The sequence below is a fragment of the Ovis aries genome, chromosome X, assembly GCF_016772045.2.
Source record: "Ovis aries strain OAR_USU_Benz2616 breed Rambouillet chromosome X, ARS-UI_Ramb_v3.0, whole genome shotgun sequence".
In the NCBI taxonomy this organism is placed as follows: domain Eukaryota; kingdom Metazoa; phylum Chordata; class Mammalia; order Artiodactyla; family Bovidae; genus Ovis; species Ovis aries.
In genome coordinates, this window is record NC_056080.1 from 48,856,408 (window position 1) to 49,000,586 (window position 144,179).

The 144,179-nt window shown below is 38.5% G+C and overlaps 2 protein-coding genes and 1 pseudogene across 3 annotated transcripts in view; all 3 read right to left on the bottom strand.

Annotated features, from left to right (window-relative positions):
* Positions 1-31,395: 31,395 nt before the first annotated feature.
* Positions 31,396-98,386, bottom strand: NBDY (negative regulator of P-body association). 2 transcript variants are annotated; one of them, XM_027963570.3, is made up of 3 exons: positions 98,034-98,386; positions 96,273-96,409; positions 31,396-35,132 (listed from the first exon to the last, which is right to left on the bottom strand). In XM_027963570.3, exon 1 carries the CDS (start codon positions 98,267-98,269, stop codon positions 98,063-98,065), a length of 207 nt encoding a protein of 68 aa, XP_027819371.1. In that variant the 5' UTR covers positions 98,270-98,386; the 3' UTR covers positions 31,396-35,132; positions 96,273-96,409; positions 98,034-98,062. The 2 variants fall into 2 exon arrangements, with proteins under 2 accessions (XP_027819371.1, XP_060263358.1); XM_060407375.1 differs by lacking the exon at positions 31,396-35,132 and adding an exon at positions 70,489-74,485.
* On the bottom strand, positions 64,701-98,386 carry LOC114111738 (mediator of RNA polymerase II transcription subunit 31-like; annotated as a pseudogene).
* Positions 98,387-143,845: 45,459 nt separating this feature from the next.
* Positions 143,846-144,179, bottom strand: part of LOC114111775 (transmembrane protein 243) — a 1,038-nt gene continuing 704 nt past the window's right edge. The window contains exon 1 of the mRNA XM_027963668.3: positions 143,846-144,179. This exon is cut by the window's right edge and continues 704 nt beyond it. The gene's annotated coding sequence lies outside the window, so the exon portion shown is untranslated.

The following is a 144,179-nucleotide window of genomic DNA, read 5'->3' on the forward strand; positions in this document are numbered from 1 at the left end:
CTGCGTCAGACATAGACTGGCGATTCCTTTGTTTACTTTTCTGACTGTTCTTTCACCCTTGCAGTTAATCTTTAATGTATATAAATCTTATTATCTACCTTTATTTAACTTTGCATGTCTATTCTTTCTTTTCTTTCTCTCCTTTCTCTCAACATATTTGTTAGTTTTATTTTCATTGCTTTATTCCCCAATTGTCACTTTGCTTTAGTTTTGTCTTCCAGTTTGTGGTTTAATTAGTTTTGTTCTGGTAGATATCATTTTTGGTTCCCTTTCTTCACCAGGTCAATCTATCATACTTAATTTTTGTTGTACTGTTTTGATTTTGCTTATGTATTTGTAGATGTGTATATTCAGTCACATTTCCTACTGTTGTTATAAACCTCTGCCTTTACATTGGGCTTTCACAGTTCTGTGGAGTTTTCATTCTTTTCCCCCTTTTTTCTTTGCTTTTTTCTCTTTTCTATAATTTTAATTTTTAAAACCTATTATATTTTTTCTACATTTATTCCTTTATTTGCCTTTTCTACTGTTCTTTTCTCCTTGTAGTTAATCTTTAATGTATATAAATCTTCATCATCTACCTCTATTTAACATTGCATATCAATTCTTTCTTTTCTTTCTTTCCTTTCCTCTCAACATTATTAGTTAGTTTTGTTTTCATTACTTTATTCCCCACTTGGCACCTTGCTTTAGTTTTGTTTTCCAGTTTGTGCTTAAGTTAGTTTTGTTCTTAACTGGTAAATATAATTTTGATTTCCTTTGTTCACCAGATCAATCTACTATACTTTATTATCATTGGACTGTTTTCACTTTGATCATGGGTGTGTATGTATATGTGTATATTCCATTATTTAACTTATTATATGCCTGATTTTGTAACTGCCATTTGTCTGGGGTTCATCTTTGGTTTCTCATTTTTGGATATTTGTTTTACTCTCCATTAATGCCAAAACAAACCACTTGTGGAATCTTCGTTCCTGACCAGAGATCAAAACCTGAACTTTTGGAGTGGGAGCACTGACTCCAAGATGCTAGACTACCAGAGATCTAACAGTAGGGAGTATTAAATAGTGAAAACCCACACAAAGGAAATCACTTGAATACAAGACCCAGCATTACACAACCACCTGTGCAGGATGCCTCATCTACACAACAAACAAAACAAAAATACAAGCCAAATCATCAGCAGACAGGAGTACCACCTCAGTCAGCCTTGCCCATCAGAGGAAAAAACAAATGAAAAAAACAAAAACTCAGCACAAATTTCACCCTATATGAAGCTCACACAAACCACTGGTCCAAAATTAAGAGTGCAGAAACAAAAAGGAAGAAATAATTCAACCTTCTTCAGGGAAAGAATTCAACTTTCCTTGAAGCCTGGGAAAAGGAGACCTCAAAAACAATAACTTAAAAAAAATGAAAAGGCAGAGAAATACTGCACAAAAGAAGGAAAAAACTAGAAACACAGAAGTCCAAATAAATGAAAAGGAAATAGGAAAATTACCTGAAAAGGAATTCAGAATAATGATAATAAAGATAATAAAAAACCTGGAAAAGAAAATGGAGAAAATGCAAGAATCGATCAACAAAGACCTATAAGAATTAAAGAATAAGCACACAGAGATAAAAGCACAATCACTGAAATTTAAAATACATTAGAAGGAGTTAATAGCACAATATCTGAAGCAGAAGAATGAATCAGTGACCTGGAAGACAAAAATCAGTGATCTGGAAGACAGTGAGCTGTAAATAACTTCTGAACAGTAGAATAAAGTAAAAAGAATGAAAATAGCTGAGGACAGTCTCAGAGACCTTTGGGACCATATCAAACACACCAATATTTGAACTATAGGGGCACCAGAAGAAAAAGAGAAAAAGAAGAGGTACGAGAAAATTTTTGAAGATATTATAGTTGAAAATTTCCCCAACACAGAAAAGGAAATAGCCAATCATGTCCAAGAAGCACAAAGAGTCCCACACAGGATAAACCCAAGGAGAAATATGCCAAGACACATACTAATCAAACTAACAAAGACTAAACAGAAATAAAGAATATTAAAAGAGCAAGGGAGAATCAACAAGTAACATACAAGGGAAACCCCATACGCTTAACAGCTGATCTTTCAGCAGAAACTCTGTAGGCCAGAAGGGAATGGAAGGATATATTTAAAGGACTGAAAGGGAAAAATCTACAACCAAGATTACTGTACCTGGTAAGGATCTCATTCAAAATTGATGGAGAAATAAAAAGCTTTTCAGACAAGCAAAATTTAAGAAAATTCAGTACCACCAAAACAGCTTTACAACAAATGTTGCACGAAATTAAATAGTCAAGAAGTACAAGAGAAGAAAAAGGATCTAAAAAATCAACCCAAAACAATTAGAAAATGGCAATGGGAACATATATATCAATAATTACTTTACTGATTTTTGTTCATGTGCTGACTTATTTGTATTTAACTTAAAAAAATATTAACCATTTTTATATGTGCATTTCAGTGGCATAAATACATTCACATTGTTGTGTAACCTTGTCATCACCACCATCCATCTCTAGAACCTTTTCATTTTGCAAAACTGAAACTATGTACCCAATAAACAATCCTCCCTTTCGCCCCTCTCCCAGACTCTGCCAGTTGCCATTCTACTTTCTGTCTCTATGACTTCAGTTTGGCTGCTTAGTCTTGTCTGACTCTTTGAGATCTCATGGACTATAGCATGCCATGCTTCCCTGTCCATCACCAATTCCCAGAGCCTACTCAAACTCATGTCCATCGAGTTGGTGATGCCATCCAATCATCTCATCCTCTGTCGTCCCCTTCTCCTCCTGTCTTTAATCTTTCCCAGCATCAGGGTCTTTTCTAGTGAGTCAGTTCTTCGTATCAAGTGGCCAAAATATTGGAGTTTCAGCTTCAGCATCTCCTTCCAATGAATATTCAGGACTGATTTCCTTGAGGATTGACTGGATTGAAATCATTGCAGTCCAAGGGACTCTCAAGAGTCTTCTCCAGTACCACAGTTCAAAAACATCAGTTCTCCGGTGCTCAGCTTTCTTTATAGTCCAACTCTCACATCCATACATGACTACTGGAAAAACCAGAGCCTTGACTAGACGAACCTTTGTTGGCAAAGTAATGTCTCTGCTTTTTAGTATGCTGTTTAGGTTGCTCATAGCTTTTCTTCGAAGGAGCAAATGTCTTTTAATTTCATGGCTGCAGTCACCATATTCAATGATTTTGGAGCCCAAAAAAGTAAAGTCTCTCACTATTTTCATTGTTTTCCCATCTATTTGCCATGAAGTGATGGGACTGGATGACATGATCTTCGTTTTTTGAATGTTGAGTTTTTGTTTTGTTTTGTTTTTGTTTTTTTAAATGAGCCTCCTACATTGCCAGGCAGGTTCTTTTTTTTTTAATATAAATTTATTTATTTTAATTGGAGGTTAATTACTTTACAATATTGTATTGGTTTTGCCATACATCAATCAACATGAATCCACCACAGGTATACACGTGTTTCCCATCCTGAACCCCCCTCCCTCCTCCCTCCCCATACCATCCCTCTGGGTCGTCTCAGTGCACTAGCCCCAAGCATCTGGTATCAGACATTGAACCTGGACTGGTGATTCATTTCACGTATAATATTATACATGTTTCAATGCCCTTCTCCCAAATCATCCCACCCTCTCTCTCCCCCTCTCCCACAGAGTCCAAAAGACTGTTCTATACATCTGTGTCTCTTTCGCTGTATCGCATACAGGGTTAATGTTACCATCTTTCTAAATTCCATATATATGCATTAGTATACTGTATTGGTGTTTTTCTTTCTGGCTTACTTCACTCTGTATAATAGGCTCCAGTTTCATCCACCTCATTATAACTGATTCAAATGTATTCTTTTTAATGGCTGCACAATACTCCATTGTGTATATGTACCACAGCTTTCTTATCCATTCGTCTGCTGATGGACGTGTAGGTTGCTTCCATGTCCAGGCTATTATACATAGTGCTGCAATGAACATTGGGATACACATGTCTCTTTCAATTGTGGTTTCCTCAGTGTGTATGCCCAGCAGTGGGATTGCTGGGTCATAAGGCAGTTTCTATTTCCAGTTTTTTAAGGAATCTCCACACTGTTCTCCATAATGGCTGTGCTGCTGCTGCTGCTAAGTCACTTCAATCATGTCCAATTCTGTGCGACCCCATAGAAGGCAGCCTGCCAGGCTCCCCCATCCCTGGGATTCTCCAGGCAAGAATACTGGAGTGGGTTGTCATTTCCTTCTCCAATGCATGAAAGTGAAAAGTGAAAGTGAAGTCGCTCAGTCGTGTCCAACTCTTAGCGACCCCATGAACTGCAGCCCACCAGGCTCCTCCATCCGTGGGATTTTCCAGGCAAGAGTACTGCAGTGGGGTGCCATAGTGGCTGTACTAGTTTGCATTTCCACCAACAGTGTAAGAGGGTTCCCTTTTCTCCACACCCTCTTCAGCATTTATTGCTTGTTGACTTTTGGATTGCAGCCATTCTGACTGGCGTGAAATGGTACCTCATTGTGGTTTTGATTTGCATTTCTCTGATAATGAGTGAAGTACATTATGAGAAACGCTGAATTGGAAGAAATACAAGCTGGAATCAAGATTGCCGGGAGAAATATCAATAACCTCAGATATGCAGATGACACCATCCTTATGGCAGAAAGTGAAGAGGAGCTAAAAAGCCTCTTGATGAAAGTGAAAGAGGAGAGTGAAAAAGTTGAATTAAAGCTCAACATTAGAAAATTAAGATCATGGCATCTGGTCTCATCACTTCATGGGAAATAGATGGGAAACAGGGGAAACAGTGTCAGACTTTATTTTTTGGGGCTTCAAAATCACTGCAGATGGTGACTGCAGCCATGACATTAAAAGACGCTTGCTTACTCCTTGGAAGAAAAGTTATGACCAACCTAGATAGCATATTCAAAAGCAGAGAAATGACTTTGCCGACTAAGGTCCGTCTAGTCAAGGCTATGGTTTTTCCTGTGGTCATGTATTGATGTGAGAGTTGGACTGTGAAGAAGGCTGAGTGCCGAAGAATTGATGCTTTTGAACTGTGGTGTTGGAGAAGACTCTTGAGGGTCCCAAGGACTGCAAGGAGATCCAACCAGTCCATTCTGAAGGAAATCAACCCTGGGATTTCTTTGGAAGGAATGATGCTAAAGCTAAAGCTCCAGTACTTTGGACACCTCAGGCGAAGAGTTGACTCATTGGAAAAGACTCTGATGCTGGGAGAGATTGGGGGCAGGAGGAGAAGGGGACGACCGAGGATGAGATGTCTGGATGGCATCACTGACTCGATGGATGTGAGTCTGAGTGAACTCCGGGAGATGGTGATGGACAGGGAGGTCTGGCCTGCTGCAATTCATGGGGTCGCAGATTCGGACACGACTGAGCGACTGAACTGAACTGATAATGAGTGATGTTGACCAGCTTTTCATGTGTTACTCATCTGTATGTCTTCTTTGGAGAAATGTCTATTTAGTTCTTTGGCCCATTTTTTGATTGGGTCGTTTATTTTTCTGGAAATGAGCTGCAGGAGTTGCTTGTGTGTTTTTGAGATTAGTCCTATGTCAGTTGCTTCATTTGCTATTATTTTCTCCCATTCTGAAGGCTGTCTTTTCACCTTGCTTGGAGATTCCCTTGCTGTGCAGAAGCTTTTAAGTTTAATTAGGTCTCATTTGTTTATTTTTACTTTTATTTCCACTATTCTGGCAGGTGGGTCATAAAGGATCCTGCTGTGATTTATGTTGGAGAGTGTTTTGCCTATGTTCTCCTCTAGGAGTATTATAGTTTCTTGTCTTACGTTTAGATCTTCAAACCATTTTGAGTTTATTTTTGTGTATGGTGTTAGAAAGTGTTCTAGTTTCATTCTTTTACAAGTGGTTGACCAGTTTTCTCAGCATCACTTGTTAAAGAGATTGTCTTTTCTCCATTGTATATTCTTGCCTCCTTTGTCAAAGATAAGGTGTCCATAGGTGCATGGATTTATCGATGGGCTTTCTAATTTGTTCCATGGATCTATATTTCTGTCTTTGTGCCAGTATCATACTGTCTTGATGGCTGTGGCTTTGTAGTAGACCATGAAGTCAGGCAGGTTGATTCGTCCAGTTCCATTCTTCTTTCTCAAGATTGCTTTGGCTATTTGAGTTTTTTTGTATTTCCATACAAACTGTGAAATTATTTGTTCTAGGTCTCTGAAAAACAACGTTGGTAGCTTGATAGGGATTGCATTAAATCTATAGATTGTTTTGGGTAGTATACTCATTTTCACTATATTGATTCTTCCGATCCATGAACATGGTATATTTCTCCATCTATTAGTGTCCTCTTGGATTTGTTTCACCAGTATTTTATAGTTTTCTATATATAGGTCTTTAGTTTCTTTAGGTAGACATATTCCTAAGTATTTTATTCTTTTTGTTGCAATGGTGAATGGAATTGTTTCCTTAATTTCTCATTCTATTTTCTCATTATTAGTGTATAGGAATACAAGGGATTTCTGTGTGTTGATTTTGTATCCTGCAACTTTACTATATTCATTGATTAGCTCTAATAATTTTCAGGTGGACTGTTTAGGGATTTCTATGTAGAGGATCATGTCATCTGCAAACAGTAAGAGTTTTACTTCTTCTTTTCCAATTTGGATTCCTTTTGTTTCTTTTTCTGCTCTGATTGATGTGTCCAAAACTTTCAAAACTATGTTGAATAGTAATGGTGAAAATGGGCACCCTTGTCTTGTTCCTGACTTTAGGGGAAATGCTTTCAATTTTTCACCATTGAGGATAAGATTTGCTCTGGGTTTATCATATACAGCTCTTATTTTGTTGTGGTATGTTCCTTCTATGCCTGCTTTCTGGAGAGTTTTTATCATAAATGGATGTTGAATTCTGTCAAAGGTTTTCTCTGCATCTATTGAGATAATCATATGGCTTTTATTTTTCCATTTGTTAATGTGGTGTATTACATTGATTGATTTGCAGATATTGAAGAATCCTTGCATCCCTGGGATAAAGCCCACTTGGTCGTGGTGTATGATCTTTTTAATGTGTTGTTGGATTCTGATTGCTAGGATTTTGTTGAAGATTTTTGCATCTATGTTCATCAGTGATATTCACCTGTAGTTTTCTTTTTTGTGGCATCTTTATCACAGATTTTGGTATTAGCGTGATGGTGGCCTCATAGAATGAGTTTGGAAGTTGACCTTCCTCTGCAATTTTCTGGAAGAGTTTGAGTAGGATAGGTATTAGCTCTTCTGTAAATTTTTGGTAGAATTCAGCTGTGAAGCTGTCTGGACCTGGGTTTTTGTTTGCTGGAATATTTCTTATTACAGTTTCAATTTCCGTGCTTGTGATGTGTTTGTTAAATTTTCTATTTCTTCCTGGTTCAGTTTGGGAAAGTTGTACTTTTCTAAGAATTTGTCCATTTCTTCCCCATTGTCCATTTTATTGGCATATAATTGCTGATAGTAGTCTCTTATGATCCTTTGTATTTCTGTGTTGTCTGTTGTGATCTGTCTATTTTCATTTTTAATTTTATTGATTTGATTTTTCTCCATTTGTTTTTTGATGAGTCTGGCTAATGGTTTCCCAATTTTATTTATCCTTTCAGAGAACCAGCTTTTGCCTTTGTTGATTTTTGCTATAGTCTCTTTTGTTTCTTTTGCATGTATTTCTGCCCTAATTTTTAAGATTTCTTTCCTTCTACTAACTCTGGGGTTCTTCATTTCTTCCCTTTCTATTGCTTTAGGTGTAGAGTTAGGTTATTTATTTGACTTTTTTCTTGTTTCTTGATGTATGCCTGTATTGCTATGAACTTTCCCGTTAGCACTGCTTTTACAGTGTCCCACAGGTTTTGGGTTGTTGTGTTTCCATTTTCATTCGTTTCTATGCATATTTTGATTTCTTTTTTTTTTTTTTTTGAAATTTCTTCTGTGATTTGTTTGTTATTCAGCAGCATGTTGTTCAGCCTCCATAGGTTGGAATTTTTAATAGCTTTTCTCCTGTAATTGAGATCTACTCTTACAGCATTGTGGTCAGAAAAGATGCTTGGAATGATTTCATTTTTTTTGAATTTACCAAGGCTAGATTTATGGCCCAGGGTGTGATCTATCCTGGAGAAGGTTCCGTGTGGGCTTGAGAAAAAGGTGAAATTCATTGTTTTGGGGTGAAATGTCCTATAGATATCAATTAGGTCTAACTAGTCTATTGTATTGGAGAGGCAATGGCACCCCACTCCAGTACTTTTGCCTGGAAAACCCCATGGACAGAGGAGCCTGGTGGGCTGCAGTCCATGGGGTTGCTATAGTCGGGCACGACTAAGCAACTTCACTTTCATGCTTTGGAGAAGGAAATGGCAACCCACTCCAGTGTTCCTGCCTGGAGAATCCCAGGGATGGGGGAGCCTGGTGGGCTGCCATCTATGGGGTCGCACAGAGTCAGACACGACTAAAGCGACTTAGCAGCAGCAGCAGCAGTCTATTGTATCATTTAAAGTTTGTTTTTCCTTGTTAATTTTCTGTTTAGTTGATTTATCCATAGGTGTGAGTGGTGTATTAAAGTCTCCCACTCTTATTATGTTATTGTTAATTTCCTCTTTCATAATTGTTAGCATTTGTCTTATGTATTGTGGTGCTCCAATGTTGGGTGCATATATATTTATAATTGTTATATCTTCTTCTTGGATTGATCCTTTCATCATTATGTAGTGGCCTTCTTTGTCTCTTTTCACAGCTTTTGTTTTAAAGTCTATTTTATCTGATATGAGTACTGCTACTCCTGCTTTCTTTTGGTCTCTATTTACATGGAAAATCTTTTTCCAGCCCTTCACTTTCTGTCTGTATGTGTCCCCTCTTTTGAGGTGGGACTCTTGTAGGCACCATATATAGGGGTCTTATTTTTATATCCATTCAGCCAGTCTTTGTCTTTTCGTTGGGGCATTCAACCCATTTACATTTAAGGTAATTATTGATAAGTATGATCCCATTGCCATTTACTTTATTGGTTTGGGTTCGAGTTTATACACCCTTTTGTGTTTCCTGTCTAGAGAATATCCTTTAGCATTTGTTGGAGAGCTGGTTTGGTGGTGTAGAATTCTCTCAGCTTTTGCTTGTCTGTAAAGCTTTTGATTTCTCCTTCATATTTGAATGAGATCCTTGCAGGGTACAATAATTTGGGCTGTAGGTTATTTTCTTTCATCACTTTAAGTATGTTTTGCCATTCCCTCCTGGCTTCAAGAGTTTCTATTGAAAGATCAGCTGTTATCCTTATGGGAATCCCCTTGTGTGTTATTTGTTATTTTTCCCTTGCTGCTTTTAATATTTGTTCTTTGTGTTTGATCTTTGTTAAATTGATTAATATGTGTCTTGGGGTGTTTCACCTTGGGTTTATCCTGTTTGGGATACTCTGGGTTTCTTGGACTTGGGTGATTATTTCCTTCCCATTTTAGGGAAGTTTTCAACTATTATCTCCTCAAGGATTTTCTCATGGTCTTCCTTTTTGTCTTCTTCTTGGATTCCTATGATTCAAATGTTGGGGGGTTTAACATTGTCTTGGAGTTCTCTGAGATTGTCCTCATTTCCTTTAATTCATTTTTCTTTTTTCCTCTCTGATTCATTTATTTCTACCACTCTATCTTGCACTTCACTAATCTTATCTTCTGCCTCGGTTATTCTACTGTTTTTTCCTTCCAGAGTGTTTTTGATCTCATTTATTGCATTATTCATTATATATTGACTCTTTTTTATTTCTTCTAGGTCTTGATAACGTTTCTTGCATCTTCTCAATCCTTGTCTCCAAGCTATCTATCTGTGATTCCATTTTGATTTCAAGATTTTGGATCACTTTCACTATCATTATTCTGAATTCTTTTCAGGTAGATTCCCTATCTCTTTCTCTTTTGTTTGGTTTGGTGGGTATTTATCCTGTTGCTTTACCTGCTGGGTATTCCTCTGTCTCTTCATCCTGTTTATATTGCTGAGATTGGGGTGGCCTTTCTATATTCTGGCAGTTTGTGGAGTTCTCTTTATTGTGGAGTTTCCTCACTGTGGGTGGGGTTGTACAGGTGGCCTGTCAAGGTTTCTTGCTTAGGGAAGCTTGTGTCGGTGTTCTGGTGGGTGGAGCTGGATTTCTTCTCTCTGGAATGCAATGAAGTGTCCAGTAATGACTTATGAGTTGTCAATGGTTTGGAGTAACTTTGGGCAGCCTGTACATTGGAGCTCAGGGCTGTGTTCCTGTGTTGCTGGAGAATTTGTGTGGTATGTCTTGCTCTGGAACTTGTTGGCCCTTGGGTGGTGCTTGGTTTCAGTGTAGGTATGGAGGCGTTTGATAAGCGCCTGTCAATTAGTGTTCCCTGGAGTCAGGAGTTCTCTGGTGTTCTCATTGTTTGGACTTAAGCCCCTTGCTTCTGGTTTTCAGTCTTATTTTTACAGTAGTCTCAAGATTCTCCTTCTATACTTCACCATTGATAAAACATCTAGGTTAAAGATGAAAAGTTTCTCCACAGTGGTTGATATCCAGAGAGGCTCACAGAGATACATGGAGAAGAGAATAAGGAGGAGGGAGTTAGAGGTGACGTGAATGAGATGAGGTGAAATCAAAAGAAGACAGAGCAAGCTAGCCAGTAATCACTTCCTTATGTGCACGCCACAACTGGCCCGCTCAGAGATGTTCATCGAGTTATACAGAGAAGAGAAGAGGGAGGGAGGAGACGGAGGTCGCCAGGAGGATAAAAGGGGGGAATTAAAAGGAGAGAGACAGATCTAGCCAGTAATCAATTCCCTATGTGTTCTCTGCCATTTGGAACACACAGAAATTCACAGAGTTAGGTAGAGAAGAGAGGGGGTAGAGAGGAGACACAGGCAACCTGATGGAGAAAAAGCGAGTCTAAAGGGGGAGAGAGCAGTTAAGCCAGTAATCTCACTCTCAAGTAAAAATGGGTACTGAAGTTGGGTTCTTAAAGGTACAAACTGATAACAAATACCAGAAAGCAAAGATTAAAAATCTAGAGTATACTTTGGAATTTCAAAAATACAATATTAAAGAAAATAAGAAAAAAAGGAAAAAAAAAGTCATAAAATTTATAATATACACACATATATATATATATATATATATATATATATATATATATGAAGTTTGCTTTTAAAAATAGGGTCTTTTCTTTGCAAAGTAATAGTAGGTTATAAAAGTGAACATTAAAGGAGTAATAGAGGACTTAAAATTTAAAAAAAAGGATGATCATAAAAATAGTAAAAAAATATATCTAGGACTTTCTCTGGTGTTGTGGTATTGTGGGGTCAGTTCATTTTTGGATAGTTTCTTGGTTTGGGTTATATTTCTCAAGATCTATGGGCCCCTTCCTATGTATTTGGTACTAATTACAGGGTTTTAATCTATTGCACCTGTCACTTCCAAGATCTTTCCCTCTGTTTTAGCTTCTTCTGTTTCCTGGCCTCTTCAGTGTCTGATTTCTGCCCTGACACGTAGGGGGCGGTGGTGGACACTTTTTTAGGCTCACTTGTTCAGTCGCGCTGTGGGGAGGGAGGGACACTGCAAACAAATAACACTGGCATGTGCTCGAAGTGCCTCAGCCACACTGGGCCTGCCCCTGCTTATGGCGCGTGTACCCTCCCTGCCCACACTACTCAGGCTCTAGGTTGCTCCACCGGGAACCATCCAAGGCTGGCCCTGGGCTGCATGCACCTCCCAGGTCTACACTGTTCAGGTTCAGGCACTCGGGTAGTCCTCAGAGGCACAGACTCGGTTGGGCCTGCGTTTTGTGCCCTTCCCAGGTCCGAGCAGCTCAGGGCATGAGGTGTTTGGTGAGCATGGTCACTGCAATTTATCACCTCCCCCATCCCTGCCACTAGGTTTTCTGTGTGTACAACCGGCACACCTTCTCAGGTGGATGTTGACCGTCCAGAACCCCAAGAAGTCTTACTTACCAAAGAAGCCTGCTTACAGTTTTCCAGATAATGTCTCTCTGAGGCTGCAATTGCCCCCTTCTGGCTCTGGCTGCCTGTCACCAGAGCGGGATGGTCTGCAGCTGGCTATCTCTGTTCAGTCCTTTGTTCTGTGCATGGGCCTGGTGGTGTCTTAGGTTAGGGCAGGCTTTTCGCATGGTAGTTTTCCCACAGTCTGGTTTCCTAGGCCAAGTTAGTTCGCTCAGATTGCACTCAGGGCATTCAGGCCAGATCCTTACTCTAAGCAATGCAGCCCATGCCTCCCTGCTCAGCCCCTGCTTTCTAGTGGTGGATGCAGGTGTCTGCACTGCTTCTCTGCTGAGGGGAGTTACTGTTGGGCTCATAATCTGTGGGTTTTAGTTATTTATTTTTCCTCCCTGTTATGTTGCCCTCTGTGCTTCCAAGGCTCACCACAGACTCGGCAGTGAGAGTGTTTCCTTGTGTTTGGAAACTTCTCTCTTTTAAGACTCCCTTCCCTGGACGGAGCACTGTCCCTACCTATTTTGTCTCTTTTTTTGTCTTTTATATTTTTTCCTACCTCCTTTCGAAGACAATGGGCTGCTTTTCTGGGTGCCTGATGTCCTCTGCCAGCATTCATAAGTTGTTTTGTGGCATTTACTCAGCGTTTAAATGTTTTTTGATGAATTTGTGGGGGATAATTGGTCTCCCCATCCTATTCCTCCACCATCTTAGGACCACCCTCAATAATTATTTTAAGTGTAAATGGATTAAATGCTGCAATGAAAGACACAGACTGGCTGAATGAATACAAAAACAAGACCCGTATATATGCTGTCTACAAGAAACTCACTTTAGACCTCAAGACACATATAGAATGAAAGTGAGAGGATGGAAAAATATATTCCATGCAAATGGGAAGCGAATGAAAACTGGAGTAGCAATCCTCATATCAGACAAAATAGACCTTAAAATAAAGATTAGAAGTGGTAAAGTAGGACACTGCAAAACAATCAAGGGATCAATCCAAGAGGAAGACATAACAATTGTAAATATCTATGCACTCAACAGAAGAGCACCCCAATACATAAGACAAACACTAGCAGACATAAAAGGAAAAATTGACAGTAACAAATTAATAGTAGGAAGCTTTAAAACCCCACTCAGTGATGGACAGATTATCAAAATAGAAAATTAATAAGGAAACAAAAGTCTTAAATGATACATTAGATGGGCTAGATCTCATTGATATCTTTAGGACATTTCATCCAAATACAGAAGAATACACCTTCTTCTCAAGTGCATGGAACATTCTCCAGGATAGACCACATCGTGGGTCACAAATCAAACGCCAGTAAATTTAAGAAAATTCAAATCATATCAAGCATCTTCTCCAAACACAATGCTATGAGACTAGATATCAATTACAAGAATAAAACTATGAGAAACACAAACACATGGATATTAAGCAAAAAGTTTCTAAATAACCCAACAGGTTACTGAAGAAATAAAAACAAAAATTCTAAAAACAAATGACAATGAAAACACAACTTAAAACCTATCAGTTCAGTTCAGTCACTCAGTCGTGTCCGACTCTTTGTGACCCCATGAATTGCAGCACATCAGGCCTCCCTGTCCATCACCAACTCCTGGAGTTCATTCAGACTCACGTCCATTGACTCAGTGATGCCATCTAGTCATCTCATCCTCTGATGTCCTCTTCTCCTCCTGCCCCCAATCCCTCCCAGCATCACATGGGATATAGCAAAAGCAGTTCTAAGAGGGACGTTTACAGCAATACAATCCTACATGAAGAGAACAACATTGAATAGAGAACCTAATTTTACACCTAAAGCAGCTGGATAAAGAAAGAAAAAAGAAAACAAAATTAGTAGAAAGAAAGAAATCATAAAGATCTGAGCATAAATAAATGAAAAAGAAATGAAAGAAACAGTAGTAGTAAAAGATTACAAGAACTAAAAGCTGGTTCTTTGAGAAAATAAAGAAAATTTACAAACCCTTAGCCAGACTCATCAAGAAAAAATGAGGGAAGAATCAAATCAAGAAAATTAGAAATGAAAAAGGAGAAGTTACAACAGATAATGCAGAAATACCACCGATTATAAGAGACTATTATGAACAACTAAATGGCAATAAAATAGATAACTTGGAAGAAACGGATGGATTCTTAGAAAAGTTCAATCTTCCAAGACTGAAGCAGGAAGAAATAGAAATTATGAACAACCCAATTACAAGCACTGAAATTGAAGCTGTGATCAAAAATCTCCCAAAAGACAAAAGCCCAGGAACAGATGGCTTCACAGGAGAATTCTATCAAACGTTTAGAAAAGAGAGAATGTGTTCCCTTCTAGAGATCTTTCAAAAAAATTGCAGAGGAAGAACACTTCCAAATTCATTCTATGAGGCCACAAACACCCTGATACAAAAACCAGACAAAGACAACAGAAAAAGAAAACTACAGGTCAATATCACTGATGAACATAGATGAAAAATTTCTCAACAAAATTTTAGCAAAAAGAATTCAGCAACACATCAAAAAGCTCATACACCAAGATCAAGTTGGATTTATTCCAGGGATGCAAGGATCCTTCAGTATACACAAATCAAAGAATGTGATACACCATATTAACAAAATTAAAGATAAAAACCATATGATCATCTCAATAGAGGCAGAAAAAGGCTTTGACAAAATTCAGAACCCATTTATAATTAAAACTCTTCAAAAATGGGCATAGAAGGAACCTACCTCAACACAGTAAAGGCCATATCTGATAAACCTACAGCAAACATTATTTTCAATGCTAAAAAATTGAAATCACTCCCCCTAAGATCAGGAACAAGACAAGGTGTCCACTTTCACCACTGTTATTCAACATAGTTCTGGAAGTTTTAGCCACAGCAATCAGAGAAGAAAAAGAAATAAAAGGAATCCAGATCAGAAAAGAAAAAGTGAAGTTCTCGCTGTTTGCAGATGACACGTTACTGTACACAGAAAACCCTAAAGATAACATCAGAAAATTACTAGTGCTAATCAGTGAATTTAGCAAAGTTGCAGGACAGAAAATCAATACACAGAAAACACTTGCATTTCTATATATGAAAAACGAAAAATCAGAAAGAGCAATTAAGGAATCAATCCCATTCACCATTGCAACAAAAAGAATTGACTATCTAGGAATAAACTTACCTAAGGAGATGAAAGGACTGTACACAGAAAATTATAAGACACTCATGAAAGAAATCAAAGATGGTATAAACAAATGGAGAGATATCCCATGTTCCTGGGTAGGAAAAGTCAATATTGTGAAAATGACTATACTACCAAATGCAATACAGATTTAATGCGATCCCTATCAAATTTCCAATGCCATTTTTCACAGAACTAAAACAAAAAATTTCACAATTCACATGGAAAAATAAAAGACCCTGAATAGCCAAAGCAGTCTTGAGAAAGAAGAATGGAGCTGCAGGAATCACGTTTCCTGATTTCAGGTTATATTGCAAAGCTACAGTCATCAAGACATTATGGTATTGACACAAAAACAGAAATATAGACCAATGGAACAAGATAGAAAGCCCAGAAATAAACCCGTGCGCCTATGGGTACCTTATTTTTGACAAAGAAGACAAGGATATACAATGGGGTAATGACATCCTCTTCAATAAATGGTGTTGGGAAAACTGGACAGCTACATATAAAAGAATGATATTAGAACACTTCCTAACAACATGAACAAAAATAAACTCAAAATGGATTAAGAACCTAAATGTAAGACCAGAAACTACAAAACTCTTAGAGGAAAACATAGGCAGAACACTCTCTGACAAAAATCAAGGTGAGATCCTCTATGACCCACCTTCTTAGAGTAATGGAAATAAAAACAAAAATAAACAAGTGGGACCTGATTAAGCTTAAAAGTTTTTGCACCGCAAAGGAAATTATAAGCAAGATGAAAAAGCAACACTTAGAATGGGAGAAAATAGCAAATGAAACAACTAACAAAGGATTCCAAAATATACAAGCAGTTCATACAACTCAATATCAGAAAAACAAACAACCCAATCAAAAAGTAGGAAAAAGACCTAAATAGACATTTCTCCAAAGAAGACATACAGATGGTTAACAAACACATAAAATGATGCTCAATATCACTCATTATTAGAGAGATGCAAATCAAAACTACAATGAGACATCACCTCAGATTGGTCATCAAAAAGTTTACAAACAGTAAATGCTGGAGAGGGTGTGGAGAAAAGGGAACACTCTTGCACTTTTGGTGGGAATGTAAATTGATACAGCCACTATGGAAGATGGCATGGAGATTCCTTAAAAAACTAGAAATAAAACCACCATATGATCCAGCAATCCCACTCCTAGGCATACATCCTGAGGAAACCAAAATTGAAAGAGACACATGTATCCCATTGTTTATTGCAGTGCTATTTACAATAGCTAGAACATGGAAATAACCTAGATGTCCACTGACAGATGAATGGATAAAGAAGTTGTGGTATATATACACAATGGAATATTACACAGCCATAAAAAGGAATTCATTTGAGTCAGTTCTAATGAGGTGGATGACCTGGAACCTATTATACATAGTAAAGTGAGTCAGAAAGAGAAAGATAAATACTGTATTCTAACACATATATAGGGAATCTAGAAAAATGGTACTGAAGAATTTATTTACAGGGCAACAGACATAGAGAATAGACTTATGGACATGAGGAGAGGGGAGGAGAGGGTGAGATGTATGGTAAGAGTAGCATAGAAACTTACATTACCATACGTAAAAGCAATAGGCAATGGGAATTTGTTGTATGGCTCAGGAAACTCAAACATGGGCTCTGTATCAACCTAGAGGGGGTGGGATGGGGAGGGTAATGGGAGGGAGTTTCAAGGTGGGGGGATGTATGTATACCTATGGCTGATTCATGTTGAGGTTTGACAGAAAACAGCAAAATTCTGTAATTATCCTTCAATAAAAAATAATTTAATTAAAAAAGAAAATACATGAAATCTTTAACAAGGATTTGGAAGAATAGACAATAGCAATGAACAACACAATAACTGAAATTAAAAATACCCACAAAGGAACTAATAACAGGATAACTGAGTCAGGAAAATGACTAAGTGAGCTGAAGTTGGAAATAACTGAAGCAGATCAGAGGAAAGAAAAGAGAATACAAAGAAATGATGACAGTCTCAGAGACCTCTTGGACAATATTAAGAACACCAACATTCCAAGTATAGGGGTATCAGAAGAAGAAGAGAAAAATAAAGTATTTGTGAAGATTGTAGTTAAGATTTTCCCAAACATAGAAAAGGAAATAGCCACCCAAATATGAGAAGCCCAGAGTGTCCCATTCAGGATAAATCCAGGACAAACATTCCAAGACACATATTAATCAAACTAACAAAAATTAAACACAAAGAACAAATATTAAAAGCAGCAAGGGAAAGGCAACAAATATCATACAAGGAGATCCCCATAAGGCTAAAGCTGATCTTCGAACAGAAAATCCGCTGACCAGAAAGGAGGTGCAAAATATACTCAAAGTGATAAAAGGAAAAATTTACAAGCAAGATTACTCTATCCAGCAAGTATCTCATTCAAATTCAAAGGAGATATCAAAAACTTTAAAGATAAGCAAAAATTAAGAGAATTCAGTACCACCAAACCATATTTACAGCAAATACTAAAGGAAATTGTCTAGAAACACAAGAGAAGAAAAGAGTCTACAAAAACAAACTCAAATCAATAAAATAAATTGAAATAGGATCATATATATCAATAATTACCTTAAATGTAAATGGGTTAAATTCTCCAACCAAAATATACACATTGGCTAAATAGATGCACAGAAATAAGACCCCATATATGTTGTTTACAAGAGACTCCTCAGAAAGAGAGACACATGCAGACTGACAGCACAAGGGTCTAAAAAGATATTCCATGCAAATAGAAATAAAAATAAAGCAGAAGTAGCAATATATATAGGATAAAATATATACTTTAAAATAAAGATCTTTACAAGAGATAAAGAAGGACACTACATAATGATCAAAGGAGAGGGGCAGTACTAAGATGGTGGAAGAATAGGACAGGAGACTACTTTCTCCCCAACAAATTCATCGAAAGAACATTTGAACACTGAATAAATTCCACAAAACAATTTCTGAATGCAGGCAGAGGACATCACACACCCAGAAAGGCAGCCCACTGTCTTTGAAAGGACATAGGACAAAATATAAAAGATAAAACAGAGAGAAAAGATTTAGGGATGGAGACCCATCCTGGGGAGGGAGTCTTAAAAGTGAAGTTTTCAAACACCAGGAGACCCTCTCACCGGTGGATCTGTGGGGAGTCTTGGAATCTCAGAGGGCAACATAACCAGGAAGAAAAATAAATAAATAATTAAACCCCACAGATTATGTGCCTAAGGGCAACTCCCAGTGCTCAAGCCCTGACCAGCAAGTGGGGGTTGAACAAGGAGGCACGGGCTGCATTGCTTAGGGTTAAGGACCAGGCCTGAATGTCCTGAGGGCAATCTAACGGAACTAACCTGAGATAGCAACTCAAAATGTGGGATAGCCAGAGAGAGAGAGAGAGAGAAAGAGAGAGAGAACTATCCCATGAAAAGCCCTAACCTAAGACATTGCCAGGCCCGATACTAAACAAAGGACTGAGTGAATACCAGAGGAGAGCTAGCAGGCTGCAGACCAGCCCATCCCCTGCTGGAGACAGGCAGGCAGGGGCAGCCAGAGCTGGAAGGAGGTAATCGCAGCCCCAGAGAGGCATCCTCTACTAAACTGCAAGCAGGCTTCATTGTTAACCAAGACTTCTTGGCATTCTGGACAGTTGACATCCACCAGGAGGGTTGCAGCCAGAGATCAGCTCAGAGACACATGGCACACCTGAGAAGGCATGCCCGTTGTACACCCAGAAAACTGAGTGGCTGGGATGGGGGAGGCAATAAGATACACCACCAACCTGGGGGTGACTGTGCTCACCAATCACCTGATCACCTGAGATGCTTGGACCTGGGAAGGGCATAAAACGCAGGCCCAAATGAGTCTGTACCTTTGTGGAGCACCCGAGAACCTGAACCTGAGTGGCTTAGACCTGGGAAGTGCAGGCAACCCAGGGCCCACCTCAGACAGTTTATGGCAGAGCAACCTAGAGCCTGAGAAGTGTAGACCATGAAAGCACACACACCGTGATCAGGGGCAACCCCAGTGCGGCTGAACCACTGTGACCACTCCCCACACACCAGTGATATTTGTTTGCAGTGTTCCTCCCTCCCCACAGCACGACTGAACAAGTGAGACTAAATAAATGATCACCATTGCTCCCTTGTGTCAGGGCAGAAATTAGACACTGAAGAGACCAGCAAACAGAAGAAGCTAAAATAAACAGAGGGAACCACTTTGGAAGTGACAGGTGCAACAGATTAAAACCCTGTAGTTAGTACCAACTACATTGGAAGGGACCTATAGATCTTGAGAAGTATAAGCTGCATCAAGGAATTATCTGAAACTGAACTGACCCCACACTGTTAACAACAGCTCCAGAAAAATTTCTAGATATATTTTTACTATTATCATTTTTTAATTTTTTTTAATTTTTAAGTCCTCTATTACTCCTTTAATACTCATTTTTATAACCTACTATTATCTTGCCAAAAAAAAACTATTTTTAAAGCAAACTTCATATATATATATATGTTTAGTCATTTTTGTGATTTTTTTTAACATTGTATTTTTGAGTCTAACCTCTAATTTAGACTTTTAATTTTTGCTTTCTGGTATTTGTTATAAATTTTGTACCTTTATGGACCCAATCTTCAGTACTCATTTTTACTTGGGAGTGTGATTACTGGCTTGATTGCTCTCTCCCACTTCTGACTCTCCTTTTTCTCCACCAAGTTGCCTCTATCTCCTCCCTCCCCCTGCTCTTCTCTATCCAACTGTGTGAATCTTTTTGTGTGTTCTGGACTATCGCGAACATTTAGGGAACTGATTACTTGCTGGATCTCTCTCTCTCCTTTTGATTCCCCCTTTTATCTTCCTGGTCACCTCTGTCTCCTACCTCCCTTTTCTCTTCTCTGTGTAACTCTATGAACATCTCTGAGGGGTCCAGACTGTGGAGAGCACATAGGGAATTGATTACTGGCTAGCTTGCTCTCTCCCCTTTTGATTCCCCCATTCTCTTTTTGGTCACCTTGTTCTGTATCCTCCCTCTTCTCTTCTCCATGTAACTCTGTGAACCTCCCCGGGTGTCCCTCACTGTGAAGAAACTTTTCATTATTAACCTACATGTTTTATCATTGGTGCTGTACAGATGGAGAAGTCTTGAGGCTACTTTAAGAATAAGACTTAAAACCAGAGGCTAGAAGCTTAAGTCCAAAACCTGAGAACACCAGAGAACTCCTGACTCCAGGGAAAATTAATCAACAGGAGCTCATCTAAAAACCTCCATACCTACACTGAAACCAAGACCACCCAAGAAGCAACAAGTTCCAGAGCAACACATATCATGCATAATCTCCAGCAACACAGAAACATAGTCCTGAGTTTCAATATACAGGCTGCCCAAAGTCACACCAAACCAACTGACATCTCAAAACTCATTACTGGACACCTCATTGCACTCCAGAGAGAAGAAATCCAACTCCACCCACAAGAACAATGACACAAGCTTCCCTAACCAGGAAACCTTGACAAGCCACACGTCCAACCCCATCCACAGTGAGGAAACTCCACATTAAAGAGGAACCACAAACTGCCAGAATATGGAAAGGCCACCCCAAACACAGCAATATAAACAAGATCAAAAGGCAGAGAAATACCCATCAGGTAAAGGAACAGGATAAATCCCCACCAAACCAAACAAAAGAGGAAGAGATAGGGAATCTACCTGAAAAAGAATTCAGAATAATGATAGTGAAAATGATCCAAAATCTTGAAAACAAAATGACGTTACAGATAAATAGCATGGAGACAAGGATTGAGAAGATGCAAGAAATGTTTTAAAAGGACCTAGAAGAAATACAAAAGACTGTTCTATACATCTGAGGGAGGTGGGAGTGGGGTTCAGGACGGGGAACACGTGTATACCCCTGGTGGATTCATGTTGATGTATGGCAAAACCAATACAATATTGTAAAGTAATTAGCCTCCAATTAAAATAAATAACTTTGAATTAAAAAAAGAAATAAAAGAGTCAATATATGATAAATAATGCAATAAATGAGATTAAAAAAAAAAACTCTTTGGATGGAGCCAACAGTAGAATAATGGAGACAGAAGATAGGTTAAGTGAGGTGGAAGATAGAATGGTAGAAAAAAATGAAGCAGAGAGGAAAAAAGAAAAAAAGAATTAAAAGAAATGAGGACAATCTCAGAGACCTCCAGGACAATGTGAAACACCACAACATTCAAATCATAGTAGTCCCAGAAGAAGAAGACCAAAAGAAAGACTATGAGAAAATACTTGAGGAAATAATAGTTGAAAACTTCCCTAAAATGGGGAAATAAATAATCACCCAAGTCCAAGAAACACAGAGAGTCCCAAACACGATAAACCCAAGGTGAAACACCCCAAGACACATATTAATCAAATTAACAAAGATCAAACAAAAAGAACAAATATTAAAAGCAGTAAGGGAAAAACAACAAATAACACACAAGGGGATCCCCATAATAATAACAGCTGATCTTTCAATAGACATTCTTCAGGCCAGAAGGAAATGGCAGGACATACTTAAAGTGATGAAAGAAAATAACCTACAGCTCAGATTACTGTACCCAGCAAGGATCTCATTCAAATATGAAAGAGAAATCAAAAGCTTTACAGACAAGCAAAAACTGAGAGAATTCAGCACCACCAAACCAGCTCTCCAACAAATGCTAAAGGATCTTTTCTAGAGAGGAAACAGAGAAAGGGTGTATAAACTCGAACCCAAAACAACAAAGTAAATGGCAACGGGATTATACTTATCAATAATTCCCTTAAATGTAAATGGGTAGAATGCCCAAACCAAAAGACAAAGACTGGCTGAATGGATTAAAAAAAAAAAAAAGACCCCTATATATGTTGTCTACAAGAAACTCACCTCAAAACAAGGGACACATATAGACTGAAAGTGAAGGGCTGGAAAAAATATTCCATGCAAATAGAGACCAAAAGAAACCAGGAGTAACAGTACTAATATCAGAGAAAATATACTTTAAAATAAAAGTTGTGAAAAGAGACAAAGAAGCACATTTCATAATGATCAAAGGATCAACCCAAGAAGATATAACAATTATAAATATATATGCACCCAACAAAGCCTCTTGATGAAAGTGAAAGAGGAGAGGGAAAAAGTTGGCTTAAAGCTAAACGTTCAGGAAACAAAGATCATGGCATCTGGTCCCATCACTTCATGGGAAATAGATGGGGAAACAGTGGAAACTGTGTCAGACTTTATTTTATTGGGCTCCAAAATCACTGCAGATGGTGATTCCAGCCATGAAATTAAAAGACGCTTACTCCTTGGAAGGAAAGTTATGATCAACCTAGGCAGCATATTCAAAAGCAGAGACTACTTTGTCAACAAAGGTCCGTCAAGTCAAGGCTATGGTTTTTCCAGTGGTAACATATGGATGTGAGAGTTGGACTGTGAAGAAAACTGAGCACTGAAGAATTGATGCTTTTGAACTGTGGTGTTGGAGAAGACTCTTGAGAGTCCCTTGGACTGCAAGGAGATCCAACCAGTCCATCCTAAAGGAGATCAGTCCTGGGTGTTCTTTGGAAAGATTGATGCTGAAGCTGAAACTCCAATACTTTGGCCACCTCATGTGAAGAGTTAACTCATTGGAAAAGACCCTGATGCTGGGAAGGACTGGGGGCAGGAGGAGAAGGGGATGACAGAGGATGAGATGGCTAGATGGCATCACCGACTCAATGGACATGAGCTTGGGTAAACTCTGGAAGTCAGTGACAGACAGGGTGGCCTGGCGTGCTGCAATTCATGAGGTCACAAAGAGTTGGACACAACTGAGCAACTGAAATGAACTGAACTGAACCATCCAGAGACAGAAAAATATAACAAATACATAACAAATATGTAAAAACATACACACTAATCCATGCTGATACCTTATAGCTTTCATTATGAATTTTAGTGATCAGTCAGCAAAATATAGTAGCAAAAATTCACTAGTTTATATCTACCTTTTGTTTTTATTTGAATTGATTTAAGAAAGATAACAAAAAAATTATACTTTTATCAAAAACTGTGGAGTAGATTTCATTTTCTTTTGCCATGGAGGGTAGCAATATAGAGGATGTGGACTAAAATTTAAGAGACTGAAAAGATAAACACATACCAGTTGCTTAGATATCTCCAAAGGTCATGAGTGAAGGAAACATCCAGTTCTATTTGCAGTTAATCCTTTTTGCTCTTTTCAGAAGCCTCAGATGGTTGCCAGCAGGGATACATGAATGCTTAGACAGTACCCAATGAAGAGTACAGGGCAAAAGTGATTGTAAGGAGCTGAAGTGAGAAGGAAAAAGTCTGTCAGGGATATATGGATAGAAGAAATGAAGAGGGGAGGACTTTGAAGGCGAACATGTCAAAGGATTCAAAGGAACTGGAGGGGAGATTGAAGATGGTAAAAGAAAGGAGGAGGAGCAGAAGTAACAGGAAGAGAGAGATCTTAAGAGAAATCTGTGGGAGATTGCAAAATTCCCAAGGAGGTAAAAAAAACTTCCAAATTATTATCAGCAAAATCACGCCAACAGGAAAGAGGTGGACAGAGTTGGCAGGACATATAGTGAGCAGATACTCAAGAAAGGGGTTTCAATTAACTGAGAAGTTTCCATTGGCAAAGCAGTATCAAGGAGAGAACAGAATGGTTTCACAAAGAGTCAGGAAAAAACCCAGCCCAGGAAGGAGGGGAGAGAACTGAACTTGAAGCAAGGAGCTTAGGGGAAAGCCTTCCAGTCCAGAAGTCAGGGAAAGAAACCTAATCAAAACAAGGAGCCAGACACAAGGGAGCAAAGGTAAAAATAAAACTAACACTTTCTAACACCATAAACAAAAATAAACTCAAAATGGATTAAAGATCTAAATGTAAGACCAGAATCTATAAAATTCTTAGAGGAAAACATAAGCAGAACACTCTCTGACATAAATCACAGCAAAATCCTCTTTGACTCACCTCCCAGAGTAATGGAAATAAAAACAAAAAATAAACAAATGTGACTTCATTAAACTTAAAAGATTTTTCACAACAAAGGAAACTATAAGCAAGGGGAAAAGGCAGTTGTAAGAATGGGAGAAAATAATAGCAAATGAAACAACTAGCAAAGAATTAATCTCCAAAATATACAAGCAACTCATGCAGCTCAATATCAGAAAAATAAATGACCCAATCAAAAATGGGCCAAAGAACTAGACATTTCTCCAAAGAAGACATACAGATGGCTAAGAAACACATGGACAGATGTTCAACATCACTTATTATCAGAGAAATGCAAATCAAAACCACAATGATGTACCATTTCACACCAGTCAGAATGGCTGCGATCCAAAAGTCTACAAGCAATAAATGATGGAGAGGGTGTGGAGAAAAGGGAACCCTCTTACACTGTTGGTGGGAATGCAAACTAGTGCAGCCACTATGGAGAACAGTGTGGAGATTCCTTAAAAACCTGGAAATAGAACTGCCATACGATCCAGCAATCCCACTGCTGGGCATGCATACCGAGGAAACCAGAATTGAAAGAGACACATATGCCCCAATGTTTATTGCAGCAGTGTTTACAATTGCTAGGACATGGAAGCAACTTAGATGTCCATTGGCAGATGAATGGATAAGGAAATTGTGGTATGTATACACAATGGAATATTACTCAGCTATAAAAATGAAAGCATTTGAATTAGTTCTACTGAGGTGTATGAAACTGGAGCCTATTATACAGAGTGAAGTAAGTCAGAAAAAGAAACAACAATGCAGTATATTAACGCATATATGTGGAATTTAGGAAGACAGAAAAGATGATCCTATATGCAAGACAGCAAAAGAGACAATGATGTACAGAACAAACTTTTGGACTATGTGGCAGAGGGCGAGGGTGGGATGATGTGAGAGAATAGCATCGAAACCTGTATATTACCATATGTAAAACAGATGACCAGTGTAAATTTGATACAGAAAGCAGGGCACTCAAAACTGGTGCTCTGGGACAACCCAGAGGGATGGGATGGGGAGGGAGGCAAGAGGGGTGTTCGATATGGGGGGACACATGTACACCCACTGCTGATTCATGTCGATATATGGCTTCTAATTAAAATAAATTAATTTTTTAAAAAGGACCCAGAAGAACTTCCACCCCAGTGAGTGAGCGAATAATCCCCCAATTAAGAAGAGAGCCAGGAAGAAAGACTTTTAGCCTAGCAGGTATCTTTCAAACTAAGAAACCTGGGATTCTAATCTGTTTATTATAGAGATCCTAGTACTTAAATGCAACCTCTGTCTGGGACTTCTACTCGACTTTTAGAGTATTACTCAGAATGTTAAGAATCAAAATCTGTCCTTACCAACTTCAACAGATATTTGTTCAGAGCAATGGTTTAGGAGTCAGATTGACCAATGGACACCTGACCAGTCAGTCAGAAGTGAAGCCAAAGGCTGCAAACATACTCACTTAGAGTCCTGAGTGAGATCTGGGGATCCAGTGATAAATCTGATCCCGTCTGGGTTTGGCCACCATAACGGTTAAAGAAAAAATTATTCATGGCCCTTGTTATATATGGTAAGAAAAATTTCATTCAATGGAGGACTATTGTGGTAAGTATAGAGATCACTGTAATGGTGTCTTGCAGTGGAGGAGGGAGATTAGACTTAATTTTGAATACAGCAAGGAAAAATGTGAATTTTAAGCCAAGGGACATGGTGGTGGCGATGATGGGAGGGGAGTGGTCAATGGATGTAAAATCAATAAGAAGAAACATCAGAAGTAAGAAGACGATTCTGGCTAAACTGACCAAACAGGATTCTTGTTGAAGGCAGGCCAGCGTGATCAGACATCATGTGGGAAATGTGTGGGAAGAGAAACCCACTTAGATATTGAGGCTGGGAATTCTGGCTAAACTTACTTAGCAAGATTCTTGCTAAAACTGATAATACAGAGATAAATACGGAAGCCCAAAAGTCAAGGTCTAGTTGAGAAGAGAGATCAAAAGTGCCTGAGTAGAGTTTTGTCAAGGAGAGAATCTTGACAGCAGGTCAAAAGAGTGTCATGTTAAAGATGAAGTTACCGGTAGAAAATTTCCTTGTCAAAACAATGAAATATAAAAACCCTATTAATCAGAGATAAACACCACTGTATGGACACATATTTATACCATGTGACTATAGTGTAATTGTTTCTAAACTGCAGTACCAGTAATAGACTTTTAGATGATTGTAGATGATCTAAGGCATAAGTGATCACAAAGATATCAGAGCAGTTGTCCACATGTCACTAGATGGTGCATTATTCTGGGAAATAATTTAATAGTTAAATGCATCTTATAAAGAAAAAAAAGTGCAGTATAAGTAGTATAGTTCAGTTCAGTCACTCAGTCGTGTCCGACTCTTTGCAATCCCATGAATCGCAGCACACCAGGCCTCCCTGTTCAGCACCAGCTCTGGGAGTTCACTTAGACTCACGTCCATTGAGTCAGTGATGCCATCCAGCCATCTCATCCTCTGATGTCCCCTTCTCCTCCTGCCCCAAATCCCTCCCAGCATCAGAGTCTTTTCCAATGAGTCAACTCTTCGCATAAGGTGGCCAAAGTACTGGAGTTTCAGCTTTAGCATCAGTCCTTCCAAAGAAATCCCAGGGCTGATCTCCTTCAGAATGGACTGGTTGGATCTCCTTGCAGTCCAAGGGACTCTCAAGAGTCTTCTCCAACACCACAGTTCAAACGCATCAATTCTTTGGCGCTCAGCCTTCTTCACAGCCCAACTCTCACATCCATACATGATCACAGGAAAAACCATAGCCTTGATTACACGGACCTTAGTCGGCAAATTAATGTCTCTGCTTTTGAATATACTATCTAGGTTGGTCATAACTTTTCTTCGAAGGAGTAAAAGTCTTTTAATCTCATGGCTGCAGTCACCATCTGCAGTGATTTTGGAGCCAAAAAAAAAAATAAAGTCTGACACTGTTTCCACTGTTTCCCCATCTATTTCCCATGAAGTGATGGGACCAGATGCCATGATCTTCGTTTTCTGAATGTTGAGCTTTAAGCCAACTTTTTCCCTCTCCAATTTCACTTTCATCAAGAGGCTTTTTAGTTCCTCTTCACTTTCTGCCATAAGGGTGGTGCCATCTGCATATCTGAAGTTACTGATATTTCTCCCGGCAATCTTGATTCCAGCTTGTGTTTCTTCCAGTCCAGCGTTTCTCATGATGTACTCTGCATAGAAGTTAAATAAGCAGGGTGACAATAAACAGCCTAGATGTACTCCTTTTCCTATTTGGAACCAATCTGTTGTTCCATGTCCAGTTCTAACTGTTGCTTCCTGACCTGAATACAGATTTCTCAAGAGGCAGGTCAGGTGGTTTGGTATTCCCATTTCTTTCAAAATTTTCCACAATTTATTGTGATCCACACAGTGAAAGGCTTTGGCATAGTCAATAAAGCAGAAATAGATGTTTTTCTGGAACCCTCTTGTTTTTTCCATGATCCAGCAGATGTTGGCAATTTGATCTCTGGTTCCTCTGCCTTTTCTAAAACCAGCTTGAACATCAGGAAGTTCACGGTTCACATATTGCTGAAGCCTGGCTTGGAGAATTTTGAGCTTTACTTTACTAGCATGTGAGATGAGTGCAATTGCGCAGTAGTTTGAGCATTCTTTGTCATTGCCTTTCTTTGGGATTGGAATGAAAACCGACCTTTTCTAGTCCTGTGGCCACTGCTGAGTTTTCCAAATTTGCTGGTATATTGAGTGCAGCACTTTCACAGCATCATCTTTCAGGATTTGAAACAGCTCCACTGGAATTGCATCACCTCCACTAGCTTTGTTCGTAGTGATGCTTTCTAAGGCCCACTTGACTTCACATTCCAGGATGTCTGGCTCTAAACGAGTGATCACACCATTGTGATTATCTGGGTCATGAAGATTTTTTTGTGCAGTTCTTCTGTGTATTCTTGCCACCTCTTCTTAATATCTTCTGGTTCTGTTAGGTCCAGACCATTTTTGTCTTTTATCGAGCCCACCTTTGCATGAAATGTTCCCTTGGTATCTCTAATTTTCTTGAAGAGATCTCTAGTCTTTCCCATTCTGTTCTTTTCCTCTATTTCTTTGCATTGATCGCTGAAGAAAGCTTTCTTATCTTCATATGTGTAAAGCACACAATAAGGGCTACATCTCAAACATTTTATTTCCTTTTGAAATAAAAAATGAAGGAGGAGAAAAGTAGCAGCAGTAGCACCTAGGCCCAGGAATCAAGAAATATTCATTTAAGGCCTGGCTCAGCTGATAAAGAATCTACCTGCAGTACAGGAGACCTGGGTCCAATCCCTGGGTTGAGAAGAGTCTCTGGAGAAGGAAATGGCAATGCACTGCATCACTACTGCCTGGAGAATTCCATGGACAGAGGAACTGGGCAGGCTACAGTTCATGGAATTGCAAAGAGTCAGACACGACTGTGAGACAAATTTTCAGTTTTTTTTTTTTTTCCTTAAAGGATAGTACTATGTGTTCTAAATCCTTTTGTCTCTCTAGACTGGTTTAGTACTCAGTACAATAAGGATTTGAACAAAATAACTGGCAAAGGCCCAAACAGCTCTAGAATTCTATTGTTCTGTTTTCACCAATGGAGAAGGAAATGACAATCCACTCCAGTATTCTTGCCTAGAGAATCCCATGGACAGAGGAGCCTGGTAAGTTACAGTCCATGTGGGTCACTGAGAGTCGGACACGACTGAGCGACTTCACCTTCATGCACTGGAGAAAGAAATGGCAACCCACTCCAGTATTCTTGCCTGGAGAATCCCAGGGATGGGGGATCCTGGTGGGCTGCCGTCTATGGAGTTGCACAGATGGACACGACTGAAGTGACTTAGCAGCAGCAGCAGCAGCAGTTTTCACCAAGGATCCTTGTTTGTGTATGCTTAATGCCTTAATTTCCATGTACCCAGTTAGCAATAACACTTTTGTGTGTATCTAACTAACAAGCTGACATTTTATCTACCAGTTCAGAATGAGACAGGAAATTGAAGAGAAAGCAAAAAGGAAACACACTGTCAAAATATAAACAATGAGATAAATTGGAATTCTGAGGGAAATGGTCTGTAGCATAAGAAGCAGGAAATGGTAGTAAATAGTTCAAGAGTAGTAAATAATGAAGTTGGAAAGCAAGTCATCAAGAGCATTAGAGGTCAGGCTGAGAAAGTAGTCTTCATTCAAGAGTGGGGGTGCCATTTTATGAGTGTCTTGCAGGTCAGAGTCCTTCTAAGCCACACTCTCACCTAGAAACTGAATTCAAACACGGAATTTTCTCTTTTCTCTATTTTGCCACACCATCTATTATTAGAGTCCATATCAATAAAGCTTTTTCACAGTTGGACAAATGTGAAAGAATGTGCTTTAACTACTTCATTACATTTCAATCACAAGAGCAGGCAAGACAATGGATCTAAGATCAAAAAATGCAAATTACTGCAAACTAGCCCTATAAAAGTCTTAGGACAATAGAGGAAGTTAAAAGCAGGCCTAGGTTAAAAGTACCCTGTAAACCAGATACTTCAAAAATAATCACTGGCTTCTTCCCAATAAGGCCCCCTAGGGAGCTCTATTTTACAAAAAAAAAATGAAAGCAAAAATTATTCTGAAAAGCACAACAGGTTTGTGCCCAAAGATATTCCACACAGTCATTTACAATGGTACTGCCTCAGGATAGCTCAACACAAAGGAAGTCTATAGGTAAACCAAGACATATCTTGTCTGCATTCAGATGGGCTTCCCTTGTGGCTCACCTGGTAAAGAATCCACCTGCAATGCAGGAGACCTGGGTTTGATCCCTGGGATTGGAAGAGGCCCTGGAGAAAGGAAAGGCTATCTACTACAATATTCTGGCCTGGAAAATTCCATGGACAGTCCATGGGTTTGCAAAGAGTCAGACATGACTGAATGACTTTCACATTTCACTTCCTTTTCTCCTTTGCCTTTCACTTCTCTTCTTTTCTCAGCTATTTGTAAGGCCTCCTCAGACAACCATTTTGCCTTTTTGCATTTCTTTTTCTTGGAGATGGTTTTGAGCCTGGACTGTAAAAGAGTGGATTCAGCAGAGCCCAAGCCTTGAAAAAGGAGAGCTCGACTATTTGTCACATTAAAGAATGAGATATCCTGAAACGCTAGTCTTTTAAATGTGCCTTTCCTCACAAAGACTGTTCAGAACCCAGTTGCCTTCCCTGATTGCTCTGCTTTTCCCAGGATTTGGCAGGCCCTGAGGTCCTCTTTTCCTACAAGTTCTTTCATCATGCCTGCACAGTGAATAAAACTTAAAATGCAATCGTGCTTGGATGGGGGCCACCTGCAACCTTTCACTAGGGAATCAGAACCAGGGTGATGTCTGGGCCTCCAAGGGGGAGAAGGGTCAGGAGACATACTTGTGAAGGCGAAGCAGAATGGGTGCTTTTCAAGGGGTAAGGTCCATGCTTTCCTTGGAGTTTTTAAAGGAGTTTCTATTCCCAAAGAGTTAACAAAATAAGAAAAGAATATATTTGCCCTTGAACCAATAGGTGGAGGTTGGGATGGTGGAGGTGGATGAGGACTAATAAACTTGCTTTCATTCTGACCTTCCCAGACATTTTTTCAGTTGAGAATCACTGGAATTGCCAGGCATGGGACATGGACCCTAGACTCCCCACCTTCCCCAGGCTGAGAGATTGTCCATCTAAAACAGGCCTTCAGTTGGGAACTGGGCTCTTGTGTTGTAAATCTCCTACCTTAGGGAAAATGGCCACACCAACACCCTCAGAGACACATGATCTGACTGGCTGAGCTGCAGCTTGAGCACAAGATGATTGGTCTGCTCCTGAATGAACAAACAAAATTAGACATATAGATACAGAGAACATATTAATAGTTACCAGTGGGGGAGGTGGGTGGGGGAAGATGAAATTGGTAAAGTGGTCAACTATATAATGATAAATGAAAACTAAACTTTTTGTGGTGATCAGGCTATAGTATGAAGAAGTTGAAATATAATATTGTATACATGAAACTTACACAATGTTATAAACTAGTGTTACTTTAAATACAAGAAGTTTAGAGCTCTCCACAAGAAAAAAAAAACATGTAATCAAGGAATGTTACTCAACAATACAAATAATTAAAACTCACCAATAAGGCAGCAAAAAACATGATTAAAAAATGAGGCAAAAACTTTATCAGACATAGCATCAATGATGATATACACATGAAAAAGAAGCATATGAAAAAATGCTCCACATCATATGTCATCAGGGAAATATAAGTTTAAGCAACAGTAAGATACCACTACACACTTATTAGCATGACCAAAACACAGAACACTGAAAGTAGCTAATGCTGGCTAGGATATGAACAATAGGAACACTAATTCATCCCTTGTTGGAATGCAAAACTGTACCACCACTTTGGTCAGCAGTTTGTGATTTCTTACAAAACGAATCCAATTCTTTTCCTACAGTTCAGCAATTGCACTCTTGATGTTTACCTAAAGAATTGAAAACTTATGTCCAAACAAAAATCTGCACAAGGATGTTTATGGGAGCTTTATTCATAATTGCCAGAACTTGGAAGCACCCAAGAAGTCTTTCAATAAGTGAATGGATTTATAAACTGTCGTACATCAAAACAATTGAATATTATTCGCAATAAAAATAAATGAGCTATCATGCCATGAAGACATGAAAGAAACTTAAATGCATATTACTAAGTGAAAAAGGCCAATCTGAATGGAGTATATATTGTATGATTCCAGGGACATAACACTCAGGAAAAAGCAAATCTATGGAGTCAGTAAAAAGTGGTTGTCAGGATTTGGTGGTAGGGAGAGGAGGGATGAATCAGTGGAGCAGAGGTGATTTTTAGTGTGGTGTAAATACTCTGTGCACTACTATAATGATGTACACATATTATTATACCTTTGTCCAAACCCACAGAATGTAAAACTTATTGTAAAACACTAGGAGAGAATCCTAGTGTAAACTGTGGATTACAATGGGTCAATTTAGGTTCATCAGTTGTGACAAATACACTACTCTAGTGGGTGATGATGGGGAAGTTTATGCACCTATTGGGGTGGGAATGCATGAGAACTCTATACTTTATACTTAATTTTTCTGTGAGCCTAAAACTGTTCTAAAAAAATAAAGTGTTTACAAAAAAATAATCTTTTAAAGAAGGAAGTCTTGTCACATGGTGCAACATGAATTGAGGACATTATGCTAAGTGAAATAAGCCAATCACATCACAAAAATATGTATACTGTATTATTATACTTATATGAGGTATCTAGAGTAGTCAGTCTCATAGAAACAGAAAGTGAAATGTTGTCTGCCAGTGGCTTGGTATAGAGGTAAATGAATTATTATGTAATGTGTATAGAATTTTAATTTTGCAAGATGAAAAGGGATTTGAGATGGATTGTATGATACAAATATATTCAACACTACTAAGCTGTACAGTTAGAAATTATAATTTTATGTTGTGCATATTTTACCACAATTTAAAAAAGGGAAGGCATTCTGATACATTGCTACAACATGGATGAAACTTGAAGAGGTTATACAAAGTGAAATAAGCTATATACAAATATTGTATAATTCCACTGATATGAGGTACATAGAGTAGTTCAATTCATAGAAACAAAAAATAAAATGGTGGTTTCCAGGAACTGGGGGGAGGGAGGAATGGAGAGATACTGTTTTATGAATAGAGAATTTTAGTTTGGGAAAATGAAAAATTCTTGAGAATGGATGGCGGTGACAACTGCATATTAACTATGTATAAATGTACAATGGCTGATTCGTGTTGATGTATGGCAGAGACCACATTATTGTAAAGCAATTATCCTCCAATTAAAAAAAAATGGTTAGGGACTTCCTTGGTGGTCCACTGGGTGAGATTCCATGCTTCCACTGTGGGGAGCACAGATTCAGTCCCTGGTGGGAGAACTAAGATCCCACATGCCACATGGCATGGTCAAAAATATTTTTTAATTAAAAAAGAGTTAATTTAAATGATTAAATGATAAATTTTATATTATGTATATTTTGTTACATTTTAAAAACCCATAGGTATAAAGTCTAAATTCTGTAAAACAATTTACATAAATCCTCGTGATCGCCTCTACCTATCATTCCTGTCTGATCTCTTACCACTCCATCTACTTTATAGTTTAGCTAAATTATTTTTTAATTTGTCAAGTAGGAAGTATTTTCTAGCTTAGTGGATATATATATATACTACTTTTTAATCTGTCTTGTGTCTCTTCCTTTTGGAAATTGCCACTTCCTGATTCAGTATGACTCTGGTGAGACTATTGATCAGGAACCCTACCTTCCTCTCCATAGAGGCAAGAATATAATCTTTAAACTGGCCAATCAGAGCACCCATTCTAATGGACAGTGATTCATCCATAAATTCATATGTGATCCAAGCAAGGTCAAACTGAGTACTTTTGGAGCTATTAATATGGGGACTTGGAAAAGAGATTGCCTCTCCTTCTGAGTGTGTGAGCTTAATGTAATATAATTCTGAAGGTACTGAGGTACCATCTTTCTCAATATGAAGAAAAAAGCTGAGAATGAAGTAAGCAAAGGAATGCTAAACTGAAAGATGAGGAGAGATCACTGAAGGCAGCTTCCATATGTAGATCCAGACTCGCTTTATAAATTTGTTTAATTAACTGCCTTTACTGTTAGACTTCAAGCTACACTGACTACTGTCTTACTCACCTTCATATTTCCATAGTTTGTAGCATTTATTACATCATAAATATTTAAACATCACTTTTTGAAAAACTAAATTATTATGCATGGGACATGCTCATTGCACAATAATATAAATATTTACCTAAGTTTTTTTTCTAATATTTTTGTGATTTGATGCATTTAATTTAAATTCGTGGTATGAGGGGGGAGATCTAATCTGTGTTTTCCCCATATGATCAGTCAGATATTCTTTATACAATTTAATGAATGATTCTGCCATTCCTCACTCGTTTGAAATACTACCTTTAAAGTCTTATATGTGTCCATTTCTGGGGTTTATATCCTATTATATTGACTTGTGTACACATTTCTACATAAATAATAGACTGTTTTAATTATTGTATCATTTTTATATTATTTAATGTACATAAAGATCTCCCAAAATGTAACTTTATTTTTTTCTATGATTTATGGAAAAATACATGAACAATGTGAAAATACTAAAAATTGCTGACTGAAATTTTCCCACTCTCCTTTTATTTTTATCATAATTTTATTAGTTTTTAATTAAGATAATCTATTTGTTTAATACTGAGTGTTTTAGAAGTAAATTGGAAAATAGAAAATAAAAAGCATAGCAGCCATCTTGACCAAGAAAGCAGTCAAGATGTAGAAGAATAAGGAATACCACAGAATAGATAAGATATCATAGAAAAGTTGACAGTAAAGAGAATGTGCTGGGAATTTAATTATTTTTCACATTTCCCCTCAATCCTCCCCCCTCATTCTTCTGGTGTTTTCACACAATAAAGAATGAGTGAATGGTAATTCTTAGGAAGAAGCTCATACTTTGATACCAATTTTCCTGATGCTTGGAATTACTATGAAACCTTTACTGAAAATTCAAAATTTACTAGATCGCAGTCATATAGAACTAACAGCAAATGAGAGAAAAACTTTATTGGAAACTTAATGGATTTATAAGAATTCAGTTATACAGCAAAGACTGAGTGTCACCAAAAGAGAGCATTGACTGGCTGCTGCAGGACCACCACACAGGCATTATTTGCTTTGATGAGGTCACCACAATCCAGGCTGGGGTCTTCAATTTTAGAGATCTACTGGTCATATCCCAGAATCCATCCAAATACAGGAGGTGAAATTTTGATGATTATATCATAAGACTGAAAGATATAAAAGAGGGCAATTTATTCATTTATATTGAGAAATGTAATAATCATCCAGATTAGATATGTCTCTTGAGAAGGTAACATCCTACCTTTCCTTCTAGATAGATTATAAGAGAAGCAAAATTATTAGTGTATTTCTTCATAAACATTAAATCAAAGTCATAAGATGCTGATAACGGGCATCTTATTTATACCTGATGTAATTTTGCCTGCACAATGAAGATTTATCTGACACATAGACCAGATGTCTCCATTACCCAAGGCATTTTTCCCTCAGAAAAGTTCGAGGATGTCTACCTCTGTATTACTTATTTTTTTAGACTGCCATAATTGATCAACTGGCCCCATTATGACCCCATTACCCATCAACACGTTCTTTTATTCTCCAGAAAATCTGTATTTATTTATAGAAATAATACATGTTTATAATTGAACAGTATATAATTCAAACAACATAGACAAAATTATCCTTGTCACCAAACTTCTACTTTTCTTCAGTTTTATTTCTAAAAGAAATCACAGGTATCAGTTCTTTCTAAATCCTTTTCTATGCATTTAAATGTTCATAAAGATAGTACTTACAGTAATATAAAATTTAGACAGTTTGAATATAAATTAGTTCATTCTGCAATTTGTTTTATTTTACTTTAACCCACTTAATAAAATATCATGATTTTTCTTTATCAAAATATATCTATCTACATATTTCAACAGCTCACAATATTATACTGCATGACAGAACAGTCATTCCTCTCTCAAAAGGAATTTCTATCTTTGAAATTTTTCTTTATAATAAAAAAGCATATTTGTCTATATGTAAGAATTTTCCCATAGACTCCATAGTTAAATTATGTGTCAAAGAGTACACACTTTTTAAAGTTTTAATGCTGCTAATATAAAAATACACACTCTCATAACCAGTGTATATATCACCACATCCTCCCTAAAACAGATTATATAGGTTTTTGATTGTTGCAAATGTGATGTGCTAAAAATGATATCTTGAATTATACTTCTATGATTAATAAGGAAGTTAATTAATGATCATTATTGGTCATTAATATTTTGCCTTCTAAGAACTGTCTGTTCCTTGAACATTTTTCTATCAAGTTATTTGTATTTCTGTGTTATATATAAAAGTGTTTTAAGGATTCAAATCAAGATGGTGGAGTAGGAGGATGTGGCCCTCCTCCCATGAACATATCAAAAATACATCTACAAGTGGAAAAAAATTCTCACTAAAAACTAACTGAATACTAGCAAAAAGACTCCTGAACAATCAAGGTTGTAAGAAAGATACATGAAGAGTTGGGTAGGAAGGGAAATGATCAGATTAGGACTTGTGCCTCTGGGAGAAGATTCAGAGGAAAACAGAGACTATACACGTATAGTCTATTCACTGGAGACTGTGTAGTTTGAGCAACATACTAGATGACCCACCCCTGGGGTCTGACAAATGGAAGCGCCCCCTTGGCTGATTGGAGGCTCAGTGGGACTAACAAGAGGGCTGTGGGAAGCCTTGACTCTTTGTGATGAGCACTTGAATGCTTGCTTGCTCCCAAACACGGGCAGGAAAGGTTGAATTGAAACCACACAGATTGTTGACTCATTTCCTGTGACCAATCTGGTGTGTGCCCCAGCCTGAATCAAGCAAACACTCTAGCCCCATTTGGCTCACACTGAAGCTCCCCACTAAAGCAAAAGCAGTCAGAAATGAAGAAAGAGCTCAGCTATAAGATGCCACAGTGACTCAGACACTAAGCATGTCTGAGCAGGGGCTGGGCAACCATTGTGGTTGATAGCACAGACAGCACATCACAGGAAGACCAGATTATTGAAAGTGGCCAGACTGCCATACCATACTCTGTGCACTGACCCTTGTTCAGTACCCACACCATTACCTCTTGCCCCAGCACTGCTCTTCTCTGGGGCTAAGGGAGCCTGTGCTGGAAAGCAGAAGAATACACACTTCAAGGGAACTGAAGTACTTCAGACTCAACCCTCAGGGTTTCTGTTCCAGCAACCTGAGATCTGACCCAACCCCTAATAGGGTGGGGACAGTCACTGAACAGAGGGAAAGTCCCTCCTCACATCTGCCTTCTGCCCTAGCCCGACTCTCCAGCCCCATCTTCTACCATGATGATAGATGCTAGCATACCCTGAGGAGAGATGTGACTTGTGTTCATATCAAATCTAGCTCTATCACCAAAGTTACTGGTCACACATAGACTCACATATAAGGACATCCCTTCAAGATAATTGATTTACTTAATTTCATAGAGACAGAGAAAAATAAGCAAATTGAGAAGACAAGAATTTTTTTCAATTGAAAAAGAAAACAAGGAACCGATAAAATAGAAATGAACAATTTACTAGATAAAGAATTAAAAGCATTAGTAATAACAATGCTAACTAAATTAGATAAGAGAATAGATGGGCACAATGAAAATTTTAACAAGGAAGCAGAAAAAAAATTATATATATATATATATAAAATCAGTCAGAAGTAAAGAATAAGGTTTCCTTAGTGACTCAGTGGTAGAGTATCCACCTGCCAATGCAGAAGACATGGGTTTGACCCCTGGTCTGGGAGGATCCCACATGCTGCAAGGACGACTGAGCTTGCATGCCACAATCACTGAGCTTGTGCTCTAGAAACCAGAGCCACAACTGTTGAGCCCACATGCTGCAACTACTGAAGCCCATCCACCCTAGAGCCAATACTCTGCATCAAGAGAGGCCATTAAAATGAGAAGCCTGTGTACCATAACTAGAGTATCCCCCACTCAACACCACTAGAGAAAAGCCTATTAAGCAATGAAGACCTAGCATAAACAAAAATAAATAAATGAATTTTTTAAGAAGTAAAAATAAAATAAATAAAAAACACACTAGAAGGAATGAACAGCAAACTAGGTGATACAGAAGAATGTATTTAGAATAGAAATCAGCAGTACAACACAACAGGAAAAAGAAAAACAAATTTAAAAAATGGAAACTGATTAAGAGATTTTGGGGATAACATCAAGCATACAAACACTCACATTATTAGGGGTCCCAGAAAGAGAAGAGATAGATAAGGAGGTAAAAATGCATTTAATAAAATTATAGCAGAAAATTTCCCAGACCTGGAAAAGGAAAGATATTCAGGTATAGGAAAACAAAGATTGACCCCAAACAGACCCACAGCAAGACACAGTCATAATTAAAATGGCTAAAGTCAAAGATAAATAATTCTAGGTCACGGAGTGAATGAAACTGTTGGAAGATCTTGCTGGAGGCCCCTTCTTTCTCTCTATCCCAGGAATATGCATCCACTTGTGATCCCTCCACTAGAAGATCCTCCAAGGATACGGTCTTGTGAGCATAATATGTTTCTGGGACTATCTGGATGATCTATATACAAAACTGAACCCAATTAAAACCTTCATATACATTATAAAATTCTGGCAGCCAGTGTGGTCTATTCATCATGTAGTGCCCAAAACAAGCCTCATATGTACTGCCAAAGTGACCTTGATAAAGGCTATACAGACGGCTGACAAAATGACAGAGTGGAGGACATAAGCAACGCCTTCTCATTAAAACACGAAAATCACAGCTAATTGCTAAAGAACAATCGAGAAAAAAACACAGGAATCTACCAAAAATTGGTACCCAGCATCCAAACACAAAACAGAAGTGGCAATGAGACAGAGTCAAAGTCCTGAGCCTCACATCAGGATTCCCAGCCTGGAGTTCTGTCAACAAGAGAAGGAGACCCCAGAGAATCTGGCTTTGATGGACAGTGAGGGTGATCACAGGAATTCCATGAGACAGGAAGAAAGAAAAACTGCACTATTGGAGGGGGAAAACAAGACCCTGTGAGTATCAGGACACATGGGCAAAAATCAGTGACCTCATAAGAGACTATATCACACCTACCTGTTAGTATTGGAGGGTCTGCTGTGGAGCTGGCGGTGGCTGTCACTCACTGCAATGACAAAGACACTGGTAGACAACAGTTCTGGAAAGTACTCATTGGTACAAGCCTTCCTGCAGAACACCGTTTTCTACTCAAGACCTAGCCTCACCTAACAGCCTGTAGGATTCAATGCTGGGATGTCTCAGGCCAAACAACCAACAGGGAGGAAATAGAGTCCCACATATCAGCTCACAGGCTTGGTAAAGCCTTCCTGAGCAGAGCTCTGCCAACCAGAGAGACAGGACCCAGCTCCAACCACGAGCAGGAAGGAACCAGATCCTCTCACCAAGGAGCCTGCAAAAGCCCCTTAGCCTCATCCAACAGAATGTAGACAATAGAAGAAAGAAGTACAATCCAACAGCTCGCAGAAAAGAAACTGCAATCACAGAAAGTTAGACAAAAAAAGATGAAAGAGGAATATATCCCAAATGAAGGGAGGAATATATCCCAAATGAAGGAACAAGATAAAACCCCAGAAGAACAACTAAATAAAGTGGAAATTGGCAATATGCTGAAAAATAATTCAGAGTAATGATAGTGAAGATAATCCAAAATCTCAGGAAAAGAATGTGGAGGTACAGATTGTGAAGATGCAAAAAATGTTTAACAAAGATGCAGAAGGACTAAAAGCAAACAAAGGAAACTATAAGCAAAGTGAAAAGGCAACCCTCAGAATGGGAGAAAATAACAGCAAATGAAACAACTAACAAAGGATTAATTTCTAAAATATACAAGCAGCTCATACAACTCAATACCAGAAAAACAAACAACCCAATCAAAAAGTGGGAAAAAGACCTAAACAGACATCTCTCCAAAGAAGACATACAGATGGCTAACAAACACGTGAAAAGATGCTCAACATTGCTCATTATTAGAGAAATGCACATCAAAACTATGAGATATCACCTCACACTGGTCAGAATGGCCCTCATCAAAAAGTCTACAAACAGTAAATGCTGGAAAGGGTGTGGAGAAAAGTGAACACGCTTTTACTGTTGGTTGGAATGTAAATTGATATAGCCACTATGGAAGATGACATGGAGATTCCTTAAAAAACTAGGAATAAAACCACCATACGATCCAGCAATCCCACTCCTAGGCATATACCCTGAGGAAACCAAAACTGAAAGAGACAAGTGTATCCCATTGTTCACTGCTATTTACAATAGCTAGAACATGGGAACAACCTAGATGTCCATCAACACATGATGGATAAAGAACTTGTGATATATATACACAATAGGATATTACTCAGCCATAAAAAGGAATGCATTTGAGTCAGTTCTAATGAGGTGGATGAACCTGGAACCTATTATACATAGTGAAGTGAGTCAGAGAGAGAAAGATAAATACCGTATTCTAACCGTATTCTAACACATATATACAGAATCTAGAAAAATGGTACTGAAGAATTTATTTACAGGGCAACAGTGGAGAAACAGACATAGAGAATAGATTTATGGACATGGGGAGAGGGGGAGGAGAGAGTGAGATGTACGGAAAGAGTAACATGGAAACTTACATTACCATATGTAATAGAAAACCAACAGGAATCTGCTGTATGGCTCAGGAAACTCAAACAGGGGCTCTGTATCAACCTAGAGTGGTAAGATGGGGAGGGAGATGGGAGGGAGTTTCAAACAGGAAGGGATATATGTATACCTATGGCTGATTCATGTTGAGGTTTGACAGATAACAGCAAAACTCTGTAAAGCAATTATCCTTCAATAAAAATAAATAAAAAACAAAGAGATGAACAATACAATAATTAAATTAAAAATATACTAGAAAGAATCAATATCAGAGGAACTGAGTGATAAGAACAGAAATGCAGTGAGCTGGAAGATAGAATGGTGGAAACGACTGCTGTGGAACAGAATAAAGAATGAGAAAAAGATAACGACAGTCTAAGAGACCTCTAGGACAACATTAAATGTATGAGTATTGGCATTATAGGGATCCCAGAAGGAGAACAGAGAGAGAAATGACTTGAAAAAATACTTGGAGAGATAATAGATGAAAACTTTCCCCACATAGGAAAGGAAATAGTTACCCAGGTACAAGCAGCACAAAGAACCTCAGGCAGGATAAACTCAAGGAGGAACAGAGAGTTACATTTTAGTCAAAGTGACAAAAATTAAAAACAAATAAAAGGTATTAAAAGCAACAAAGGCAAAGCAACAAATACCATACCAGGGAACTCCATAAGGTAATCAGCTGATTTCCCAGTAGAAACTTTGCAGGTTGAAGGGAATGGCATGGTATATTTACAGTGATGAAAGGGAAGAACCTACAAACCAAGAATATTCTACCTAGCAAGATGCATATTAAGATGCAACAGAGAACTCAAATGTTTATAGACAAGAAAAAGTTAAGAGAATTCAGCAAAATCAAACTACATTTGCAACAAATGCTAAAGGAAATTCTGTAAATAGAAAAGAAAAGTCCACTACAAAAAGTAAGACCATTACAAATGAAAAAGTTGATGGATAAAGACAAGAATAAAGTTAGGAAATTAACTACACAAAAACATGATATAAAAACAAGCAATTGTGAGGGGAGAGTACAAATGCAGGATACTGGAAATGTATTTAAAATTAAAACACAAACAGAATGACCATCATCAAAAAAAAAAATCTACAAATAATAAATGCTGGAGAGGATGTGAGAAAAGGGAACACTCTTGCAATGTTGGTAAGAATATACATAAACTGATACAGCCACAATGGAAAAAAGTATGTGAGATCCTTAGAAAACTACCATATGACTCAGAAATCCCACTACCAGGCATATACCCTCCTGCTGCTGCTGCTGCTGCTGCTAAGTCGCTTCAGTCGTGTCCAACTCCGTGCGACCCCATAGATGGCAGCCCACCAGGCTCCCCCATCCCAGGGATTCTCCAGGCAAGAACAATGGAGTGGGTTGCCATTTCCTTCTCCACATGAAAGTGGAAAGTGAAAGTGAAGTCACTCAGTCGTGTCCAACTCTTAGCGACTCCATGGACTGCAGCCTACCAGGCGCCTCCATCCATGAGAGTTTCGAGGCAAGAGTACTGGAGTGGGTTGCCATTTTCTTCTCCACATATATCCTGAGAAAACCACAATTCAAACAGACATCTGTACCCTAGTGTTTATTGCAGCACTATTTACAATAGCCAAGACATGAAAGTAACACAGAAGTAAATTGACAGATGAATGGACAAAGAAGTCGTGATACGTATATACAGTGGAATATCACTCAGCCATAAAAAGGAATAAATGTGAATCAGTTGAACTGAGATGGGTAAACATATAGCCTGTTACACAGAATGAAGGAAGTCAGAAAGAAAAAAACAAACAAACAAATATCATACAGTAAACCATACATGTAGAATCTAGAAAACAGTACTGATGAACCTACCTGCATGGAATGAATTGAGACACAGATGTAGTAAACAGACTTGTGGACAGTGGGGGAGGGAGAGAATAGGACAAATTGAGAAAGTAGCATTGACACATATGCAATACCATGTGTAAAATAGATAGCTAATGGGAAGCTACTATATAACACAGGGAGTCCAGTCTGGCACTGTGATGATCTAGAGGAGTGGGATGGGGCATGGGGTTGGAGGGAAGCTCAAGAGATAACACACACACACACACACACACACACATACACACACACACACATTGCTTCAGTCATGTCTGACTCTTTGTGATCCTATGGACTATAGCTTGCCAGGCTCCTCTGTCCATGGGATTCTCCAGGTAAGAATATTGGAGTGCATTGCCATGCCTTTCTACAGGGGATCTCCCCCACTCAGGGATCAAATCCAGGTCTTCTGCACTGCAGAAGTTATATATATATATATATATATATATATATAGATATATATATATATATATATATAGATATATATAGATATATAGTTAAGTCTCATTTGCATTGTTGTATGTTAGAAACCAACATAATATTGTAAAGCAATTATCCCTCAGTTAAAAAATAAATTAAAGACCAATACTTTGAAACAATCCCATTTATATACAGACTGCTATATTAATACTTTATGGTAACCACAAACTGAAAATCCATACTAGATATACATACAAAAAAGAAAACAAACACTATAAACACAAAACTAAGTTTAATCATCAAATCAAAACAGAAGAGAACAAAAGAGGAAGGGAAGAAAAAGGCCTACAAAACAAATTGAAAAAAAATTAACAAAACTAACAAAATGGCAATGCAAACATATATATTAACAAAAGGGTGGCAGAAACATACATATCAATAAATACCTTAAATGTAACTAGATTAAATGTTCCATCAAAATACACAGACTGGCTGAATAGATACAAAAACAAGACCCACATATATGCTGTCATAAGACAAAATAAACCTTAAAATAAACTGTTACAAGAGACAAAGAAGGAAACTACATAAAAATCAAGGTCAATTCGAGAAGACTGTAAATTGAAAACATATACGCACCCAACATGGGCTTCCCCAGTGGCTCAACTTAAAGAATCCACCTGCAATGCAGAAGATGCAGGAGACCTGGATTTGATCCCCGGGTGGGAGAGATCCCTGAAGAAAGGCATGGTAACCCACTCTAGTATTCTTACCTGGAGAATCCCATGGAGGAGCCTGGCAACCTACAATCCATAGGATCACAAAGAGTCAGACATGACTGAAGCAACTGAGTATGCATGCATGCACCCAACATAGAATCCCAATGTATGAGGCAAAAGCTAATAGCCATTAAACAAGAAGTCAACAGTAACACAATAGTAGTGGCACTTTTAAGAAAGTTGAAATCATTTAAAATATTTATTTTATATATAAGCTAATTAAAAGTGTGATGTTTTTATCATATATCAGTATGAATTAGCCATAGGTATACATGTGTCTCTACCATCCTGAACCCCCTCCACCTCCCTTCCAACCCTATCCTTCCAGGTTGTCACAGAGTACCACCTTAGGGTGGCCTGCTTCACACATCAAACTCACACTGGTCATATATTTTACATATTGTAATATCTATGTTTCAATGTTATTCTCTCAAATCATCCCACACTCTCCTTCTACTACTGAGCTTTTGCACAAAAAAAGGAAACTATAAGCAAGGTAAAAAGACAGCCCTTAGAATAGAAGACAATAATAGCAAATGAAACAACTGACAAAGAATTAATCTCCAAAATATACAAGCAGCTCATGCAGCTCAATACCAGAAAAATGAACAACCCAATCAAAGGTAAGCAGAAGACCTAAACAGACATTTCTCCAAAGAATACACACAGATGGCTAATAAACACATGAAAGGATGCTCAACATCACTCATAATTAGAAAACTGCAAATCAAAAACACAATGAGGAATCATCTCACACTGGTCAGAATGGCCATAATCAAAGTTTATAAACAATAAATGATGGAGAGGGTGTGGAGAAAAGGGAACACTTTTACACTGTTGGTGGCAATATAAACTGATAAAATCACTATGGAGAACAGTATGGAGATTCCTTAAAAAATTAGGAATAAAACTGCCATATGACCCAGCAATCCTGCTACTGGGCATATACGCTGAGGAAATCAGAATTGAAAAATACATATGTGCCCCAATGTTCATTCCAGCACTATTTGCAAAAGCCAGGACATGCAAGCAACCTAGATGTCCATTGGAAGGTGAATAGATAAGGGAGTTGTGGTACATATACACAATGGAATATTACTTAGTTATAAAATGGAATTCATTTGAGTTAATTCTAATGAGGTGGATGAACCGAGAGCCTATTATACAGAGTGAAATAAATCAAAAAGAGAAAGACAAATACCATATATTAACACATATATATGAAATCTAGAAAGGTGGTACCGATGATCTTACTTACAGGGCAGCAAGGAGACACAGATGTAAACAAAGGTCTTTTGGACTTAGGGGGAAAATTGAAATTTTATCAAGAATCTTTTTCTGATCACAGAATTATTGAAATTAGAAATCAACTGCAAGGAAAAAGAAATGGTAAAAACTACAAATACATGGAGGGGAATCAATATACAACTAAACAACCAATGGATCACTGAAGAAATCAAAGAAAATTTTTTTAAATACACAGAGACCAAATTAGATCATTCTGGAGAATGGCATTGAAACATGTATACTATCATGTAAGAATCGAATCACCAGTCTATGGCTGATGCAGGATACAGCATGCTTGGGGCTGGTGCATGGGGATGACCCGGAGGGATGTTGTGGGGAGGGAGGTGGGAGGGGGGGTTCATGTTTGGGATCGCATGTACACCCGTGGTGGATTCATGTCAATGTATGGCAAAACCAATACAGTATTGTAAAGTAAAATAAAGTAAAAATAAAAATTTTAAAAAAGAGAGAAAAAAATAAAAAATAAAATAAAATACACAGAGACAAAAGAAAATGAAAGCACAGTTATCCAAAACCTATGGGATGTGGCAAAGCAGTTCTAACAGGGAAGTTATATACAACCTTACTTCAGGAAACAAGAAAAATCTCAAATAAACAGCCTAACCTTATGCCTAAAGATACTAGGGGAAGAGAAAAAAACAAAACCCCAAAATAGTAAAAGGAAAGAAATCATAAAGATTAGAGAAGAGATCAAAGAAATAGAGATGGAGAAAACAATAGAAAAGATCAATGAAACTACAATCTGACTCTGAAAAGATAAACAAAACTGATAAACCTATAGCCAGATTCATCAAGAAAAGAGGGAGAAGGCTCAAATCAATAACATTAGAAATGAAAAAGGAGAAGCTACGATGGACATCACAGAAATACAAAGGATCATAAGATACTACAAGTAACTGTAAGTCAATAAAATGGACAACCAAGAAAAAATGGACAGATTCTTAGAAAGGTACAGTCTCCCAAGACAGAACCAAGAAGAACTAGAAAATATTTATAGACCAATCACAAGTACTGATATTGAAAGTATGACTTTAAAACTTCCAATGAACAGAAGTGGTTTCAGAGGTTAATTCTATCAAACATTTATAGAAGAGTTAACACCTACCCATCTGAAACTATTCCAAAAATTTGAAAAGAAGTAATACTTCCAAATTCATTCTATGAGTCCACCATCATCCTGATATCAACACGAGACAAAGATAACACAAAAAAGATAATCACAGGCCAATATCAGTGATGAATATGGATGCAAAGATTCTCAACCAAATACTGGAATCCAAATCCAACAATACATTAAAACAATCAGACACCATGATGAAGTGGAATTTTCCTCAGGGATACAAATATTTTTAAATATTGATTTTGCAAATCAACCAATGTTATATACTGTATCAATAAATTGAAAAGCAAAAACCATATGATCATGCAAAAAGATAGAGAAAAACCTTTTGACAAAATTCAACACACAATTATGATAAACTCTCTAGAAAGTGGATATAGAGGAAACCTACCTCAACATAATAAAAGCCATATATGACAAACCTACAGCTAACATTATATTCAATGGTGAAAAGCTGAAAGCATTTCCTCTAAGATGAGGAACAAGACAAGGATGACCACCCTCATCAGTTTTATTCAATAGTTTTGGAAGTCCTTGCCAAGGCAATCAGAGGAAAAGAAGAAATAAAATCATTGCAAATTGGAAAATCAGAAGTAAAACTGTCACTGTTTGTTGAAGGCTTTAAACTATACATAGAAAATCTCAAAAGATGGCATCGGAAAACTAGTGGAGTTCACCAATGAACTGAGTAAAGCTGCAGGATTTAAAATTAATACAAACAATCTGTTGCTTTTCTATATACTAACAATGAAAGATCAGACAGAGAAATAAAACAAACAATCACATTTACCATCATATCAAAACCAGTAAATTGTCTAGGATTAAACCAGTCTGAGGCAAAGGCCAGTATGCTGAAAACTATAAGATCCCAATGAAAGAAACTAAAGATGACACAAACAAATGAAAAGATATACCATGCTCCTGAATCAGAAAAATCAATATTGTCAAAATAATTATACTACTCAAAACAATCTACAGAATCATTGCAATCCCTATCAAATTATCAATGACATTTTTAACAGAACTGGAATAAAAACATTAAAATTTGTATGGAGGTATGAAAGACTCTGAAGAGACAAAGTAATCTTAAGAATGAAAATCAGAGCTGGAGGAAATCAGGCTCCCTGACTTCAGACTCTACCACAAAGCTACAGTTATCAAAAGAGTATGGTACTGACATAGAAACCAAAAAATAGATTAATGGAACAAAAAGAAAGCTGAAAATAAAATCACACATCCATGGCCAATTAATCTATGACAAAAGAGGTTAAGAATATACAATGCAGAAAAGACAATCCCTTCAATAAGTGCTGGAAAAACTGGACAGCTACATGTAAAAGAATGAGATTAGAACACTCACTAACACCCTACATGAAAATAAATTTAAAATGAAAGAAAGACCTAAAAGTTGGGTGGAATATTATAAAACTCTTAGAAGCAAACCCAAGCAAAACACTCTTTGACATAAACTGCAGTAATATCTTGGTGAACCCACCTCCTAGAAAAATGAAAAGAAACAATTTGGACCTCATTAAACTCAGGAACTTTTGCAAAGATAGGGAAATCATTAAGGAAAACTAAAGAATTGAAGAAATATTTGCAAATGAAGCAACTAACAGGGATTATTCCCTAAAATTTACAAAGAGCTCATGCGGCTCAGTAAATCTCATACACACACAACTCAGTTAAAAAAAAAAAAAAGGCAGATGACCTAAATAGATATTTCTGCAAAGAACGCAAACAGATGGCCAAGAAGCACAGAAAAGATGCTTAACATCACTAACAGTTAGAGAAATGCAAACCAAAACTACAATGAGAAAAATACCATTTATAGTTTGATAGGGTTTGCATTGTATCTATAAATTGCTTTGGGTAGTACAGTCATTTTTACAATATTGATTCTTTTGATCCAAGAATATGGTGTCTCTTTCCATCTGTTAGTGTTGTCTCCTATTTCTTTCATCAGTATCTTATAGTTTTCTGCATACAGTTCTTTAGGTAGGTTTATTCCTAGGTATTTTATTCTTTTGTAGAAATGGTGAATTAGATTGTTTCCTTAATTTCTCTTTCTGATTTTTCATTGTTAGTATATAGGAATACAAGGGATTTCTGTGCATTAATTTTGTATCTAGTAACTGCTACATTCACTGATTAGACCTAGCAATTTTTTGGTTTCCTTCATCTTTAGGATTTTCTATGCAGAGAAGGTAATGGCACCCCACTCCAGTACCCTTGCCTGGAAAATCCCATGGATGGAGGAGCCTAGTGGGCTACAGTCCATGGAGTCGCTAAGAGTCGGACTCAAGTGAGCAACTTCACTTTCACTTTTCACTTTCATGCATTGGAGAAGGAAATGGCAACCCACTCCAGTGTTCTTGACTGGAGAATCCCAGGGATGGGGGAGCCTGGTGGGCTGCCGTCTATGGGGTCTCACAGAGTCAGACACGACTGAATTGACTTAGCAGCAGCAGCACCAGCATGTATACTATTATGCCATCTGCACACAGTGAGAGTTTTACTTCTTTTCCAATCTGGCTTCTTCTTATTCTTCTCTGATTGTTATTGCTGCTGCTGCTGCTAAGTCGCTTCAGTCATGTCCGACTCTGTGTGACAACAGAGACGGCAGCCAACCAGGCTCCCCCATCCCGGGGATTCTCCAGGCAAGAACACTGGAGTGGGTTCCCATTTGCTTCTCCAATGCATGAAAGTGAAAGTGAAGTCGCTCAGTTGTGTCTGACTCCTAGCAACCCCATGGTCTGCAGCCTACCAGGCTCCTCCATCCATGGGATTTTCCAGGCAAGAGTACTGGAGTGGGTTGCCATTGCCTTCTCTGGCTTGCTACGGCTAGAACTTCCAAAATAGAACTACAACAAAATTTTTCACAATTTATATCGAAAAACACAAGATCCGAAATGAAGAAAGGCATGCTGCAGTTCATGGGGTCACAAAAAGTCAGACAAGACTGAGCAAATGAACAACAACAACAAAGCCAGAGCAATCTTGAAAAAGAAAAACAGAGCTGAAAGAATCAACTCTCTTGACTTCAGACTATACTACAAAGCTACAGTCATCAAGACAGTATGGTACTGGCACAAAAAAGAGAAATATACACCAATGGAACAAGATAGAAAGCCCAGAGATAAACATGCACTTATGGGCACCTTATCTTTGACAAAGGAGGCAAGATCATACAATGGAAAAAAGACAGCCTCTTCAATAAGTGGTGCTGGGAAAACTGGACAGCTACATGTAAAAGAATAAAACTAGAACTTCCTAATATTACACCATACATAAATATAAGGCCAGAAACTATGAAGTTCTCAGAGGAAAACATAGGCCGTACATTCCTTGACATAAATCATGGCAAGATTCTTTATGACCCACCTCCTAGAGTAATGGAAATAAAGATAAACAAATGGGACCTAATTAAACTTAAAAGCTTTTGCACAGCAAAAGAAACTATGAACAAGGTGGAAACACAACCCTCAGAATACAAGAAAAGCAAATGAAAGAACTGACAAAGAATTAATCTCCAAAATATACAAGCAGCTCATGTAGCTCAATACCAGGATAACAAACAACCTAATAAAAAAAGTAGGCAAAATCCCTAAGCAGATAAGCAGACACTTATCCAAAGAAGACATACAGATGGCTAATAAATGCATGAAAAGATGCTCAACAGTGCTCATTATTAAAGAAATGCAAATCAAAACTACAATGAGGTACCACTTTACACCAATAAAACTGAGAATAAAACTACCACTACCACATGAACCAACAGTCCCAGTATTGGAAATATACACTGAGGAAACCATAATTCAAAATCACCAGTCCAGGTTAGATGCATGATACTGGATGCTTGGGGCTGGTGCACTGAGACAACCCAGAGGGATAGTACAGGGAGGGAGGAGAGAAGGGGGTTCAGGATGGGGAACACGTGTATACCTGTGGCGGATTCATGTTGATGTATGGCAAAACCAATACAATATTGTAAAGTAATTAACCTCCAATTAAAATAAATTTATATTAAAAAAAAGACACAGGTACCACAATATTCATCACAGCACTATTTACAATAGCTAGGACATGGAAGCAACCTAGATGTCTACTGACAAATGAATGGACAAAGAAGCTGTGGTACATACATATACAATGGAGTATTTCTCAGTCATAAAAGAATGCATTTGAGTCAGTTCTAATGAAGTGGATGACATAGAGCTTATTATACAGAGTGAAGTAAGTCAGAAAGTGTAAAAAAATATTATATATTAACACATATATTTGCAGTCTAGAAATATGGTACTCATGAACATATTTCATGGCAGCAATGGAGACACAGACTTAGAGAACAGATTTTTGGACAGAAAGGAGGAAGGAGAGGGTAGGACAAATAAAGAGTAGCATTGAAACATATACTTTACTATATGTAAAATAGATAGCCAGTGGGAATTTGCTGTAGGACCCAGGGAGCTCAAACTTGGTGCTCTGTGACAACCTAGAGGGGTGATATAGGGTGGGAGGTGAGTGGGAGGTTCAAGAGCAAGGGGACATATGTAGGCCTATGGCTTAAACATGTTGATGTATGGCAGTAAACTACACCATATTTTACAGCATTTATGCCCCAATTAAAAATGAATAAATTAAAAAAGAAAAAAAAAACTACAATGACATATCACCTCACAACAGTCAGAATGACCATCATTAAAAAGTCTACATCATTAAATGCTGGAGAGGGTGTGGTAAAAAGGGAACCTTCTTTCACTGCTGGAGGGGATATAAATTGGTTCAGCCACAGTAGAAAATAATATGGTAGTTCCTCAAAAAACTAAAAACAGAGCCAACACATGCTACTGCAATTCCACTCCTAGGCATATATCCAGAGAAAAACATGGTTCGGAAGGATATATCCACACAATGTTCTTTGCAGTCCTGATATGTAAGCAACCTAAATGTCCATCAGCCAAAGTGGATAAAGAAGATGTGGTACACATGTACAAGGGGATACTACTTAGCCATTAAAAAGCACAAAATAATGCCATTTTAAGCAATAAGACCTGGAGATTATCATACTAAATGAAGTAAGTCAGCCTGAAAAAGACAAATACAAGTATAATTATTTTTTTTACATACACAATCTCATTTAATTTAGTCCTCACAACAACCCTGTGAGGTAGGTGTTTGCTCCATTTTACAAATGGAGAAATTGAGGCACAGAGGTTAAACATCTTACCAAAGTTCCCATAGCCAGTCATATACTGGAGCTAGAATTTGAACCCAGGTGTGCCTCCACTTGTCATACCACACCCATCTTTTTAAAGAGTTTCCTGTACTATTTCCCAGACATTCTTTTTCCAAAACATGCTGCCTTTCATCTTACAGAAGCCCTCACTCTTGCTTCTGCTGCCCTGAAACAGTGGCACCAGAGGAAGGCAAGTGTCAAGTGAGGATCCGTAAGTGTAGATTTCTGCAGAATGCCAAAGGGTGCAAATGCCTTCATGAAAGAGGCTGAGGAAGGGAAGAGGTGTTTCAGCAGCTCTGCTACCAGCAGTTCTTTTCTCTCTCCAGGGCCAAGAGGTGTGGCTGCGAGACCAGCTGACCAAGAGACCTCTCCAGCTCCTCCAATGCAAGTCCAGCAGCTTTCCTACAGCTATTCTGCTTTCCACTTCGTCTTCTTCCTTGCATCACTTTATGTCATGGTTACCCTCACCAACTGGTTCAGGTAAGATGGAGGGGGGCCTGGGATACTCTTCCGAAAACCTAGTTGTTTTAGGGAAAAGAGCACTTCAAGGCCAGTCCTGAGTTCTCCCGAGACACACGAGTCTACCATATTCTTTGGTGGGGCAGTAGGATAGCTCTAAGCTCTGAGTCACGGCCCTGCAGACTCTCTAACCAGAGACTTTGGTTCCACAGCTATGAGGGAGCAGAGCTGGAAAAGACCTTCATCACAGGTAGCTGGGCTACCTTCTGGGTCAAGGCTGCCTCATGCTGGGCCTGTGTACTCCTCTATCTGGGGCTGCTACTACCACCATTCTGTCCGTCCCCCACCCCGGACCCCCAGCATCCTCTCTTCAGGCGACACTGTCATCGTGTTAGTATTGCCAAATGACAAGTATCCAATCTAGGTACTTTAAACAAACTGGAGTTCCCTTGAATGTGTATCCCTAGTCTTAACTCACAGGAGCTGTCCAGCCCAACAGATTCCTCAAAGACACAATGGGAAGTTACCTCCCTTTAAGTTGAAGTCAGTAGTATGTCTGACTTGAAAAAAGTGGCCACACACACCCTAATTCCCTGGGCAGAGTATCTGACTCACTGGAGCTACCATTACTTCTTCAACGCAGCTCAAGAGCCTGATTCCAAGTCAGCAGCTCAGGAATCACTGCTAATCCAGCAGACAGGGTAGCACCAGCTCATTCCTGGCTCTCATGGTAGAGAGGGGGGCAGGGAAAGACCAAAGGGGACCAAAGACTTACTTGGCACTGCCTTTGGCAACAAAAAGGAAAACAGGCGTCCACCCCTGGGTACAGGGATGTAAGAAGCCCAGAACCCTAGAACAAACCAGGGCATGGGAAGAAAGGCGCACAGAGACTACCGTAAGTTTTAATCCTGATGTTGAGGTCAAACGCAATGGGAAGAGAACATCTACTCTCATTCCATGAGGAATGACAGAAGAGAATGTGAACACTTGAGAGCAGCTAACCACGGGAACTCCGTCAGCAGCAGGGTCTGGGCCAACTTTCAAGCCTAGGCACAAACTGAGGAAGAATGAGGAAGAGGGAGCATAAATCTAGGTCTTGCAGCCTTCCTTCTAAGGGCCTCAGCTCCTTCCTCAGGATGATGTTCCAGGTCTCTGCTTGCGGGCGGCAGCAGAAAGCCCATCATCTCGGCGCTTTCCTTTAACCAAGTCGCTCTGCTTTTTCATATTCTTCTGGCGGGCGAGCTCGCGCTGGTTACCGCGGGTCATGGCGACGGCAACGGCTCCGGCCGGCCTCCGTTGCGTCCCCTTGTTCAGTATGACATTACAGGCCCCTCAAATATAAGTATTATTGCTTACATGCAGAATCTTAAAAAAAATGATACAAATGAACTTATTTATGAAATAGAAACATACTCACAGACTTAGAGAACAATATTATAGTTACCAGGGGGTAAGGGTGCAGGGCAGGGATAGATTGGGCATCTGGGATTGACATGTACACACTACTATATATAAAATAGATAATCAACAAGGACCTACTGTATAGCACAGGGAATGCTGCTGAATATTCTGTAATAACCTAAATGGGGAAAATAAAAAATAATAACTGCATGTTTATATATAACTGAATCACTTTGCTATCCAACTGAAACACAACATTGTTAATCAACTATGCTTCAATATAAAATAAAAGTTTTTAAAAAGGAAAAAAAAGAAAAACATTATAAAGGTAGCAAGAGAAAAAAATAGATTTATATACAAGGGAACCCCTCATAAGGCTATCAGCTGATTTTTCTGCACAAACTTTACAAGGTGGAAAGGAGTGGCATGAAATATTTAAAGTGCTAAAACAAACAAAAAAAACCCTGCAACCTAGGATTATCTACCCAGCAAGATTATGATTTAGAACTGAAGACGAGATAAAGAACTTCTCAGAGAAGAAATAAATGATTTCTTCTATACTAAACTCACCTTACAAGAATGTTAACGTGTATTATCTAAGTAGAAAAGAAAAGGGTTTAATAAGAAGTACCTAGACAAAATGAAAAATCTCACTACTAAAGGCAAATATATGGCAAAGACTAAGATTCCACCTCTTAAATCAGCCAGTATGAAAATTAAAAATAAAACACAAAATCAAATATAACTGCAATAATCAGTAAAGGGACAAACACAAAGATATAAAATGTAACATCAAAAACATAAAGTATAGTGGAAGATAGTACTATTAATAAATTTAGGTCCTTTAGTACTTGCTTGAATTTCGAGCACTACCTGTTTAAAACAAGCAGATATAGTAATAGATCAACACATATGAATCCCATGGTAGGCACAAATCAAAAATCTATGATACATACACAAAAACAAATGAGAAAGGAATGCAAGCATACTACTAAAGAAAATCATTGAACTACAAAATACAGAAAAAGGAAGAACTACAAAAAAACAACTGGAAAAACATGTAATTAAATGGCAATAAGTATATAATATCCATAATTATTTTACGTCAAAAGACATACGTGCGTGCTAAGTCTGCTTGATTCATGTCTGACTCTGTGCGACCCTATGGACTGTAGCCCGCCAGGATCCTCTGTTCGTGAGATTCTCCAGGCAAGATACTGGAGTGGATTGCTGTTCCCTTCTCCAGGGGATCTTCCTGATCCAGGGATCAAACAGTTGTGAAAGAATATGTTGGTGATGCAGGGAAGAATAGTTGGGTTAATGTTCTTACAATGTAAAACGTTTAGGTGGACGGCAGGAAACAAAAGGACTTCACAGGAGGTGAAGCAGCTACTTGAGAAAAAGTTGAGCCTGATTAGATTTCAGGAGTGCTTCTGCTACAAGAGGTACAAAAAAGGTTAAAGAATAATTCACAGTTTTCTCATTGGTGTTCACCAAAAAAGCAGTGACCATAATTACTCTAACACAAATGGGGTATCCCTTTGCCACAGGATCCAGATGCTGGCTATAATACCCTGTGGATCTATGGTGAATCCTCTGTTTATAGGTGACTACCTCAAAGGCATCCCCTATCTTTTCATATAGAGAAAGGAAAAAAAGAATATTATAATTGGGATGCCCAAGTTTAGGTGGGTTCATCAAATTCTACCTTAAGGCCTTGAAAGCTTCATGATCTAGTTCTATAAAACTGGGTCCAAATAGTTACAGCTGAGTAAAAATATGGACATTTGGCCATAAGAGAGAAACTGCAATCCAATATCAGCAACAACTAACCAGAGAAAACCTTGGTGTTGGTGCATTGTATGAGGTTTTAGAAAAATTAGGGCAACTTAAAGCCTATCTCCCACTGCTGGGCATACACACCGAGGAAACCAGAATTGAAAGAGACACATGTACCCCAATGTTCATCGCAGCACTGTTTATAATAGCCAGGACATGGAAACAACCTAGATGTCCATCAGCAGATGAATGGATAAGAAAGCTGTGGTACATATACACAATGGAGTATTACTCAGCCGTTAAAAGAATTCATTTGAATCAGTTCTGATGAGATGGATGAAACTGGAGCCGATTATACAGAGTGAAGTAAGCCAGAAAGAAAAACACCAATACAGTATACTAACACATATATATGGAATTTAGGAAGATGGCAATGACGACCCTGTATGCAAGACAGGGAAAGAGACACAGATGGGTATAATGGACTTTTGGACTCAGAGGGAGAGGGAGAGGGTGGGATGATTTGGGAGAGTGACATTCTAACATGTATACTATCATGTGAATTGAATCGCCAGTCTATGTCTGACGCAGGATGCAGCATGCTTGGGGCTGGTGCATGGGGATGACCCAGAAAGATGTTGTGGGGAGGGAGGTGGGAGGGGGGTTCATGTTTGGGAATGCATGTAAGAATTAAAGATTTTAAAATTTAAAAAAAATAAAAAAATAAAAAAATAATAATAATTAAAAAAATAAATAAATAAATCTAGCTGAAACCCTTTTTCTAACATCAGAAACCCTTCCTGAGGAATTCAAGCCTTGGAGGCAGCATTCAAGATAGCTTTCTCAAACATGGATTTGGGAAACCTGCAGTTTTTCTTTTGCAGCATTATGACACTTAAATGTTAAAAGCTTTAGCAAGTGGATGTTGTCTTTCTGTGAGGAGGCATGAGAAAGAGAGCAAAGAAGCATATCATCTGTATTTGAAAACAAAGTAAAATCTCTATGGAACTTTATGTCTTCCAGAACAGCCAACAGGATGTGTGAAGAATAAGGACACTCAGTATAACCCTGAAGCATTACTGTCCAGAAAATTGATTCCGCTCCCAAGTAAAGGCAAAAAGCTATTGAGTACATACTTTCATTAGCTGGAAAAGTAAAGAATACACTGGATAAATCCATTACGGTAAAGAATTTATTTCCAATAGGAATGGACTGTAGTAATGTATGAGGATTATACACCATAGGAATAACAATGTTGTTATCTCCATAAAGGTTGCAAATAAAGTTCAAGACTCAGCTCTTAGGTTTTATCAATTGTAAAATGAGTGTTACCCTAGCAAGTGCAAGGGATAATGACAATTTCAACACTGTAAACTTCTTTCAATGGCTTTATGCAGAAGGGATTATTTACAGGATATTAATTAACTCTGGGAATGGATGATAGAGTGTTCCAAATAAATTTCAAGGTGAAGTTCTCTGTAATTTTTATGAAAATCAGTTGGATATTTTGCCAAAAAGGAAAGTAATAGCTGAAACAATAGTGAAAAATAGTTAGTGTTTATGCAAAAATATCCACAATAAATAACCTAACTTTATACCTAATGCAACTAGAAAAAGAACAACCAAAAAACAAAGTTAGTGGAAAGAAATCATAAATATCAAAACATATATGAAGAAAACAATACAAAAGATAAAAGAAACTAAAAGCTGGTTCTCTGAAGATAAAAAAATAATAATAATAAACTTCTGGTCAGACTCAAGAAAAAAAGGGTTCAAATAAATAAAAGTAGAAAGTTAAAAAAAGAAGTTAAAATGGAAACCACACAAATAAAAAAAATCATAAAAGATTACTGCAAGCAAATATATGGGAATGAAATAAACAATCCAGAAGAAATGAATACTTAGAAACGTACACCCTATCAAGACTGAAACAGGAAAACAGAAAAACTGAATAGATCAATGACAAGTAAAAAACTGAAAGTGATTTTAAAAACCAGCCTAGCCAGGCTCCTGGATATGGAGGCAACAGCCTGTAAGAATACAGTGAAATGTGTATTGTTTCCTTCACGCCCTTGGTCTTGGGAACCTAAAGGGAGCAGGGCGCGACTTGCAGAGGCTCCTACTGGCTCACCTCTGGACTTTAAGAGCTCCCATAAGCATGACAGCTATAAGGAGTGCAAAGTCAAGAGATATTTTTGCAAGCCTTGAGCTTCTTTTGCTGTTTCAGTGCCAAGTAATTCGTGGAACTCCTTCAGTTTTATTCATGTTTATTTTTATTTTCTTTTGAAGATTTTTTTTTAATTTTACTTTACAATACTGTATTGGTTTTGCCATACATCAACATGAATCCGCCACGGGTATACATGTGTTCCTAATCCTGAATCCTCCTCCCACCTCCCTCCCCATACCATCTCTCTGGGTCATCCCAGTGTACCAGCCCCAAGCATCCTGTATCCTGCATTGAAACTAGACTGGCAATTCATTTCTTATATATTATACATGTTTCAATGTCATTCCCCCAAATTATCCCACCCTCTCCCTCTCCCACAGAGTCCAAAATACTGTTCTATACATCTGTGTCTCTTTTGCTGTTTCACATACAGGGTTATCGTTACCATCTTTCTAAATTCCATATATATGTGTTAGTATACTGTATTGGTGTTTTTCTTTCTGGTTTACTCTGTATAATCGGCTCCAGTTTCATCCATCTCATTAGAACTGATTCAAATGTATATTTTTTAATGGCTAAGTAATACTCCATTGTGTATATGTATTTATGTTTAGTTCTTGGGGGTTTTCTGGAGGATGGCAGGGATCACCACCAGAGAAGGGAGATGTCGATGATGCAGGGGAAGAGTGGAAACTGAACCACACTACTTACTGCTTTCTCCTACACCTGTACCTACCCCTTAACCAAAGAGCAGAATGGCAAGGACACTGAGGACACTAGGCCAGCTAAGAGAAACTGAAAGTCAGAGTGGGAAGACCACCTCCGTGACCATGCCACCTCCAAGCTCCAAGCTCCAACACTGCCTGCCCCTGGGCCCTGTGCAAGGGCGCCTCACTGTTTCTCTCATACAACATACACAAGGAGTGAAAGGGAAACACAAGCTGCCTGGAAGCCAAAGGACATGCTGCCAGGCAGCCCCTTGTCAGAAGTGGTCCCTCCTGAGTGCCTTCCAGGGCTCCAGACTGACCGACTGACAAACCAAACCACCCGGGCAGTAGGCCTGGCAGGCCTCCAGAAGGCAAAAGGAAAGGTGTGGCCAAGTTTGGATGCCCTGAGCATGTCAGGGCTAAAGAGCCTGGGGCATGCACGCCAGGCTCAGAAAGGCTAGGGAGGAATCCGGGAACTGTAGGTTAAAAGTGGGAGGTGAAGGGCACACACCAGAGGGATGAGGTAATAATCTCCCATGGCAATTAAAGGAAGGTTGTGAGGGAATGCCCCTCACTCCCACAGGAAAAGTAAAAGTGTCGGCAGTGTTGATGCTCCCAGGCACCCTGCCTTCAGGACACAGGGAAGAATCAAAAGGGAGGAGCTGAAACTGGAGAGCAAACTGAAAGCACAAGAAAGAATCACAATGGAGGTGAAGTGTGAAGGGGGTCTCCAGTGCACTGTGTCCCAAGTAGGTAGGTGGAACCAACCGTGGCCTCTTGACAAGAGCCATTAGCCAGGGCAGAGCCTCAGCCATGTAGGCAAGGGGCTGAACCCCATCCAGAGAGAGGCCTGTTCTGTGATGCCCTAGTGCCCAACTGGGAAGTGGAAAGACAAACAGAAAAGGGACAAGGAGGAAGGATAGGGAACAAGGAAGGAAAGGCAACCATCGGGTCAGCCGAGACTTGGTGGAATGGGTGCCAGCATGGGGGTTGGGGTGTGGTGGGGCCTGCACAGGCATGTTTTCAGGAATACAACCCTATGTGTGGGTGTGTGCCCCAGTTCAGGAAAGTAAGCCTGGGCAAAGGCAGGGGAAGGTGTGAAGTGATGCTGAGAGTAGGGATTCCACCACTTGCTGGTCCCAATCCCTGCCCTCTTTCCTTCCTCCCTGCATTTTCCCCAAGTAAATGTCCCACAAGTCCTGATGTTTAATGCCTGGGAAAGATCCACCTCAGGTCCTACCTGATAGGAAGGTGGTGACTTTGGTTTTAGTGGGTTGTTTGCTGTGTGTTTGGTTTCTCTCACCAATTTCAAGTGTTGGCCTACCTCTTGGGACAGCTTGGCATAAGTAGAAGAATGTCTGAAACTGCCACTCCTCAGTTTTAAGAGTCCTTAAGATACTTCCGAGTGTGGGAAATCCTTGGGATGTGGATTTGCTTTCCTTTGGAGCTCCCTCCTGTTTGGGTTACACACCTAGGAAGACTTTAAAGGAGCAAAGAACAGAACCGTTGAGGAACTTACAAGAGACTCGGGATCGCCTTCCACACTGGTCTCTCGCGAGGCACTGGGTGGCATGGGCATGACATCCTTAAACACTCACGCCACAGTGACCACTTGCTTTCCCTTGCACCCGTGGACCAAACAATGTCCCTGGCCTTTACCATGAACAAAGACTGTGGCCCTGCCCTCAGCCACTGCAGCTGCCCCGAAAGGTGTCCCCCTGAGAGGGATTCAGGATGGGGAAGAGCAGGATACAGGGCCTGGATAGTTCAGATGTGAATCTAGGAATGATTTCAATGGACGCAGACTTTGGAACCTTCCCACACAGAGAATGAGATGTCTGGCTGTTTCCTGTGTATATATGTATGTACGTATGTATGTTTACTGGCTTTCGCTGGCCTGGGGTGGGGGGAGGAGGTGGGGGAGGGTTGGAATGGGGGGGGTGGGCAGTGGACTAGCAGTAACCTTTCAGTGTTCCCCACGTTTTAATTTTTTCTTTGCTTTTTTTCAACAAAAACTCCTAAAATAGGCTGGCTCCTTCCTCTCTTACCTCTAGGGAAACCTTTCCTCAGAGCTATCAGAGTGGCTGTACCCCTCAGGAAGGTCCCCGAATGAAAGGAAACTGTCAGCTTTCAGGTTGTGTGTTTTCCTTCTTTGCACACATCCCAAAACTCTCTGGATAAAGGCCCTGATTCCCTTGTCATGCCTGCCATGCCTGCTTATGTGCGTGCGTGCGTGTCTGTGCATGCGTGCGTGCGTGTGTGTGTTTAAGGGGGGGGATCCATAATTCCCCTGGGGTGGGGGTGAGCTTCCAGGGTGAATACTAGGCTACTGTCAGCAGTTAGGTTGAGAAGCTGAGAGATCTACATGGCAAACCAACCCACCAAGCTCCCTTCTTGCCACCTGACCCCTCAAATCCCCAAGCCTGCCTCCTCTCTCCCTTCCCCCTAAACTCCACCTACTTCCCAGAGGATAAAAATTAATAGGATTGCTAGCGGGGGGAGGGCACCTGGAAAGGTTGAAGGTGATGTGCGGACAGGTCCCTGGTGTAGAACTGAAGCCTGCGAGAGCCTGGCTACCAAGGCCTGTGGGCAGAAAAGACCCAGATGGCAAACCTGTGGACAAATGTAGGCGAGGCCAAGTGGAGCATTCCCAAAGATTCCACCTGTGTAATCCATGCCATCCCCCAAAGTCCCACCCATGGGCACAGAATGAGTGTTCAGAGGTACCACGCAGGGAGGCAGCCTGGTGGCCTCTTCTGGACCCTCGAGACTCATGGAAAGATTCCCCCTTATTACAGAAGGGGTCAAAAACTTCTGGACCTCCCTGGGACCTGATTGCCTCTGTCCCACCAGATCCTCGGGAAAACGGGTTGCTGCCTAGGAAAAGGCATGGTGCAGACAAGCAAGAGAGGCTAGGAGGAGCTGAAGATACAAAGAAAAAACTGCAAGCCTACTGGTAGGATCTCTGGAGGGTTATTGGTGTTCACGTGAAGGCAGTCAAGAACAGCCTAGCTACACCTGCAGGTTATCCCAAAGTGGCCAAGGTTATGAGGAGCCCAGCTGAAACAGAGCTGGGTGCTGTATGAGCTGGACTATCGACGGTGATGAGGATATTGGGATATTGGTCCTGCTGCTGCTCGTGATGATGGGGATGATGGGGATGATGGGGGGAGTGAGGAGGAAGGGAGGTAGTGGGAGAAGCAAGAAGAGGAGGAGGAAGGTGACCTGAGCGTTTCCCCATCTCCACCCCCATCCCGTACTCTGGTGGCTAAAGGAAGGAGAGGAAGGCTTGCTGGGGGCTGGGAAAGGGGCGACTGCCATTTCTGGAGCCACAGTGCCATCCAGCAGAACGTGTATCTCAAAAGTCCATGCAGCAGACACCTGTCTTCGGCCAGGCCTCCAGGGATCAGCAAGGCTGTGCTGGGTCTTCTGACCTCTGCCTAAGCTGGAGGTTCTCCTCCCCCACCCCACCCCCACCCCCACAATTTCAGAAGCCTAAATGGACCCCTGCTCTGCCATGGGAAAGTCAGGAGCTCTAGGAGCCTTGGACCCTGCCGACAGCACCGGGAAGGACCAGCTCAGAGGGCGGAGCTTCCCCTGTCTGCCATTTTGGGCTGGACCCAGAGGGATTCTGCAATTTTTCCAGTCAGTGGTGTCCCTGCTGGGGAGTGCTGGGGTGCCCTGCCTGGGACTACACTGGGGGTCAGGCGGCCCCTTTCCTCACTGGGGGCTGAGAGGCTTTGAGGTTCTGGGACTGGGGCCAGTTACACTTGGCACTCCCAGTGGCAGGCATCTCGGGCTGCCCCGGGGTATCTGAGGGCCTTCCACAACTGCGGAACCACGGTCCAGTCTCTCATGGAGCGCACAGATGAAGGGACAACCGGGAGCCCGTTGTCCAGGCGCACCCTCAGGATGCCCCAACACCCATCCCTACCCTCCTCAACCCCCACAGGGCCAGTTTCTTCCCAATCCATGGCTCCATCACTTGTGCCCAGGTAACTGGCTTTGACAGAAACAAGCTCCACTTGATGGCAGCATGGGTCCACAAATGCCAACCGAGGGCAGGACCCTGCCTCCATCATCCAATCAGACCTTGGTCCTCCTCCCCTTCCAAGGCAAAACCACTATCAGACCAACACAGACAACCCCGTGAAGGAGGGGAGAAAAGGATAGAATGACCACTGGTGAGGAGGCTGGACATCCCGCAGGTCTTTCCCTATTCTTTGCCTCCAACTCCTTTCTTTTTCTTCACGCCTGCTTTTGGGAGAAGTAAAAGCCTAAGTAACTTTCAGAAGCCTAAGGGGACACCCTCCCCACCATGGGAAAGACAGGAGGTCTAGGAGCCCTGGACCCTACTGGCTTTGACATGACTTCAGCTCTTTCCTACTTGCTTGTCTTTTCTCAGGTGTTTCCTAGAGTAAGTCCTCTCACGATTTAGTTTGTTAAATGTTACTTTTTTTCTTTTTTGACTTCTGATTTATATATCTGCCTTACTGAAGAGTTTTCTTTTTCAAATAGTTACTATTTTATTTCTTCTTTATTCAATTGTGGTGAAATTCATGTATCATAAAAGTAACTACTTCTTAAGTGAACAGTGGCATCTATCACGTTCACAATGTTGTGCGACCTCCACCTGTATCTTATTTCTTTTTTAAATTTATTTTTATATTTTTTAATTTATTTATTTAAATTGGAGGCTAATTACTTTACAATATTGTAGTGGTTTTGCCACACATTGACATAAATCAGCCATGGGCGTACATGTGTTCCCCATCCTGAACCCCCTTCCCACCTCCCTCCCCATCCCTACATTTTAGCAGAAAAAGGAAATTCCCTATCCATTAAGCAGTTTGCCACTTCCCTACTCACCACCCACCCCTAGTTGCATTCCACTTCTACAAATTTACCCATTCTGGACATCTCATATCAGTGAATCATACAGTAAGTGACCTTTTCTGTCTACATCCTTTTACTTACGCTTTTGAGGTTCATCCATGTTGTAGCATGTATAAGAACATCATTCCTTTTTACAGCTGAATATATTTGGGTCTTCCCCAGTGGCTCAGTGGTAAAGAATTCACCTGCAGATGCAGGAGACATGGGTTTGATCCTTAGGTCAGGAAGATACCCTGGAGAAAGACATGGCAACCCACTCCAGTTTTGCAAGAAAATCCCATAGATAGAGGAGCCTGGTGGGCTACAGTCCATATGGTCCCAAAGAGTCAGACATGACTGAAGCAACTGACCACAAACTATATTTGATTTTATGGTATATACCACAATTTCTTTATCAATTTGTTTCTTCATTTGAGTTGTTTCCACCTTTTAGCTATTGTTAATAGTGCTGCTCTGAACATTAATGTGAAAGAATTTGTTTCAGTATCTATTTCAACCCTTTTGGGTTTACATCTAGGAATGCAATTTCTCGGTTGAATAACAATTCTATGCTACCTTTTAGAGAAACAGGAAAACTTTTCCCATAGCACCTGCATCATTTCATTTTTCTATTAGCAATTTTATCAGTATTCCAATTTCTCTATGTCCTCCCCAACACTTATTTCCTTTATTTACCCCCAATTATAGCCATCCTAGTGGGTTTGTAAAGTTATGGTCTAGATTTGTATTTCCTTTATGACTAATGATGTTCAGCATGTTTTAAAGTCTTATTGACCATTTGTATATCTTTAGAGAAATGTCTAATTCGAGTTTCTCCATCCTTCTTAAAATTATACTGTTCACTGCTCTATCGTTGAGTTGCAAAATTTTTTTTTTCATATTCTGGATATGGGCCCTTATCAGATGTATGATTTGCAAATATTTTCTGCCATTCTATAGGCTGTCTTCTCTTTTTTACAGACCTTTGCTGAACAAAAGTTCTCAATTTTGATAAATCCATCTATTTTTGTTCTTGTATTGCTATTGCTTTCAGTGTCCTATTCAAACATTATCAAATCCAAGGTAAAGAAGATTTATATTTGCTTCTAAAAATTTTATGTTTAGTTCTTGTAATTAGGTCATTAATTGATTTTGAATTTAATTTCTTATATTCATCTGTACATGGATATTCAGTTTTCCCAACATCCTTTGCCCAACAGACTGTGCTTATTCCACTAAGTGGTCTTGGCACCCTTGTTGAAGTTCATCTGACCCATATAGGTTTACTTCTGGACTCTCTAGTCTATACTACTAGTCTACTTGTCTATCTTTATGCCAGTACTACACTGTCTTGATTACTATAGTTTTAAAATCAAGAAGTGTGAGTCCTACAACTTTGTTGTTTTCCAAAACTATTCAAGCTGTTTGGGATTCCTTTAAGTGTCCATACAAATTTTAGGATGCATTTTTTCTATTTCTGCCAAAAAAAAAAAAATGCCATTCAAATTTGGATAGAGACTGGATTGAATCTGTATATCACTTTCAGTAGTATGGATATCTTAACAAAATCAAGGCTTCCAATCCATGAACATGGAATATCTGTCTTCTTTAATTTCTTTCATCAATATTTTGTAGATTTGAGTGTACAGATCTTTCACCTACTTGGTTAAATTTATTCTATGTATTTATTTTGGGGAGATACTATTGTAAAGAGGGCTGTTTTCTCGATTTTCCTTTTGGATTGTTCATTGCTGGTGTATAGAGAAACTTAGCTGAACATTGTGTGCTGATTTTGTATTCTGCAACTTTACTGAATTGTTAGCTCTAGCAGGGTTTCTTTTTGGTGTGAGAATCCTGTGGGATTTTATAGAGGATTATGTGATCTGCAAACGGAGACAGTCTTACTTCTTTCTTTCCAATTTGGATTTCATTTCTTTTTTCTTCACAATTGCTTTGGTTAAAACATCCAGTGCAATGCTGAACAGCAGTGGTGAAAGGAAGCATCCTTGTCTTCTTGATCTAAAGAGTAATGTTTTTACCCACTTATTATTAAGAATGATGTTAGCTGTTTGTTGTTCATATGTGTGTGCATGCTCAGTCTCTCAGTCACTTCCAACTCTTTGCAACCCTAAAGACTGTAGCCCCCAGGCTCCTCTGTCCATGAGATTCTCCAGGCAAGAATACTGACGTGGATTGTCATTTTCTTCCAGGAATCTTCTTGACCCAGGGATCAAACATATGTCACCTGCATTGTCAGGCAGAGTCTTTACCACTGAGCCACCTGGGGTTCATAGATGCTTTTTATTACATTGACGAAGTTCTTGCTATTCCTAGTTTTCTGACTTTTTTTCCAATTGTAAAATAGTATTGGACTTTGTCAAATGCTTTTTCTGCATCAATTGTGATTATTATTTCCTTTCTTCATTTTGTTAGTGTGATGTGTTACAATGATTGATTTTCTTATAATGAACCACCCTTCTTTATTTCTGAGATAAATCCCACTTCGTCATAGTGTATTGCTGTTCAGTCACTCAGCCATGTCTGACTCTTTGTGAGCCTGTGAACTACAGCACACTAGGCTTCCCTGTCCTTCACCACCTCTCAGAGCTTGCTCAAACTCATGACCATTGAGTAGGTGATGCCATCCAAACGGCTCATCCTCTGTCATCCCCTTCTCATCCTGCCTTCAATCTTTCCCAGCATCAGGGTCTTTTCTAATGAGTCAGCTCTTCACATCAGGTATCCAAAGTACTGGAGCTTCAGCTTCAACATCAGTCCTTCTAATGAATATTCAAGATTGCTTTCCTTTATGATTGACTGGTTTGATCTCCTTCCTGTCCAGGGGACTCTTAAGAGTCTTCAATACCACAGTTCAAAAACAGCAGTTCTTTGGTGCTCAACCTTCTTTATGGTCCAACTCTCACATCCACACATGACTGGATGGACCTTTGTTGGCAAAATAATCTCTGCCTTTTAATATGCTGTCTAGGTTGGTCACAGATTTTCTTCCAAGGAGCAAGTGTTTTTTAATTTCATGGCTGTAGTTACAGTCTGCAGTGATTTGGGAAGAAAATAAAGTTTGTCACTGTTTCCATTTTTTCCCTTTCTATTTGCCATGAAGTGATGGAACTGGATGCCATGATATTAGTTTTCTGAATGTTGAGTCTTAAGCCAGCTTTTTCACTAGCCTCTTTCATTTTCATCAAGAGGCTCTTCAGTTCCTCTTTGCTTTCTACCATAAGGGTGGTGTCATCTGCATATCTGAATTTATTGATATTTCTCCTGGCAATCTTGATTCCAGCTTGTGCTTCATCCAGCCTGGCATTTCTCATTATGTACTCTGCATATAAGTTAAATAAGCAAGCTGACAATATGCAGCCTTGAAGTACTCCTTTCCCAATTTGGAACCAGTCTGGTGTTCCATGTCCAGTTCTACCTGTTGCTTCTTGACCTGCATACAAGTTTCTTAGGAGGCAGGTAAGGTGTTCTGATATTCCCATCTCTTGAAAAATTTTCCAATTTATTGTGTTCCACAGTCAAAGGCTTTAGCATAGTCAATGAAGAAGTAGATTTTTTTTCTGGAATTCTCTTCTTTTTCTATGATCCAACAGATATTGGCAATTTGATCTCTGGTTCCTCTGTCCTTTCTAAATCCAGCTTGAATATCTGGAAGTTCTTGGTTCACGTACTATTGAAGCCTAGCTTGGAGAATTTTTAGCATTACTTTGCTAGCATGTGAAATGAGTGCAATTGTGTTGTAGTTTGAACATGCTTTGGCACTGCCTTTCCTTGGGAATCCCTTTTCTTTGGGATTGCCTTTCTTTGCGTCATGGTGTATAATAAATCAATTTTTTTTTCTCTCTCTACATTAGTTTCCCTGTTACTGATTTGTAGTTTTATTACATTGTCATAGGAGAAGATACACTGTATGATTTAAATTTGTGAAGTAACACATGGCCGACCCTAGAGAATGTTCCTGGCACTTGAGAGAAATATGTACACTGCTGTTGTTGCAAGCAGTGTGATACATTTGTCTGTTAGGTCTACTTGTTTATAGTGGAGTGTAAGTCTGCTATTTCCTTATTGGCCTTCTGTCTACATGTGTTATTAATTATTGAGAGTAGAGTATTTGTCTCCAACTATTATTGACTATTCCTCCCTTCAATTCTCTCCTCTCTTACAGCATACTTTCCCATCTCCACTCTTGATCTTCTATGATCTCACTTCTGTCAGACTATTAATTGTAACCACTTTCTCCTAGCACCCTTTCTATTTGATCTTTCCCGTAAACATTTAAATATGCTCATCTTTTCCCTCTTAAAAAAACTACCCTTTACCTTATATTCCCCTTCAGTTATAACTTTTCCTCTTTCTTCCTATGTATCATAGCTCAGATTCTTGAAAGCACTGTCAGCCCTCTCTTTGACCACTTCCTCACATTCTCTCCACAAATTTCTCTACCTATTACAATCTTTTCTCTGTCTGCTCAGTGAATCTTCTCTTGACAATGTCACAAACATCTTTCGACAAATTCAGTGATTGTTGTCTCCTTTCTTCCCCTACCTCAATGGACACTTTTAAGTGGGCTTCCCTGATAGCTCAGATGGTAAAGAATCCATCTGCAATGCAGGAGATACCTGTTCAGTTCTTGTCGGGAAAATTCCCTGGAGAAGGGACAGGCTACCCACTCCAGTATTCTTGGGCTTCGCTGGTGGCTCAGATGGTCAAGAACCCACCTGCAACGTGGGAGACCTGGGTTCGATCCCTGGGTTTGGAAGATCCCCTGGAGGAGGGCATGGCAACCCACTCTGGTATTCTAGCCTGGAGAATCCTCATGGACAGAGGAGCTTGGCAGGCTACAGTCCATGGGGTTGCAAAGAGTCAAACACGACTGAGTGACTAAGCAAAATGACAAAACCATTTGACATTGTTGATTATTTCTTTTTTCTTGGGGTAATGTCTTCCCTCAGGTTTCAAGACACTTCATTTCCTGCTTTCCTTCCTTACTTCTTTGCCTATTCAGTTCCTTTGCAGGATCTTCTTCTGTCAGTCATTTCATCACTGGTGTTTTTCAGAATTCAATTCTTGCTTTCTTCTCACAATATACACTCCTCATGACTGCAGCTCCCATATATTTGCTAACAACTTCCATCATATGCTGATAACATCCAAATATACATTCCTTGCTTACAATGCGGACATTCTAATGAACATGCACACTTGAATATCCCACAGGTATCTCAAATTCATCATGGATGAAAATGAAATAGCTTGTCAACTTTCTTCACCTGCTGCCATTGTTAAGTTGCTTCAGTCGTGTCCAACTCTGTGCAACTCCATAGACGGAGGCCCACCAGGCTCCCCCATTCCTGGGATTCTCCAGGCAAGAATACTGGAGTGGGTTGCCATTTCCTTTTCCAATGCATGAATGTGAAAAGTGAAAGTGAAGTCGCTCAGTCTTGTCCGACTCTTAGTGACCCCATGGACTCCTCCATCCATGGGATTTTCCAGGCAAGAGTACTGGAATGGTGCGCCATTGCCTTCTCCGAGACCTGTCCAAGGCCCCACTGTACATGAGGAGCAGGGTTTGGCTTGGTGGCCCTCCCCTTACCTCATGCCCCACTGCCTTAAATGGGTCTGCAGCAGCTAACATTTTGTTCTTCAGACATTTCTGTGTTAAATACTAATAAAAGCTTACAAATCCACAGGGAAATCAAAGTAAAACAATTCTGGTTTAACAGAAATAATCTCGTAACAAAAAAAGTTCAATTAAATAAGCACACTAATGATTCTGGCTGCTACCATAATAAAGGTACATAGGAACAGTTTTTTTTTGTCTTCACTGTACAAAAGCAATATATACATGTCTTAGGAGCCTGGTCAGGATCCAGCTTTTTATTTTCTTGATGTGTTATTCTGCTGTTGCTGCTCCGCCAGGGCTTGCTGAAGGCGCATCTGCTTCCAGGAATAGTGCTGCCAGTGCAGAATTTGCTGCTCATCAATAAATTTCACACACTGAGCTTTCACCAGCTCCTTGCAGAAGTGTTCGTACTGGAGCAGTTCTAACATGTGTAAACACTGAGGGTACAGTTAAGGTAATTTGGGTTGTCTAAACACTGCACAAATTCCAACTCCAACTGAAACCGCAGTCGATTTCCAGCATCATCTGTCTCCATAGCGACGGTCGCGGCCATCACCAGCAGACACTCTAAGTCCCCAGCAACCCCACACGGCTAGGATCGGAGAAACGGTGAAGGTCTGGAAGTCGCGGAGTCCCCTTCCTGCCGAGGGTGTCCCATTCTTCACCTGGGTGTCCCCCAATTATAAAGTAAGTTTAATTCAAACATTATCTCTTCCAAGAACCCTTCTCTTAGAGCTTATAATCCCTGCTTCGTGCTTCCTATCTTTATCTTCTCCCTTACAAGATGATTTTTTCTCCAGCACTGGACTGTAGGATCTTTAAGGCAGATGCATGGTATAGTGAGCTGTGTGCCCAACACAGAGTAAGTTCTCAGTAAGTATTGATTAAATAGAATCAGTTATACCTCAGTGTTGTAGCAGCACCGTGGTGTCTAAAGAAAATGATGCTTTGACCTAATCATACATGTTGTACTGACCTGAAGCAGACCTAAGCCTTTCTCTTTCTGAGTTTGAATTACAGCTTTGATGTGGTCTTTCTTGTTTTTTTTTGTCCTTGTTCCTAATGTAAAAGTGTTTAACTGCTTCTTGGTTGTATTGGGTGGCATTGGAATAAGATTTTAACTGGGTATTCTTGAATTGCTTTTACAATAAACCAATTTTATAATCTTTAAATTTATCAGCTTTTTACATTTGTGTAAAAGAAAAATAGAAAAAAGAAATTTAAAAAATAGAACTGAATTAGCTTAAAATTAATATCTTCTCTACCCCAGAAAAATGTGAAGATCTCTTCTACAGTTCCTTCAAAGTTTTTTATATTTAATTTTGCATTATCATAAATAATATATGTGCTGTGCTGTGCTAAGTCACTTCAGTCATGTCTGGTTCTTTGTAACCCTATGGACTATGGCCCACCAGCCTCCTCTGTCTATAGGATTCTCCAGGCAAGAATACTGGAGTGGGTTGCCATGCCCTCCTCCAGGGGATCTTCCCGACACAGGGACAGAACCTGTATCTCTTTTATGTTTCCTGCATTGGCAGGTGGGTTCTTCACTGCTAGTGCCACCTGGGAAGCCATGTGCCAGATCATTTTATTTCAGTGTGAGGATACCCATCCAAATGTTCTTAGACTTTTTGATTCTACTGATTCAAGAGTTGTTAAAGTCTTTGTTTCCCTCTTTGAGCATTACCCTCATGGGCTGTTTCAGTATATTGTGCCCTCATAGGCACCATTATGGTTTTTATAAGGCTTCACATAAAAACCTGTCAGACAAAAGAGCACATATTCTGTGATTCCATTTATGCAAATTTCAAGAACAGGCAAAACTAATCAGTGGTGATAGAAGTCACAATAATGGTTACTTCTCAAGGGTATTAACTTGGAACAGGCAAAAATGGGCCTTTAGAGTTATTGGAAATGTTCTATATTTTAAGTGGTGATATTTCTACAAGTGTGTGTATATATGTATTGTGTATATATATACATATATATACACAAATTCATTGAACTACATACTTAAGATATATTACTTTACTATAAGTTATATCTCAATTAATAAGTAAAACAAATACAATGAACCTATGGATTCCTGTTGTGTACTTTATTTTTCTTTTACATTCCTAATCAACCAGATGACAAGATACTACACTGGGAATTCAACTGAAATCAATGTGCACCTATCAAGTGTATATACAATATGTATACCAGGCAGAGAAGTAGCAAAGAGGAATTAGTCACCTCTAGAAGCAGAGGACAGGAAATGAGGAAATATCTCCCTGAGACTAGCACAACTGAGCAGAGCTTGAAGAACGAAGTCCATGAGGTAGACACGGGTCTAAAGGTATTAGAGAGAGCCAAATGTACAAAACATTGGAATGAAATAACAAAATATGTTCAAGGAAAGCCTAGTGGAATATAATATACAAGAAGAGGGCTGGAGAAGTCCAGGATGGAGTGTAGAAATTAAAAGCAACAAGCAAGGCTAGAATAAGAGGCTTATCAGAGAATCTTAGATCATGCTAATATTTTATTATATAAAATATAATAAAGGAAGTCATTAAAGAATTTTGAATAGGGAAAAATATGGTTAAGTATTTATTCTAGAGGCTGTGCCACGGGTCAACAGGCAGTAGTGGAACATACTAGAGGTCAGTTAGAAAACTATTATTGTAATTTAGGAGAAAAATGGTAATGGTCCAAACCAGGGTATGGAAACAGAGATCTTAGAATGGAAAAGAAGACCAAATGGGTGGCGCCCAAAATAATCCAAAGCCCATGAATTCTTTTATCATTCCTAAAACCTTCCTTATTTGTCTTCAGAAGCTTGTAAGTATTGAACAAAAGAGGGACAAAATCATCAAGGAAGAACTTGCTTTTCTCCTCTCATGCTTTTGAAATGAAAATATTCTACCTGTTTTTCTAGAGGAACCCTATCTCTGCCATCTTTTTACAATACAAATTTTGAAAAAGGGTAGGTAATTTGGAACTTGTCGAGGACAAATAAATGTCTTCAGTGTATTCTTCATAAATGCCAGTAAAAAAAATGATTTAACCTAGATAGGTGGCCTTGATGTGTATATACTCATAAATATGAAGGAAACTACTGAGAGTAAATTTCATGTTCCTGTGATCTAAAAAAATATTCAGTATTATATTAATATCTAATATGAAATTTTTAGTTTGATTAATATAAATGTCTTTATATACTATCACATGTAAAATAGATGGTGAGAAGTTGCTATATAACAGATAGCTCAGCCTGGCACTCTGTGATGACCTAAAGGGGTGGGATAAGCAGGGGAAGTGGGGCTCAAGAGGGAGGAGATATATGTGTAATTATGGCTGATTTTTGTTGTTGCATGGCAGAAATCAACACAACATTGTAAAATCAATTTTCCTCTAATTAAAAAATAAAATGTTGGTATACTGTATTGGTGTTTTTCTTTCTGGCTTACTTCACTCTGTATAATCGGCTCCAGTTTCATCCATCTCATCAGAACTGATTCAAATGAATTCTTTTTAACGGCTGAGTAATACTCCATTGTGTATATGTACCACAGCTTTCTTATCCATTCATCTGCTGATGGACATCTAGGTTGTTTCCATGTCCTGGCTATTATAAACAGTGCATGCTTGGGGCTGGTGCATGGGGATGACCCAGAAAGATGTTATGGGGAGGGAGGTGGGAGGGGGGTTCATGTTTGGGAATGCATGTAAGAATTAAAGATTTTAAAATTTAAAAAATAAAAAACTAAAATTTAAAAAAAATAAAAAAAATAAATTAAAAAAAAATAAATAAAATAAAATAAAATGTTGTACCTAGGTTTACTAGAGCTCAAATGAGACCTTTCTATATGTTACAAATCTGACAGCAAGAAAAATAACTTGGTATCATGAAATTTTTATAAGTGAATTAAATGCAAGTGAAGTAAGAACTTTTAGGTGAACTTTTTAGAAGTAATTATGTTTTAGGAATATCTACTTAAACATAATCTCTCCTGGGTGATAGGGATAAAATACTGCAAAGAAGCCAATACTGACTCCATGCTGGAACTGTTTCTTTGACTTGCTTTTGTTATTACAATCATACATAATGGCCTGATTTAAAGGACCCTGTTCCTCTGCCTGACTATAAACTAATGTGCCTTTGTTCAGCTTATAGAAAGACAATCAGACCCTGCCCACTTGTGAATAGAAGAGATTAACACATCCCTTCCAAAGGCTAACCCTTCAGATGTTTTATAAGACTGAAGACCCTTTTTACTTTACTTCCTCACTGCCCCTCCCTCTCAATTCTGCCTTTCAACTTTAGTTTCTCATTGTTTCTCTCTGGCTCTATATAAGAACCTGGCATCCAGATGCCAACAAAATGGTTACTTTGAGACATTAGTCTGCCATCTTTTTGGTCAGCTGGCTTTCCAAATAAAGCGGTATTCCTTGCTTCAACACCTCTCTTGGATTCATTGCCCTGTTATGCAGCAAGTACAGTAAGCTTGGACATGGAAACAAATTTGGTGAGGCAGCACAGGAGCCTTACTGCTCATGGCTAGCTGGCCCCAATCAAGGAATATTGAGACAAGGCCCTAAGCAGCTTCTGGGACCATTTGTCCTGAGGGTCTTTTCTTCAAGATTCCCTGAAGAGGCACCAGCTGCCCCAGCACCTGGGAATTGAGACAAGGAACAAACAAACTTCTAAAAGTCAACAGACTTGATTTTGTTCAAGGGTAAATCTACCCAATTTGATAGCCAGTTCAGCCAGTTTGCTTATTTATCTGCCGTTTTGTGTTACTAGTCAGTGGGCTCAATTTTGGAGGTGAAGTTGCTCTGCTATACACACCAGGAACATATTCTCCCCTTCAATTTGGGTTTTTCCTTTTTGAGAAAAGCCAATTTGGTTGGGTTACCCTGTTGGAAAGGGGAAGTGTTGTTTGACTCTACATTGAACCAGTTCATTGGGGAATTATTTCTTGTAAGACAAGCCTACCCTCATTGGAATTAGTTCATTTGTTTCATAGGGTAAATTTATCTACCTGATTTTGGAACCGGTTCATCTGTGCATCAATGCTGGAATTTGTTTGTGCCATCTTTCTTGGAATTTGCACATGTCTTTTGTGTTTTGGTGTTATCAAACTTATAAAAATGGGGAATATTTAATCTATCCCTAAGGATAGATCTTTAGGGCATATATTAGATATACAAAGATCAGAAGAGCAATGGCCCCAGAATGGCTCACAATTATACAGTCTCTCAGATAGAAGCACAAAGGAAAGAAACACCCTGAAAATGAAGAGGCCCTAGGGCTCCCTTGGACCTGAGGCATCTGATTCTAGTTCCTCTACAGGAGCCCCAGGTAACTTTGACAGTAGGGAGCATCAGCTCCAGTTTAGGGAGCTCCCCCTGTGAGGGAAAACTCAGACCATTTGGACAAAGGTCACAGGTCTAATGGGACTAGAAAGTCACATTAATGTGACTTTCTGGTTGGCTAGGTTTTGGTATATTCTGGTACTTTGGTAATGCATAGATATCTGGTACTCTTTCCTCTAAGGCTTCCTCTACATCTTCTTGCTTCTATCTGCTCAAACCCTCTGCAAACAGGTGAGTGGCTATGGAAGCAATTGAGGAACTCTGGCCAGGGTTCCTCTCTGGTGTGTTCTGAAGGCCCACAGGTCACAGTGCCCCAGTAGCTGCCACCAAAGCAGGTGAGGGCTCTCCTTTCCTTTCCCTCCCTTAAGCTGAAGACCAGGCCAATTAATATCATGTGGGCACAAGTCAGGCAGAGAAAAGCCATTAGAGTGCCTGCCACTTGCAGACTCCAGTGACAGGATAAAGGAATCATGGAATGGACTACAGTATTAGAGTATCTGTCCCCAACAAGACAACTTCTGTGAAACTCAGATACATATTGGTTCAAGCAAAACACCGAGCCCACTCCCCTGATGGACATGTTCCCAGTAGGACTACAAGGCAGATTCCTCAGCCTGTCTTCCCTGTTGCCTTCACCTCTTTCCCCCTCAGTCCAGATTAATTTTGCAGAAGCTTGAGTGTTGTCACTTGGCCATCCCAGGAGGCCGTCTCCCCTACGAGAGATAACGAGAGGTGAAACTTTCCTAAGGTAGCCACTCAATTCTTTCAAAAATAAAAAAAATAAAATAAAAAGGAAAAAACAAAACTTGTTTTACAATGTAGTTTTTATAGCACCAGAGGGGAGGCTTCAAAAAGTCCTTTTACCACTTCCAAAATCTTGCCTGTTCATCTTAAGAGTCATGTAAATATTTTTAAAGGGGGGAAACAAAGTCATCCTAGGAAGAAATTGCCTGTATCACTGAGAAGCAAATGTCTTCTCTGGTCTTCTCAAAAACCATTATCTCTGCTTTTTTTTAATGTAAATTTTAGAGTTATTGTTGTTCAGTCCCTAAGTCCTGTCTGAATCTGCAAGCCTATGAACTGCAGCATGCCAGGCTCCCCTGTCCTTCACTATCTCCCTGAGTTTGCTCAAACTTGCAAACTTTCAAACTTGCATCACTGAGCAAACTTCAGTGATGCCATTCAAACATCTTGTCCTCTATGGCACCCTTCTCCTCCTGCCTTCAATGTTTCCCAACATCAGTCTTTTCCAATGAGTTGGCTCTTCCCAGCAGGTGGCCCAAGTACTGGAGCTTCAGCTTTAGTATCAGTCTTTCCAATGAATATTCAGGGTTGACTACCTTTAGGATTGACTGGTTTGCTCTCCTTACTGTCCAAGAGACTCTCTCAAGAGTCTTCTTCAGCACTCAGCCTTCTTTAAGGTCCAACTCTCACATCCATACATGACTATTGGAAAAATGATAGCTTCAACTATACAGACCTTTGCCGGCAAATTGATGTCTCTTCTTTTTAATACACCGTTCAGGTTTGTCATAGCTTTTCTTCCCAGGACCAAGAGTCTTTTAATTTCGTGGCTGCAGTCATCATCTACAGTGATTTGGGAGCCCAAGAAAATGAAATCTGACACTTATTCCCCATTTATTTGCCTGAAGTGATGGGACCAGATGCCATGATCGTCTTTTTTTGAATGTTTAATTTTAAGCCAGCCTTTTCACTCTCCTCTTTCACCTTCATCAAGAGGTTCTTTAGTTCCTCTTCACTGTCTATCAATAAAGTGGTATCATCTGCATATCTGTAGCTGTTGATAGTTCTCCTGGCAATCTTGATTCTAGCTTGTGAGTCATCCAGCCCAGCATTTCGTATGATGTGCTCTGCATATAAGTTAAACAAACATGGTAACAATGTATAGCCTTGATGTACTCCTTTCCCAATTTGGAACCAGTCCATTGTTCCATGTTGAGTTCCAACTGTTGCTTCTTGTCCTGCATACAGGTTTCTCAGGATGCAGGAAAGGTGGTCAGGTATTTCCATCTCTTTAAGTATATTCCACTATTTGTTGTGATCCACACAAAGGTTTTAGCATAGTCAGTAAAGCAGAAGTAGATACTTTTTTGGAATTCCCTTGCTTTTTTATATGATCCAGTTAATGCTGGCAATTTGATCTCTGGTTCCTCTGACTTTTCTAAATCCAGCTTGTACACCTGGCAGTTCTCAGTTCATGTACTGCTGAAGCCAAGCTTGAAGGACTTTGAGCATAATCTTGCTAGCACATGAAATAAGTGCAATTGTATGGTAATTTGAACATTCTCTTGCAATGCCTTTCTTTAGAGAGGGTAAAGTAATTCAGAAGTTGTCTCATCCAAGGTAATTAGAAATTGCTTTTTATGCAAATGTTAACATTTAGCCATCTAGCCAAGTGATCTTCATTTGTTCCACCTGTGAGAAACCCAATTTTAATCCAACCTCTTCTGTAAACTGGGTTTTACATTATTGCTGTGCCTGATTCAGGACAGAAACCTTGAAGAAGTGAGGCCTCAATGTGCATTTACATGTATCTTTGTTTTTGGATAACATTGCTGCAGTTGATTTGTAAAAAGAGCTCTATTTAATTGGCTTAAATAAAAGTAATAAATACTGACAAACCAATCAACTCATATGTAAGAGAAATTTAAAAATGACTTTCAGGCTCACATGAACTGGGAAATATTTAATATTAAATTGGTAGCTGGTATTAATGTTTAAGTTTGTTGATCTAATTTTAATGATATAGACATGTCCTGAGTCACCATCAAATTAACTATAATATTAAGCACAAGACTTTCATTTTGCCTAGGCTTAACATAAGCTAAATAAGGTATTATATCTATCAAAAATTTATCAGCAAGAAAAGTACCTTAATGTGGGGATGGGGGAAAACTGTAGGGATATCAAAATATGTGTTTTCAGTAGAAGGTATGAGGAATTTTTTAAAAAATTACTGAAAAGAACTATGTATGATCAGGATTTCCTAAGACTAGATTGAATTTAGTTGAGTAAATGAATCATGTTGGGAGTAAGCTTAAGCTAAGACTTGGATTTGGCTTTTTCTTTCTGTTCAGAGAAAAAAGTATTCTTGGAATGCCATTTTTGATAACACATTATATGAGTTTCTTTGCCTTTAAGTGTTTTGTATTTGCCTTTGAGATCTCTGGTTACTTTGATTAAGGAATAAGGGTTATCCAACTTACTTTATCAATTGACCAGATGTTTAACTATGACTTTTAAGTCTTTTGTCATTTATAGATACATCTGTATTCTGATGCTGTTACAAAATGGGCTTTATTATCAAGGAGATTCACAGGAAAGCTATGGAAGCACTTAGTTCCACATCAAAATAATGGCTATTCAAGAATTCCAACCCATATGGATTAAAACAAGGAGCTGTCCTGCCCCTGGGGCCCCTAGGTATCCTAAGACTTTTATTCCCTGACCAACAGAGTCCATGCCACTACTCAGACTTGAAGCAGTTACAGAAGATAAGACCATCCTCCCCTGCTTCCCATAAGAATATGGGAGTAAAATCTCTGAGACGGGAAATGAAACAGGAGGGAAGAGGGCAGGGAACAACCTTTGAAAGAGTGACATAACCCTAGGACATTACAAGGCTGATTATAAGCAAACAGGTCCAACATGGTAGACTAGTCCGTTTCCACTAGACCTTGAGCCGCAGTACATGCTCTTTGTAACACATCAGGAAGCTAAGTGAGGCACCCACAACTGGGTGGTGACCCAATTCAATGTAAAGAAACATTTAGATAAAGAAGTGTAAATGAAACAACAGCTTTCTAGATAAATTTTAAGAAAATACAAATGGGATATGAGCTTTAAGTGAACTTTTAGAAATACATGTTTTAGGATCTCTCCAGATATTCTACAACTTAAAAGGTAAAATTTGTTAAAACAAATAAAGTAATGAGAGGTTTATGGAAAATGGACCCCAAAAAGGGTTATGTACATGATCAGTCAGGACTGACAAAGTTTCAAACAAGTTTAACTGAGTAAATGAAACTTTAAAGTAAGCAGGTGCAAAATGTAAATTTGGCTTTTTTCTCTGTTAAAACAGACAAGTTTTCTTAACATGCTAAACTGCGTTTGATATTTAAGTTTACCTTTTAAAGAATGTTATTTGCCTTTGAAATTTTGTATAGCCACTTTGGCTAAGTTTCACAGTGACCCCTCTAGCTAACTTTGGGGTGCTTCAAAGAGCCCGTGAGTCACCCCAAAGGGAGACATTAAACTAATTAGGTTCACTTGATATGTTAATAGAGAGGTATTGCCTAGTGAGTAATAAATTTTAAGTTGCTAGAGATTATATAGAGTTCCTAAGAGTCTGATATGTCCAGGTAGAATATTATCAGTCATAATTCTAGTTATTTTCTGAAAGTATCATATGTCACAGCAGCAACTGGGTTGCTTTATCAATTGCATTGTAATTAGATTTAAATGTGCTTTCTTTAAGTCTTTTTGAAGACAGTTATGGTTTCACTCTAATGCCATTGCAAAAATGCCTCCTCTTAAAAATTTATTAAAAAGGACTTTCGGAGAAATACAAGTTCCTAACTTTCCAAACACAATGCTGAACTGAAAATTGAAGAATTCTACTAGAACACCTGATGACTTCATAAAGCCCTTAACAAAAAAGATTAGTTACACAGGAATGAGTAAATGGGTAAATATGGTTGTAATTTTTATGGTTTCTATCTAAAAGGACTACCGGTTTGTGTTTTCCAGGTGTAAGAAAAATTTTATTCTTCATTTAATTATGACTCGTAGTAATTTGGTAGATTATGCCTTTTGTGAGCAGAATGGAACATTTATCTTTTTCTCTCTACCTGGTTGATTCTGCCAGTAACATATGCTTGTCTCAAAAGATTAAGCCAAGCATAAATGTGCATGGCTAGTACAATGGAACTGCAAATAGGTCATTAAATCAGTCATAGCTCCTTTGGTCACTCAATTACTATAACTGGATTACAATTAGTTATACAAATCATTGTTTAATTTTTTTGTTTTCAAATAGTGCTTTGTGTCTCCCTGCTGCACTATGTCATTGTCAATGTTACTAGCTGCATTACTTATGTCCTCTCTAATTTATAAGACTGTTGTCTCTTGCAGTAACCAATGTGTAATCAGACCTCCAAAAATATTTGTGTGGCTAAATATTTTGAGAAAATCACATATATAACATAAAATGACTGTAATAGTATGATTCTAGGTATGGAAAGAAGCAACAAGGGAAAATGTCTCCTGGATTATAGCTAGACAGAATCCAGACAATTTTTAATTATTGATGGGGCCTGGAGCGGCATATCAAGAATTTTGCCTGAACTAGGATAAGCCTCCCAGCCAGTGCTGTGGGACAAAAGTTGATCATGAAATGTCTTCCAAACATTGGTCAAATTCATGACCAAGAAGGGAAGACCTAAGGAATTGAATCGGCCATTGCAGCCCTTCAACATGAGCCAGTGGAACCCGAGGAAAGGAGAATACCTGCCATCCAGCAGTCATCACACTGCTGCCACTTCCTATGGTGAACCCTGAGGAAACTCTTGAGAGTTCAGGATTACAGACCCCTAGGCAGTTGTGCTGTGCTGTCCTTAGTCATTCAGTCTTGTCCAACTCTTTGTGACCCCATGAACTGCAGCCTGCTAGGCTCCTCTGTCTGTGGAATTCTCCAGGCACGAATACTAGAGTGGGTATCTGTTCCCTTCTCCAGGGGATCTTCCCAACCCAGGGATAGAACCCAGGTCTCTTGCATTGCAGGCGGATTCCTTAAAGGTTGAGCCACCAAGGAAGCCCCCAGATAGCTGAGGTACGTATAAAGAAAATAATTTTAATGGGCCCTAACTCTTGCATCTTCCTATATTTAGAAAAGTACTATATTCCTTTAATTTGAAATGCTGCCTCCTGGATTTGAAGATCAGTATTTCTAAAGTCTACAAGTGTAAAGTAGACACTTTCCAAAGAGGAACAAAATGAAGACAAATCTTAACATGTGAAACATTGGCACTAATGGCAGACACTCCCAGAAAGATTCATCTGATGAAGCAAAATGGTCATCACCCCTTTTTCCCATAAGATTGTGGAATGGGCTTTGACAGTGCAGAATTGTTGCAAAGAATCCAATTCTGACTTCATAATGGAAATATTTCTTTGACTTGCTTTTGTTATTATGATCATACATAAATGTTGTGGTTCAGTCGCTAACTCGTGTTTGACTCTTTGTGACCCCATGGACTGCAGGACGGCAGGCTTCCCTGTCCTTCACTATCTCCCAGAGTTTGCTCAAACTCAGGGCAACTAAGTGGGTGATGCCATCCAACCATCTCATTCTCTGTGGCCCCTTTCTCCTTGTGTGCTTGATCTTTCCTAGCATCAGGGTCTTTTCCAATGAGTTGGCTCTTCCCATCAGATGGCCAAAGTATTGGAACTTCTTCAGCATCAGTCCTTCCAATGAATATTCAGGATTGATTTCCTTTAGGATTGACTGGTTTGATCTCCTTGCAGTCCAAGTGACTCTCAAGAGTCTCCTTTAGAACCACAATTAGAACACACCAATTCTTCAGCACACAGCCTTCTTTATGGTCCAACTCTCACATCCATACATGATTACTGGAAAAAGCATAGCTACGACTATAAGGACCTTTGATGGCATAGTAATATATCTGCTTTTTAATATGCTGTCTAGGTTTGTCACAGATTTTCTTCCAAGAAGTTAAGTGTCTTTTAATTTTGTGGCTGCAGTCCCTGTCCACAATGGTTTTGGAACCCAAGAAAATAAAATCTCACTGTTTGCACCTTTCCCCCACCTATTTGCCATGAAGTCATGGGACCAGATGCCATAAGTTTTGTTTTTTTGAATGTTGAGTTTCAAGCTAGCATTTTTACTCTCCTCATTCACCTTCAAGAGGCTCTTTAGTTTCTCTTCACTTTCTGCCATTAGAGTGGTATCATCTCCGTATCTGATGTTGTTGATATTTCTCCCAGCAAACTTGATTCCAGCTTGTGATTCATCCAGTCCAGCATTTCACATGACAAAATCTGCATATAAGTTAAATGAACAGGGTAATGATATATAGCCTCAATGTATTTCTTTCTCAACTTTGAAGCAGTCCACTGTTCCATGCCTTGTTCTAACTGCTGCTTCTGGATCCACATACAAGTTTCTCAAGGGACAGGTAAGGTGGTCTGGTATTTCCATCTCTTTAAGAACTTTCCAGTTTGTTGTGATCCACACAGTCAAAGGCTTTAGCATAGTCAATAAAGTAGAAGTAGATGTTTTTCTGGAATTCCCTTGCTTTTTCTTTAATCCAGTGGGTGCTGGCAATTTGATCTCTAGTTTCTCTGCTCTTTCTAAATTCAGCTGGTACATTTGGAGTTTCTTGGTTCACATACTATCAAAGCTTAGCTTGAAGGATTTTGACCGTCATCTTGCTACCATATGAAATGAGTGCAAGTGTATGGTAGTTTGAACATTCTTTCGCATTGTCTTCTTTAGGATTGGAATTAAAACTGACCTTTTCAAGTCCTGTGGCTAATGGTGAATTTTGAAAATTTGCTAGCATATTAAGTGTACCACTGCCTGAATGTAAACTAATGTGCCTTTGTCCAGCTCATAGAGAGATAATCAGGCCCTTCTGACCTGTTAACACATCCTGATACTGAAGCTGGAACTCCAATACTTTGGCCACTTGATACGAAGAACTGACTCATTGACAAAGACCCTCATGCTGGGAAAGATTGAAGGCAGGAGAAGGAGATAACAGAGGATGAGATGGTTGGATGGCATCACCGATTCAATGGACAGGAGTCTGAGCAAGCTCTGGGAGTTGGTGATGGACAGGAAAACCTGACATGCTGCAGTCCATGTGTTCACAAAGAGTGGGACACAACTGAGCAAGTGAACTGAACTGAACACATTCTTTCCAGACACTGACTCTTGGAGATGTTTTGTAAGACTGTAGAACCTTTTTATTTTACTTCTCACTGCCTCTCCTTCTCTATTCTGCCTTTTGACTTTAGTTCCTCATTGCTTTTCTCTCTCTTTCTCTTTCTGATTCTATAAATGAACATGGCATCCAGACCCTGAAAAGATGCTTAATTTGAGACATTAGTCTGCCATCTTCTTGGTCAGCTAGCTTTCCAGATAAAGTCATAATCCTTGCCTCAACACCTCATCTCTTGGATTCACTGGCCTGTTGTGCAGTGAGCACAATGAGTGTGGACTCAGTTACAAGAACCAGATAGTTATACAGGTCCCAGTAGGGGATTATAGATAGAGAGGGAAATCTAGGAAACTTTGGAAGACCACTGTAAGTTAATGATGGATCAGGAAAGCTATTGGAATGTCGTGGAATGAAGCAGGCTTTGTTATCTATAAAACAAACCATAAATAAAATTATGAGCTATGCCCCAGTCCATTAGGTGACAGAAAAATGTCGATCCCCTTCTACTGACTTGAATCTGCATTGACATAATCCTAGTTTGATTATAAAACCATAAATAAAATTATGAGCTATGCCCCAGTCCATTAGGTGATAGAAAAATGTTGACCCCCTTCTACTGACTTGAATCTGCATTAACATAATCCTAGTTTGATATACCCATGTGAAAGCAGAGTTGCAAAAAATAGCAAGAAGAGATAAGAAAGACTTCCTAAGTTATCAATGCAAAGAAATAGAGGAAAACAATAGAATGGGAAAGATTAGAGTTCTCTTCAGGAAAATTAGAGATACCAAGGGAACATTTCATGCAAAGATGGGCATAATAAAGGATAGAAATGATATGGACCTAACAGAAGCAAAAGATATTAAGAAGAGGTGGCAAGAGTACACAGAAGTATACAAAATAGATCGTCATGACCCAGATAACCATGATGGCATGATCACTCATCTAGAGCCAGACATCCTGGAGTGTGAAGTCAAGTGGGTCTCAGGAAGCATCACTATGAACAAAGCTAGTGGATGTGATGGAGTCCCAGCTGAGCTATTTCAAATCCTAAAAGATGATGCTGCTAAAGTGCTGCACTCAACATGCCAGGAAATTTTACAAACTCAGCAGTGGCCACAGGAGTGGAAAAGGTCAGCTTTTATTCAAATCCCAAAGAAAGGCAATGCCAAAGAATGTTCAAACTACTGCACAATTGCACTCACCATGCATGCTAGTAAAGTAGTGCTCAAAATTCCCCAAGCTAGCCTTTAACAGTATGTGAACTGAGAACTTCCAGATGTTCAAGCTGGATTTGGAAAAAGCAGAGAAACCAGAGATCAAATTGCCAACACCCAGTGGATCATCAAAAAAACAACAGAGTTCCTGAAAAACATCTACTTCTTTAGTGACTATGCTAAAGCCTTTGACTAGGTGGATCACAACAAACTGGAAAATTCTTCAAGAGATGGGAATACCAGACGACCTTACTTGCCTCCTGAGAAACCTGTATATGGGTCAAGAAGCAACAGTTAGAACTGGATATGGAACAACAGACTGGTTCCAAATTGGGAAAGGAGTATGTCAAGACTATTAATTATTGTCACCTTGCTGATTTAATTTATATGCAGAGTTCATCATAAGAAATGCTAGACTGGATGAAGCACAAGCTTGAATCAAGACTACCAGGAGAAACAGCAATTACCTCAGATATGCAGATGACACTACCCTTATGGCAGAAAGTGAAGAGGAACTTAGCCTCTTGATGAAGGTGAAAGAGGAGAGTGCAAAAGCTGGCATATATGTTCGATACAGGATACAGGATGCTTGGGGCTGGTGCACAGGGAAGATCCAGAGAGATGATATGGGGTGGGAGGTGGGAGGGGGGTTCAGGATTGGGAACTCATGTACACCCATGGCTGATTCATGTCAATGTATGGCAAAACCAATACAGTATTGTAAAGCAAAATAAAGTAAAAATAAAAATTAAAAAAATAATTAAATAAAATTACATTTAAACTTATAGAAAATATAAAAAAAAATCTGGCATAAAACTCAACATTCAAAAAACTAAGATAATGCCATCCAGTGCCATTACTTCATGGCAAATAGATAGGTAAACAATTAAAACAGTGACAAAATTTATTTTCTTGTTTTCCAAAATCACTGCAGATGGTGACTGCATCCATGAAATTAAAAGACGCTTGCTCCCTGGTTGAAAAGCTATGACAAACCTAGGCAGCATATTAAAAAGCAGATACATTACTTTACCAACAAAGGTCTGTATAGTCAAAGCTATGATTCTTCCAGTAGTCGTGTATGGATGTGAGATTTGGACCATAAAGAAAGCTAAACGCTGAAGAGTTGATGCTTTGGTTTTGGAGAAGAGTCTTAGGAGTCCCTTCGACTGCAAGGAGATCCAACCAGTCAGTCCTAAAGGAAATCATTCCTGAATATTCATTGGAAGGACTGATGCTAAAGCTGAACCTCCAATACTTTGGCCACCTGATATGAAGAACTAACTCATTAGGAAAGACCCTGCTGTTGTGAAAGACTGAATGCAGAAGGGGATGACAGAGGATGAAATGGTTGGATGGCATCATTGACTTGACGGACATGAGTTTGAGCAAGCTCCAAGATTTAGTGACGGACAAGGAAGACTGGCATGCTGCATTCCATACAGTTGCAGACTCAGACACGACTGAGTGAGTGAACTGTTTGATCTCACAGGGTCAGACACTCCTCTGCCTGTTACAACAGAGAAGCTAGTGATATTATTATTCTCAAGTCTACTCAAAGGCAGTCTTTCTCTTCCCCATTTTCCTTTGATTACAAAATTGCAGCCCACACAATCCTCAGGACAGAGCATGCTCACCTGTCAGCTTGTATCTCTCCCAAACCTTCTATATTAATAAACCTACTTCATGCCTATCACTTTGCCTCTTGCTGAATTTGTTCTGCACTGAGAAACAAAGAACCTGACCCTCAGTTCATCCAGACACCAGGTGAGTGATTCTAATTAAAACACCATGAGGCCAAGTCTCAATCAGGGTTTTGGGCAGGTTCAAGTCCCAGCACATGGGTTCAAGTTCCAGTCTGAGGTGCCCGGTTTCAAGGGTGTGGAAAAAGGGAACTCTCCTACACTGTTGGTGGGAATGTAAATAGGTACTGTCAGTATGGATATCAATATGAAATTTCCTTACAAAACTAAAAACAGAACTATCATATGATCCAGTAATCCTACTTCTAGGCATATATCTAGAGAAAGCCATAATTCAGACTGATACATGCTACCCAGTGTTCACTGCGGCACTATTTACAATAGCCAGGATGTGGAAGCAACCTAAATGTCCATCAACAGTGGAATGGATAAAGAAGATGTGGTACATATGTACAACGGAATAATACTCATAAAAAAGAACTAATGTCATCTGTAGCAACATGGATGAACCTAGAGATTGTCCTACTGACTAAAGTAAGTCAGACATAGAAAGAAAGATATCATAGGATATTACTTATTTGTGTAATCTATGAAAATAACACAAATGTACATATTTACAAAACAGAAATAGAGTCTCATGTGTCGAAAACAAACTTATGGTTACCAAGGTCTATGGGGGGAGGGTTAAATTGGGAGATTGGGATCAATGCATACACACTACTATATATAAAACAAATAACCAGCAAACATGTACTGTATAGTACAGGGTACTCCACTCAATACTCTGTAATGATCTAGATGGAAAAAATCCATAAAAGAGGATATATGTGTATGTATAACTCATTCACCTTGGTATACATAAACTAATCAGTTCAGTTCAGTCGCTCAGTCATGTCCGACTTTTTGCAACCCTATGAATTGCAGCACGCCAGGCCTCCCTGTCCATCACCAACTCCAATAACTAATACAAAATTTTAAATCAACTATACTCCAATAAAATTTTTTTGAAATATAATCTCTAGGTATTGAAAATTTATTTGATATTTAGAGTTGTTCTAAATTAAGCGACGGGAGTTTATTGAATAGCTAGGTCATGCCCAAATAAAATAAGATACTGAGGTATCAATTACTAAACAGAGTTTGATGCCACCCTGAGATATTCTCTTTGAGAAAGCACATGCTTTTAGAAATCATTGGTATTTATGTTTACTAATCTATAGAATACTGGTGTAGAAGATAGTTTATGGTTGCTTAAGGAAAGTAGGGTGTGTGGTTTGAACAAAATCAACTAACTTAGCATCATCAATAATGAATGGGACCAAATGGCATTTTGTGTCTCCTGATGTGATGCAATAGCAAGGACACAGCATCACCTATGTAGTCTTCTTACTAAAAATGTTCAAATTAATCTTGGTAAAGCAGACATGTTCAGATTGTGGGATGAATGCAGGACAACTGCCTGAACTTGTCAAAACTGCCAATGTTATGAAAAATATAAAGAAAAAAATTGTCTGTCTTAGTCGTTCAGTTGTGTCTGACTCTTTGAAACCCCACGGACTGTAGCCTGCCAAGCTCCTCTGTCCATGGGCTTGTCCAGGCAAGAATACTGGAGTGGGTTGCCATTTCCTTCTCCAAAAAGAAAAGAATGAGAAGGCACTATTCTAGATTTTAAAAGACTAAAGGGGCATGACAGCTAAATACAGTGCATGATTCTTGACTGGATCCTGGATCAAAACAAATAAAAAGATATAAAGGACATTGTTAGGACAATTTGGGAACTTTGATATCAATGGTATATTAGATAATTGTATCAAAGTTGAATTTTTCTGAATATTATATCCTTGTTCTTAAGAGATACTCTTTGATGTGTTTAAGGCTTAAGTGTCATGATATCTGCAAGTTACTTCCAAATGGTTAGTGTGTGTGTGTGTGTGTATGTGTGTGTGTGTGTGTGTATATATATACATATATATATGTGTATACATACATATATACATACACACAAAGAGAAAGAAAAACATATGTAGAAAAACAAATGATGTATCTACATGAATGATGTCTTTTGACATTCCTGAAGAGTTGGAGTTTCATAAAATTTTTAAAAAATTGTGAAGAAAATAATGTTTGAAGCTATAAAGCTTATCCTTAATTCTAACTATAAATCCTGATGGTAAATTCAGAAATAAGCCAGTGTATTCAATTTTTTGGCATAAAATTTTCTGAAAAATAAAGGGAAAAAAAAGAATTAAGTAAAAGAATCAAAAAAAGAAATATCACCCAAAAAGAAGTCTATCAGACAAAATAGATTTTAAATTCAAGTGAGTCACTAAAAATGATAAAAAGGTATATCTATTTTAGACTTGTATGCACATAATAATAAACTCTTGAATATATATAAAGTACAAGAATTTATACAACTACAGTGGAAGATTTTAAATTGGTCTCAATAATTGATAGATGTAGTAAACAGAATTAATAGTGATATAGAAGACACCCAATACAATCAGTATGTTTAACAGACATTTACAGAATACTACATGAAACAATTAGAATATACAAAATATTTTCAAGCACACATGAAACACTAATTGATCATGTTCTTTAAAACATGAAGCATATCTCAACATATACTAAATAATCAGTATCATGTAAACCATGTTGTCTGTATTAAGTGCAATTAAATGGAAAAGAGTAACAAAATGCTAAGCTAAAAAATAACCATGTGCTCCAAAGGAAGAAATAAAGCTATCCCTGTTTGCAGATAACATGATACTACATGTAGAAAATCCTAAAGATGCCACCAGTAAACTACTAGACCTCATCAATTGTCAGTAAAGTTGCAGGATACAATAGAAATATATAGAAATTCATTGCATTTCTATACACTAATAATGAACTATCAGAAATTAAGGAAACAATCCCATTCACTATTGCATCAAAAAGAATAAAATACCTAGAATAAAGCCACCTATGGAGGTGAAAGACCTGTACTCTGAAAACTATGACACTGATGAAACTGAAGACAAATAGATAGAAAGATATACTATGTTCCTGGATTGAAAAAATAAGTATTGTTACAATGATTATACTACCCAAGGCAGTCTACAGATTCAGTGCATTTTCTTATCAAAATATCAATGGCATTTTCCACAAAACTAGAACAAAAAAATTTTAAAATTTGTATAGAAACACAAAAGGTCCCAAATAGTCAAAATGATCTTGAAGAACAGAGAAACATGCTCCCTGACTTCAGACTATATTACAAAGCTACAGTAATCAAAAACAGATGTGTAGATCAATGGAACAAGACAGAAAACCCCAAAACAAACTCACACAGCCACAGCCATTAATCAATGACAAAGGAGGCAAGAATACACAGTGGAGAAAAGATAGTCTCTTCAATAAACGGTGCTGGGAAATCTGGACAACTACATGTAAAAGAATCAAATCACAACATCCTCTAATATCATATACAAAAATAAACTCAAAATGGATTAAAGACCTAAATGTAAGACTGGACACTATAAAACTCCTAGAGAAAGACTCAGGCAAAACACTGACATAAATTGTGCAACATTTTTTTTAATCTGTCTCTTAAAGGAAACAAAAGCAAAAATGAACAAATAGGACCTAATCAAATTTAAGTTTTTGCACAGCCAAGGATACTATCAATAAAATGAAAAGACAATCTACTGAATAGGAGAAAATATTTGCAAATGATATGACCAATAAGGGATTAATATCCAACATATATAAATAGCTTATACAATTCAACATCATAAACACAGCCCAACTGAAAAATGGGAAGAATAAGATAGACATTTTTCCAAAGAGGAAGTGCAGATGGCCAACAGGGACAGGAAAACATGTTCAGCATTGCTAACCATCAGGGAAATGGAAATCAAAACCACAATAAGATATCACCTCATATCTGCCAGAAGGGCTATCAACAAAAAGAAACACAAATAAAAAATGTCAGAGAATATGTGAAGAAAAGGGACCCTTGTACACTGTTGGTGGGCACAGAAATTGGCACAGACACTGTGGAAAACAGTCTGAAAGTTTCTCAAAAAACAAAAAATAGAACTACTATTGTTGCTATTGTTTAGACTCTAAGTCCTGTTCCACTCTTTTGCAACCCCATGGACTGTAGCCCACCAGGCTTCTCTGTCCAGATTTCCCAGGTAAGAATACTGGAGTGGGTTGCCATTTCCTTCTTCAGGGGATCTTCACAAGCCAGGGATCAAACCAATATCTCCTGCATTGGCAGTCAGATTCTTTACTCAGCCACCAGGGAAGCCCACAATGGACTACTCCTCGGCCATAAAAAAAAAAAAAATGAAATTATGCCATCTACTGCAACACGGATGGACATGGAGGGTATTATGCTAAGCTAAATAAGTCAAACAGAGAAAACAAATACTGTATGGTATCGCTTATATGTAGAATAAAAAAAATTTTAAAAATAAAAAAAACTAGTGAATATAACCAAAAAGAGGTTTCTCAAGTGGCACTAGTGGCAAAGAATCCACCTGCCAATGCAGGAGAAGCAGGTTCAATCCCTAGGTCAGGAAGATCCTCTCAAGGAGGGCATGGCAACCCACTCCAGTATTCTTGCCTGGAAAATCCCATGGACAGTGGAACCTGGTGGGCTACAGTTCATACACACATAACAAAAAAAGAAGAGACTCACAAATATAGAGAACAAACTAGTGGTTACCAGTAGGGAGAAGGGGGAGTTACAAATTATTGGGTATAAGATTGGCTCAAGGATATATCATACAACATGGCAAATATAGCCAATATTTTGTAATAACTGTAACTGGAAAGTAATCTTTAAAATGTTTAAAGTTTTTTTTCAAAATATATCCATGTACCCACATCTTGGTTTCCAAATACCATCTCCCACAAAAAGGTACCAGAGATCCATAAAGAAATTGGCAATGAAGCAGGGAATACAAAACAAGCATAAAAGTTAAAAAGTAAGGAAATGGCTGAAGTCAAGTATGTATTAATCATGGGAATATGTCAAATGGACAGAGAATCCAGCTTGAATAGGTTGCCACTGGGACAATTTGAGCATTAAAATAAATAATGATAGCAATAGCATACTCATGAAATAAAATAAAAATCTATGTGTCCAAACCAATATAAACAAATAAATAAATGGAGGAGGAAAAAACCTCTTCCTTGAAGCAGAATACAAAGTAATAAATGTAGTGAAAAGATGACATTTGAAAATGATCATTTTAGGATCTCCCCGGTGGCACAGTGGTTAAGAATCCACCTGCCAATGCAGGGGACACAGGTTAGATCCCTAGCCCAGGAAGATTCCACATGTTGCAAAGCAACTAAGCCTGTGCACCACAACCACTGAGCCCACGCTCTAAAGCCCACAAGCTTCAATTACCGAGACCGTGTGCTGCAACTACTGAAGCCCATGAGCTCTAGGGCCCGAGAGTACAACTACTGAGCCTGTGTGCCACAACCACCGAAGCCCGTGAGCCTAAAGCCTGTGCTCTGCAACAGGAGAAGCCAAGGCAGTGAGAAGCCCAGGCGCTGCAATGAAGAGTAGCCCCTGCTCACCGCAACTAGAGAAAGCTCACACAAAAGCAACAAAGACCCAGTGCAGCCAGAAAGAAAGAAAATGACCATTTTGCAGCCATTAGGGGTAATAACTCGGAGAAGGCAATGGCAACCCACTCCAATACTCTTGCTTGGAAAATCCCATGGGCAGAGGAGCCTGGTAGGCTGCAGTCCATTGGGTCGTGAAGAGTCGGACACGACTGAGCAACTTCACTTTCACTTTTCACTTTCATGCATTGGAGAAGGAAATGGCAACCCACTCCAGTATTCTTGCCTGGAGAATCCCAGGGACAGAAGAGCCTGGTGGGCTGCCATCTATGGGGTCACACAGAGTCAGACATGACTGAAGCAACTTAGCAGCAGCAGCAGCAGCAACATGGTAATAACTGATTCAGTCAAGAATTATCAATGGATATTAAAGCCAGCAGATTTTAGTTTGAGGAGGAATAGGATACCTACACAGTTTCAAAGTACCCCATGCAAATTTATTAACTATAAAGCAGAGAATGGAAACTTAGAGTGCATTAATCTAGTAAACATCATCTTAACCAAGTAATCAAGGTTAACATTTCTTCTAAGGGGTCAAATCAGCATTATGTGCCACTGATATGCTGCCCTGAGAAAAATACATTACTTCTCTGACATTCCTGCCAAATTCCATAATCTAAATATAATAATGAGGAATGGGCACACAGATTTAAGTTTAGGAACAACCTATAAAACAATTGTCTACAATTGTCCAGAAATCTTTAAACTGGCATTGTCATCAGAGACAAAGAAAGGTTGAACTGTGCCAGGTTAAAGAAAACTGAAGAAACATGGAAACTAAATGCAGCACATCATCCTTGATTGAAACTTTGATCAAGAAAATAACACAGCTATAAAACACATTATTGGAACAAACTGGTCAAAGTGCAATATGGTCTAGATAATAACATTGGAATACTAATTTATGATATACTACAAAGCTATAGTAATCAAAAGAGCATGGTGCTGACATAAAAACAAACACATAGGCCTTGGAACAGAATTGAAAGCCCAGAATAAAACCTTGCATATACAGTCAACTAATGTTTGACAAGGGATTCAAGAGTACTTAATGGAGAAAAGATAGTCTATTTCAAACAATGCTGAGAAAACTGAATATTCACATGAAAAAGAATAAAACTGGAGCCCAGTCTTACACCACTGGCAAAGATTAATTCAAAATAGATTAAAGACTTAAAATTCCTAGAAGCAAACAAGTAAAAAGCTTGTTGACATTTGTCTTTGCAATGATTTTATGGATATGACCCAAAACGTAAGCAACAAAGGCAAAAAATAAACAAATGGGACTACATCAAACAAAAACCTTCTGCACAGCAAAAAAAAAAAAAAAAAATCAATATGAACAGGAATCTGTGGATGGGGAAAAACATTTTAAAACACATATCTGATAAGAAATTAATATACAAAATATATACTCATACAACTCAATATCAATAAAACAAATAATCTAATTCAAAAAGGTACAAAAGACCTAAATAGACATTTTCCCAAAGACATACAGATCGCCAACAGGTATATGAAAAGGTACTAAACATCATTAATCATCAAGGAAAAGGAAATCAAGGCCACAACGAGATATCTCACACTTTTTAGAACGGCTATTAACAAAGGCAGGAGATAAAAAAATGCCTGTGATGATATAGAGAGAAGTGAACCCTTGCATATTCCTTGATGGGAGTGTGAAGTGAAATATCTACTATGGAGAGCAGTATGGAGTTTCCTCAAAGAATTAAAAATAGAACTACCATATGGTCCAGCAATTCCACTTCTGAGGAAATGAAATCACGATCACGAGATACTTACAATCCCAATTTTACTGCATCATTCTTTACAATAGGCAAGATGCGGAAACAATCTAAGTGTCACTGACAGATTAATGGAGAAAGAAAACGTGATACACACACACACACACTACACTGGAACATTATTCAGCTATAAAAAGAAGGGACTTATGACACAGTGATAAACCTTGAGGGTATCAGGCGAAGTGAGGTTAAATCAGACAGAAAAAGATAAATACTGAATGCTCTTACCTATACATGGAATCTTATTAAAAATTAAAAAAAAAAAACTCATAGAAACAAAGTAAATTGGTGGTTTCCAGGGATGGGAAGGTAGGAAAAATGTATAAAGGTGATCAAAGGATATAAACTTTCAGTTACAGGAATAAATTTGGAGGCACTAATCTACAGCATGATGTAAATTATACTATAACACTATAGTTATTGAATCAATATATAGTTACATAACTACTGTTATAGTATAATTAATACTATAGTATAGTGAGCATAGTTAACAATTCTGTATTGTATACTTAAAAGTTGCTAGGACAGTAGATCTTACAAGTTTTCATCCCACAAACATTAATTATATTAAATGACCGATGCCTTACCTAATCTTATTGTGGGTAATCATTTTGTAATATACACATTTAGCAAATCATCACACTGTACTGTACACTTTAAACTTACACTGTTATATGTCAAATATATTTCAATAAAGCTAGGAGAAAAAGAACTATAATAGAGCTTACACTGTCCACTTGAAATATATGTTCTCCCAAAGTCATCCCTTTTTCAATAAATATGAGTGTATAATCCTGACAATAAAGGTTTATGAAACAAAAATTGGAACGAGGTCCAAATTCTCTTTTGGTACAGGTACTGAGGTTATGTGGGAGAAGGCAATGGCACCCCACTCCAGTACTCTTGCCTGGAAAATCCCATGGACAGAGGAATCTAGTAGGCTGCAGTCCATGGGGTTGCTAAGAGTCAGACATGACTGAGCGACTTCACTTTCTCTTTTCACTTTTATGCATTGAAGGAGGAAATGGCAACCCACTCCAGTGTTCTTGCCTGGACAATCCCAGGGACAGGGGAGCCTGGTGGGCTGCTGTCTATGGGGTCGCACATAGTCGGACATGACTGAAGTGACTTAGCAGTAGCAACTGAGGTTATGAAAGAAAAAGGTATTATTCTGAGAGAATATACACTGAAGTATTTACAAGTAAAAGCACTTGGAGTCTCCAAGTTACTCTTGAACAGCTCACAGAGAGAGAAGGAGACAGGAAGAGGAGGAGGCAGAAAACAGACCAAGGAGCGGGAGAGGTAGACAACAGTAAAGGGAAAGAGAAAAGGGGAATGAGAGGGAGAAACAGAAATTAAGAATTATAAAGCAAACATGGCAAAATGGTAATTGGTGAACCTGGATAAAAAGTGTATAGGAGTTCTTTGTAATATTCTCACAATTTTTCTTTAGGTGTAGAATTAGATAAAAATAAAAGATATAAAACCACAAGTATGGACACCTTATCTTTGACAAAGGAGGCAAGAATATACAATGGAGAAAAGAAAATCTGTTTAACAAGTGATGCGGGGAGAACTGGTCAACCACTTGTAAAAGAATGAAACTAGAACACTTTCTAACACCATACACAAAAATAAACTCAAAATGGATTAAAGATCTAAACGTAAGACCAGAAACTATAAAACTCCTAGAGTAGAACATAGGCAACCACTCTCTGATATACATCACAGCAGGATCCTCTATGACCCACCTCCCGGAATACTGGAACTTAAAAGCTTCTGCACAACAAAGGAATCTCTAAGCCAGGTGAAAAAACAGCCTTCTGAATGGGAGAAAATAACAGCAAATGAAGCAACTGACAACTAATCTCAAAAATATACAAGCAACTCCTGCAGCTCAATTCTGGAAAAATAAACAGCCCAATCAAAAAATGGGCCAAAGAACTAAATAGACATTTCTCCAAAGACATACAGATGGCTAACAAACACATGAAAAGATGCTCAACATCACTCATTATCAGAGAAATGCAAATCAAAACCACAATGAGGTACCATTTCACGCCAGTCAGAATGGCTGTGATCCAAAAGTCTACAAGCAATAAATGCTGGAGAGGTTGTGGAAAAAAGGGAACCCTCTTACACTGTTAGTGGGAATGCAAACTAGTACAACCACTATGGAGAACAGTGTGGAGATTCCTTAAAAAACTGGAAATAGAACTGCCATATGACCCAGCAATCCCACTGCTGGGCATACACACCGAGGAAACCACAATTGAAAGAGACACGTGTACCCCAATGTTCATCGCAGCACTGTTTATAATAGCCAGGACATGGAAGCAACCTAGATGTCCATCAGCAGATGAATGGATAAGAAAGCTGTGGTACATATACACAATGGAGTATTGTGCAGCCATTAAAAAGAATACATTTGAATCAGTTATAATGAGGTGGATAAAACTGGAGCCTATTATACAGAGTGAAGTAAGCCAGAAAGAAAAACACCAATACAGTATTCTAATGCATATATATGGAGTTTAGAAAGATTGTCACCATAACCCTGTATGCAAGACAGCAAAGAGACACAGATGTACAGAGCAGTCTTTTGGACTCTGTGGGAGAGGGAGAGGGTGGGATGTGGGAGAATGGCATTGAAACATGTATAATATTATATATGAAATGAATCACCAGTCCAGGTTTAATGCATGATACTGGATGCTTGGGGCTGCTGCACTGAGAGGATCCAAAGGGATGGTATGGGGAGGGAGGAGGGAAAGGGGTTCAGGATGGGGAACACGTGTATACCTGTGGTGGATTCATGCTGATGTATGGCAAAACCAATGCAATATTGTAAAGTAATTAACCTCCAATTAAAATAAATAAATTTATATTAATAAATTTATATAAAAAAGAGAAAACCACAAGTATAAATATCAGCAATAACTCCATCATTGAACAGCATAATCAATCAGAGTTTTCCTATGTATTTAATGAAAGAAAAAGTTTTATATTGCTGAAATCTATTGAGATGAGGAGCCAGTGTATAATTTTGCTTTTTGCTACAAGAATAAAAAACATTAAATATTTTAAAATAGAAAATAAAATGTTTAATGGTAATTGGATTAATGATTTCACAGTATGATTTCTAAAAAATAGATCCATGTTTGTAAATTTAAAAAACCCAAATAACTCATGAGTCAAAAATAAATCTTAAGAGCAATTATAAAATAATAATTGAATAATAATAAAAATACTCCATATAAAAACCTATGAAATTCTTCTAAAGTAGTACATAGTAGAAAACTTATGGTTATAAATTATTTTAGGAAAGAAAATTTAAAATTACTGAGCTAATGGTCCAAATAAATTAGAAAAAGAGCAAACAAAAAGAAAATAAAAGGAAAAATTATTAAAATAAGAGACAGAATATTCAATGGTAAGACCTGATGAAACCAGAAGCAAGAAACATACTAGAAAACTGAATACTGTAATTTACCACATAGTCTCAGTGTCATGTTAATGAAGAAAAAAACTCCATGTGATCAGTATTTGGAGAAGCTCCATACTCATCCATAATAAAAGCTCTTAGCAAACGAAGAATATAAAAGAACTTACATAACCTGAGAAAGAAAATACTAAAAATGGTGAAACATTTATAAAAATTCCCTTGTAAATTCAGGAGCAAAAGAATCCTCTACCACTGCTACTATAGTTTGTTATACCAAAGATCCTAGCTAACACACTAAGACTAATTAAAAAATAAATATTGGAAAGGAAGAAATTTCCATTATTTATAATATACTTAATTAACAGACAATACAAAGAATCTACAAATATTATTAGAACAAATATAAATCAGAAAGTTCACAGCATATAAAATCAGTATGTTACAATATCACATTCCCATTTACCAGCAATAATCTGAAAATGTGGTTTAAAAGATACATTTCACCATGATACCAAAAACTATAAGGTAATTAGCAGTGAATATAACAAAACAGCTTATAAATAGCATTATTATTATATGGTATATATAGTTTCATATAATGTAGAAAATGGTTCCAATTTATCACTGGTGCTAACTTGAACTATTGTAATGTGTTATAATCAACTGGTATTCCTCCTCCTTCTTTAATAAGTTTTTAGTGAAGAGATTACCTTAAAAATTACAACTTCCTGGTGCAGGACATCAGAAAAACCAGGGTGGCAATGCCAATAATCTTCACTGTCTTCACTGAGTGAACTATTTTATGAATACACCAAGGAAATGGAGTCATACTGCAATCCCTCATAGACTGAAAAATAATAAAATAAGGTTAAATCATTTCTTCTTTTACTGTTCCTCTATTACCCATGGCCTCCTCAAGTTCTTATGTTCTACCATACCCCCATTTCAGTTATGTATGCCTGAAAAAGTTATACAGACAGAATTAGATGGGATCTATTGCACAGCAATTAAGAGCATAGTCACTGGGAAGTTTTGAAGAACAGTGTCTGGCACATAAGATGTTGAGTAAATGTTTGTTATTATAGTTTCAATTATTTGAATCACTGGAGGAAACTATATATTTCTTGCATTTTTTTGCCCTATACAACCTCTTTTGTTTTCTATTTAAGCACTCCTATTCCTATGGTTCCCCTTTACCACAACTCTACCCCTTTGAACAGAGAGGTAAAGTTAGGCAGTAAGGAATGACTGAGTGAAGCTTTCAAGCACAACAGAGCTCATTCTTTTACTATGCACTACCACCAAGCCCCAAGTCCAGAACTTCCTTAAGCTGCCACTGTAATCCCATCAATCATTGATCTATTCATTCAATATCTGTTTCCCTCCTATGTGCTTTAGTTATCTAACCCCTACAGTTCCCAGCATAATGCTTAGTCCATTGCAACAGTTCCTTAAAGGTTTATTGCATAAATGAAGAAAGTATGGCTTGTCTCATTTGGAGTACAAGAATCTATGAGTTTTGAGTCAGACCTTATTTTTTGCATTCTGTAAGATCATCTAAATTGAAGATTGTTTTCCTGATAGTAAAAACCAGACTCCTAAAATATACCATTTCCTTGAAAATCTTCAATGGTTTCCACTGCTTATGGATTAAACTGCATACTCCTTACCATAAGTATTCAATCCCTGCAACACTATCTTACCTCCTAGTTTTTCTCATACATCCAGAATTATAGACAAGCTTTTCCTAGCACAAACCTGCTTGGGGCTTTTGTTCTGGAAAAGCTAGGCCAGAAAAGCATTCCCGCCCCCTCCACAAGGCAGATGTCACTCATCCTTTAAGGCCCACCCAAAGTTACCCCTTCCTCTTTCATGGCTCAAGGTCCATCCCCCAAGCTCCCTGAATACCTTGAGAAAGCAAATATTATGGTACTAGGGTTTGATTTACCATATTATATTTTTTAAATCATTAAATTCTCCTGTTATACACAGAGAAATACACAACTCTGAAGGTTCACTTTAAAATACTCTGTTAGCACAAAGCTATGGCTATAGGAATTAGGACTTCAATACAATGGTGTTATTGATCTTGATTCAGGCATTTTTTGAACGGAAAAGCTTCAAATATATACAAAAGTAGCAAGAACAGTTTAATGAATCCCCATATATATATCACTCAGCTTTAACAATTATCAAGTCATTAACATTTGTACCCCTCACCTGGGCCCAACTGACTTTCAAGCAAATCAACAGATACGTCTACTGAAAAATATATTTAAAAATAATTACTTAATGTTATTAAATATCCATAAACTCACCCCCACATATTTTGTGAAAGAGCTATTTAATGCCTGAATTTTTTTTTTAATTTTGAAATCGCGAAAAGAATGGGGAAAGAAAGAAGGAGATCTGCGGAAATGCATAATTAAGTTTGAGAGAGCCTGGTTGTCCCAAATGAGAAAGAATCTGACCTGGTTTACGGTGGAAGAAGTATATTGCACTACTTCTCTGGAGGAGGCGGATGCGACTTCAGGCCCGGTGATGCCGGAGGAGGTGTGGAAGGGAGAGTGGTGTTACCTCCGTTAGCGGTTCCTTCAGGATAATCCCAACGTGGAGCTAGAAGGCAGCGCTTTTTTGGAGGCTTCGTTTCCCGCGTGTTTCCAGGTGGGAGCGTGGATCTCCCGGAGGTACAAGGTTGGTCCCCCATAAGGATTATAGGACCTGGGTGTCAGCTCTCTCCCGTGGGCCCTGGCGAGGCAAAGAGACCTGAGATGGCGGCGGGTCCCCTCCAGGCACAGAGCTTCCTCTGGGTTTCGCTTTTTCCGTATTTCCTGTATCCTGAAACGTATATCCCCTCTCTGCCTCCGCCCCCGCTCCCTACCCCACCCTATTTTAACATTTCTGCGAGGATGGGTCTTAAAAAATAGAAGCGTTTATTTAGTAGAATGTCTCCCTCGCCCCCAGTGTAACTAAATCTGTGGACAGTCCTATACTATCTATGCAATTCTAAGATTAGAACAAATTCAGGTTTACTCTTAAATGGAAACATCTGCATAGATTGTGGAAAGGCGCTGCGTGTGGGGGCGGGAGTGTTTGTGTGGAGAACAAAGAGGTGATTGAAAAGCTAAGAGCTTTACGTTCTAATTGCAGAAGCACAACAGTCATAAAACTACCTACGACGCTTTAGAAAGCGATATACAAACGTCTTACTTGACTGAAGTGCAGTTGGCACACAGGCACCGACCATGGAAATTGAATGTGGAAAACAAATTCACCGTATGTCACAGAATCTAAGATCACGTTTTTTCTTCATATTTTAACAAATTAGAAATCTCTGAAGGCTTATCTTTTTTAAAATATGTCAACATCTAGGAAATCTCTGACAATTGACAGTATGTCATACTTTCATTGTCCTTTTTTTCCTTCTCTACAGTTAAGGAAAATAATGATTCATCCTACTATGGCTGGTGTATTATATTCTGTGATATGTGGTAAGTAACCGAAGCAGGTACACTGTGGCTTAGAATAAGGGTCGGACACCACTGAGCGACTTCACTTTCACTTTTCACTTTCAGGCACTGAAGAAGGAAATGGCAACCCACTCCAGTGTTCTTGCCTGGAGAATCCCAGGGACGAGGGAGCCTGGTGGGCTGCCGTCTCTGGGGTCACATAGAGTCGGACACTACTGAAGCAACTTAGCAGCAGAAGCAGCAGAATGTCTTAGGGCTTCCCTGGTGGCGCAGATGATAAAGAATCTGCCTGCAATGCAGGGGACACTGGTTTGATCCCTGGGTTGGGAAGATCACCAGGAGAAGGGATTGGCTATCCACTCCAGTATTCTTGCCTGGAGAATCCCGTGGTCAGCGGAGCCTGGGGGCTACAGTCCATGGGTTCACAAAGAGTCAGATGCAACTAAACAGACAGGCGGAACTTCTTAGACCTTCATCATTCACATCCACCTCTCTGTGACTATGGACACACTTTTCCAGCTCTGATCCCAGTGTTTTTTAATGGAGAGAATGCAATCCTTAATGTCAAAATAGAACTCACTTTTAAAATATTCTATTTACAAACACTGTTATATTTAAGTAGTTAATTAAACACTTGCACCTTTCCTTCCCAGGAGATAATAATTTTTTCCTTGTAAAACTATTGTTATAATCAGGGATTTTTCTGGGCTCCATAATCACTGCAGATGGTGACTGCAGCCATGAAATTAAAAGATGCTTACTCCTTGGAAGGAAAGTTATGACCAACCTAGATAGCATATTAAAAAGCAGAGACATTGCTTTGTCAACAAAGGTCCATCTAGTCAAGGTTGTGGTTTTTCCAGTGGTCATATATGGATGTAAGAGTTGTACTATAAAGAAAGCTGAGCACCGAAGAATTGATGCTTTTGAACTGTGGTGTTGGAGAAGACTCTAGAGAGTCCCTTGGACTGCAAGGAGATCCAACCAGTCCATCCTAAAGGAGATCAGTCCTGGGTGTTCATTGGAAGGACTGATGTTGAAGCTGAAACTCCAATACTTTGGCCACCTGAGGTGAAGAGCTGACTCATTGGAAAAGACCCTGATGCTGGGAAAGATTGAGGGCAGGAAGAAAAGGGGACGACAGAGGATGAGATGGTTGGATGGCATCACTGACTCGATGGACATGGGTTTGAGTGAACTACGGGAGTTGGTGATGGACAGGGAGTCCTGGTGTGCTGCAGTTCTTGGGGTGGCAAAGAGTTGGACATGACTGAGTGACTGAACTGACTGAATCAGGGATAATGCATTGAATTTTTTTTTTCTAATTGATGGATAATTGCTTTACAAGGATAATGCATTTAAAGTAATTACCATGATTACCTCTCATCACCATCACTACCTTACTCTGAGTACTAGTGTTGCCCTTTGCACAAACTAGATACTTAGTTTAGGAAATAAATGACCCTGTGGTTTTCTATCAGATGCTACTTATAAAGACAAGAGATGTAGCAGTAAGTTAATGAAAAAATGTAAAATGAAATCAAAAGAAACAATGCTCTAGAGCTAGAGCAGTTGGGACTAGACAAAATTGTTCCAGTCAGTAACACAGATGTGGTAGTTGAAGTTATGGGTGATATTCCAAAGAGAAGCTGCAGAGAAAAAAGAAGTGTGTTGCTAAGACAGACTATTAAGTAATTAGGGTCAGAATAGGAGAAGCCTGTGGTAAAGACTGAGAAAGAATGGACAAATTCAGAAGAAAAGATTCCAACCCAAGGTTTCTTGGTCTTGGCACTATTGACATTTGAGGCCAGATCATTCTTTGTGCTGAGACCCTGTCCTATGCATTGTAGGATGTTTAGCAGTATGCCAACCCGGGCCAGTAGCATGTCCTGCAACCCTGCTCCAACTGCCTCCTGGTATGATAACCAAAAATGTCTCCAGGTACTCTCAAATATCCCCTGGGCAGGGTGAGAGAGTGACAAGGGAGGACACAGTGGTAGGATAATACCTTTTGAGAACAGTTGGTCTATCCCTAATCCTCCAAACTTGCTCCTTTCCTAGTCTTCATTTCAGTGAATATTAAACCTTCTACCCAGCTCTACAATTCAAACCTTAGAGTGTGTGTGTATATTCCAGTCATGTCCAACTCTTTGCGACCCATGGACTGTACCCCACCAGGCTCCTCTGTCCATGGGATTCTGTAGGCAAGAATACTGGAGTAGGTAACCATGCTCTCCTCTAGGGGATCTTTCTGACCCAGGGATTGAATTGGAGTATCTTAGGTCTCCTCCATTGGCAGACAGATTCTCCAGTATTCTTGCCTGGAGAGTCCCATGGACAGAGGAACCTGGAGGGGCTACAGTCCATAGGGTGTCAAAGAGTCAGACACCACTGGCAACTAAACAACTAGTTGCATGTGAAACGTGGCACCAGAAGAGGGCACTATTAAGTTGAAGGACTATTGTATCAAATTTGAGTAGTGTAGATCTGAATTCCTTTCATAATTTCAAGAGCTTAGAGGATGACAACAGAGAACAAAACTGAATCTGCCTCTGGGTAGTAGTAATCTGTTTTCTTTTTTTTGTTGTTAATTGAGAACTTGGTTGATTCATTGTGTTTCTTTGGAAATTAGCTTTCACTTAAGGCCAAGAATTTTTCTCTTCCTTGTACAAATATAAAGAATTTCTCTGTAAATTGTTTTTAACTACAAATCTAAGGATAAGAACCATGGAAGTCATATAACATTCTCATAAAATGAAAAATAAGAATGATTTGGAGGAAGACGGCATGTATTTTTTTTAATGTGTGTTTTACTTCAGATTTTTATGTAATATTTCACTAAGAATTTTTTAGAATTCTATGAAATACAAAGAAAATAAGATCTATTATCTCTCTGCATAGATAGGCTCTAAACATTCAAAACATTAAGGTATAAGAGATAAAATAGTATAAATTTGGAAAAAAATTAATACTTCCGAAAGATCAAATAAAAAGTAAAAATATCCAAAGTTGGTCATTTTAGCTGCATTTTAGTAATTACTATGTGGGAGAGGGGCAGAATATAAATTTGTATATGTTTGCACAAACATACACATACAACAGATATGTGTGAGAATTGCATCTACTTGCATAGCTGTTGTTTTTCATTTCACAAAAGTGATCATATAGTCACCATTTTTGTAGTTTTTTTTTTTAAACTTAACCATGTAGCTTGGTGACTTTTCCATATAACATGTTCTTTGTTCTCATTTATAAATATCCTTTTAATAGCTGCACACAATCCTATTGTATGGACTTACCATAATTTTTTATTTAATTAATTCTCTATTTGTGTATGTTTATGAACACTTTGGTTATTCCAATTCTTTAAATTAAAAATCCATATACTGTGAATTCACCTTTTAATAACATACAATTCAGTATTTTAATGTATGTTCACAAAATTATGCATCTGTTATCACTAATTCCAGAACATTTTCATCACCCCAAAAAGAAACCATGTACTCACTAACAGTTACTCCCAATCTCCCCTCATCACAGCCATTAGAAACAGCTATCTATTATCAGTCTCAATGGATTTGTCTATTCTGAACATTTCATACAAATGGAATCATACAATATATGGTCTTATATGTCTGGATTCTTTCACCAAGCACAGTATTTCCAAGATTCATGATACTATGCAATGTACTTCATCCTTTTTTATTTTTATATTTTTATTATGATAAAAATACACATAACATAAAGTTTACTATAGTTTTTTTCTTTTTCATTTGAGGTGATGTTTGCCATCTTGACCATTTAAAAAGTAGTAGTATTAAGTACATTCACATTGTTATACAACCAATCTCTGGAACTCTTTTCATCTTGCAAAACTGAAATGTTACATCCATTAAACAACAACTTCCCATTCCCTACTGCCCATAGCCCCTGGCAACCACCATTCTATTTTCTTTCTACATGCATACCACTAGAGTATTAATTCATATAAATAGAATAATAAAATATTAATCTTATTGAATTATTTCACTTAGCATAATGTTCTCAAGGTTCATCTATGTGGTAGGATGTGTTTAAATTTCCTTCCTTTTATATATTGTAAAAATATTTTTATTTTTATTTATTTTGTTACTAAAATGTAGGTTCATGTGTATGATATAATGATTTATTTGCATACATTATGATATCACGGGGCTTCCCAAGTGGCGCTAGTGGTAAAGCATCTGCCTGCCAATGTAAGAGATGCAAGGGATGTCAGTTCAATCCCTGGATCAGGAAGATCCCCTGGAGGAGGGAATGACAACCCACTCCAGTATTCTTGCCTGCAAAATTCCATGGATAGAGGAACCTTGCAGTCCATGGGGTAGCAAAAAGTTAGTCGCGATTGAGCACACACACACATACACAGAATTGGTCACAATAGTAAGTTTAGTAACCATCCATCCCTATACAAAGTTTGTTGTTGTTCAGTTTCTAAGTCATGTCCAACACTTTCATTCCTATGGACTGCAGCACACCGGGCTCTTCTGTCCTCCACTATCTTCCAGAGTTTGCTCATATTCATGTCAACTGAGTTGGTGATGCTATCTAACCATCTCTTCCTCTGTTGCCTCCTTCTCTTTTTGCCTTCATTCTTTCCCAGCATCAGGGTCTTTTCCAGTGAGTCAGCTCTTTGCATCAGGTGACCAAAGTATTGGAGCTTCACATTCAGCATCAGTCCTTCCAGTGGATATTCAGGGTTGGTTTCCTTTAAGATTGATTGGTTCGATCTCCTTCCTGTCCAAGGGACTCTTAAGAGTCTTCTCTTCAAGAGTCTCTGATGTGTTCTTCTAAGTTTCTTATGGCTTTAAGTCTTACATTTAAGTCTATAATCAATTTTGAGGGCTATTTTTAGTGTCTAGTTTGAGGAAGTTGTATAGTTTCATTCTTTTGTACACGTCTCCAAAAACCATTCATTGAAGAGAGTGTCCTTTCCCTATTTTATAATTTTGTTTTCTTTCTCAAGAATTAATTCACTACATATGCGTGGGTTTATTTCTGGGCTCTCTATTCCATGTTATTGATCTCTGTGTCTGTTTTAATGTCAATACCATGCTATTTTGACTACCTCAGCTTTGTAATATAGTTTGAAATCAGGAATTATTATGCCTCCAGCTTTGTTCCTTCACAAGTAACTTTGGTTTTTGTGGGTATTGTTTGGTCTTCTGCTGCTAAGTCGCTTCAGTCATGTCCGACTCTGTGTGACCCCAAGATGGCAGCCCACCAGGCTCCTCCATCCCTGGGATTCTCCAGGCAAGAACACTGGAGTGGGTTGCCATTTCCTTCTCCAATGCATGAAAGTGAAAAGTGAATGTGAAGTCGCTCAGTCATGTCCAACTCTTCGCAACCTCATGGACTGTAGCCTACCAGGCTCCTCTGTCCATGGGATTTTCCAGGCAAGAGTACTGGAGTGGGTTGCCATTGCCTTCTCCGATTGTTTGGTCATGTATTAACAAATATTCAGTTCAGTTCAGTTCAGTCACTTAGTCGTGTCCAACTCTTTGCAACCCCATGAATCACAGCACGCCAGGCCTCCCTGTCCATCACCGACTCTCAGAGTTCACTCAAACTCACATCCATCGAGTCAGTGATGCCATCCAGTCATCTCGTCCTCTGTTGTCCCCTTTTCCTCCTGCCTCCAATCCCTCCCAGCATCAGAGTCTTCTCCAACGAGTCAACTCTTCACACGAGGTGGCCAAAGTACTGGAGTTTCAGCTTTAGCATCATTCCTTCCAAAGAACACCCAGGGCTCATCTCCTTTAGAATGGACTGGTTGGATCTCCTTGCAGTCCAAGGGACTCTCAAGAGTCTTCTCCAACACCACAGTTCAAAAGCATCAATTCTTTGGTGCTCAGCCTTCTTCACAGTCCAACTCTCACATCCATACATGACCACTGGAAAAACCATAGCCTTGACTAGGCAGACCTTTGTTGGCAAATATTAAGACTGTTATTTCTGTGAAAATACTACTAGAATTGTGATAAGTATTGCATTGAATCTATAGATTGTCTTGAATAATATGGACTTTTAAACAATGTTAATGCTTCCAATACATGAACACAGAATAACTCATCATTTATTTGTGTGTGTGTGTTTTTTTTTTCAATTTTTTAGATCAGTACTTCTTGATTATCAGTGTACAGGTCTTAAACCTCTCTGGTTAAACTTATTCCTAGGTATTTTATTCTTTCCAATGAAAGTGTAAAAGGAATTTACTTAATATCTCTTTCCAATAGTTTATTTTAATGAGTAGAAACACACCAGATTTCTACGTATTGGTTTTGTATCTCACAACTCTTCAGAATTCACTTATTCTATTAGCTATTTTGTAAAGTCTTTAGCATTTTCTGTATATTATATGTCATCAGTAAATAGTGGCAGTTTTACTTATTTTCTTTAAAATTTAGATTCTTTTTGTTGTGTTTTCTTCTCTGTTTGCTGGGAACTGTACTCCCAATACTATGTTGAATAAAAGTGGTGAGAGTGAGCATCCTTGCCTTGTTCCTGATATTAGACAAAACACTTTCAGTTTCTTATTATTTAGTATGATGTTAGCTGTGAGTTGGTTGTGTATGAAAGTTTTATGTTGAGGTGTATACCCACTTTGTTGATTTTTTTTTGTCTTAAACACATGGTGAATTTTGTCAAATTATTTTTCTACATCTATTGAGATGACCATATGAATTTTATTTTTCAGTATGTTAATGTGGTGTATTACATTGCCTGACTTTTGCATGTTGAACCATATTTGCATCCACGGAAAAAATCCCACTCGATTGTGATGTATGAAACTTTTAATGTACTGTTGAATTTTATTTGCTAATATGTTATTGAGAATTTTTGCATCTATGTTGATCAGGCATACATGTTAAGTCACTTCAGTTGTGTCTGACTCTGTAACTCTATGGACTATAGCCCGCTAGACTGCTCTGTCCATGGGATTCTCCGGGCAAGAATACTGGAGTAGGTTGCCATGCCCTTCTCCAGGGGATTTTCCCAACCCAGGGATAGAACTGACGTCTCTTGTCTCTTGCATTGGCAAGCAAGTTCTTTACCACTAAGCTAACTGGGAAGCCCACTTGATCAGGCATATTGACCTATAATTTTTTTTTGTCATAATGTGTTTGGTTTGGTGTCAGAGCAATGCTGGCCGCATAGAATGATTTTGGAAGCATTTCATCCTCTTTAATTTTCTGTAATGTTTTAACAAGGATAGGTGTTACCCATTCTTTATCTATTTGGTAGAATTCAACGGTGAAGCTATCACAACCTGGACTTTTGTTTCTTGAAAATGTTTTTCACATTACTGATTCAATTTTAATACTGATAACTAGTCTGTTCATATATTTTTTTTAATTTCTTCATGATCCAGTATTTGGAGATTGTATATTTTTAGGAATCTATCCATTTCTTCTAACCTGTTCATTTTAGCAGTGTATAATTTTTGGTAATAATCTCTTGTCCCTTGGACTGCAAGAAGATCCAACCAGTCCATTCTGAAGGAGATCAGCCCTGGGATTTCTTTGGAAGGACTGATGCTAAAGCTGAAACTCCAGTACTTTGGCCACCTCATGTGAAGAGTTGACTCATTGGAAAAGACTGATGCTGGGAGGGATTGGGGGCAGGAGGAGAAGGGGACGACAGAGGATGAGATGGCTGGATGGCATCACTGACTCAATGGACGTGAGTCTGAGTGAACTCTGGGAGTTGGTGATGGACAGGGAGGCCTGGCGTGCTGCGATTCATGGGGTCGCAAAGAGTCAGACACGACTAAGCGACTGAACTGAACTGAACTGAATCTCTTGAGGTCTTTTTTTTATTTCCATAGTATCAATTGTAAATTCTCTTTTATTTCTCATTTTATCTATTTGAATCTTTCCTCTTTCTTCTTCTCGAGTCTATCTAAAGTTTTATCTTTTGTTTATCTTTTAAAATAACCAAGTCTTAGTTTCATTGATCTTTTCTGTACTTTTTCAATCTTCATTTATTTCCACTCTAAACTATTATTTGCTTCTTTCTAGAAAGAATGTTTACTGAGATTTTTCTTGTTTTTCTGGTAGGCCTTTATTACTATTAGTTTCCCTCTTAAAACTTCTTTTGCTGTGTCTCCTAGATTTTGTAACATTGTGTTTATGTTTTATTTATCTCAGGTATTTTTGTTAATTCTTTGACCCACTAGTTAGATAGGAACAGGTTATTTAGCCTCTCTATGATTATTTCTTCCATAGTTTTGTTAAAAAAATTAATTTCTAGTTTAATACTTCCTTGGTCAGAAAAGATGCTTAGCATGATTTCAGTCTTATTCAATGTACTGAGAATTCTTTCATGTCCTAAATATGATCTATAATGGAGAGTACTCCATGTACACTAGAAAAGAATGTGTATTCTGCTTTTGGGGGATGGAATACTCTTTGTATATATATTAAGTTCATATGCTTTACGGTATCATATAGTGCCAATGTTTCCTTATTGCTTTTCTGCCTCCAGGATTCATTAATTGATTAAAGTGAAGTGTTAAAATCCCTTGTTAATTATTGTAGTATTGTCAGTTCCTCACCTTCTGTCTGTTAATATTTTCTATGCATTTAGGTGCTCCTATAATGAAGAGATATTTATCATTGGCACATCCTTCTGTTTAATTGATACCTTTATTATTATGTAAGTTCTTTTCTTTGTCTCTTGTTACAGTCTTTATTTTAAAATCTATTTTTTCTCATATACGTACTGCTATTCCAGACCTTTTATGTTGCTGTTTTCACCTGCATGAAATATATTTTTCCATTCCTTCACTTTCAGACTGTGTGTTTCTGTAGATCCAAAGTGAGTCTCTTGTAGGCAGCATAAATATATGCCTTTAGGAATCCTTTAGTGCATTTATATTTATCATAGTTATTGCTAAGCATGTATTATATGTATTGTAATTTTTTAATTACTTTCTATTTTTAGTAGTTATTATATGCTCCTTCCTCTTGTGTTCCTTTCCCTGTGATTTGATGAATTTCTTACGTGTTATGTTTGTATTCTTTTCTCTCTACGTTTATGTGTCTCTATTATAGGTTTCTTTGCTTTGTGTTTACCATGTGGTTTATATATTGATATAATGATCTACTTATATAGCAGTCTATTAGAAGATAATGGTCTCTTAAATTTAAGTGCATTTTAAATGCATATTATTACTTCCTTATATATATGATATTTCTTTTACTTTTAAAATTGAAGTGTAGTTAATATACAACATTATATATTTCAGGTAAACATGTAGTGATTCACAATTTTTAAAGGTACTATTCCATTTATAATTATTATAAAATAGTGGGTATGTTCACTGAGTTCTACAATATATCCATTTTAATTGAAGTATAGTTAATTGGCAATATTGTGTTAGTTTCATGTATACAGCAAAGTCATTCATTTATACACACATGTATTTATATATTTCATTTTGGTGAGTTCTTTTAGTTTTTGCTTTTTTGAAGAAATTAGTTTTCTGAAGCATTGGTAAATTTAAGAAAGCTGAAATCATATCAGGCAACTTTTCTCACCACAATGCTATGAGATTAGATATCAATTACAGGAAAATAATGTGAAAACACAAACACATGGAAGCTAAGCAATATGCTACTAAGTAAACAAAAGATCACTGAATAAATCAAAGAGGAAATAAAAAATATTTAGAAACAAATAACAATGAAAACATAATGACTCAATACCTATGGGATGTAGCAAAAGCAGTTCTAAGAGGGAAGTTTATAGCAATACAATCCTACCTCAAGAAACAAGACAAATCTCAAACAACCTAACCTTATACCTAAAGCAATTAGAGAAAGAATGACAACAACAACAAAATGCAAAGTTAGTAGAAAGAAATTATAAAGATCTGAGCAGAAATAAATGAAAAGGAAATGAAGAAATTAATAGCAAAGACCAATAAAACTAAAAGCTAGTTATTTGAGATGATAAACAAAATTTATAAACCATTGGCCGGACTGGTCAAGAAAGGAAAAAAAAAAAAAAAAAGGAGAGGACTCAAACAAATAAAATTAGAAGTGAAAAGGAGAACTTATGAACTTACAACCATACTGCAGAAATATCAAAGAGAGTACTACTAGCAACCATATGCCAATAAAAGAAACAACCTGGAAGAAAAGGACAAATTCTTAGAAAAGTACAATATTCCAAGACTGAACCAGGAAGAAATGGAAAATATAAAGAGACCAATCACAAGCACTGAAATTGAAACTGTGATTAAGAATCTTCCAGCAAACAAAAACCTGGGGCCAGATGGCTTCACAGGTGAATTTTATCAAATATTTAGAGAATAGCTAACACCTATCCTTCTCAAACTCTCAAAAAACGGCAGAGGGAGGAACACTACCAAATTCATCCTATTAGGACACCATCACCCTGATACAAAAGCAAGAAAAGATATCACAAAAAAGAAAATTGCAGCTCAATATCACTAAATAACATAGATACAAAAATCCTCTACAAAATACTAGCAAACAGAATCTGACAACACACTAAAGGTATCATACAACATGATCAAGTGGGGTTTATCCTAGGGGTACAAGGATTCCTTAATATATACAAATCAATGATATACCATATTAACAAATTGAAAGATAAAAGACATAACATCTAAATAGATGCAGATAAAGCTTTCAATGATTAAAAACTCTCCAGAAAATGCATAGAGGGAACCTATCTAAGATAGTAAAAGCCTATATGACAAACTCACAGCAAGCAGCCGTACATCATCATCTCAACTGATGCATAAAAAACATTTCACAAAATCCAGTATCATTTCATGACCACCCCCCCAAAAAAAAAAAAACACTAATAAACTTGAATTAGAAAGGAAATGCCTCATTATGACATACCACACATATGGAATTACCTATGGCTGACATTATACTGAATGGTGAAAGAATGAAAAATGTCCCCTCAAGATCAGGAGCAATACAATGGTGTAGCTTTCACCACTTATATTCATTATCGTACTGCAAGTTCTTTCTAGGCAGACAATTTTGACAAGAGAAAGGAATAAAAACCACTTACTTTTGAAAAGAAGTATAATTATCTGTATCTCAGATGCCAAGTTGTTATGTACATAAATTCATAAAGAATTACAAAGAAGCTATTAGCACTAATAAATCAATTTGAAAAATAGCAGAATATTGGACAAAAATCAATTGCATTTTATATAATATCAATAGACAACCCAGAAAAAGTAATAAAACAATTCCACTTATAATAACATTAAAAAGATTGAAATTCTTAGAAATACATTTAACCAAGGAAATTATTTGTGCACTGAAAGTTATTTGTGCAAGATTTGTGCATCACTGACTCGATGGACATGAGTTTTAGCAAGCTCTGGGAGTTGGTGATGGACAGGGAAGCCTGGAGTGCTGCAGTCCGTGGGGTTGCAAAGTGTCAGCAGCAACTGAGCGACTGAACTGAACTGTGCATTGAAAACTACAAAAACATATCAGAAAGAAATTAAAGAAGAGCCAAGTCCATGGAAAAACATGTCATGTTCATGAATTTTAACACATAATACTGTTGAGAAAGTTCTAGGACCCACAACAGATTCCCCAACCTGGAATCTGGCAAAAACACTGAGAACCTCCAGGAAATTTGACTTTGGAGGTCAGTGGAATTTGATTACAGAACTTACACAGGACTGGGGAAACAGATTCTTGGAGGGCACAAACAAAACCTTGTGCACACCAGGACCCAGGAGAAAGGAGCAGTGACCTCACAAGAGACTGATCAAAACTTGCCTGTGAGTGTCCACGAGTCTCTGGAGGAGCTATGCATTAATGGTGGCCTGCTATAGGATTGGGGGCACTGAATGTGGCAGTGCCCACATGGGATCATTTGAAGGAGTTTGCCATTATCTTCATTACCTCCACCACAGTTTGGTCTCAGGTCAAACAAGAGGGAGGGAACACGGCTCCACCCATCAACAGAAAATTGGATTAAAGGTTTACTGAGCCTGGTCTAGAGCCAGACATCCTGGAATGTGAAGTCAAGTAGGCCTTAGAAAGCATCACTATGAACAAAGCTAGTGGAGGTGATGCAATTCCAGTTGAGCTGTTTCAAATCCTGAAAGATGATGCTGTGAAAGTGCTGTACTCAATATGCCAGCAAGTTTGGAAAACTCAGCAGTGGCCACAGGACTGGAAAAGGTCAGTTTTCATTCCAACCACAAAGAAAGGCAATGCCAAAGAATGCTCAAACTACCGCACAATTGCACTCATCTCACACACTAGTAAAGTAATGCTCAAAATTCTCCAAGCCAGGCTTCAGCAATACATGAACCGTGAACTTCCTGATGTTCAAGCTGGTTTTAGAAAAGGCAGAGGAACCAGAGATCAAATTGTCAACATCCGCTGGATCATGGAAAAAGCAAGAGAGTTCCAGAAAAACATCTATTTCTGCTTTATTGACTATGCCAAAGCTTTTGACTGTGTGGATCACAATAAACTGTGGAAAATTCTGAGAGAGATGGGAATACCAGACCACCTGACCTGCCTCTTGAGAAATCTGTATGCAGATCAGGAAGCAACAGTTAGAACTGGATATGGAACAACAGACTGGTTCCAAATAGGAAAAGGAGTATGTCAAGGCTGTATATTGTCACCCTGCTTATTTAACTTATATGCAGAGTACATCATGAGAAACGCTGGACTGGAAGAAACACAAGCTGGAATCAAGATTGCCGGGAGAAATATCAATAACCTCAGATATGCAGGTGACACCACCCTTATGGCAGAAAGTGAAGAGGAACTAAAAAGCCTCTTGATGAAAGTGAAAGAGGAGAGTGAAAACGTTGGCTTAAAGCTCAACATTCAGAAAACAAAGATCATGGCATCCAGTCCCATCACTCCATGGGAAATAGATGGGAAACAGCAGAAACAGTGTCAGACTTTATTTTGGGGGGCTCCAAAGTCACTGCAGATGGTGATTGCAGCCATGAAATTAAGACACTTACTCCTTAGAAGAAAAGTTATGACCAACCTAGATAGTATATTCAAAAGCAGAGACATTACTTTGCCGACTAAGGTCCGTGTAGTCAAGGCTATGGTTTTCCTGTGGTCATGTATGGATGTGAGAGTTGGACTGTGAAGAAGGCTGAGTTCCGAAGAATTGATGTTTTTGAACTGTGGTGTTGGAGAAGACACTTGAGAGTCCCTTGGACTGCAAGGAGATCCAACCAGTCCATTCTGAAGGAGATCAGCCCTGGGATTTCTTTGGAAGAATCATGCTAAAGCTGAAACTCCAGTACTTTGGCCTCCTCATGTGAAGAGTTGACTCAATAGAAAAGACTCTGATGCTGGGAGGGATTGGGGGCAGGAGGAGAAGGGGACAACAGAGGATGAGATGGCTGGATGGCATCACTAATGGACATGAGTCTGAGTGAACTCCGGGAGTTGATGATGGACAGGGAGGCCTGGCGTGCTGTGATTCATGGGGTCGCAAAGAGCTGGACACGACTGAGTGACTGAACTGAACTGAGCACATTTATATAGAATCTAGAAAGATAGTGCTGAAGAATTTGTTTGCATGGCAGAAATGGAAAAACAGAAAAAAGACTTATGGACATGGGGACGGGGGAGAGGGTGAGATGTATGCAGAAAGTAACATGGAAACTTACATTACCATATTTAAAATGGATAGCCAATGGGAATTTGCTGTATGTCTCAGGGAACTCAAAGAGGGTCTCTGCATCAACCTAGAGGGGTAGGATCGGGATGGTGATAGAAAGGAGGTTCAAGAGGAAGGGTTCATATGTATACTTATAGCTGATTCATAGTAAGGTTTGACAGAAAACAACAAAATTCTAAAGCAATTATCCTTACATTAAAATGTAATCTTTTTTTATAAAAAGGAAAAAAAATAAAGTTTTTTTTTTCTGAAATTAGAATTGCCACTCCAGCTTTCCTTTGATTTCCATTTGCATGGAATATCTTTTTCCATCCTTTTACTTTCAGTTTGTATGTGTCTCTAGGTCTGAAGTGAATCTCTTATAGACAACATATGTATGGGTCTTCTTTTTGTATCTATTCAGCCAGTCTATGTCTTTTTGTTGGAGTATTTAATCCATTTACATTTAAAGTAATTATATATGTGTATGTATATATATATATATATATATATATATTTCTATTGGCATTTTTGTAATTGTTTTGGGTTTGTCTTTGTAAACCTTTCCTTTCTCTTGTGTTTATTACCTATATAAGTCCCTTTAATATTTGTTGTAAAGTTGGCTTGGTGATACCAAATTCTCTTAACTTTTGCTTGTCTGTTAAGCTTTTGATTTTTCCATCAATTTTTAATGAGATCCTTGATGAATAGAGTAATCTTACTTGTAGATTTTTTTTTTTCTTTTAGTACTTATATACTGTCATTTCCTTCTGGCCTGCAAAGTTTCTCCTGAACAATCAGCTGTTAATCATATGGGTTTTCCCTTGTATGTTATGTGTTTCTTTTCCCTTGCTGCTTTTGATATTCTTTCTTTGGGTTTAATCTCTGTTAGCTTGATTAATGTCTCAACATGTTTCTCCTTGGGTTTATCCTGTATGGGACACTCTGTGCTTCTTGGACTTCATTGACTATTTCTTTTCTCATTTTGAGAAGTTTTCTACTGTAATCTCTTCAAAAATTTTCTCACTGCCTTTCATTTTCCCTTCTTTCTCTGAGACCCCTGTAATTGGAATGTTGGTGTATTTAATATTGCCCCAGAGTTCTCTGAGGTATCCTCAATTCTTTTCATTCTTTTCCCTTTACTCTCCTCTTCACAGTTATTTGCACCATTTTATCTTCCAGCTCACTTATCAATTTTTTCTGCATCAGTTAACCTACTATTGGTTCCTAGAGTATTTTTACTTTCATCCATTGTGTTATTCATCTCTGTTTGTTTATTCTTCATTTCTTCTATGTCCTTGTTAATTCTGTTAATTGTGTTGATTGCTTCTTGCATTTGCTCCATTCTGTTTTTGAGATTTTCGAACATCTTTAATATCATTACTCTGAATTCTTTTTCAGATAGTTTGTCTATTTCCTCTTTGTTTATTTGGTCTTGTGTGTTTTTAGTTTGTTCCTTCCTTTGTGCAATACGTCTCTGCCTTTTCCTTAAAAAAAAAAAGTTGTGTTTGAGGTCTCCTTTTCTCAGACTCTGAGGTCGAATTCCTTCTTCCTTTGGTTTCTGCCATTGCTGGGTAAGGTTATTCCAGTGGTTTGTGTAGGTTCTGCTGGGTGTGTGACTTGTGCTTACATTCTGATGGGTGATGTGTTTCCCCTCCCCCTCTCTGATGGGTAAGGCTGTGTGAGGTGGTAATCCTGTTTGCTGATGATTTGGTTTGTGTTTTTGTCTTGTTTGTTGTTTGGATGAGGCCTCCTGCAATGCATGCTGCTGGTATTGTATACAGGCCTTTGTGGGAGTTCTCACTAATTAACACTCCCTAGGGTTAGGAGTTTTCTGGCAGTCTAGAGACTTGCTGTCAGTGCTCCCACTCCAAAGGCTCAGGGCCTGGTCTCTGGCCAGGAAACTGAGATTCCGAAGGTGGTTCGTTTGGCATTGAAGGGGATTAAAACAAACTTACTAAAGCAAGAAACAAAAGACAAACCCCAGACAAATGGAAAATACAAAATCAGGCACATACCAACAAAAACAATGGAATATATATACAGAATATACACTCATAAACAAAACCAAAACACTGCAAGAAGAAAGAAAGAAAGTAAAGGAAATTGGCCCAGCAAGCAAAGGAAAACAAAAATGATATCAATCAGTTAAAAATAAAACTAATTAAAGCATAAACTGGAAAACAAAACCAAAGCAATGTACCAACAAAGGAATAAAGCAACAAAGGCAAAGCAGACTAATAACCGTGTTGAGCAAAAGAGAGAAAAGGATGAAAAGAAAGAAAAAATAGGAAAGTACAGTTAAATAGAGGTAGACAAAGAATATTTATATATATTAAAGAATAACTACAACAATAAATCATAAGAAAAGCAAACAAAAGAATATATGTAGAAAAATAATAGTAATAAATTTTAAAAAATTAAAAAAGATAGAAAAGAAGAAACCCCTCAATACCGCTAAAGTCCAACATAGAGACAGTTGGAAATAAGACATGTAATTTAAGGAAATAAGACATGTAACTTAAATTTTTTTCTCAAAAATGTAAATAGACTTGATAGTACTAATAAAATTGACAACTATAGCAACGGGGGGGGGGGATTCTTAAAAATCCAGAAGCAACTACCAAACGAATTAAAATATAAGAATAATAAATGTTTTTCTTGGATCTCAGTGGTCAATATCCTTTTCCTCACTATGAGTCACAATCCACCTCACCTCCCTAGGATGTCCTCCACTACTGGGCTGGTCTCTGGACCTGGGGGTAGCTCAGACTCCAATCTGCTCATACTCCTGTGTGTTTGTGAGTCCAATGTCCACATCTGCCAGAGGTAATGTGTTTTCTTTTATGGGAACTTTCATTGTCTTTATATATGTTCCATAGCTACAAAGTCTGCCTAGTTGATTGTGTGAATTTAATCTGTAGCTTGTACCACTAATGGGAAGGTTTGGGGTTCTCTTTCTTAGCCACACTGCCCCTGGGTTTCAATTGTGATGTTATCCCCATCTCTGCATTTGAGTCATCCACAGGGTTTTTGTTCCTGAGGCTACCCTGGAGGACTTGAGTTTGCCCCAGTGAGGACAGAGTGTGGAGGTTTTACAGCTACTTGGATCGCAAGGGCCCTGGCAGCACCAGGTACTCAGAGGAGCTGGTGTCTAGGACAGCAGGAAATATGGTGCTCTTGGGGTTTTTACTAGCCTCTGGTTGTTCTGTCCCAGGGATTCTAGCATGGAGGTAGCACAGGAACTTAGATCACAGGGAGCCTGGCAATGCTGGGTACACAGGCATGCTGCTGGTGTCTATTGTCACAGGAGGTATGGTGCTATTAGCGTTTTTCCTAGCTTCTGGCAGCTTTGCCATAGTGAGGATTAAGCATGGAGGTAGCACAGCTGCTTGGATCATGGGATCCCTGGCAGCACCAAGTGTGCAGGGACACCAACTGCTTGAGCTGCAGGAGCTATGACTCTATCAGAGTGTTTTTCTAGCCTCTGGTGATCAGAGGGACTCTGGCTGGTCCTTCTCTGTTGCTTGGCCTATTTAGGCACTTACATATACCCCTCCCCCGCCCCAGTTGGAGTCCTTCTCTGTTGTTTGGCACATCAGGCACTTAGAGGGCCATCCTGGCTAGGGTCTTTCTCTGGTGCATCAGATACGTAAAAGGCCACCTTCTCCAGAGTCTTTCAGCTGCTTGGCTGACATGTGGGGAGAGAGAGGCTCTAGTGATGGCTCCACCCCTGTGTGTGACCCAGGAGCATCACTCTGCCTCTGTGTTTGCCTGGCTTTCTTTCACAAACATTTCCTACTGTGAACTCCTCCCTAAGGTCCCCTCAGGCCATCTCCCTGTAGTTAATAATAGACTTTCTCTAGAACTGCTCTCTAATCTCTGTGCTCCAGCTCCCAACCATTGCACTTTCTAGGGTACCTCTGTCCTATCCATGGTATATAGGGCTGCAGTAAGAATTGTCTGTGTGAGTCTCACTCCATTCACAGATCAGTTGCTGCACTCTCCAACAGCCCCATATACTTTACCTCTGTCCCAAATAGTTGCCCCGATTTGGGGATCTGACCCCTACTTAGTTCCCCCACCCCCAGGTGCAAATCCAGTCCTACTTACTCCCTTCTTTTTTGTCTTCCTTCCTTTGTCCTACCAAGTGTTGTGTCATTCTATATATATATATATTTTTTTTTTTTTCTGGTGGTCAGATACTTTTGCCCACTCTCAGCTTGTGTTGTGCAAGATTTTCTATGCCTGGAGGTGTATTCTTGATGTATCCCTGGAGAGAGATGTACTCCATGTCCACCTACTCTTCCACCATCTTGGATTTCTCTAAATTTTTCATGTTCTATTAGTCACTAAATCTAGGCAAATGCAAGATTTCTTGCACTCCTGAATGTGCCAAAAGAACAACTTCCACTTTTATTTAGCTTTTTCAAATTCCTTGTCAGCCAAACAACTTACTTTGCTGCACAGAAACTTTTATACAAACAAGATTTTGTCTTTGACTCATCTGGTGAACTGCTTCCTCTTTAACTCCATTCCTCTACTGCATGTATTGTTTTGTGTTGCATGTTTTCAGAAGACATCATTTCAGGCAGAACACAATATTTCAATGTACCATTGAAAGATGTCAATCAAAACATCCATGCTTTTAGGAAGCAATAATATGTTGTTAGAATCTGTACATTCCAATTGATTTAATACTAAAATTTAAGCAAGATGAAATTTCAAACCCACATATGTAAGCTGACCATACTTAAGTTGTTCTCAAAATGCTTCAATGGTGTGAAATGTACTTTAAAAATATATATCTTTCATTAATTATTTTCTCTATAAATGGGTGCTCAAGTTGCTTGTGAGTGAAAGTCACTCAGTTGTGTCTAACACTTTGCCACTTTATGGACTATACAGTCCATGGAGTTCTCCGGGACAGAATACTGGATTGGGTAGGCTTTCCCTCCTCCAGGGAGTATGTGAAAGCTGCTTAGTCATGTCCGACTGTTTGTGACAACATGAACTATGCAGACCATGGAATTCTCCAGGCCAGAATACTGGAGTGGGTAGCTGTTCCCTTCCCCAGGGGACCTTCCCAACCCAGAGATCGAACCCAGGTCTCCCACATTGCAGGAAGATTCTTTACCAGCTGAGCCACAAGGGAAGCTTGGGAGGGATCAATACCAGGCACTCTAAAAATAATTTCCCTAGAACCTGAAGATTCTACTGTTTAACTTAAGGCTATTTATTAACGAGCATCAGAAACCAACTAAGGTTAATGTATCCAAACAGGGAGAATTAAATACCAATATTTAGGAGAATATTAGGAAACCCCAGAGTCTGAGTTAAGTTGAGTGTCCCAAAAGGAACAAGAAATCAGACAATGAGAAGCTATCATTAATAACTCTCAATTGCTTTTATCAGCTTCACTCTGTACTTATTCTTTACCATTCCATGTACAGGATCACATTTTTTTGTTTGCTTCTTTGTGCATTTGTCCTTACTTACTGTCCCAGTCCTGGAGGAAGACATAGCAACTCACTCCAGTATTCTTGCATGGAGAATCCCATGGACCGAGGAGCCTGGTATGCTGGAGATCATAAGGTCACACAGAGTCGGACCCGTCTGAAGTGATTTAGCATTCATGCACTGTCCCAGTCACTCAAAACCCATATACAAATAAACCCAGAGTACATGATTTTTAGTTTGAGTGGCTTGTTACCCTTCTGTGTTGCAATTCCCACTCTGTTGACTCTATGGACTTTAGTCTATAGAATCAAAATTTCCATATTGTAAGAAAGAACTTCTTTCTGAAAAGTGATTCCTTAATTGTGACTGCACAATATAATTTCCAGGAGAACTTGTTCAAATCCTGCATCCTGGCTAGTTCCAGAAGTGTTGAATCCAAATCTCTTGAAGAGATGTCTCAGTTTTGTATACTTTCAAAATCTCTGCATGTAATTCAGATACAACTCATGGTTAAGGACATTTGTTCTATGTGAACTGTGTAGAACTCTTAGCACATTTTTATGCAAGCTAAATGATTATGTGGAGTATGTCTATATAAAATGATCAGGATAAAAAAACGTTTTATGTGAAGTACAGCCAAAAGGATTGTAAGATACCAAGCCTGGAGTAAATAAGAACCATTAAGACCGGTTCAAGATGGCGGAGTAGAAGAAAGTGCACTCATCTCCTGCAAGAGCACCAAGACTGCAAGTAGCTGTTGAACAACCGTTGAGAGGAGGATGCCAGAACCCACCCAAAAAAAGATACCCCACATCCAAAGACAAAGAATAACCCACAGTGAAACAGTAGGAGGGGTGAAATCATGATAAAATCAAATCCCATACCCACTGTGTAGGTGACCCATAGACTGAAGAATAGATCAAAGTTCTTGCACTGTTGTGAAGGTTTTGAACACCATGGCAGGCTTAACAGCCTGGGTATATGACAAAGGGACTGGGAATCCCCAGGGAATTTGGCCTTGAAAATCAGTGGTATTTGATTATAGGACTTCCAAACGACTGGGGGAAACAGAGACTCCAGTCATGGAGGGCACAAACAAAATTTTTCACAGACCAAGACCCAGAAAAGAGGAGCAGTAACCCCACAGGAGACAACCAAAACCTGCCAGTGTTGGAAGGCCTCCTGTGGAGGTGTGGGTCGGCAGGGGCTCACCACAAGGATGGGGGCACTGGAAGGTTCCTCTTGGCATAAACCCTCTTGAAGTTCACCATTAACCCTTTCACAGAGCCCATAAACCCCAGGGCTGGTTCTCCTCAGGCCAAACAATTACCAGGGAGGGAGTGCAAACCCACACATCAGTAGATAATTGGATTAACGCTTTACTGTTCAAGGCCCTGCCCACCAGAGCAAGACCCAGTTTTATCCATTGCCAATTCCTCCCATCAAGGAGGAGGAAGCTTACACAAGCTTACACAAGCTTACACTTACACAAGCCTCTTAGACTCAGCTATCAGAGATCAGGCAGAAGAATCAAGAAGCACAGTCTCATAGTGGCTAAAACAAAAATCACATTACAGAAAGTTAATCAAGATGAAAAAGCATAAAGTTATGTCTCAGATGAAGGGACAAGATAAAACCCCAGAAAAACAAGTAAAAGAAGTGGAGATAGGCAAACTTTCAGAAAATGAATTCAGAATAGTGATTGTGAAGATGATCCAGGATCTTGGGAAAAGAATGGAGGCAAAGATTGAGAAGATTCAAGAAATGTTCACCAAAGACCTGGAAGAACTACAGAACAAACAAATACAGATGAATGATACACAAGAAGGTATCAATAGCAGAATAACTGAGGTAGGAGAGTTGATAAATGACTTGGAGGACAGAATGGTGGAAATCACTGCCACAGAACAGAATATGGAAAAAAGAATGAAAAAAAAATGAAAACAACATAGCAGACCTCTTGGACAACATTAAATGCACCAATATTTGCATTATAGCAGTCCCAGAAGAAGAGAGACAGAAAGGATCTGAGAAAATATTTGAAAATATAATAGCTGAAACCTTCCCTAACATGGAAAAGGAAATTGCAACCAAGTTCAGGAAGCACAGAGAATCCCAAGCAGAATAAACCTAAGGAGAAACACATCGAGACACATAGTAATCAACCTGACAAAAATTAAACACAGAGATAAAAATATTAAAAGCAACAAGGGAAAAATGACAAATAACATACACAAGGAACTCCAATCTCTGGATTTCTTAATGTCTCTCCCATCAGCTATCAGTTGATTTCTCAACAGAAAATCTACAAGCCATAAGGGAATGGCATGATATACTTAAAGTGATGAAAGGGAAGAACCTACAACCAAGAATACCTTACCCAGCAAGACTCTCCTTCAGATTTGATGGAGAAATCAAAAGCTTTCCAGACAAGCAAAAGTTAAGAGAATTCAGCACCACAAAACCAGCTTTACAACAAATGCTAAAGGGACTTCTCTAGGCAGGAAACACAAGAGAAGGAAAAGACCTACAGAAAATAACCCCCAAACTGTTAACAAAACAGTAATCAGCTCAGTTCAGTGGTTCAGTCCTGTCTGACTCTTTACGAGCCCATGAATTGCAGCACGCCAGGCTTCCCTGTCCATCACCATCTCCCCAAAGTTCAGTCAAACTCACGTCCATCGAGTCGGTGATGCCATCCAGCCATCTCATCCTCTCTTGTCCCCTTCTCCACCTACCCCCAATCCCTCCCAGCATCAGAGTCTTTTCCAATGAGTTAACTCTTCACATGAGGTGTTCAAAGTATTGGAGTTTCGGCTTTAGCATCATTCCTTCCAAAGAACACTCAGGGCTGATCTTTTTTAGAATGGACTGGTTGGATCTCCTTGCAGTCCAAGGGACTCTCAAGAGTCTTCTCCAACACCACAGTTCAAAACCATCAATTCTTCGGCCCTCAGCTTTCTTCACAGTCCAACTCTCACATCCATACATGACTACTGGAAAAACCATAGCCTTGACTACACGGACCTTAGTCGCCAAAGTAATGTCTCTGCTTTTGAATATGCTATCTAGATTGGTCATAACTTTCCTTCCAAGGAGTAAGTGTCTTTTAATTTCATGGCTGTAGTCACCATCTGCAGTGATTTTGGAGCCCAAAAAGATAAAGTCTGACATTGTTTCCACTGTTTCCCCATCTATTTTCCATGAAGTGATGGGACCAGATGCCATGATCTTCATTTTCTGAATGTTGAGCTTTAAGCCAACTTTTTCACTCTCCTCTTTCACTTTCATTAAGAGGCTTTTAGTTCCTCTTCACTTTCTGCCATAAGGGTGGTGTCATCTTCATATCTGAGGTTATTGATATTTCTCCCGGCAATCTTGATTCCAGTTTGTGCATCTTCCAGCCCAGCATTTCTCATGATGTACTCTGCAAATAAGTTAAATAAGCAGGGTGACAATACACAGCCTTGAAGTACTCCTTTTCCTATTTGGAACCAGTAATATGATCATATACATCAATAATTACCTTAAATGTAAATAGATTAAATGCACCTACCAAAAGACATAGACTGGCTGGATGGATGAAAACATGTGCATATATGCACTTCCACTTACCATATCACTCTGCTTCACCCCCGTGCCCTGAAATTGTATGTAATTGTTTTATATTGTTAGGTTAATCATGTACCCATTATAGCTTGCAATTATAATTATTGTTTATTTTTTGTCTGGCTATGGATTGTGAAAACTGATAAACATCTTTTACTATTGTGGCTATTTACCCATTACTCACTTAATACCCTTGTATCATGATTGATCAACAGAAAAATAATAGAACCCTATATCACCAAATCTAGGACCTAATAGAAAAACCTGTAATCACTTTTTAAAATCCAGATGCATATCAGAATTATCTTGAAATTTTTTGAAAAACACAAATGCTCAGGTATTGCTTTTTTCCTCCAGAGCTCCACATATGTTTCTAATGAGCAGTCATGTTTAAAAACAATTGGACTATATGATGATATTTTATTATCAAACTTTTATCTAGGCTGTTTCAGTTTTTCTGTTTCATATTCAGTGCTCTCATTTCATTTACTTTATGTTCTCCAATATCTCCATTTTTTTTTTTTAGGTTCTTTCTCAAGCCTTTATCAAGTGTAGTAGAAAAGCTTTTGTATCAGTTCAGTTCAGTTCAGCTCAGTCACTCAGTCGTGTCCGACTCTTTGTGACCCCATGAATTGCAGCGTGCCAGGCCTCCCTGTCCATCACCATCTCCTGGAGTTCACTCAGACTCACGTTCATCGAGTCTGTGATGCCATCCAGCCATCTCATCCTCTCTCGTCCCCTTCTCCTCCTGCCCCAATTCCTCCCAGCATCAGAGTCTTTTCCAATGAGTCAACTCTTCTCAAAGTACTGGAATTTCAGCTTTAGCATCATTCCTTCCAAAGAAATCCCAGGGCTGATCTCCTTCAGAATGGATTGGTTGGATCTCCTTGCAGAAGACTCTCAAGAGTCTTCTCCAACACCACAGTTCAAAAGCATCAATTCTTTGGTGCTCAGCCTTCTTCACAGTCCAACACTCACATCCATACATGACCACAGGAAAAACCATAGCCTTGACTAGACGGACCTTAGTCGGCAAAGTAATGTCTCTGCTTTTGAATATAACTATCTAGGTTGGTCATAACTTTTCTTCCAAGGAGTAAGTGTCTTTTAATTTCATGGCTGCAGTCACCATCTGCAGTGATATTTATATAAATATGTATAATATGTATTTTAGAAAACTTTTGAATTTTTACCTAACTAAAAAATTTATAACATTTTGATTCTGCTTGTTTGACTTAGTATAGATAGAATGCTAGATTTCTAATTAAAAAACAGGTATGCAACAAGAAAGAAAGGTTTACTGTATAGCACAGGGAACTACAGTAAATATCTTGTAATATCCTATGATGGAAAATTATTTAAAAAATAATATATGTGTATTTGTATAAGTGAATCACCTTGCTGTGCACCTGAAACATTATAAGTCAACTATACTTCTATTTTATATATGTATATATTAAAAAAAGAACAATTCAAAGTGTTGGAAGGCTGGCTTTTATAAGTAGCATTAGACTTGTTCTTTAAGATTTCACATGGTGGATCTGGGACCAAATATTGGAAATGTTGAGGCAGAGAATGACTAAGCAACTGCCAGAAAACAATGCACTGTAAAGAAGTATTTAATAACCTATGGATTCATATATTTTTTCTAATAATATGATTCTACAAAAAATTTCCAGCACTAATTGGGAAGCAGAAAAAATGTTTATATCCTTATTCTTAAATGTGGTTTAGAAAGGAATATCAGCTATTTAAGGAGCAACACAGGTAGTGCTAGTGGTTAAGAAAATGCCCGCCTGCCAATGAAGGAGACCTAGGGATGTGGGCTCTATCCGTGGGTCTGGAAGAGCCCCAGGAGAAGAGAATGGTAACCCACTCCAATATTCTTGCTTGGAGAATTCCATGGACAGAGGAGCCTGGCAGGCTACAGTCGATAGGGTCACAAAGAGTCGGACATGACTGAAACAACTTAGCATGCATGCAAGGAACAACAGCTGTTGTATAGTGGGAAGAACCCCAAGATGAGAGTCCAAGACTGCTTTTGAATAATAGGTCTAATTTACCAACTTTGTGATCTTTATGTCAAGTTTCTAGAACTCCAATGCATCCCTTGTAAAAGATCTTCTGTAAAATTATTATTCATTTGTCAAAGGTATTACGATGATTAAATAACATAATGAATATGAATGTGTTTTGTAAATGGAAAACTATTTCAATGCAAGTTTTTTTTTTTTAATTACTCGAACTGAGAAACAAGGAGAACAACTTGGGGAAAATAAGTTTTCTTAGTGAGTCTGTTAATGATTTTGGATAATATGAACTATTAATGAGTTTATTAATGCCACAAATCTATTACTTAAGGCCATTTATTCCATTTCCTTTGCTGTAAAATATTAGCTGCAGTTACCATTTATTGAGCATCTACCATACTGTGCAGTTTTATATTTTTCTATTTAATCTCAATAACTATGCAAGGTTGGCAACATTAGATAGGAAGTTAGGCATAAGCAATGAGGGGTGGCTTAGCCGATAAGGAGCCAAGCTGATCTCTAAACCCCACCCTAGACACGCCCCAGTGCAGCCCAAGATAGCTCTCAGATATGCTACAAAATAACCTAAGAGACCTTTCCAACTCCAGAGCATGCACCCTAGGCACCTGATAAATACAAAATAACCACAGGCACATGCGCACAAACTCTGGCACATGCGCCCTTGATGTAAAGCTATGACCTTAGTCAGCCGAGGACATATTAAGTATTCCATACATACATGCTCCTTGTGCTTAGTTGCTTCAGTCATGTCCGACTCTTTGTGACCCCATGTACTACAGCCTACCAGGCTCCACTGTCCATGGGATTCTCTAGACAAGAATACTGGAGTGGGTTGCCATGCCCTCCTCCATACATACACACATCTGATTATAACAGACTGAATTATGGAGAAGACCTGTGCAATAGAGCCTGTTATTATGTAACTTGCAACTGTCAGTCAAAATTGTCAGTCTATGCCCACCTAAATGAATATGTAAAAGCCCAGTCTGTAAACCTCCCCCACCACTACCCCCCCCCCCCACCCCACCCCCAACCTCATCACTCCTGTGCCAGTACCTCTCTTGACTTGGCCTACCTCAGATTCTTCTTTCTGTCCTTCAGTTCCGTTCAGTCACTCAGTCATATCTGACTCTTTTCTACCCAATGTACCACAGCATGCTAGGCTTCACTGTCCACCACCAACTCCCAGAGCTTGCTCAAACTCGTGTCCATCGAGTCAGTGATACCATCCAACTATCTCATCCTCTGTCATCCCCTTCTCCTCCTGCCTTCAATCTTTCCCAGCATCAGGGCCTTTTCCAATGAGTCAGTTCTTCACATCAGGTGGCCAAAGTATTGAAGCTTCATCTTCAGCATCAGTCCTTCCAATGAATATTCTGGACTGATTTCCTTTAGGATTGACTGGTTTGATCTCCTTGCAGTCCAAGGGAATTTCAAGAGTCTTCTCCAATACCAAGAACTGAAGCCTACAAAGGAAGATCCTCTTCAACCCTCCCTACCCAATAACACTACTAATAGACCATTGGAGGTTTCAGGTAAAATAAACCTTATGACCATTTTTTGAAAGTCAAAGAATTGAAAGGATTAACTATATCTTGACATATTTGCTATCTATTTTTCTCCTGAGTCTGCCTGACCCTATTACCTAGTCAAAGTAGATAACAGGTTCATCCAAAGAAACCACAGACCTATGTTAACCAAGTATATGTCATCATGACGCACAACTGAAACCATATATTTTTGAATATTTACATATAATTATAAATTTTAAATATATTTTATGTTTTATATAAATGATCATGATCATACATATATTACAGATATACATATATAGTGTACATTATTTTAAAGAAATGCATTTTATATTGTTATCATATAAATGCAGTATACATATATATATATTTATAATACATATTTTTGGGGGTGTGAGAAATCTTGAGTAGCCATCTCATTTTATCCACTAAGATGAACTTTAGGAATAATAAGAGTCACACATATTTAAAACTCTTTCAAGCATTTTGTTCCTCCTCATATTTATTAAAGTAAATAAATAGCCTCATAGAAGCTTTATGAAAGTGTAAGTTGCTCAGTCGTGTCCAACTCTTTGTCATCCCATGGACTATACAGTCCATGGAATTATCCATGCCAGAATACTGGAATGGGTAGCCTTACCCTTCTCCAGGGGATCTTCCCAGCCCAGGGATCAAACCCAGGTCTCCCACATTGCAGGCAGATTTTTTACCAGCTGAGCTGTAAGGGAAGCCCAAAAATGCTGGAATAGGTAGCCTCTCCTTTCCTCAGTGGATCTTCCTGATCTAGGGATCAAACCAGGGTCTCCTGTGTTGCAGGTGGATTTTTTACCAATTGAGCTATGAGGGAAGCCTGAAACTTTATAGATCTCTTCAAACCTGTCACACAAATGTGCCTTCTTTAAGAGCTGACATGTTAGCTTCTGTAAGAGCTAACATTGAAAGTATAAACATATAGATGGGACGTACAAGCTAGTCCCCATGAAGTAGTCCTCAGGACACTGATAGTTGGTAAGACTGCTGTCTTAGAAACCACATTCTGTTGGTGAAAGATAAATTGTCATATGTGAATATAAGGAGTGCCACAAAGTGCTGATAGGAAACCTCCTGGCTGAGTGAAGATTGCTATGAAGGAGGAAAGCTGGTCCTTTCTCCAGGGAAACTGAGGCTCCTGCTGCCGCCTGAATTACACAATTGGTATTAGTGACTGCTTTAGCTGGTTTAATCCCTTTAGGTATATAATCTGAAGATTGCACTTATTGTATTAATGATTAATAAGTCCAGTGCTTTTGGTTGGCCTCAAAAATGTCATGTTGAAAATTATCTTTGTATTTAAAAAAGAACAGCACACGATGCCTGTGTCCACTTTACAGAAGGTCTTCTCTTTCTTGCGGAGTAAATTGGTTTATTTCAGAGAATGGGTTTCCAAGGCAGCTATGAGCAGCCTCTGGAGCATTTTCAGAGTCAACTTCTGGTAGGGTATTGGATTTTGGTGTATTCTGAAGAAAGCAGTTGGCATGCTTATAGAATAAGTATATTTGTAAACTAGGATCACATAAATGTGAAGGAAAATACAATATCTGCCAGCAGTGTCTCTGGCCTGTGTATGGAGTAGAATAGTGAGCAATAGTATAGACTAGAGTGATGAATGTCAGAACTGGTCAGGACTTCAGCATCATAAGGGCCAAGTCTACATTGATGACAGAAAATAAGCAGCTTTCCCAAGATCACTCAATAATTAAGTGGCAGATTGGGGAATAGGCACCTTTCCTACAAGCTCTTGTCCAGGGGTCATCTATTGGGCAAGGTCTCTGTTCTCCCATTTATAAAAATGAAACAACAATACTTGTCTGGCAGATACTTGTAATAACTAAATAGGTTAATATTTATGTAAGTGTCTCACACAGAGATTGGCTCACAATAAAAGTTTAATAATTTTCTTATTACCAGATTATTACCCCATAGACTCCACATTTATAATTATTCTCCATTCCTGCCATGCTACACTGCATTTCCTTACATGCCAAATGTGGTGTGATGCTGGATGGTCTTGCATACCAGATATGAGTTTCTGCCACAGGAATCACTTTTTGGAAGTACAAGAGATGAATTAAGCCATACAGAAAATGGCCTTTTGAAACCAATGACTTTATATAAACTTTTCCACTTTTACAATATAGAAACACTAAGGACACTTAGGAAGGACAGCTTAGAGCACTTTTATTTAAGGTTTCCTTGAGATTTAGAGCTTGCTTTCTCAAATCAAACATTCATGAATTCCTACTCTTCTCAGCAGAACACTGTTGTCCATTATTTCTTTTTTTCAGATGAAACTACTGATAGCTTCATTTTATTTAGAAATGCTGCAAAAAATGATGGATCAACAAATGGAGAAATAGATATGTGATAAGTATTGTAAAAAGCTAATTGTATAACATAAATGGTAGATATATGGGGATTCACTGCAAAATTATTTCAACTACATTTTGGTGGTAAAGGGAATCAAAGGTAAAATGTATTTCTTTCTATAGACCATAATTAAATATATATATACACATATATATATAACATAGATACCTTTTGTAAAACTTCATTTTAAAGTTTTTTAATATAAATTTATTTATTTTAATTGGAGGTTAATTACTTTACAATAGTATATTGGTTTTGCCATACATCATTGATTTTCAATACAATATTTGTTTCTGGTATATAGCATAGTGACTCAGTATTTTTCCATTAAAAGTTATTATAAGATAATGGCTATAATTTCCTGTGCTATATGTTGAGGCAGTATGAGTTGCAGTTTGGAAAAGAGTTTCTAGACATAGAGTTTTTCAGAAGGCAATGAGTTTATTAAGAACAAGGAGTAGAGATAAAGTGGGTGCTGCAAGCACAGAGGGCTGACAACTCCTGATAGACCAGGGAGAGTTGACAGGTTTCATGAGTTATGATGAATTATAAACTAAATTTTTATACCTTCAAGACAAAATTCCCGCTGGAAAGTTGGTGTTAGGTGATTAGTTTGGGCACTATAGGGTGTTTACTGGAGTGGGCATCTTTGCCTAATTTGGAGTCAGGAAGCTTGTTAGTGATGATCAGGAAGGGGCTTATGGCAACTGTTACAAAGGGGCTCAGTCAGCTTTGGAGGTGATCTTGGTTCTGGGCTCCATCTCTGTGGCCTTGTTGCAAAGCCTCACACCTGTGGCCTTGGGGGTGGACTCAACATTCCTCCCTCTTTTTTTTAAAGTGGGCCAAATCTTTGGCTCCTTAGCACCCTGCTCATGTCTAACTACCTGCCTCTCCCTTCTCAGAACACAGGGACCAAGGTCATTGGGAAAAGGGCAGGGACTTCTCTGGCTTCTTCTGGCTGGACAGGGGTGTCATGGAGACCTGGGTCCCAAAGCCTGCTCTCAGTCAAGGTCCATTTATGGAAGGAGATGAGAGTCCACGAAATGATAAAAACCACTTGTTCCAATGTAGTCTGTGAGTTAACCAGCTGGTATCCTTGTAACAGCATTTGGAGAGTTGTGTTTTTTTTTTTTTTTTTTTTTGTATTTTAGAAGAAACAAACTTAACAGAAGTTTAAAGTTACATGGCCCAGAGATTTATAGAAGTAGAAAGCTGCCAAGGGGGCTGGAAGAAGGGCTAGCTGGGCAAACCAGAGCCAGACATTAGTCTGTGATATTGTTTTTTCTCTAAGTATGAGAAGATGCAAGAATTGGGGTGCATGGCAATCTTTACCTGAAAACATTTAACTGTCTGAAGGTCTGTCTTGCCATTTTTTTTTTCCAGAGAACAGAATGCCTCATTCTTGATTTCTACCCTGAACTCTTTTCAGGGAATGTTGACGGTCAGCAGGTATAGTCACTCTGGATTTAATCTTTGTAGAGACAAATGGCAAGTGTCAGTTTCCCATCATCAGGGCCCCTTCAAGGCCATAGATTTTACATGGTTTAAGGGGCAACTCATGCCCATTTTGTTCCATGTTGCTAGGAATGCTCATTCTCAGGTCAAGTAAAGATTTTTATGATAGATCACTCAATGTGTCATCACTGGACTAGGCCATGAAAGTAGCAAAAGTCCTGGTCCATACCTGCCTTACTAGTAATTTCTTACAGTGCAGGAAAATAGTCCCTCTTGTTGTTCCTTCTCATATTTAGAGTTACATTATTATTATCATTGATCTCATATGGAACTATATATCATTATATTATTAGAGACTCAGTCATACATTTGGTAATGTTAGAGACAACAATTTTGTAAAACAGATGATACAGAAAACAATATGAAAGTGAAAAGTGAAAGCGTAAGTCAGTCAGTTGTGTCTGACTCTTTGCAACCCCATGGCTCTTCCATCCATGGGATTCTCCAGGCAAGAATACTGGAGTGGGTTGCCATTTCCTTCTCCAAGGGATCTTTCCAACCCAGGGATTGAACCCAGGTCTCCTGCATTGCAAGCAGACTCTTTACAGTGTGAGCTCTCAGGCAGTAATAGTAATGCCATAAGTAAGAATTTAAGAACTGTTGTTAGGTGCAGCTCAGTATATAACCGGAGAAGGCAATGGCACCCCACTCCAGTACTCTTGCCTGGGAAATCCCATGGACAGAGGAGCCTCACAGACTACAGTCCATGGGGTCGCTAAGAGTTGGACACGACTGAGTGACTTCACTTTCACTTTTCACTTTCATGCACTGGAGAAGGAAATGGCAACCCACTCCAGTGTTCTTGCCTGGAGAATCCCAGGGACAGAGGAGCCTGGTGGGCTTCTGTCTATGGGGTCGCACAGAGTCGGACACGATTGACGCGACTTAGCAGCAGCAGCAGCAGCAGCAGTATATAACGTGTTGTCTGACTTAGTTTGTTGAATGCCTATAGTCTGGTGTTAATCTACTGGTTGTAGATCATGGTGCATCTGGTCTTTATCCAAAGATTGACTGTGAAGTTAGGCTTTAGAAACAAACTTAGAGTGTCCTCTTATTAATCTAATTAAATTTTATAACAAAGAATTATCTCAGAAGTGAATCTTAGTAAACAAAAACAAAACCAGAATTTAATATCTAGTAAAACATTAAAAAAAATTACCCCCATTTTTATTAAACAAACCTGACTAACTTGTTTTTTTTTTTTAAACCAAACCAATAAATATTTATTACTTACTTATGCAAGGCAGTTGTCCTCATAAGTATCCTTTGTAAACGTTCTCAATTTAGCATGTATTCAATATTCTGAATTTTTAGCAAGGGAAGAGTCAGAATGTTTTCCTTCTTCTTTAAAATATTGAAGCATGCAGAGGTAGTTACAAAAAATACTAAATATATGTTGCTTGTTATTAGTAGTGTTTTCTTTTTTAAATATAAATTTATTTATTTTAATTGGAGGTTAATTACTTTACAATATTGTATTGGTTTTGCCATACATCAACATGAATCTGCCACAGGTATACACGTGTTCCCCATCCTGAACCCCACTCCCTCCTCCCTCCCCGTATCATCCCTCTGGCTCGTCTCAGTGCACCAGCTCCAAGCATCCAGTATCATGCATCGAACCTGGACTGGCGATTCGTTTCATATATGATATTATACATGTTTCAATGCCCTTCTCCCAAATCATCCCACCCTCTCTCTCTCCCACAGAGTCCAAAAGACTGTTCTATACATCTGTGTCTCTTTTGCTGTCTCACATACGGGGTTATCGTTACCATCTTTTAAAATTCCATATATATGCATTAGTATACTGTATTGGTGTTTTTCTTTCTGGCTTACTTCACTCTGTATAATAGGCTCCAGTTTCATCCACCTCATTAGAACTGATTCAAATGTATTCTTTCTAATGGCTGAGTAAATTTGGCCTATTGACTTTAGATGTCATAGACCTGTCATCAGTTTTTGTTGAGGTGGAATTTTTTTCCCTAGAGGTCCCCACTATACTTTGAGATTTCTGTATATGTCAGGAGACAGCCTTTTTGCTTACCTGATAAGGCTATTCAGAGCTCAAGTGTCACGAATTTCTGGAGGGATAAGGCAGAGAGAAAAAATGTTTTAATTTTACCCACAGACGTTGATTATCAAATTGCTTTAAACCATAAATATCTTGAGGAGAAGAACATTTTCATATCTGAAAACAAAGATCAGAAGCCAGGAATATGTTGGACAAAAAAAAAAAATCATCAAAATGTTAATTGTATTTAGCAGTTTATTTAATCTCATGCAAATAATTTCTGTTCTGTTGTCCTCATCTGATGATTCAGGATGATAGTGCAAGTTATAGGTTTTAAGAAGTGTGTGAAGTTTTATATTATGATTCATCCGGTGAAGATCAAGTGGCTGCATTGATCACGGGAGATTGTAGAAAGTATATCCAAGTGGAAGACATATTTTTAACCTTTTTTTTTTTTCCCTCTATTGTGACAGCATCAACTCTGCAGCCAGGAAAGACTTTATCTCATCAAATAAAAGTGAGGTTTGTCAGGGAACTGGAAGAGCCAAGCAGCTGTCTTGGATTTCCCATAGCCCTGATTGTTTGATTTACAGCCATTTTTTATCTATTTTAAATTCATTGATTTAGGAGTAGATTAGGGGTTAGTTTTTGCAGAAGCAGAATGAGCTTTGTCTATGTGTGTCATAGACTACATAGATCATTGTTAAATAATACTTATTCACTTTGCAAAGTTAAAAGATTTTAAAAACAAATATAACTCACTTAAAGGCAAAGACATTTACACAGTCGATTATTGAAAGCCACAGTCCAAGAAAACTTTATTCTTTTAACAGAGAGAGAAACCAAATGCCAGCTTGATACCAGCTTATATTCACTGTGAAACAATAGTTATTCACTTAGTCAAAGTAACAGTAAAATATTTCAAATGCAGTTTAATGTCTTAAGAAACATGTACCATGCACAAAACTCTCTTCTCAGATTCGACTTCCCACAAAGCTTTTTTTTTCCACTTTCTATATTCATCATTTTATTTGCCCATTCAGAGAACAGCCACCTGTAAGTTCAGTCTTACTTCCTTTTCCCTTAATAAAATATAATTCTATTCCTTATACTTTTTTTTTTACTAAAAACGTGGATCCTCCTTTCCTTCAGCAGACATGAACTGTATTTTATATCATCATTCTATAGATTTCAAAACATAAATCATCCAAAACTCTTTTTTCATTTGCACTTTTATTCCTTAAAAGTTCATATCAATTTAATAGTGAATATTTCCCAGTTCACTTTAGCCTGAAATTCATTAAGTTTAATTTTACTTGAATTTAGAATTGTTTTATTTGTAAGCACTTACTTAGAACATGGAACAACGGACTGGTTCAAAATTGGGAAAGAAGTATGTCAAAGCTGTATATTGTCACAGGGGAAGTTGTATAAAATTTACCTATCAGACCTCAAATAGTCCATTAGGTAGTTTAAAATATCAAGTAGTAGTATACACAGGCTTCCCTGAGTTGGATGTTGACCAAGTAGAATGAATGAAACACATACTTTTTGCAGTTGGGTGAATGTTTCCCACAAATATTGATTTATAAATGCTAATATTTTCTCAATAAACCAGCAGCTTAAGGATGTACAGTGGTGAGAAATGAGAATTTTAGAATCTTTGGGAAGAGTGGGTTATTATTTGGTTCAAACCAGAGCTTTCTCTTTTTCAGTTCAGTTCAGTTCAGTCGTTCAGTCCTTTCTGACTCTTTATGAGCCCATGAATTGCAGCACGCCAGGCTTCCCTGTCCACCACCATCTCCGGAGTTCACTCAAACTCACGTCCATCGAGTCGGTGATGCCATCCAGCCATCTCATCCTCTCTTGTCCCCTTCTCCACCTACCCCCAATCCCTCCCAGCTTGAGAGTCTTTTCCAATGAGTCAACTCTTCACATGAGGTGGCCAAAGTATTGGAGTTTCGGCTCTAGCATCTTTCCTTCCAAAGAATACTCAGGGATGATCTCTTTTAGAATGGACTGGTTGGATCTCCTTGCAGTCCAAGGGACTCTCAAGAGTCTTCTCCAACACCACAGTTTGAAAGCATCAATTCTTCGGTGCTTAGCTTTCTTCAAAGTCCAACTCTCACATCCATACAGAACCACTGGAAAAACCATAGCCTTGATTAGATGGACCTTTGTTGGCAATGTAATGTCTCTGCTTTTCAATATGCTATCTAGGTTGATCATAACTTTCCTTCCAAGGAATAAGCGTCTTTTAATTTCATGGCTGCAGTCACCATCTGCAGTGATTTTGGAGCCCTCAAAAATAAAGTCTGACACTGTTTCCAAGGTCTTCCAATCTATTTCCCATGAAGTGATGGGACCAGATGCCATGATCTTTGTTTTCTGAATGTTGAGCTTTAAGCTAACTTTTTCACTCTCTTCTTTCCCTTTCATCAAGAGGCTTTTTAGTTTCTCTTCAATTTCTGGCATGAGAGTGGTGTCATCTGCATATGTGAGGTTATTGATATTTCTCCTGGCAATCTTGATTCCAGCTTGTGCTTCTTCCAGCCCGTCGTTTCTCATGATGTACTCTGCATACAAGTTCAATAAGCAGGGTGACAATATACAGCCTTGACGTACTCCTTTTCCTCTTTGGAACCAGTCTGTTGTTCCATATCCAGTTCTAACTGTTGCTTCCTGACCTGCATATAGGTTTCTCAAGAGGCAGGTCAGGTGGTCTGTATTCCCATCTCTTTCAGAATTTTCCACAGTTTATGGATAGTCAATAAAGCAGAAATAGATGTGTTTCTGGAACTCTCTTGCTTTTTCGATGATCCAGCAGATGTTGGCAATTTGATCTCTGGTTCCTCTGCCTTTTCCAAAACCAGCTTGAACATCTGAAAGTTCACGTTTCACGTATTGCTGAAGCCTGGCTTGGAGAATTTTGAGTCTTGCTTTACTAGCATTTGAGATGAGTGCAATTGTGCGGTAGTTTGAGCATTCTTTGGCATTGCCTTTCTTTGTGGTTGGAATGAAAACTGACCTTTTCCAGTCCTGTGGCCACTGCTGAGTTTTCCAAATTTGCTGGCATATTGAGTATAGCATTTTCACAGCATCATCTTTCAGGATTTGAAATAGCTCCACTGGAATTCCGTCACCTCCACTAGCTTTGTTCGTAGTGATGATTTCTAAGGCCCACTTGACTTCACATTCCAGGATGTCTGGCTCTAGGTGAGTGATCATACCATCGTGATTATCTTGCTTGTGAAGATTTTTTGTACAGTTCTTCTGTGTATTCTTGCCACCTCTTCTTAATATCTTCTGCTTCTGTTCGGTCCATACAATTTCTGTCCTTTATCGAGCCCATCTTTGCATTTAAATATTCCCTTGGTATCTCTAATTTTCTTGAAGAGATCTCCAGTCTTTCCCATTCTGTTCTTTTTCTCTATTTCTTTGCATTGACTGCTGAGGAAGGCTTTTGCCTCTCTCCTTGCTATTCTTTGGAACTCTGCATTCAGATGCTGATACCTTTCCTTTTCTCTTTTGCTTTTTGCTTCTCTTCTTTTCACAGCTATTTGTAAGGCCTCCCAGACAACCATTTTGCTTTTTTGCATTTCTTTTCCATGGGGATGTTCTTGATCCCTGTCTCCTGTACAATGTCACGAACCTCATTCCATACTTCATCAGGCACTCTATCTATCAGATCTAGCCCCTTAAATCTATTTTTCACTTCCACTGTATAATCATAAGGGATTTGATTTAGGTCATACCTGAATGGTCTAGCAGTTTTCCCTACTTTCTTCAATTTAAGTCTGAATTTGGAAATAAGGAGCTCATGATCCCAGTCCCAGTCAGCTCCCTGTCTTCTTTTTGCTGACTGACTAGAGCTTCCCCATCTTTGGCTTAAAAGAATATAATCAGTCTGATTTTGGTGTTGACCATCTGGTGATGTCCATGTGTAGAGTCTTCTCTTGTGTTGTTGGAAGAGGGTGTTTGCTAGGACTGGTGCATTCTCTTGGCAAAACTATATTAGTCTTTGTCCTGCTTCATTCTGTGTTCCAAGGCCAAATTTGCCTGTTACTCCAGGTGTTTCTTGACTTCCTACTTTTGCATTCCAGTCCCCTATAATGAAAAGGACATCTTTTTTGGGTGTTAGTTCTAAAAGGTCTTGTAGGTCTTCATAGAACCATTCAACTTCAGCTTCTTCAGCATTACTGGTTGGAGCATAGATTTGGATTACTGTGATATTGAATGATTTGCCTTGGAAACGAACAGAGATCATTCTGTCATTTTGAGATTGCATCCAAGTACTGCATTTCAGACTCTTTTGTTGACTCTCATGGCTACTCCATTTCTTTGAAGGGATTCCTGCCTGCAGTAGTAGATATAATGGTCATCTCAGTTAAGTTCATCCACTCCAGTCCATTTTAATTCGTTGATTTCTAGAATGTTGATATTCACTCTTTCCATCTGTTTTATCGCTTCCAGTTTGCCTGATTCATGGACCTGACATTCCAGGTTCCTATGCAATATTGCTCTTTACAGCATCGGACCTTACTTATATCACCAGTCACATCCACAACTGGGTCTTGTTTTTGCTTTGGCTCCATCCCTTCATTCTTTCTGGTGTTATTTCTCTACTGATCTCCAGTAGCATATTGGGCACCTACTGACCTGGGGAGTTCCTCTTTCAGTATCCTATCATTTTGCCTTTTCATACTGTTCATGGGGTTCTCAAGGCAAGAATACTGAAGTTGTTTGCCATTCCCTTCTCCAGTGGACCACATTCTGTCAGACCTCTCCACCATGACCTGCTCATCCTGGGTGGCCCCACAGGGCATGGCTTAGTTTCATTGAGTTAAACAAGGCTGTGGTCCTAGTGTGATCAGATTGACTAGTTTTCTGTGATTATGGTTTCAGTGTGTCTGCAGTCTGATGCCCTCTTGCAACACCTACCATCTTACTGGGTTTCTCTTACCTTGGACGTGGGTTATCTCTTCACAGCTGCTCCAGCAAAGTGCAGCCACTGCTCCTTATCTTGGACAAGGGGTATCTCCTCACTGCCACCCCTCCTGACCTTGAATGTGGAGTAGCTCCTCTAGGCCCTCCTGCGCCCACGCAGCCACTGCTCCTTGGACATGGGGTAGCTCCTCCTGGCTACTGCCCCTGGCCTCGTATCCTTAGAAGCTCCCTACTTAAAGCAGGATTTGCTTGCTTCAGCATTTAGTAAATAATTTCTCTTTTTATCAAACCAACAATTTTGGGAAGTCTACTCTTGTTTTTCTTTTTCTGAGACAAATTGTTGGGCTTCTCTAACCTGTTTATTTTTTAGCTATAAACTTGAGGAAATGTCCCTTTGGACCATGACAAAGGTTTGGCTGCAGCTGGTCCCTTTTAAGAGTAGCATTCCTTGCAGAAATATAAGCAAACTGCTTTTCTCTTAGTTTCCAGAAAATCACATTTAGAAAGCTCTAGAATGGAATGTTAATAATAGCTAAACAGTAGGTAAAAGTATTGTATGTAATAATTCCTAAACATAAGGGCCATTAACATTAATTTTAAGAAACAAAACAAAAATTAACAAAAATTTAAAATTCTAAAATCTTGGGATACTCTAAAAGCATATCTACTATTAGTATAAATATTGATAGTTTTGTCCTTGACTAAAGAATAAGCTCATATGATAGCTTATAATTTTGCCTGATGGACTGAAGTAGACAGAGGTAAAGATGCTGCCTCAACAACATGAAAAGGAGTTGCAGTGGCATACCCCACACAGTGTTTGCCACTGTCACCTTTTAAATAAGAATAATCAGTGACCCATGAGAAGTTAGCATTATGCAAGTGAATTTTCTGCCTTTCATTCTGAGAAGTTTGGAGGTAGTCCATCAATGTTAAGCAGTCATGAGGGACTTTACTGGTGATGGAAGGAAGAAGAATAGCAAGGTTAAGGTTACCACAACTTCAAAGAGTTATGTGAGAAGCAGTTAACAAAAGGACTTCATAGGATTTGAGGCAGCTAACTGAAAACTGTTAAGTGTGATGAGAATTCAGGAGAGCTTCTACTGCATGAGGTACAAACTGGTTAAAGGAAATCCCAAGACAACTTTTACAGTAGTATTAACCCAAGGGACACTGGCTGTATCCTTCCAAGGTAAAAGGTAGGGAAATTCCCGTACAAGAGGGTCCACTTGTTGGCTACAGTACCCTATGAGAAAATGACGATTACTGTGATTTTGGGTGAACATCCCAAGGGCATTCTCTTCTTAAGGCCAAAATGTTCCTTTGGTATTAATTTTTTTCCCTTTTTTTAAATTTTACTTTATTTTACTTTACAGTATTGTATTGGTTTTGCCATACATCAACAGGAATAAAAAATTAAACACGCATTTTCATTTTCACCAAGAACTTAACTGAAAAATATATTCATTACTTTGTTCCAGTACCTTCTACCATTTTTCCAGCAACTTCCTAATTCCATATTCCCAAAACTTTTTATCTTTCTGAACAAAGAGCTGTTCCAGGTGTCTTTTAGAGTCTTCTAGGGAATTGATTTTTTTTGGTTAAGATAATTTTGTAAAGGCTGAAATAAATGGAAATCCAAAGGTGAATACTGTGAATGAATCAGTACTTCAAGCTGTAACAGTTTTCGAGTGAAAAAAAGTGAAAGTGCTAACTACTCAGTTGTGTCTAACTGTGATCCCATGGACTGTAGCCCACCAGTCTAGCTCTCTGTCCATGGAATTGTCCAGGCAAGAATACTGGAGTGGGTAGCCATTCCCTTCTCCAGAGGATCTTCCCAATACAGGGATCGAACCTGGGTCTCCTACATTTCAGGCAAATTCTTTACCATTTGATCCACCAGGGAAACCCATAACAGTTTTTGCTCTGCATCAAAGAAACATGTGGTCTTGGGTTATCCTGATGGGCAATTATGTGTTTTCTGTGAACTAATTTCAGACACTTTCTGTAGAGTGCTGCTTTCAGTTGGTCTAATTGGGAGCAGTGCTTGTTGGAATTAATTGTTTGGATTTCCTGAAATGTTGTTAGTCACTCAGTCATGTCCGACTCTTTGCAACCCCATGGAATGTAGCTCTCCCGCCTCCTCTGTCCATAGAATTTTCCAGGCAAGAATACTGGAGTGGATTGCCAATCCCTTCTCCAGGGAATCATTTTGACCCAGGAATGGGACCCTGGTATCCTGCATTGCAGCCAGACTCTTTACCATCTTAGCTACCAGGGAAGCCAGGAGCTCATAATAGAGAATTCCCTTCCAATGTTACCATATACACAACACCACCTTCTGTGGATGAAGACCAGCCTTTGGTGTGGCTGGTGGTTGTTCATTTAGCTTGCTCCATGATCTCTTCCATTCCACATTATTGTACAGTATCCACTTTTCACAACACATCAAACTTTGTTTTAAAAATGAAACATTTTCATTACATTTAAGTAGGGAATCAACATGTGGAAATATAATCAAGAAGGTTTTTTTTTTTTTATGTAACTTATGTGGAACCCAAACATCAAAGTGATTAAAAAGCTAGTGCAAATGATTTTCAATGCCTGATTTGGATACTTTGAGTATGTTGGCTAATTCCCACTTGGTACAATAATATTGATTGTTCTCAATTAATGTCTTGATTTGATATCTATAGGCTTCAACTGGTCTACCTGGCCGTAGAGTATAATCCAGTAAACCATCTCCAGCATGGAATTTGGCAAATCATTTTAGACATATTAGATCAACCACAGCATCTTCTCCATACACTGAACACATCTTTATTCCTGTTTCAACTTTGTTTTTACCTCTTTTGAAATAATAAACCAAAATATGTCAAAATGTTGCCTTTTTCTTCCATTTTCAATATTAAAGTGAAAGTTGCGAAGTTGCTCAGTCATGTCTGACTCTTTGTGACCCCGTGGACTGTAGCCTACCAGGCTCCTCCGTCCATGGGATTCTTCAGGCAAGATTACTGGAGTAGGTTGCCATTTCCTTCTCCAGGGGATCTTCCCGACCCAGGGATTGAACCCAGGTCTCCCGCATCACGGGCAGACGCTTTAACCTCTGAGCCACCAGGGAAGCCCAAAATGACTACACAAAAATTCACCAGTTTTGATAAGTTTTTTTTTTTTAATGCACGGTGATGTGACAGCTGTCACAATACTATCTAACAAAATTGTTTTGAATTAAATTAAAGAAAACTAAGTGCTACTAGAACCATCTTATGCAGAAAAACCAACTGAACTTTTGACCAACCCAATATAAGCAAAAAGGGAATTTGATAATTGGGATGCTCAAAGGCACATGAGTTTGTCAAACTTCTTTAAGACCTTGAAGACTGTTATATAATACTTTCCATAAAATTGGGTTCAGGTTATTGTTTAATGAAACATAGAAGTTTGGCCATAAGAATGAAATTTGGAATTCAATTTTGGGAATGATCAACTAGCCCAAGAAAACCTTTATTTGGCACTCAGTTTCTTGTTTTGGAAAACTTAGAACACCATGAGATCTATCTGGATCTAGGTTTAGGCCTTGTGCTGATATCAGATGCCCTAAATATTGAACCTGGATTTGAGAAAACTGCAACTTTCATTGGTAACCTTATGATCCTTTAAGGCTAAAAGCTTTGGCAAGTTAATATTTTCTTCCAGTGAGGAGGTTTGAGAAGGATGGCAAAAACACAAATCATTCACATATTATGACAAACTAGAACCTCTAGCGAACTTTCATCCAGATCAGCCTTCAAGATTTGCAAAGTACTGGCTACCTTCATCATCTAGAATACTAAAGCATGCACTGTATGAATCAATTATGGTAAAGAATTTTCTTCCAGTGGAAATTGATGTCAGTAATGTATGAAGGTTATAAACAATAAGGTGTTGAGTAATAACAATATTGCATATGTTCTGGAGATCTGGGACAAATCTCCACACTCTGCATTTAATTTTTCTCACTAGTAAGAGAATTTTCTATTATGAGTTTTATGTTTTGAAAAGCTTCTTATAGAGTATTGATTGATTAGTTCTAGGAAGATATTTTGAGTGATCTATTTAAATCTTGATGGGAGGTATGCTGTACAATTTGTTAATATCAGTTGGAGATTTTGTCCATAGGAGGAGGAGGGTAGGTAAAACAAGATGGACAAATGATCAGTAGTTCCAGAATCAGCTCTAAGTGCCATCAGGCACAGAAGACATAAAAAATGTCAAGTGAAATCGCTCAGTCATGTCGGACTCTTTGCCACCCCCCCAAAATGTCAAAGGGCCACTTAATTCACCTGGCTAGTTCCTTTAATGACTACTGTCAAATTCTAGAATGATTGCCCCCTCTTGGGAAAATGAAATTCCTTAATGATACTGCCCTAAGAAGTTTTATCCTAATAAATGGGTAGGGGCAATGAAATTAAGGATACAGGATGTGTACTTCTCAAAGGGCATAAACAAAAGGGAATAGGTTCACAGATAAAAGCCTCTTGAGATTAATTAGATATTCCCACTATTTGGACCATTTTAATATTTTTAGTACTGAGGTTGAGCAACAGGATGTGACTGTGGTGTCATTTAGGACTGGAAGAGATTTATGCACAATCTGGAAAAAAAAAATGTTTCTCCAAGCCAATTAATAGGAAGGTTTGAGATGAGCCTTTGTAGTTCCTTGGAGCTTTGTCATTGAGGATTTGGAGAATGATGGAAAGGCTGGTTAGAGATGTGAAGGTGTTCAAGGCACTCAAATTTCTAATAACAGCTTTTCTAATGTTCTGGATCTTTGCAATTATAGTAGAAACTATAGGATTTTTGTTTAATTTAGGAACTTTTATTGACTGAAGTTGAAGATTAAGAATTTTTGTGTTCTTGCTTTTACATAACTCAAAAGTGAGTGCGAAAGAGCTGGCTTGCCAGTTTAAGTGAATCTGAAGTTAATCCATTCTGAAGTGCATTCCATTCTGGTCCTTTTAACTTGAGGAAAAGGTCCCAGTTTAGCCATTAATAAACATAAAGTTAAAAAACACCTGAGTGGAATCAACATCAGAAAGACAAGAATTTTCTTTAAAAAAAATCTGAAGTTGATTGTATTAGTTATGAATAGGTTCATCAGATTTCTGTGTGCAAGCCTGAATTTTTCTTCAATCAATAAGCTTTGGAAAAGCATGAGAAATGCTTGATAATGTTGCCTAACAATTGCCTCAACATGATCATGTAATGCATTAATGAACTGGTATTTCAGCTGTAATTGTAGAACCCATTCAGAATTTCCCCCATTAGCAATTTAAATCCAATCTTGGGCCTGGCCTTCACCAACATACATGTGAACTGGCTGATATAAATCAGAGAAACCAGGTCAATAAGTTTGAATGACCATATTAAACAGCGAATCTACTAGGATCTCCACTAACTTTGGGAAAATCTTTGACTTCAGCTTTAGTCCAGAGAATATAAGAAATTAAGGGTTTATCTTCTGGATCCTCAGATGGCTTAACATTAAAGGGACAATTCTGGCAAGTTCATAACTTTCAAAGAAAGGAGAAATCTAAATGGAGAATTTATGTGAGGAATTAAGGGCATAGTGAAGACATAGGTAGGATAGAAGGGAAGGAGGAAGATGGCATCAGAGAAGGAGTCTGGCCACAGGGAGCAGAGGGGAAAGAGACAATGGTGCCAGAGGCAGAATCTGAGACAAAGAAGCCAAGGAAGAAGAGCCTGAGGTTTTAGGAGCCATTTTATCTTTAAATTTTAGTTTGCCTCAGTTCATATCAAAATCTTGATTTGCCGAGAGACAATTTTAGGTTCCTGATGACATTGGGAAGCCTCAGCATACCAATTAAAACAAGCATTCCATTTAGTTTCGGAAATTTTTGAGGTATCGAATCCAGTTCAGTTTGATAGTAACTGGGGAATCAAAACTCTCTATAAAGGCCACTGATATTCTAAATTGCTTTTGGTCTGGTCTGTCCATTTATTTAGAGATATATATGAAGAAGGATCACAGGTTTTAAACATAAAATTGGCCAGAGTCTCTATAGAAGTGTTGTGTCCTCAAAATATTTACATATCTGGAATCCTGTTTTTCAGAGGTTTTTCTCTAGAGTAAAGGAATAATTTTCAAACAGTTTAAGCAAGTTACATCTCAAACAGCTGAATTCCAACATCTTGTAAGCATAAATATTAGCAAATTTTAAGAAAACAGCTTGGACCCAGAGAAGCCAGACTGAAACTGAGCAGGATCCTACGGAGCCTTTCTGAGGACACACTCCCCCTAGTGTCCACTGCCTTTTTTTGTAAAAACAAAAGCAAAAACACCTTTTGTCTCCTTAGTCTGTCATGGGTTCCAAGGAAAGAATTTAATTAGAAATGAGAAAATGCAGAAACAAAGGGAAACAGTCAAGAAGACAAAATAATAGTAGTTTAGTCATGAAGTCAAGAACTTTTAGTTCTTCCTCAAGGGCTATGGATAATATGCTGGGCTATATCCTTGAATTATTTTGCAGATATTAAAACCTCACCAGGTGGAAGAAATTAATTTCATCTGACACAAGCACATAGAACCTAGACATATTGGAACCAGAAGGTTGATGATGTTGACTCTTGACATACCTTACCACCAACCAACGAGGAGAATATCCACAAGCTAACCAAGCACCCAGATACACTCTCCCTTATCTTGCGTTTAACAATCTTTCTCTAAAAGCCATTGAGGGGTTCAGGTCTCTTGATCATGACCTGCCCATTCTTGGTTTGTCCCACACTGGGTGCCCTGCAATAGCTAAATACTTTCCCTTTACCACAATCCAGTATTGGTAGATTGGCTTTCCCAGGCATCACAAATGTGGGCTCAAATTTAGTTCAGTCACAAGACCAAAGACTTTTTAAGCCATTTTCTTCATACTCGAGAGTATTCTAGTCCAAAGCAATATGCTAAAAGTTTAAAACTGGCACAGTTTCAGCACAGTTTCTTATTCCTGAAGGAACAGAAATCAGACCACAGTGCCAAATATTTGTATAGAAAACAAGGTCTTAACCAGAGAGAGAAAAAATGTTAAAATATGTCCCAAATAAAACCTGGAGAGTTTCAAACACAAAGCGGGCACGAATTTGAATTCAGAATTAAAGATACACCTTCAAACTCCAGGTTCAACAAGAAAAGCAGTGAGTGACAATGGCCTTGATTTGTGAGTGGCCTTGATTTGCATCTACTTGTTTGGGGAGTCTTCTCTGGTCTTCATATAGGCTACCAAAATACTTGCTTAAAACAACAGACTGCCAGATATTTCTCTAGGAAATATGAGTTTACTCAAGATCAGCAGAGAATTGCAATTTGGAATATGTAACCATGTGTGAGCCACGTGTAAGTCCCTACATGTCAAGGAAAGGAGGATACTTTTATATAGAGAAAAAAATAATTTAGGAGGGTTGTGGCAAAAAGGGATCTATAGCTTTTTATTGGTTGAGTCCTTGCAAGGAAAGAAGAGGAGGTTTTCTTCTCCCTATAGGACTCTGCTGTCATCTCAGGGAAGGAGAGCTTCACCTACTGGCCTCTCTTCTCTCTTTTTTTTTTTTTTGTATAAATTATTTTATTTATTATTGTAATTAGATCTACACAATCAAAGTTGTCTTTTCACCGTCTGTGTTTTGTTAACGTGAAATTGTAGTTAAAAGCAAAAGTTGGTTGCCTAGGGAACAATAATTGTATATTCAGTTTAACAGAAATAAAAGATTATTTGTCTTAAAATGCAAGATTGTTTGTTACATAGCCTTGCACCACGCAATTACTTTATATAAAAAATTTCAAAAGTGAAAATGACTTGTGCTTTAAGGGGTAATGTTTAAGTGCAACATCGGCTCCTTAAAGAAAAAGCAAAGTGATTTAGGATATGTCTCC

What these genes read in the sequence shown, in the direction of transcription:
- NBDY (XM_027963570.3), bottom strand. Translation starts at nt 98,269, where the DNA reads ATGGGGGACCAACCTTGTACCTCCGGGAGATCCACGCTCCCACCTGGA.